Source organism: Hypanus sabinus, chromosome 12, assembly GCF_030144855.1.
Source record: "Hypanus sabinus isolate sHypSab1 chromosome 12, sHypSab1.hap1, whole genome shotgun sequence".
In the NCBI taxonomy this organism is placed as follows: domain Eukaryota; kingdom Metazoa; phylum Chordata; class Chondrichthyes; order Myliobatiformes; family Dasyatidae; genus Hypanus; species Hypanus sabinus.
Genome location: NC_082717.1, coordinates 36,827,622 through 36,964,769, shown reverse-complemented (window position 1 = coordinate 36,964,769; position 137,148 = coordinate 36,827,622). Strand labels below are relative to the sequence as shown.

Genomic DNA, 137,148 nt, shown 5'->3' with positions numbered 1-137,148 from the left:
TAGATGGACCAAAACATACTACAGTCAGAGTGTGTATATACCCTATAGGAGTGTATTAAGTATGAAACAAAAAGAATAAACAATTACTGTACTTTTTCCAGCAAACAGAATTTTATTTCCTCGGTATTATGTAAGGATGCATTTTATTAATTACATCTTTAAACTGAATTGCTTCCAGATCTTAAGCAAAATTCACAAAAGAAGAATAAGGACGTTGATTTAAGAATTGCTGGATTAAAAGGAGATTTAATTGTAGAACCATTGATAGTGCTTTCATCACACTAGATTGTCACAGATAGATATCGATGAGGAAATTAACAGTCCCATCCTATTGCAAACTTCAAAAACTTTCTCTACTGCTTTTCTTATTTCCCAAGCTCCTTGTACAGATTCCAGTTCCAAGATTCCTTGCTCCATTTGTAGTGTTTCTGGTATTAACGTCAGTATTGCTGTAATTTTGCTCTATTGGCTTTCAGAGAGAAAACACCCCCTGTTCAAGTTGGTTTTAATGTTATTAATATTCTCTTGCAGTGTGACAAAAGAGGAGAGTTCCAGCAAATAGAAACAACTGAACATCATGACGGCCCTCACTACGTTTTCCAGATGGTATCTATATGCCATACATGGTTACTTTTGTGAAGTAATGTTTACAGCTGGATGGGACTTTGTAGAAAATGCAAACTGGAAATTCCGAGGGGTCACCAGCGTGTGGTCCCTTTTTATCTATGGCACTTCAATCCTCGTTGTGGAAAAGATGTACCTTCACCTCCGGACTAAGTGTAACATTCTAATAAGGGCCTTTATTTATACACTCTGGACATATGCCTGGGAATTTACAACAGGCTTTATTCTGCAACAGTTTAATGCTTGCCCGTGGGATTATTCCTCTTTCCGGGGGAACTTTATGGGTCTAATTACACTTGAATATGCATTGCCCTGGTTTCTTGCTTCAATAGTTGCAGAGCAAATGGTGATTAAGAACATTCTGAGGTTACGTCTCGATATACAGCAAAATCTACCTTCAAATCAGAATGGACGGAAAGACTATTTGACACTGAAAAAATATCTGTAAATGAATTTAATTTGATTAATTTTTCATGTGCAATGTCCACAATGGATTTCCCTTTTGGGATTTATTTAAAATTATATTTTCTTTGCTTCCAGTTTTCACTTTGATTCCTTAAATTATCATTTCTAGTTCTTATTCCATTATGTATTAGTGACAGCCATGAAATAATCCATGTATAAACCTTGCCTCATCTTCTAACCCAAATTCATCTCAAATATCTCTAATTTCTTTTTCAGACAACAGGATTAACTCCAAAAATCAATCACTGCTTACTTTTACCTCTTTAAACACAGTTTTCTCCTAGACTTTAGGGTAATCTGAAAGTGATTAAAAGTATATAAATGAATAGTTGATTTTATTTCATTGTTTAATTGCATGACTTACAGTAACTGTGAAGCAAAATGGATGCTCAGATCTGAATTTGCTGCAATAAATTGAAATTAATAGTAACCCTTCAAAACAAAATCCCAGAATTATTTTAATAACTTACTTTCCTGGAACTTGTCCTTTGTATAACTATCATTGAAGTTATGTCTGTTTTTGAGATGTGGTGTGATCCCTATATGCTGAGTAAATTATTTCCTAGAGCCATTTAAGTTGGCTTAGATGTGGTGACCCACTGAATTTAAGCATATTACCAAATGGAGGTTGTTATAGCCGAGAGTGGTAATGGGGACAAGCTTCCACTACCTATTAAATGCTCCCAATAGCTTGCGCCTCAAATAGCCTCTGAAAGCCAAGTCCAGCTCCTGGCCTTCACGTGTGGCTTAGCTACTAAGCCTGGTGAAACTGTCTCTACTCACAGGAGAAGGGACAAAGTTGGGTTATTGGCTCCTTAAAACCGGTCACTTTGGGCAGATAGGACTCATCGGCCTTGGGTGGCAGCTCATCTAGGAGAAGGAAAACTGACCTCAAACCTCTGCTGCCTTGTGGCTACACCATCTCATGGGGACGGTTTCGGGAGTAAACCCTCGGGGAAAAACCTGGAGCTGCAGTCACTAAGGCAGTCCTTCATGGAGTTCAATGCTGACTGGCAGCTCCTGTGATGCTGCTGGTACCAAACTGTGTCGGTCTCTGCCGTTCCTTTGGGTTCATCAGCTGCATGGAGAGGGGGAGCTTGCTACATGGGCAACAGCTTGCTCTGCATATCTAGACAGTTAGGATGCAATATCCATGGTCAATTTTGACCGATAGTGGCCTCACTCTCTCATTTAAGATGGCTTTTAGCACTGATGAAGAATATCATGGCTTTTAGCCAGAACACATGTCTCATCCTTCCAATTGTTTGAAAGCAGGTTAATTATGACTGCATTCTGTTTACTGAACCAATACAGGATGTACATTAACAGAACAAATATCATGTTACTATTTGAAACAAAACCAATCTTTCTCTACAGTCATTACGCAGGACTCAACAAGTTTAAATGTCATGATCAGGTATTGCTGTCTAAGCACAGAATTCAGGAAAGATATTGGCATTTATTGGGTGGCAGGGTGGAGATGCATCTCAACCAAAGGAGATGGAAGGTGCTTCTTCCCTCCACTAGCCTGCAGGTCACATTTGGGCAAGCTGTAGTACCTGCTTAGCCCCAGATCAGGTTCACGTGAAGTCATGGGAGCAAGTGATGGATGGCTGTATGAGCAACTGGTGCATATCACGCACTGGTTATGCCACCCCTGACACCAGGCATTATCTGAAGAGTATTGATAATGGCTGGGATCACCCGTCTTATGAAGACACAATCCAGAAGAAGGGAATGGCATACCACTTCTGCAGAAAAATTTGACAAGAACAATCATGGTCATTGAAAGTCCATGATTGCCCACTTAATATGACATGGCACATAAGGAATGAATAAACTTTCATTTATATAGCAGCTTTCCATATTGCATAAACTTGTTCATAAAGTAATGGGTGCTTTGAGAAGTCCTACACAACCCAAAGGCAAGTTCTGTGTCACCTTACCCTCTTCAATGTGTAGCAAATAAAACCCTCAAGTGTCAAATTAAATTAAATTACTTTATTCATTAACAACTTCTCACTTCTTCTCAGCTGATTAATTGAGCTTCCTATTCTGACTGGGTTAATTCCACTCAAACTTCTCAAGTCAAAGGAATTTTCAAGAGGGAAGTAAGAACTTTTAGAGCTGAACTTGAAGGCAGGAGCCTGGAATAGAAGGGCTTTGTACTAGTTCATTTTACAACAGAAATTATTTTTTTGGAAATTGTACTTACTGTTCCAGCTTCTTTCAGAAATTTAATAGTATTATATTAATACATCTTAAAAGATAATTGTATTTTATGATTGGATTCTATTTACAGATTATACATGAACACTCTGGTCTTGAATAGATCAATAAAACGGAAAGTAGAATCAACATGTCACCATGGTAACTTGAGTATTAAATGTAATTAAAATTACAAAAGAATTATTAAAAAGTAAAGTAAATCAGAATGCAGGACTTTTGACAGTTGTGGGACAATTATTTCAATCTACATCACCTCAACTATAGAACCATGGTCAACCCAAACTCAAATTTATTTATGCAGCTTCAGTATGCAGTTGATGCATATATAGGGAGGCAAGTTCCAAGTCCTCTACCAACCTGTCCCATTGAACATATGGCCACTTAGAACACATGGACCACCTCTCATACTTCAGGAACCATTTGTTAGTGAAAGTAGGCAGGGGTGATGAAATTCACCATTGGGTTCAGATGTTCAGCAGGACCTTTGGATGCTTGAGAAAAGAAGTGTTTAATGACCAGGACTTTAACTAACACAAAGCTCATGATCCACTCAGAAACATGTTGTCTGCCTTTCTTTATCATTTAAGATATGCACGACTGATGGTATGTACCTTGAAGCACTGGAAAAATGTGTATATATATATATATATATATACACACACACTAGACTCATCAACCATCTCACCCACCAAAACACAAGTGGAAGCAAGTTATCCATGATCCTAAGGTACTCCCTGTGAAAAAGAGGTATATACTATAAACGAACATATAATTCTGTGCAAAAGTCTTAGGTACATATATATATATAGCTAGGGTACCCAAGACTTTTGCTTAGTACTGTAAATGAAAAGCATGGCAGATATTTTAATCATCAGTATAATTCTATGTCTGTTTCATTCATTCAAATCTCTTAGCATTTGTCACAATGTTAGAATAGAGAGTTATTCATATGGATGATTTCATTTTATTTACAGTAAACTCTAGCAAGTTCAAGAAATCTCTGAAAATAATGATGCACTACAAAATTTGAAAAAATGCTGGAGTCTCCATACATCAGATGATATTGGAAAGAGAAAAACAGAGTTAACATTTCAGCTGTGACCTTCATTAGAAATGTAAAATGCTGGAGAGTTAACAGTTTTGGCAGGCTCAGCTGAGGAAAGGGTGTTGGTGAAGAGGAACAAAAGGCAAGGTGTGATAGGGTCAAACTGTGGGCGATTAGTAGTCAACTTTATGGTCATGCAAGGCAAAAGGGAATGACAGTGGATCAAGTTAAGAAACTAGGGTCAGTAAGAAATCTCACTAATATGAAATGTTAATGCTAATGTTTAGGAAGAAGCTAGAGGAAAGTTGCAAATTTCGGGCCAAATTACCGCAGACCTGAATTAAAAATAAAAACAAAGTCTGGCAAATTGGTCTTTTTTCTTGTTCTCCGTGTCCTGTTTTTAAAGGATGTTCATCTTCAGGTTTGCATTTCCATATGCACAGGTATACACAAACCAGACACTGATGGAAATAGCATATCTGCTTGTACTACTTATTGGCCCTATGTTCAATCACTGGAAGATTTCCCCTGTTCCTTTACTTTAGCTCTGGATTGTTTCTCTTTGTCAAATATTTACATAACTCTCAGTATTTATTAATGCTAATCTAAAAACTGAATAAAAATGGTATTTCAAAACCCAAAGGCAACTCTCCTTACTCTAGGGTATAAGGGCATGAGTTCCAAGGTATGTCCCATCTCATGAATAACTAAAATAAATTTGACACTTCCCCTTGTTTATGTGACGGATCTTCACAGAGATGTGACTGAAATTGCTTCACGTCGATTTTATGTTGACATTGTCTGAAAGGGCAATTATTGGATAAGACAGGAAGTCAAAATTACTTTGTTAATTTAATCATCAATTGCAACATGAAGATGTAAAGAAGACTCTGCATTTAGTCTGCCCGAGTCTGGAAATATCCTCAGTTCACAGAGGGCAGTTTGGAAAGTGGAAAATTTTTAAACCATTTTCTCATGTTTAATTACTTTAAAAGGAAGTGAGTGCTTGCAGAATATTTCAGTGCACAGCACTTCCTATCTGTGTAAAGTCTGAAAATATCGTATGTATTCCAAAATGATGCTGCCATTTGGTTATTTTCTGAAATACTTTGCTGTTTCTTATACAATATAGTATAGTATATAGTAGTGATAATAGATGATCAGCCATGATCTCAAAATGGCGGTGCAGGCTCGAAGGGCCGAATGGTTTACTTCTGCACCTATTGTCTATTGTATTGTCAAATACATAGCAGTAACTTTTTTGTAAATTGCAAAGAATTATGTTGGAATATCCTTTTAAAGATTTTCTTTAGTTTCATATTTTAAATTGGGGCATTGAGGGCAGATGTTATTTGAAGTTGCATAAGGTATTGGTGAGGCCGAATTTGAAGTATTGTGCACCTACCTACAGGAAAGATATCACTAAGATTGAAAGAGTGTAGAGAAAAATTATAAAGATATTATGGGTCTTGAAGACCTGAGTATAGGAAAAGGTTGAATATTTATTTCCTGGAGTACAGGAGGATAAAGTGAGATCTCATGGAGATATACAAAATTGTGAGGGGTTTAGATAGGCTGAACACATGCATACTTTTTCCCCTCATAAGAACATAAGAAATAGGAGCAGGAGTAGGCCATCCGGCCCCTCAAGCCTACCCCACCATTCAATAAGATCATGGCTGATCTGTCCATAAACTCAACTCCATCTACCCGCCTTTTCCCCATAACCCTTAATTCCCTTATTATGTGAAAAATCTTTCTAACTCATATTGGATGAAACTAAAACTAGAGATGATAGATTTAGGGTGAAAGGTAAAATATTTAAGGGGGGGCCTGAGGGCAGCTTCTTCAGTCAGAGGGTGTTGCGGGTGTGGAACAAGCTGCCAGTGGGTGTGCTAAAAGTGGGTTCAAATTGTAACAGTTGAGAAAAATTTGGATAGGTACATGGATGAGCGGGATATGGGGTGCTATGGTCCTGGTGCAGGTAAAAAGGACTAGGCAGAAGATCAGGTTTGGACAGACTAAATGGACAAAGGGCTTGCTTCTGTACTGTAGTTCTCCATGTTTCTATTATAATGTCATCTCTCCTACTCCTTTAATATAGGTTGCCACAACAACTGTCAAGGACAATGGATTGGGAGCATGCATCTGCCCAAAGGAAGGAGTGCCTTTCTGCATACAGATACACATCTATCCTGGACCTGGATACTCAGCAGTACAGCTTTGAAGAAATCACAGTCATCAGTGCAGATGTTGTGAGGGTCTCTGAAGACACCAAGAGACTGAAGTGATGCAGAGTATGAACAAAGAGAAACACTGGGAACACAGAAAGCACAAGAGACTCTGCAAAATGCTGGAAATCTGGAGCAACATACACAATGCCAGCAGAACTCAGCAGGTCAGGCAGCATCTATGGAGGGGAATGTGGTAAGGTTCAGGGGTAAGAATAGTCCAAGTGCCAACCTGCAGAATGAGGCTACACTGATGCTCTGCTTCAGATGAGGATCTTCAGTAGGCAACTCACAGGTGAAGGCCGGTGGCATGCATGGTGAGATGTGTGTAAAGTATTAAGTGGTGTGGTGGGTTACAATTCCAATACTGGGTATGGGTTCAGGGGAGTCTGGAGCCAGTAAAATGAAGAACACCTTTACATTAACTATGGCGGACCCAATCACAATGCAGTTCATCTTCCACAGACACTTGTCATTTGAACGTCAAAGTAAACTATTTTAGCACTAGATACCCAAGATAAGCCAACAATGTAAACAATCACAAAATGGTAAAAATGACCATTTGGCCCTTTGAATTGATGCTTGCTCCCTGGAAGAGTAATGCAGCCAGTTCAATTTTCTAGCTTCTTTTCCACTTGGTTCTACCACTATTTCTCCCCATATTGTCAGCCCCAATCTGCAACCACTGATTCTTGTGAAAGCCAAAACTGAATGTTAGAGAATCGCTCTATCAAGCAACACATTTCCTATGTTCCGCTTGCTGTATGTAAAAAAAGATTTTGCCATCTCACCTTAAAGCTACATCGTCTGGTTCATAACCTGCCATCAACAGAAATAGGTTCACTCGATTTAATCCAATTTGGATACTTCATTCTACTCTCAATTTTCACCACATTAAGTAGGAAAACCCCAGCTTCATTAATCTTTCCAGGCATCTTGCCTAAGTGGCTTCACATTGATCCTAAAGAATGCTGACTGGGATTCGCTATAGTTCTCCAGTCATGTCAGAATGCAGAAGCCAAGTTATAACATAGTGGAGATGGCATAGGTGCCAGTGCTAACCCCTGTGGAACTGCACCAAGTGGAAAAGGTTCATCAGAACTGTCTCACTTTTGTACACTTTGCCCCAGCTTATGAAGCCCAGTATATTGTGTTATTTTGCAAAAGTCACTTTTTCAAATTGCCCCATCTTCAAAGCCTTGAACACACATACACCAAGTTCTGCATTCTCTTTAGAGATGTGGCTTCTACATTATACAGTCTCTCCTTGTTCTTCCTACGATTTTGGATGAGTATGTAGATGGGTTGCTTAGTAATTTTGTAGATGACACATAAATTGGCAGAATTGTGAATAGCGAGAAAGGTTGTTAACAGATATGGATCAGTGGGATATCTGGACAGAAAATTGCAGATGGAGTTTAGTCCGGACAAGTGGAGGCATGGCACTTTTGGAAGTCGAATGCAAGAGGAAATTATATGGTAAATGGCAGGATTCTTATGAGCATTGATGTACACATGGATCTTTGGGTGCAAAGCCATAGCTCCCTGAAAATGGTAATGCTAGTGGATGGGATGGTAAAGAAAATATATGGCGTGTTTGTCTTTACTGTTTAGGCTGTTAAATTTTTAAATATATATTCTCATTTGTAATTTCTTATGTATGGCACTATATTCAACATATTTCACAACATATGACTGTGATATTACACTTGATCCTGATTCTGACACTTGGGGAATTCATGTTGCAACTTTGAGTAGGCCACATTTGGAGTATTGTATACAGTTCTAGTTGTAATATTAAAGGTAAGATGACTTTGGAGAAGAAGTTCATCATGATGTTGCCCGGATTATTGAAGTTAATGTAGAAGGAAAGGTTGAAGAAACTTGGACTGTTTTCCCTGGAGCATCAGAGGTTCCAGGGGAGTGACCTGATGAAAGTATGTAAAGTTATGAGAGATCATAGATAGGGTAGATAGTCAAGAGACTTTTTCCCAGGGTGGAAATGTCACATACTGGAGGGCATAGTTTTAAAGTGAGATTGGGAAAGTTTAAGAAAGATTTACGAGGCAAGTTTTTTTCACTCAGGGGTTTATAGGTGCTTAGAATGTTGCATTGTTCTTTTCTAATGTATCATCTTCTGCTTTTCTGTATTTCATGGGCCAATACTTCCAATCAAAATCCTATTGAAGTATGTTTTGTATGTTCCTTGGAGTTCAACTTACTTCCAGATTTTGTTAATCTACATAGTTTGAAACAATCCCTGTACAAAAATCTTTGGTTTAATATAACCATCCTGACCATCTAATACCCATCACCATCTACCCCATTTAACAGCCCTTGGCCCATAGCCTTGTAGATTCAAGTGCTTGACTCGATATTTCTCAAACACGGTGAGTACCCAGTCTGTGCATTCCAGATTTGGAGGACATCTTGTTTGTTCATTACTTCCCCTGTAAACCTCATCCTCCCGAATTTAGACTTGTGTCCTTTACTTTTCTTACCATATACCCTGCCTGTGCCCTTCATTATTTTGCCAGTCACCCTCTTCAACTCTAAGATGAATAAGCTCAGCCTATCCAGTTAGTCCTTATAAATAGGAACATTGACCAGGGTACAGGAGCAGAATTAGGCCATTTAGTCCATCAAGTCCGAGGGGGGAAAGCAAAAGAGAGTAGACAGGTAGTGCAGAGCACCCCGTAGCCATTCCCCTGAATAATAAGTTTACCATCCTGGATATTGTTGGTGAGGATGACCGACCAGGTGTGAGCCACAGTGGCAGGGCCTCTGGCACTGAGTCTGACCCTGTGGTGCAGAAGGATGGGACGGAGAAGAGGAGAGCTGTTGTCATTGGAGACTCTATAGTCAGGGGAGCAGACAGGAGATTTTGTGGATGTGAGAAGGAAACCCGCATGGTTTGTTGCCTCCCGGGTGCCAGGGTCTGGGATGTCTCTGACCGGGTGCATGACATCCTGGTACGAGAGGGAAAGCAACCAGAAGTCATGATACATGTTGGGACCAACGACATAGGCAGGAAGAGGGATGAGGTCCTGAAGTGTGAGTTTCAGGAACTAGGCAGAAGGCTGAAGAACAGGACCTCAAAGGTGGTGTTCTCAGGATTGCTGCCAGTGCTACGTTATAGTGATGGTAAAAATTGGAGGAGATGGCAGTTGAATGTGTGGCTGAGGAGTTGGTGCAGGGGGTAGGGTTTTAGATTTTTAGACCATTGGGATCCCTTCTGGGAAGGTGGGACCTGTACAGATTGGATGGGTTGCACCTGAACTCAAGGGGGAGCAATATCCTTGCTGGTAGGTTTGCTAGCATGGTTCGGGAGGGTTTAAACTAATTTGCAAGGGGGATGGGACCCAGAGCGATAGAGCAGTGAAAGAAGTAAAGCCAGATCTAACATATAGAGAGGCTTTGAGGAAAGAGAAGCAGAATAAAGGGTATAAAGGTAGTAAGGTAGAAGGGCTAAAGTGTGTGTACTTCAATGCAAGAAGCATCAGGAACAAAGGTGATGAACTGAGAGCTTGGATACATACATGGAATTATGATGTAGTGGCCATTACGGAGACTTGGCTGGCACCAGGGCAGGAATGGATTATCAATATTCCTGGATTTCAGTGCTTTATAAAGGTATAGCGAGGGGGGGAAAAGGGGAGTAGGGGTGGCATTACTGGTCAGGGATACTATTACAGCCGCAGAAAGGGTGGGTAATGTAGCAGGATCCTCTTTTGAGTCAGTATGGGTGGAAGTCAGGGACAGGAAGGGAGCAGTTACTCTACTGGGGGTATTCTGTAGGCCCCCTGGTAGCAGCAGAGATACCGAGGAGCAGATTGGGAGGCAGATTTTGGAAAGGTGCAAAAATAACAGGGTTGTTATCATGGGTGACTTTAACTTCCCTAATATTGATTGACACTTGATTAGTTCCAAGGGTTTAGATGGGGCAGAATTTGTTAAGTGTGTCCAGGATGGATTCTTGTCACAGTACGTTGACAGACCGACTGGGGGGAATGCCATACTAGATCTAGTATTAGGTAATAAACCGGGTAGGGTCACAGATCTGTCAGTGGGTGAGCATCTGGGGGACAGTGATCACCGCTCCCTGACATTTAGCGTTATCATGGAAAAAGATAGAATCAGAGAGGACAGGAGAATTTTTAATTGGGGAAGGGCAAATTATGAGGCTATAAGGCTAGAACTTGCAGGTGTGAACTGGGATGATGTTTTTTCAGGGAAATTACATGTGGACATGTGGTCGATGTTTAAGGATCTCTTGCAGGATGTTAGGGATAAATTTGTCCCGGTGAGGAAGATAAAGATGGTAGGGTGAAGGAACCATGGGTGACAAGTGAAGTGGAAAATTTTGTCAGGTGGAAGAAGGCAGCATACATGAGGTTTAGGAAGCAAGGATCAGATGGGTCTATTGAGGAATATAGGGTAGCAAGAAAGGGGCTTAAGAAGGGGCTGAGCAGAGCAAGAAGGGGGCATGAGAAGGCCTTGGCCTTCAATTGTTCTTCAATAATTGTTCTTCAATTATGTGAAGAACAAAAGGATGACAGGAGTGAAGGTAGGACCTATTAGAGATAGAAGTGGGAAGATGTGCCTGGAGGCTGTGGAAGTGAGCGAGGTCCTCAATGAATACTTCTCTTTGGTATTCACCACTGAGAGGGAACTTGATGACGGTGAGGACAATATGAGTGAGGTTGATGTTCTGGAGCATGTTGATGTTAAGGGAGAGGAGGTGTTGCGAGTTGTTAAAATACATTAGGATGGATAAGTCCCCGGGGCCTGACGGAATATTCCCCAGGCTGCTCCATGAGTCAAGGGAAGAGATTTCTGAGCCTTTGGCTAGGATCTTTATGTCCTCATTGTCCAAGGGACTGGTACCAGAGGATTGGAGGGAGGCGAATGTTGTCCCCTTGTTCAAAAAAGGTAGTAGGGATAGTCCAGGTAATTATAGACCAGTGAGCCTTACGTCTGTGGTGGGAAAGCTGTTGGAAAAGATTCTTAGAGATAGGATCTATGGGCATTTAGAGAATCATGGTCTCTCAGGGACAGTCAGCATTGCTTTGAGAAGGGCAGATCATGCCTAACAAGCCTGATAGAATTCTTTGAGGAGGTTACTAGGCATATAGATGAGGGTAGTGCAGTGGATGTGATCTACATGGATTTTAGTAAGGCATTTGACAAGGTTCCACATGGTAGGCTTATTCAGAAAGTCAGAAGGCATGGGATCCAGGGAAGTTTGGCCAGGTGGATTCAGAATTGGCTTGCCTGCAGAAGGCAGAGGGTCATGGTGGAGGGAGTACATTCAGATTGGAGGGTTGTGACTAGTGGTGTCCCACAAGGATCTGTTCTGGGACCTCTACTTTTTGTGATTTTTCTTAATGACCTGGATGTGGGAGTAGAAGGGTGGGTTGGCAAGTTTGCAGACAACACAAAGGTTGGTGGTGTTGTAGATAGTGTAGAGGATTGTCGAAGATTGCAGAGAGACATTGATAGGATGCAGAAGTGGGCTAAGAAGTGGCAGATAGAGTTCAACCCAGAGAAGTGTGAGGTGGTAAACTTTGGAAGGATAAACTCCAAGGCAGAGTACAAAGTAAATGGCAGGATACTTGGGAGTGTGGAGGAGCAGAGGGATCTGGGGGTACATGTCCACAGATCCCTGAAAGTTGCCTCACAGGTAGATAGGGTAGTTAAGAAAGCTTATGGGGTATTAGCTTTCATAAGTTGAGGGATAGACTTTAAGATGTGCAATGTAATGATGCAGCTCTATAAAACTCTAGTTGGGCCACACTTGAGAGTACTGTGTCCAGTTCTGGTCGCCTCACTATAGGAAAGATGTGGAAGCATTGGAAAGGGTACAGAGGAGATTTACCAGGATGCTGCCTGCTTTAGAGAGTATGGATTATGATCTGAGATTAAGGGAGATAGGGCTTTACTCTTTGGAGAGAAGGAGGATGAGAGGAGACATGATAGAGGTGTACAAGATATTAAGAGGAATAGACAGAGTGGACAGCCAGCGCCTCTTCCCCAGGGTACCAATGTTCAGTACAAGAGGACATGCCTTTAAGGTAAGGGGTGGGAAGTTCAAGGGGGATATTAGAGGAAGGTTTTTTACTCAGAGAGTGGTTGGTGCGTGGAATGCACTGCCTGAATCAGTGGTGGAGGCAGATACACTAGTGAAGTTTAAGAGACTGTTAGACAGGTATATGGAGGAATTTAAGGTGGGGAGGTTATATGGGAGGCAGGGTTTGAAGGTCGGCACAAGGTTGTGGGCCAAAGGGCCTGTAATATGCTGTACTATTCAATGTTCTAAGTTTGCTTCACCATTTCAACATGGCTGATCCAATGTTTCTCTCAGCCCGTCTCCTGCTTTCTCCCCATATCCCTTCATGGTCTGATCAACCAAGAATCTAGCAACCTCGGCCTTAAATATACATACAGTCTTGGTCTGCACAACTGCCTGTGGCAAGGAATTCCACAGATTCACCACTCTTTGGCTAATCAAATTCCTCCTCATCTCTGTTCTAAAAGGACGCCCCTCAATTCTGAGGCAGTGTCCTCTGGTCTCTATTTCATCTGCCATTTCTTTGCCTATTTTCCTAATCTGTCTAAGTCCTTCTGTAGCATCTCTACTTCCTCAGAAATATCTGCCCCTCCACCTATCTTCATATTGTCTGAAAACTTTGCAACAAAGCCATCAATTCCATCATCGAAATCATTGGCAAATATTGTAAAAAGAACCGGTCCCAGTACAGACCCCTGTGGAACACCACTAGTCTCCAGAAGCCAATCACAAAAGGCTCCCTTTATTCCCATTCTTTGCCTCCTGCCAATCAGCAACTGCTTTATCCATGCGAGAATCTTTCCTGTAATACCATAGGCTCGTAGCTTGTAAAATAGCCTTGTGTGGCACCTTGTCAAGGGCCTTCTGAAAATCCAATTACACAACATCAACCTTTTGTCAACCTGCTTGTTACGTCTCTAAAGAATTCCAACAGATTTGTCAGGCAAGCTTTTCCCTTGAGGAAACCCTGTTGACCACAAGCTATTTTATCCTGTGTCTCAACATACCCTGAGCCCTTATCCTTTCACGTAAGCACAGGTGCAATGAAAAACTTACTTGCAGCAGCATTGTAGGCAGTAAGCAACAGATATACAACACTCACAAGAAACACATGAACTACACAAAATCTCATCTGCACACTTTACAACACAATTATGACTGGAACTGCACTTGATACTTCAATTATGAGCTATCCAATGTGAATAAAGGTGCATGGTAATCTCGCTGTAAGGTGAATGGGGTGTCCAGGGAGTGGTAGCACCTCTGGTGAAGGGCCTTGCTTTGTCCAGTCCAGGGTAGCTTACTCACTTTTGGTCCCCACCGGCATTCAGTTCTCACCTGTGTCTCCAAGTAGCTGTTTGCATGCGACAGCAGCCACACCCTAGAACGGTAGCCCAAACTAGATGAGGGTAACCAGTGGATCTCACACCCTGATGAGTTAGGGATGTGTCTGTGCTGTTGGGACTGATTCGTTTTACATTATATGTCAATGATCTGGATGATAGAATTGATGGGTTTGTTGCAAAGTTTCCAGACAATATGAAGATAGGTGGAGGGGCAGCTAGTTTTGAGGATGTAGAGAGGCTACAGTAGGGCATAGACAGATTAGGAGAATGGGCAAAGACATGGCAGATGGAGTATAGTCTCAGGAAGTGCATGAACATGCATTTCGGTGGAAGAAATGAAAGGATTGACTATTTTCTAAATGGAGAGAAAATACAAAAAAACTAATGTGCAAAGGGACTTTGGAGTCTTTGTGCAGGATTCCCTAAAGGTTAATTTGCAAGTTGATTCTGTGGTGAGGAAGGCGAATGCGATGTTGGTATTCATTTCAAGAGGATTAGAACATAAAAGCAAGGATATAATGTCCAGACTTTATAAAGCACTGGTGTGGCCTCACTTGGGGTATTCTGAGCAGTTCTGGGCACCTTATCTTAAGAAAGGATGTGCTGAATCTGGAGAGGGTTAAAAAGAGGAGCACAAAAATTAATCTAAGATTGGTAGGTTAATCAGAATCGAGGACTGAATGGCTTGTCATATGAATATTTGATGGCTTTGGGACTGTGTTCGCTAGAATGAGTGGTGACCTCATTGAAACCTATCAAATAGTGAAAGGCTTTGAGAGAGTGGATGTGGAGAGGATGTTTCCCATGGTGGGAGTGTCTCAGACCGGAGGACACAGCCTGAGAATAGAGAACACATATAGGGAGGAACGTCTTCTGTCAGAGGCTGTGAAATTTTTTGCCGCAGGCAGCGCCGAAGTCTGTATGCATATAAAAGACATAGTGCAATGGTAGATAGATTCTTGATTGGTCAGGGTATGAAGAGATACAGGGGGAGGGGGTAAGGCAGGAGAAGGACTGCGAGCAAAATTGGATCAGACTCGATGGGCCAGGTGGCCTAATTCTGCTCCACTTATCATGTGAGCTAATGGCCTGATTGCATGCGAGGTCAGCTCCTGTGGACCGGGCGGCTGAAACCTACACTGAGATCCAACGATGCTACAACACTTCCTGGAGAACGAAGGGCATGACAAAGCACAGAAGAATTTATGGTCATCCACTGTAATCAAGGAAACCCTCAGTCATTATGACTACTCGTACCTTTGGACCCAGGCTTCCAAGGTGCAGAGAGTGAAACTGCCCCAGTGCAACAGCTTTCCCACTTTAAAAACTCTCCCACGGTGGTTCGATATGACAGACAACCACCAATCTCCCTGCCGTAGCCCAGCCAATGGAAACAAGCATCCCTTACAGCTTTACCACCTCACCTGTGTGGCCACCTCTGGCATGCTCAGTATTCCCCATGGCCCTGCCATATATTGTGTACGTCCCACTCTATCAAATCCTCAGTGAAGTGCACCACCTCACACCTTATCAGTTTCATCTGCCTTTGGTCTGCAAAATTTTACTTTTTGATATCTTCCTGTAACCTCCCACTACCCTCTCTGAACAGCATTAATTTTTGTATAATCTTAAGATTACTGATTCTATCTTCCATATTCATATTTAAGCAGAGGCCAAGATTACAGAGAGTGGTAAACCCAAAAAGATAATTATTAATTAGCAACCTTCAACCATTAAAGCCAGCACTGTATAGGTGACCCAGGTTGAATTCCTGCTGCTGCCTGTAAGGAGTATCTTTGTTCCGCATAGGTTTCCTCCCACAGTCCAAAGATGTACTGGTTGGTAGGTTAATTGGTCATTGTAAATTGTCCTGTGATTTGGCTGGGATGAATTCAGGGGGTTGCTGGGCAGGGCAGCTCGAAGGGCCTATTATTTATAAACAAATAGATATTATTAAAATTTATATTAATGAGGAACTGCAAGGGTCCCAGCACCAATTCCTTTGGTTCACCACAAAAATCCTCCACCACTTCCCAATTTATCTCAGAATTCCAGCATCTTTGTTTTTTTTTTATTTTTCACTCCCATCATTAACCACTGCCTTCTATTAACAAGCCCTTTGTGAAATGAGCTCAAACCTTCTCTCTTATACAAGACCTTACTGAAGTCTATTTAGGACCATATTAACCATATTGCCCACAATAACATGTCTTCTTCCTCTTTGAAAAATTCCATTAAGTTGGTCAGCCAGGATCAGTTCCAACCAAAACTATCTATGCCTTAAGTACTTATTGACCACAGGATCTTTTCCTTGCTAGGAGCTGATGAATGACCATCAAATTGATGTGTTATGTAACTCTTGTTTCTTCCTTTACAGACTTTGCCTTATGTTTTGAGAATTACATTAGCATTTCCTGTATTGTTTCAGATTTTCCACAGCTGTGGTGTTGTTTTATTTTTCAGACTTTGAGATTTTTACTTGCAAAGATTGCATATGATGCAATTAACAATGACAAATTACATACTACAGTATTACGACAACAAAGCAATGACTCGCAATTAAGATGTTTGATTGCAAATTGATTTTGATCTAATTTGTTTAAAATATTTTTGTAATTCTGTTCATAACATGATTGATAGAATAATGTAATTGTTTCCCTTCCTTTTCATGATTTTAAAACCTTGGTATTAATGAATCTATCTATCCAAAATTTGTATTTGCAATCTTAAATAGTAATTCTCAATTATTCAAGTAAACTAGATAAAGATTATTCTGTGATGTGAGGCGTCTTATTTAGTATAGGGTCTCTTCCTTGCTGGGTCCTGAATGACATGAAGGGCAACAGTTCCTTCAGCCCTTTTCCAAGTGTACCTGGAATATAAACAAAATGTTAGCAGGCTTAAACTGAATACGCACGTGTTCTCTTTCCCCAGCAGCATTATGGGCGTGGAGCAGGAATAGAATCTTGAAAACCTCCTAATCCCTCTGAGTTAATGGTCTTCAGCCAAGGTGATGGCAGGCTGGTAACAATTTACCTACAGTTAGCAAGAGGGAAGAAAAATAATCAAGTGGGTTTTCTGCATCTAATTTTTGCACATAGACGCACAGCTGGAAAGAAATTATTTTTGCTTAAATTCTTTCATGGGGTGCAGGTAGTGCCAGCAATATAAGGATTTGCTACCTGTCCATAATTGTTAATCTAGCATTGTTCTCCATAATTCATAATACATGTTCATAGGTCATAATCTGCTGCAAAAAAAACAGATTAAAATGCAAAACCTATTTGGAACAGGGTTGCATCAAAACTTTTTTTCCCATTGTTAGCTGGGGTGGGGATGGTAGACCTCTGCAGTCTGGACTTATACTTGAGCAAGTTCCTTTGCTGACAACAGCCTCATTCACGAGAGGTGGAATTACTGCTGGTGCGTAGATGATTTGCTTCCATGAACAAAACTGCTTCACAGCTGTCACACATCAGGACTAAAAAAATCCTAGTGAGCTCTTGTTTCACATGCCCATCAACCTCTGAGTGGGAAAACTTGCCTCTCGGGTCACCTTTAAATATTTCCCCCTCTCACTCTAAATCGATGCCCTCTAGTTTTAGATTGTTCTACCAAATGCCATCTTGAGGCTATGTTCTAAGAGTAGGGTGAGAGAAGTCCACTTTGATCCTGGGGCTGCTGTAGAATAGCAAAACAAAAGGGTACATTGGTCTCTGAAAGTGGCAATCTGGCTAAACTGGGTAGCGAAGAAGGTATGTGTCACGCTTAGCTTGATTTGTTAGGGTAGTGAGTCTGTAGCAGATCAGGGAGTGAGATGGTGACACTTCCTTGTGGACTTTACGTGCCAGTTTTTAAAGCAAGTGGGACCATTGGAAATTAATTGGCTTAATGGGAGATTGGTTGGGTTAATAGTAACTTATCAGGGGCCAACAGTCCCCTATTGTAGTCTAGTGCAGTTTTTATGTTGTTTTACATAGGCTAGTGTAGCCTTGTGCTGTCTCACATAGTCTAGTGTAGTTTTGTGTTGTTTCATGGAGCACCAGGGTCCTGGAGGAACGTTGTTTCGTTTTTACTGTGTACTGTACCAGCAGTTTACAGTTGAAATGACAATAAACTTGACTTGACTTGAAAAAGCAGCAAGGTTTAAGCAGAGTTACCACTGTGTGAGCGGACAATGCTACAGTGGTCAGGCTTTGGTTCAACAGGTTGAGAAGTTAAAGGCATAAAAATTGTAGTTCAGGCAGTAGAATGCTCCTCCTGTGAGACGAGTGATTTCAGGCTAACTAATAGGCTCCCTGATGACTGCATTTGTGGGACGTGTCCCAACTTATGCTCTTGACTGACAATGCGCAAGAAACTGGAGCTGGAGCAGGATACACTCAGGACCATCCAGGAGGCTTGTGGCTGAGCCAACTAGGGGAAAAGGCATTTCTGTATTGGGTGTAGTGTAATGAACCAGATTTGATTAGGGAGCTTCAAGTAAAGGAATCCTTTGAAGATAGTGATCATAGTATGGTAAAATTCACACTGTCGCTTGATAGGAAGAAGCTAAGATTTAAATCGAAGCAAGAGGTGGAGAGGGAAGAGGTAGAAGAGGCTCGGAGAGAAGGTGATTTTTTTTTAATGATCGGGGCAAAGAGGCTAGACTGCACAGGCACGTGACATAGCGTGCCAAAGGTTTAAAAGAAAGACCGCCATGTACAGCGGCCATCGTCAGAGTGGACTGAGGCAGACTGGGATGGCTTTGGCGAGAACAGACAGAGGCGAGGCTTGAACAGGGCATGACTGCGCAAGCACGTGGAAGTCGGCCTCTGAGATCAGCGGGGGAATTTAAAAAGCAAGCAGACGCTGAGTATGATTTTCACTCCAGGTGACGTAAGGCTGGGTAAACTCCTTTAATTAATCTGATTAGATTAGGAGTAGGTAATAGAGGCAGCAGTTAGGGCAGTTGAGAGCTCCGTTTGCAGAATGAGGGAAGTCAGGGTGAGCACTGTTGTCCCTGATGACTACACCTGCAAAAGGTGCATCCAGCTGCAGCTCCTGACAAACCATGTTAGGGAACTGGAGCTGGATGAACTTCGGATCATTTGGGAGGCAGAGGCAGAAATAGACAGGAGTTTCAGGGAGATGGTCACCCCTAGGAGTCAGGAGACAGGTGACTGTCAGGAGAGGGAAGGGGACTAGGCAGGAAGAGCAGAGCACCCCTGTGGCCGTTCCCATCAACAATAAGTATACCGTTTTGGATACTGTTGGTGGGGACGACCTACCAGGGACAAGTTGCAGTGGCTGCGTCTCTGGTACCGAGACTGGACCCTCAGTTCAGAAGGGAAGGAGGGAAAAGAGGAGAGCAGTAGTGATAGGGGATTCGATAGTTAAGGGGACAGATAGGATGTTCTGTGGAAGAGATCAAGAATCCCGGATGGTCTGTTGCCTCCCTGGCACCAGGGTCCGCGATATCTCGGATCGAGTTTTCAGTATTCTCAAGAGGGAGGGTGAGCAGTTGGATGTCGTGGTCCATGTAGGGACCAATGGCGTGGGTAGAACGAGTGAGGAGGTCCTGAAAGGTGAGTTTAGGGAACTAGGTGCCAAGTTAAAGGACAAGACATCCAGGATAGCAATCTCAGGATTGCTACCAGTGCCACGTGTAGGTGGGTTTAGAAATAGTAAGATAGTGCAGATCAACACGTAGCTGAAGACATGGTGCAGGAGGGAGGGCTTCAGATTTATAGATAATTGGGCAGTTTTCCAGGGAAGGTGGGACCTGTTCCGGCAGGACGATTTACATCTAAACTGGAGGGGGACAAATATTCTTGCAGGTAGGTTTGCTAGAGAGGCTCCAGTGGATTTAAACTAGGTACGAGGGGAGGGGAATCAGAGTGTAGGAACAGATGTATGGGAGAAGGAAGAAAAACAAGACAGTAAAGTTCTTTGTAGCGTTAGAGATAAACAGAGAGGAAGAGGTGGAGAATTTCTTAAATGCATTTATTTTAATGCTAGGAGCATTGTAAGAAAGGTGGATGAGCTTAGAGCATGGATTGATACCTGGAAATACGATGTTGTAGCTATTAGTAAAACATGGTTGCAGGAGGGGTGCGATTGGCAACTAAATATTCCTGGATTTTGTTCCTTCAGGTGTGATAGAATCAGAGGGACAAGAGGGGGAGGTGTTGTGTTGCTTGTCAGAGAAAATATTACAACGGTGCTCTGGCAGGATAGATTAGAGGGCTCGTCTAGGGAGACTACTTGGGTGGAATTGAGGAGTGGGAAAGGCACAGTAACACTTATAGGGGTGTGTTATAGATCACCTAATAGGGAGCAAGAATTGGAGGAGCAAATTTGCAAGGAGATAGCAGATATTTGTAGTAAGCACAGGGTTGTGATCGTGGCAGATTTTAATTTTCCACTTATAGACTGGAAAGCCCATACTGTAAAAGGAATGGATGGTTTGGAGTTTGTAAGATGTGTGCAGGATAGTTTTTTGCAGCAATACATAGAGGTACCAACTAGAGAAGGGGCAGTGTTGGATTTTCTGTTAGGGAATGAAATAGGTCCAGTGACAGAGGTATGTGTTGGGGAGCACTTTGGGTCCAGTGATCACAATGCCATTAGTTTCAATATAATTATGGAGAAGGATAGGACTGGAACCAGGGTTAAGATTTTTGATTGGAGAAAGGTTAACTTTGAGGAGATGCAAAAGGATTTAGAAGGAGTGTATTGGGACAATTTGTTTTATGGGAAGGATGTAAAAGAGAAAATGGAGGTCATTTAAAGGTGAAATTTTGAGGGTACAGAATCTTTATGTTCCTGTTAGGTTGAAAGGAAAGGTTAAAAGTTTGAGAGAGCCATGGTTTTCAAGGGATATTGGAAACTTGGTTAGGAAAAAGAGAGATATCTACAATAAATATAGGCAGCATGGAGTAAATGAGGTGCTCAAATAATGTAAGAAGAATCTTAAGAAAGGAATTAGAAAAGCTAAAAGAAGATACGAGGTTGCTTTGGCAAGTAAGGTGAAAATAAATCCGAGGGGTTTCTACAGATATATTAATAGCAAAAGGATAGTGAGGGATAAAATTGATCCCTTAGAGAATCAGAGTGGACAGCTATGTGTGGAGCCGAAAGAGATGGGGGAGATTTTGGACAATTTCTTTTCTTCGGTATTCACTAAGGAGAAGGATATTGAATTGTGTAAGGTAAGGGAAACAAGTAGGGAAGTTATGGAAACTATGACAATTAAAGAGGAAGTACTGGCGCTTTTAAGGAATATAAAAGTGCATAAATCTCTGGGTCCTGACAGGATATTCTCTAGGACCTTGAGGGAAGTTTGTGTAGAAATAACAGGGGCTCTGACAGAAATATTTCAAATGTCATTAGAAATGGGAATGGTGCCGGAGGATTGGCGTATTTCTCATGTGGTTCCATTGTTTAAAAAGGGTTCTAAGAGTAAACCTAGCAATTATAGGCTTGTCATTTTGATGTCAGTGGTGGGTAAGTTAATGGAAAGTATTCTTAGAGATGGTATATATAATTATCTGAATAGACAGGGTCTGATTAGGAACAGTCAGCATGGATTTGTGCGTGGAAGGTCATGTTCGACAAATCTTATTGAATTTTTTGAAGAGGTTACAAGGAAAGTTGATGAGGGTAAAGCAGTGGATGTTGTCTATGTGGACTTCAGTAAGGCCTTTGACAAGGTTCCACACGGAAAGTTAGTTAGGAAGGTTCAATCATTAGGCATTAATATTGAAGTAGTAAAATGGATTCAACAGTGGCTGGATGGGAGCTGCCAGAGAGTAGTGGTGGATAACTGTTTGTCAGGTTGGAGGCCAGTGACTAGTTGTGTGCCTCACGGATCTGTATTGGGTCCAATGTTGTCTGTCATATACATTAATGATCTGGATGTTGGGGTGGTAAATTGGATTAGCAAGTATGTAGATGATACAAAGGTAGGTAGTGTTGTGGATAATGAAGTAGGTTTTCAAAGCTTGCAGAGAGATTTAGGCCAGTTAGAAGAGTGGGCTGAACAATGGCAGATGGAGTTTAATGCTGATAAGTGTGAGGTGCTACATTTTGGTAGGAATAACCCAAATAGGACATACATGGTAAATGGTAGGGCATTAAAGAATACAGTAGAACAGAGTGATCTAGGAATAATGGTGCTTAGTTCCCTGAAGGTGGAATCTCATGTGGATAGGGTGGTGAAGAAAGCTTTTGGTATGCTGGCCTTTATAAATCAGAGCATTGAGTATAGGAGTTGGGATGTAACGTTAAAATTGTACAAGGCATTGGTAAGGCCGAATTTGGAGTATTGTGTACTGTTCTGTTCACCGAATTATAGGAAAGATGTCAACAAAATAGAAAGAGTACAGAGAAGAAGTTATTAGAATGTTACCTGGGTTTCCGCACCTAAGTTACAAAGAAAGGTTGAACAAGTTAGGTCTTTATTCATTGGAGCATAGAAGGTTGATAGAGGTATTTAAAATTATGATGGGGATAGATAGAGTTGATGTTGATAGGCTTTTTTCATTGAAAGTAGGGGAGATTCAAACAAGAGGACATGAGTTGAGAGTTGGGGGCAAAAGTTTAAGGGTAACAGGAGGGGGAACTTCTTTACTCAGAGAGTGGTAACTGTGTGGAACGAGCTTCCAGTAGAAGTGGTAGAGGCAGGTTCGGTATTGTCATTTAAAGTAAAATTGGATAGGTATATGGACAGGAAAGGAATGGAGGGTTATGGGCTGAGTATGGGCTAGTGGGACTAGGTGAGAGTAAGCTTTCAGCATGGACTAGAAGGGCTGAGATGGCCTGTTTCCGTGCTGTAATTGTTATATGGTTATATGGTTAAAATGAAATGTATCAGTGTCACAGCGAAGTATATGGATTTAGAGGGATCAGAGAGGAGCAGCCAAAGTTGATTGGAAGGGGACACTAGCATAGATGATGGCAGAACAGCTATAACTGCAATGTCTGGGGGTTATTTGGAAGACACAGAATAGATACATTCCACTTGGGATACTTGGAGGCATGTGATAAAAAAAAAGCCAAATACGGTTTCCTCAAGGAAAATCTTGTTTGACAATTCTGTTGGAACTCTTGGAGGAAATAACAGGCAGAATAGACGAGAGTCAGAGGGTGCTGTTCACTTGGATTTTCAGAAGGCCAAGGACAAGGTGCCGCACATGGGAATGCTTAACAAAAATCAGAACTGCAAAGGGACTTGAGATCCCTTGCCCAGAATTCTCTACAGCTCTGGTCAGCGGTAAAGAAAGCAAATACAGTGATAGCATTGACTTTGACAGAACTAGAATGTATGAGCAAAGACGTGATGCTGAGGCTTTGCAAGGCATTGATCAGACTACTGTTCGGAGTACTGTGCGTAATTTTGGGCCGCTTATCTAGGAAAAGGTGTGCTGGCATTGGAAAGTGTTGAGGAAAAAGTGAGAGAGAATGAGTCCAAGAACGAAACACCTGAGGAGCACTTGATGACTCTGAGCCTGTACTCATTGGAGTTTAAAAGAGTGAGGTGGGATTTCAGGAAACCTATTGAAAGGCCAGCCATCATATAGTGGATATGGAGAGGATGTTTCCTATACTGGGTGAGTCTAGGACTACAGAGTACAGCCTCAGAGCAGAGGGACATTCTTTTAGAACAGAGATGAGGAGGAATTTCTTTAGCCAGAAGGTGGGGTATCTGTGGAATTCATTGCCATAGATGGCTGCTTGGACCAAGTCACTTGGGTATAATTAAATCAGGCATTCATAGATTCTTGATTAGTCAGGGCATCAACGGTTATTGAGAGGAGACTGGAGAATGGGATTAAGAAGGATAATAAATCTGCCATGATGGAACAAACTCGAAGGACCAAGTGGCCTAGTTCTGCTCCTATGTATTATAGTCTAAATGTGCAGGAAGTTGCAGAGATGTGCAAGAGTTTTTGAGAGAAGATAAATTGAGTTAACAGTAATATCAGGACAAAGAGGGTAATGGGCTTCTGAAAAGCACATTTCCAGCCCAGCAGGGAAGGCAGCAAAATGGGTCTTGGTTCTAGAAAAAGAATTTTTCTATTTTTGTGGAATGTAGAACAGAACAGCCTAGGCCCTTCATCTATCAATGTCATGGTGACTAAACTGCAGAATTAAACAGCACATCTATCTTCACATGGTTGATACGTTGTACCTATTCATTTGTCTGCCTAAATGCTGCCTAAACACTTCTATCATCGCCACTTCTATCAGGTCATCTGGCAGCTATCGACCATACTTTGTGTAGAATAAAACCTTAAATCTCCTTTAAACTCCCCCCCCCCCATCTTAAAGCTCTTCACTCTATTATTTGATATTTTCACCTTGGGAAAAAGTCTGCATTTACCTCAAATTTGTCCATTTTTATACAGTTCCATAAGGTCATCCTTCAACCTCTAAAGCTCTGGAGAATTTCTTCCAACCTCTCCGTACAGGTCATACATTCCAATCCAGGCAAAATCCTCCCCAAATCTCCACACGTCTGACTAGAATTGCACAGATTACTCCGAAGGTGGCCACCCACCACTAAACTGCATACAGCGCCATGATAACCTCTCAAACTTTATACCCAGTGCCCCGACCTATGAAGGGCAAGTATGCGATACGCCCTCTTTGCCAGTCTATTTACAGGTGTTGCCTACTCCAGGATGCACCACAAGAGCCTCCAACACATCAGTGATCTTGTGAATTTGCACGATGTTCTAAATGAATGTAGGAGTAAAGTTAAGTGGGGGATCACGAGGGCAAGAGAAGAGCAGATTGATTTGGCAGGTATCAGAGAGAATCCTGAGATCCTATAAATATATTACAAGCAAAAGACTAACTGGAGGGGGAATAGGTCCCCTTAAGGATCAACATGGTTTTTGATGTATGAGGCAAAAAAAAATTAATATTTACCATCAGAGTTTAGTTAGAGAAGATCTTGGAAGCTAGGGAATTCAGGCGAGAGAATAAGGGTGCAATTTAACATCACATTGGAAAAAAGCTGCTGGATGTCTTGAAGTGCATAAAGGTGACTAAATCTCTGAGGCCCTAGCAGAGATATTTGTATCTATGATGATATATTGTGCCGTTATTTGAACAGGGCTTCAAAGGCAACCCGGGGAACTACAGTGCAGTGAAATTTACTGAAGGGATTCTGAGGGGCAGAAACTACCTACATTTGGAAAGGAAAGACCTCATTAGAGATAGTCAGCATGGCATTTATGGCATTAGAAATCATATCCTGAATCTGACTTTTAATTTTAGGTGGTGACCAACATAATTGTTGAGTGCAGTGTAGTATATTTATACAGAATCTGACAAGGCCCCTAACAATGTCCCACATAGGATCTAGGGTGAGCTCGTTAACAGCATACAAATTTGGTTTGGTGGTAGGAGTCGAGGGTGGCAGTGAATGGCAGTGCCTAGCATGTCATAGACGAGAGATCAATGGCCCAAGTTGTGCATAGCTCCCTGAATGCAGCAACAGAAGTAAAAAGGGTTTTTAATTTTTTGGCATGCATGCCTCTTACAGTCAGGGCACTGAGTACAAGAGTTGGTACATTATGTTATAACTTCTTTACCTGTGTACAGGTGAGTATATTGACTGGTTGCATCATGGCCTGGAATGGAAACACTGATGTCTTTGAATGGAAAAACCTACAAAAGGCAGTGAACTTGGCCCAGTACCTCACGAGTAAAAATCACAAGAATGTTGCCAGGCTTAGAGGGCTTGAGCTAATAGGGACAACTTGGGACAAAAGAGGCACAACTGCGCAGGCGCGTGTCCTCAGACCGTAGAAGGTTTAAATAGGGAAGCAATCTTCAATGGTTTTTTCAATTCACAGCAAGCAGGCAGCAGAGTAAGTTGCCGTTTATGGGGAGAAAATTCAGATAGATTTTTTTTTAACTACTTGGGACAAAAGAGGCACGACTGCACAGGCGCATGACCTCAGGGCGCGGAAGGCTTAATAAGAACACCGCCATATCCAGCGGGCAGCAGAATGAGAGGGTACAGAGTGATAGGGCTAGGGCTCAACGGGCTTAGGCGGAAACAGGAAGAGGCTTCCTGTGACCGTTGAGTCTTATAGTAAAGGGATATGTTACAGGTTTATTTATTCTGTAATAACAGTAGCATTAGAGGTATGCATCTGGGATTAGTGTTGTGTTTGGAGTGCCAGATGTGGGGACCCTGGGAGACTCCCAGCCACCGTAAGGATTACATCTGCACCAGGTGCATTGAGATGAGGCTCCTTAAGGACCGTGTTCGGGATCTGGAGCTGCAACTTGATGACCTTCAGCTAATTAGGGAAAGTGAGGAGGTGATTGATAATACCTATAGAGAGATAGTGGACAGCACCTCTGTGACAGTCCCCCTCAAAAATCCCTATATCGTTTTAGATACTGTTGGAGAGGTTGACCTGACAGAGGAAGACCACAACAAACGGGACTCTGGCACTCTGCCCAGTGCCGTGATCCAGAGAGCAGGAGAAATGCCGTCGTTATAGGGGATTCCATCGTGAGGGGAACAGACAAGAGATTCTGTGAGCCGGACAAGGATACCCGGATGGTGTGTCGCCTCCCCGGTGCCAAGGTACGGGATGTCTCAGATCAGGTCCAGAGTATGCTGAGGAGAGAGGGCGAGCAGCCAGAAGTCTTGGTACACGTTGGTACCAATGACATAGACAGAAAAAGAGAGGAGGTCCTGAAGGAAGATTACTGGGAGCTAGGAAGGAAATTGAAAAGCCGGACTTCCCGAGTAATAATCTCAGGATTACTGCCTGAGGCACGCAATAATGAAGGTAAGAATAGCAGAATTAAGCAGATGAATGTGTGGCTAACTACCTGATGCAGGAGGCAGGGCTTCACATTCTTGGATCATTGGAATCTATTTTGGGGGAGGTATGACTTATACAAAAACGATGGGTTACACCTGAACTCAAAGGGTACTAATATCCTGGTCACTAATATGAGGCAATTAGGGAGCTAGAGATAGTGGAACCCCTTGGAAGTAGTGATCATATTATGATTGAGTTCAGTTTCAAATTTGAAAAGGAGAAGCTGGTATCAGGTGTATCGATATTTCAGTAGAACAAAGGAAATTACAGTGGTATGAGAGAGGAACTGGCCCAAGTTGATTGGAAAAGCAAGCTAGATGGAGGGACGGTAGAGCAGAATTGGATGAAATCCCTATAAGAAATAAGGAAAGTGCAGGAAAAATATATTCCAAGAAAAAAGAAAATCATGAATGGAAAAATGGCACAAATGTGGCTAATGAGAGAGGTTAAGGCTAACATAAAAGCAAAAGAGATGGCATATAAGGAAGCAAAAATTAGTGGGAAAACTGAGGACTGAATGACTTTTAAAAACTTATAGAAGGAAACTAAGAAGGTCATTTGGAAAGAGAAGATGAATTATGAAAGGAAGTTGACAATTAACATAAAAAAGGATATTAAGAGTTTTTAAAAATATATGAAGAGTTAAAGAGTGACACAGGTAGATATAGGACCAATTCAAAATGATGCTGGAGAAATTATAATGGGTAACAAAGAGATGGCAGAGGAACTAAATGAGTATTTTGCATCAGTCTTCACAGTGGAAGACAATAGCAACATACCAGAGGTCTCAGGAAATAGAATTAGTTAGTCAAGATTTCTAGAGAGAAAGTGTTTGGGAAGCTCAATGGACGAAGGATAGATAAGTCTCCCGGACCAGATGAGGTGCACCCATGGGTTCTGAAGGAGGTGGCTTTGGAGATTATTATTAGTCTGACATCGGTAGTTGGAAAGTTATTGGAGTCGATCCTCAAGGACGAGGTTATGAAATACCTCGAGGTGCATGACAAAATAGGCCCAAGCCAGCATGGTTTCATGAAGGGAAGATCCTGCTTCACCAACCTATTGGAATTTTTTGAGGTAATCTCAAATAAGGTTGACAACGGAGAGGCTGTGGATGTTGTGTATTTGGATTTTCAAAAGGCCTTCAATAAGGTGCCGCATAAGAGGCTATTTAGTAAGATGAGAGCCCATGGAATTACAGGAAAGATATTGGAATGGGTGGAGCATTGGCTGATAGGCAGAAAGCAAAGGGTGGGAATACAGGGATCCTATTCTGGTTGGTTGCCGGCTACTAGTGGTGTTCCGCAGGGGTAGGTGGTGTGGCCGCTTCTTTTTACACTGTATATCAATGATTTTGATTATGGATTAAATGGTTTTGTGGTCAAGTTTGCTAATGATACCAAGATAGGTGGCGGAGCAGGAAGTGTGGAAGAAACGGAAAGGTTACAGAGACAATTGGTCAGTTTAGGAGAGTGGGCAAAGAAATGGCAGATGAGATACAATGTTAAGAAATGTACAGTTGTACATTTTGGAAGAAGAAATAATCAGGCAGATTATTATTTAGATGGAGAGAAAATTCAAAAATTGGAACTGCAAAGGGACTTGGGGGTCCTAGTGCAGGATACCCTAAAGGTTAACCACCAGGTTGGATCGGCAGTAAGGAAAGCGAATGCTATTTTGGCATTCATTTTAAGAGGAATAGTATATAAGAGTAAGGAGGTGTTGATGAGGCTCTATGGGGCACTGGTGATACCTCATTTGGAATACTGTGTGCAGTTTTGGGCCCCCCATCTTAGAAGGGATGTACTGATGTTGGAGAGAATTCAGAGAAGATTTGCGAGGATGATTCCTGGAATGCAGGGACAAACATGTGAGGAGTGTTTGTCAGCTCTTGGACTGTATTCATTAGAGTATAGCAGAATGGGAGGGGATTTAACAGAAACATTTCAAATGTTGAAAGGGTTGGACAGAGTAGATGTGGAAAGGCTGTTTCGCTTAGTGGGCGAGTCCAGGACAAGAGGCCACAGTCTTAGAATTAGAGGTTTTAAAACAGAGAGGAGGAGAAATTTTTTTAGCCAGATGGTCATGGATTTATGGAACTCGTTGCCACATACAGCTGTGGAGGCCCAATCATTGAGGGTGTTTAAGGAGGAGATTGATAGGAATCTAATTAGTCAGGGTATCAAGCAAGATGGGAAAAAAGCCAGAAATTGGAATTAGATGGGAGAACAGCTTAGCTCATGGAGGAGTGGCGGAGCAAACTCGATGGGCCAAATAGCCTACTTCTGCTCCTTTGTCTTGTGAATAGGAGAGGCTGAATAGACTGGGACTATTTCCTTAGGAACAATGAAGGCTAAGAAATCATGAGGGTAACACATATAGTGAGTATTCAGAGTCATTATCCCCCACAGTATATTAGAGGGCATTGATTTAAAGTGAGAGAATATTTAAAAAGACCTGAAGAGCAACTTTCTCCACACAGATGTTGGCCATTGTATGGAAAGAAGTGATGGAGGCATTTAGAAGACTAGTTAGATGAGTAAATGACAGAGGGATATGGGCCAAATGCAGGCAAGGAGGACTAGCTCATGTAGGCATCTTGGTTGGCTTGAGTGAGATGGGCTGAACAGCCTGTTTCTGGACTATTTAATTCTATTGCTTCATACTTGTCAGGACCAGCTCCTTCTGCCATTTCCTGAGCCCTATTCCCAGCATATCTATATCCTCTCGGTTACAGAGATCTCTATCAAAACCATAATCTCCCCTCTTGCTTCCTTCAATAATCTGGGATCGCTTCCATTAGTCCCTGGGGACTTCTCAACCCCACTGTTCTTCAAGAGACCCAAAGTGTCGCTTCTTGATATCAAAATTCCTCAGTATATCAGCATACCATTCCCTCACAATCCCTCGTGTCCTTTTCCTTTGTGAACATTGATGAATATGTGGGGTCGGGGTTGGGGACTGGCTACGCGGGAAAAAGGAAAATGCATTGACGATGTAACCATGATTAAGCACTACATTGCTAGGCCATCCTTGTACGCTTATGGAGAAAGAATGGTGATGGGCAAGATAGCCGGATAGTTTTTACACAGAGTCAGTTGGAACTCACAGGGCACAGGGTCTCCTTTCACACTGTAATACACTTACTTCATCTTTACTGGCACAGGAAGGCTGTCTCCTGCTGTTAGCTTGGTAGTTTTGCCATCCATTACCACCACGGATGTACCCTCCTGAAAGAGAATGAAAGAGAAAAGAATAAAACAGAGGCCAGGATTATCGACAGTAGTAATCGCAACAAGGTGCTGATTAACTCCAGCCAGTGTTTATAAATGCAACAGATTTTTTACTCATAAATAAACCTTAATAAATAAATTTTATCCTGAAAACAAGTAATTTGGAATTAATTGAAATCATGTCGCTTGACAAATAAACTCTTCTCAAGCTTCCACCCGGGCATAGGTATCAATTTTAGCTGACGTTTTGATGACAAACTCTGCCATCATCAGGGACGATGCATGGGCATGAACTGGAATTCAGCTGTAAACTAGGTGGGACTACACAACCTGGTTGGATGAAGACTAACCAGTCAGGAGGGCCAGATGATGGGAGTATAAATCACCTCTGCTGAGGTCAAAGATTGTCATCGGAATAATAGTTAAAATTGATACCTGTACCCTGAAGGAAGCCCAAGAGTTTATCTGTCATATACACAGGGAAAGTACTAGATCTTTTATCATGATATCTTGCTTTAGCAAATTCTACTAGAATTGCCCAATCTCTTTAGAAATTCTTGAGACTGTAGAACAGCGAGGGAGAGCCCCCATGTGGTCACATAAAGAATTACAGCCCAGTTATATTGGCAGGCTTTAACCAAAGAAATCCCATCCATCATTGGACGTCATAGCTGCTGAGTCCAGTGATGGGCCCCAGTCTTGCTGGGATTCCTCATTTTCAGATGCTGAGCCAGATCTAACCTGGTGGAAAATACAAAGGACCATTAATTTCAATAGAATCCGTGTGAGTAACCAGCTCGGACAAAGTCTGTCAGGGGGAGTGGATGGCATCTGGTAATGTGTTATGGGAGAATCGCAATGTGAACACAGGCAAGTGGCAAGGGTGGTGGGAGAGGTGGCAGGGAGCTTTCAGGGATAGAAAGAGGTGAAGGCATTAACACTAACCAAACAGGTTAAAAAACAGAATCAGTCAAATTCTGTCTCATTAATAAAAATTGATTGGCATTTCCTCATTGGTTTGTATCCCTATTGCATTAATTGAAATATAGTTACTGAATGATGGGTCAAAACAGACACCTTCCTCCTTCACAATGGCCTTTTGCAAGTCTAATCCAGCTCACTGTGAGCCTTACCCAATAGTCATGGAAATACTTCCATTTCTGGTCCTTAACCAACTCCCTGTTGAATGTGTATCTACCATAGGCCCCAGCAATGCATTCCAAACCACTGCTGAAGGAGAAAGAAAATGGTTTTCCTCAGGTCACTTTGGAGCTTTTGCCATTTATCATCAGTTGTTAATCCTCTGCCACTGGAAACCGTTCCTCTGTGGCTGTCAGATTTTCTCACATCACTTCTGTCAGGTGGGAGAACAACCCTCCTTTCACAAGTCTATCCACATAATGGAAGTCCTTGCAGAGTCACAGAACAGTACAGCACAGAAACAGGCCCTCAGGCCCATCTAGTGCCCAATCCCATCAACCTGCACCTGGATGATAGCCCTCCAAAATCCACCTATTAATGTATTTATCCAAACATTTATTTAACTTTGAAATCAAACCCATATCCACTCCTTCCACTGGCAGCTCATTCCACACACTCACTACCCTCTGAGCGAATAAATACACCCTCACATTCCTCTTAAATATTTTACTTTCCACCCTTAACCTATTATCTTGGGATCTTGGCTCACTAACACAATGGAAAATGCCTGATTATATCTGTCTACACCCATAAAATTTTTTATACTTCTGTCAAATCTTCCCTCCTTCTCCTGCACTCCAAGGAATCAATTATTACTGCAGATCTACCTCTCTTTTTTAAATTGGACAGGTACATGGACAGGAAAGGAATGGAGGTTTATGGGCTGAGTGGAGGTTGTGTGGGACTAGGTGAGAGTAAGTGTTCAGCACGGACTAGAAGAGCCGAGATGGCCTGTTTCCGTGATGTAATTGTTATATGGTTATCTGGTTATAAATCATACCTCACCCTCACATTGTTCAACTTTCACCTCACGTTCTTTTCCATAGACCTTAAGACTAAGGCATAGGAGCAGAATTAGGCCATCTGGCCCATCAAGTCTGCGCCGCCATTCAATCATGGCTGATCCTTTATTTCTATCTCCTTCTCAACCCCAGTTCCCGGCCTTCTCCCCATAACCTTTGATGCCACGAAGGACCTATCAATCTCAGCCTTAAATACACCCAGTAACACAACTGCAAATTCCACAACTTCATCAACCTGTGGCTAAAGAAATTTCTCCACATCTGTTTTGAAAGGGCACCCCTCTATCCTGAGGCTGTGCCCTCTTGTCCTAGACTCTCCCAACATGGGAAACATCCTTTCCACATCTACTCTGTCTAGGCCTTTTAATATTCGAAAGGTTTCAATGAGATCCTCCCCACCCCCATCCTTCTGAATTCCAGCAAGTACAGACCCAGAGCCATCAATCATTCCTCGTATGATAACCCTTTCATTCCTGGAATTATCCTCGTGAACATCCTTTGGACCCGCTCCAATGTCAGCGCATTTTTTCTATGATGAGGGGCTCATAATCATTCACAATACTCAAGGTGAGGCCTCACCAGTGCCTTATAAAGCCTCAGCATCACATCCTTGCTCTTGTATTTTATACCTTTTGAAATGAATGCTAACATTGCATTTGCCTTCCTCATCACCAACTCAACCTGCAAGTTAACCTTCAGGGTGTTCTGCACAAGGACTCCCAAGTCCATACGTATCTCAGACTTTTTGATTTTTCCCCCATTTAGAAAATAGTCTACACATTTATTTCTATTACCAAAGTGCATGACCATGCATTTACCAACATTGTATTTCATTTGCCACTTCCTTGCCCATTCTCCTAATCTGTCTAAATCCTTCTGCAACCTACCTGTTTCCTCAACACTATCTGCCCCTCTACCAATCTTCATGTCAACTGCAAACCTGGCAACAAAGCCATCTATTGCTTCATGTAAATCATTGATGAACAGCATATAAAAGTGGTCCCAACTCGACCCCTATGGAACACCACTAGTCACTGGCAGCCAACCAGAAAAGGATCCTTTTATCCCACTCGCTACCTCCTTCCAATCAGCCAGTGCTGTAAACCTGTTAGTAACTTCCCTGTAATACTGTGGACTCTTAACTAGGTAAGCAGCATCATGTTGCTTTCTGAAAGTCTGAATATACATCTGCTGCATCCCCTTCATCTATCCTACTTGTATTCTCCACAAAAAATTCCGACAGGTTCATCAGGCAGGATGACTTTGTACTATCTAGTCCTGTGTCACCAAGTACTCCATAACCTCATCGTTAACAATTGACTCCAACATTTTCCCAACCACTGAGGTCAGGCTAACTGGTCTATAACTTCCTTACTGCCGCCTTCCTCCTTTCTTAAAGAGTGGAGCAACATTTGCAATTTTTCAGTCCTCTGGCACCATGCCAGAGTCCAATAATTTCTGGAAGATCATTTCTAATGCTACCACAATCTCTAACACTACCTCTTTCAGAACTCTAGGTTGTTGTTCCTCTGGTCCAGGTGATTGTACCATCCACTGGGTGATCTTCCCATTCCACTGACCTCCTGTCCAATTTTCCTTCCATATACATTCACCAAACTAGCTCTAGTCCTTCTCCATTCCCAATTCCATTCTTGTGATCCATTTGGATCTGTTTATAGTCCTTACACACACATTTCATTTAAGGACAGGATGATTTCTGTTGTTATGAAATAAACAAGTAAAATGAATCACTTGAGTTTCATTTCACTGCACTCAGTTAATGAGTCCAATGGTAAATGAATGGTGAACACATACACAAAAGATTGTGCAGATTCCGGAATATCTCACACAGACACACACACACACACAATATACGGAAGGAATAAAGAGTTGATATTGAATGCTGGCCATCCAGCAAGTCTTCAAAATGATGAGAGACTGTGGGCACTGGAAACCCGACAAGAGCATACCTCAGGATTCCTCAGTCAGTTTTTCCATCCCTGTCTCAGAGGTGTTGAAGAGCAGAGACAGAATTTGACCTTGACTTTAAAGAGAAGATGTTTTTACAGAACGGAAATGTTATTATGTCTGGACCACCTGCTACCAGCAGTTTATTCCATCAATATCTGCACAGTAGAGACAGGCCCTTTGGCCGATCTAGTCCACAATAAAACCATTAAAAATGCCTACTCCCATCAACCTGCACCAGAACCAAAGCCCTCCATACCCCGACTATACATGTACCAATCAAAACTTCACTTAAACATCGAAATTGAACTTGTGCACCACTTGTGCTGGCCGCTCATTCCACATTCTCACGACCCTCTGAGCAAAGAAGTTTCCCCTTGTTCCCCTTAAACTTTTCATCTTTCACCCCTAACCCACGACCTCTAGCTCACAGGGAAACATTGCTTTTGGTGCAGTCATTTTATCTGCCATAAACTGTACTTTAAGAATACAAAACTACTAAAATTTGATTAAGATTACATACATTGGCAAAACATTAGAGGTAACAGTAATTACTCACCAACTGCCATATCCAAGAGTCCGTAGCTCCCTTGTCTTCACTTTGTCCAGAACCAAATACCGCTGTCTGTCAGAACAACACAAAAAGAGATTTGGTAAATTAACACATTTACATTAGTTATGAAGGTATGTACACTTAAAGAAATAAATACAGGCAGTCCCCGAGTTATGAACGAGTTCCCTTCCTGATTTCGTCTTTAAGTCGGATTTGTACGTAAGTCGGAACAAGTACATCTGGTATTATTTAGCGTCAGTTAGTCAAACGGTTGTCTTAGTATATAGTATATATTTTACCGTTCTATGCATATAAAACACTTAAGAAACGTATTCCAATAATTAAACCACAGCGTCGCTTAGTAATAATCGTAGCTTTCATCGGGGCAGGGCCTTTCACATGCTCCATTATTCTCACTTTATCCTTTAAAATTGTTCCCATTGTTGACTGACTGTAGCCTAACGCTTTTCCAATGACCGATGGCGTTTCACCTCTTTTCAAACACTTTATTATTTCTACTTTATTTTTAATTGCGATCGCTCCCCGTCAACGGAACAGAAACACTGCGGGCGGCGGGTCCTGAGCTCCACTGGGTCCGAAGGACCACCGCACTGAATCCCCCGGTCCGAAAGTCCACCACACTTAGACAGGTTAAACGGGACAAGTGGGGGGCTGTGCTGGGTTTGGGTATTTGATCCTCCTCAATATTCCGTGTGGGAACTTAAACTGGAGGTGGCAGTGATTTTTTTTTACGAAGTCGAGTTGCGAGCTCGACATCAACCCGGCACTGATGGTATGGGAGTCACTGGATCAACATCAACCCAGCATGGGAGCGGTCTGTCACTGGATTGAACTTGGGAAACTCCGCTCTTGAGCCTGGCGCTGATCTCACTGCGCCACCAGCCGCCTGAAACTGAGGCGAGGGGAGTCAGGGTGCTAAGAAAAATTTAAGCCAAATACAAAGTTACACACTCAACACAGTGTCAACGGCAATGACTTAAAATGGTGGACGGTGTCGCGATACAACTTAAAATGGTGGATGGCGTTCTCCTTCCTCGGTTCGTAAGTACGAGTTGTTCGTAAATCAGACATTCGTAACTCGGGGACTACCTCTAGTAAAAAATGTTAATTAGAAACAAGTTCAATTCAATTCTTTCACCTGAATTTCAAAGTAGTCACTGAACATGTCCACAACCTGCTTCATTTTAATATCCTGACGGTGGCTGCTGATCCAGTTATTTAATGAGAAGGGCTCCATCACAGTACTGACAGTATTTATACAAAATGGAAGTTCTTTCCATAAATTGTCTGAAATAAATGAAACATGAACACAGGATAGATAACATTTATTCTATTGTCACATATAACTGAACTATCATCTCAGAGTACTGGAAACTTGAGGCCAGTGTTAACGCGCAACATTTAGCAGCATTAACTAGGCAAAGTGTGTATAGATGTTTGTCTTCTTTTAATGACTGAATGCTAAGCATAATTTTTAACAAACTTCAAGTCATTAACAAACACAATGTCATTAAAAGCTTCAATTTGAATCATGCATGCTTTCCAAACCTGGATTTGGCCTTCCAGTTCTATATTCTTCAGAGTTGAAAAATCTGAAATGGAAAGATCACTTTTAAATTGTTTTGTAGCAAAATTAACCTTGCTAGTTAATATGACCCAGAACCTTTTCCTTTACACTGCAGAATAGCATGAAGCAATCAAAGGCTGGAGTACGTGTGTGGGGCACTTCACCCATCGAGTCCCATCATGCAAGCTGATACATTCCAAGGTCAAGGACAACATGCCAAAGAGACACTACAGCTTGAAGCAGACACTACAAAGGTTACAGGGAAAGATCGCATCACCACTAGACACACAAACTGCAACGTGTCTTGGACTTACCACTCTTGGAATGTATGCAACAGGAAAATTAATCTCATGATGATAAGACAAACTGTGGAAAAAATTGAATAATATTTCTCATACTATGAATAGCCACATGAATTTATACTACTGTGTTTGTTAAATTGCTGAATAGTAACTGGAAAAATAAATACCAGCTAGGTATCCACTGGGTCTACTTGCCCATTCCTAAAATGTGTAAACAACAAAATGCATCATCTTAGAGAGAATTTGCTCCAATTTAAAAGACTAATAGCCAACTGTATTTGGGCAATGACAACAGATATGCTGCAGCTGAATTACTGCTGTTATCAGCAAACAAAAATGTTCACAGTGGGAAGGGTCCACTTGAATAAATTCACGCTCTCTCATTCAGTGATATCCGTAAAGTTGAGATAAATCAGTATTCACATTTTGAAGATAAAAAATCTGTCAAATGAAGTTTTAGGCTTTAAATAAAAGAGCAATAGTTACATGCTAACTCAGCAAACGTTTCATCATTAAGAGTAGTAACAGAAAATACCAGCAGTACATTTCACTCCTAGATCCGAAAAACAAAAATCATAGAACTCTTACTCTCTTATTATCGGTGCCAGCTGGGTACCCAGATCATCACAGTAGAACCATTTCTCAAACAGGACATCAGTAGAATTCGCTACATAATATCTGTCAAAAAGAAGTATCTTTATTAACCATAAGATATAGGAGCAGAATTAGGCCATTCAGCCCACTGAGTCTGCTCCGCCATTCAATCACGACTGATCCCGGATCCCACTCAACCCCATATACCTGCCTTCTTGTCATATCCACTTATGCCCTAACCAAGAAGGAAACTATCAACGTCCACCTTAAATGTACCCACAGACAAATCCTCCACCGCAGTCTGTGGCATAGTATTCAGGGATACACTACTCTTTGGCTAAAAAATGTTCTCCTTATCTCATTCTAACAGGTCACCTGTCAATTTTGATGCTGTGCGCTTCAGTCCGGATACCCCCACCATAGGAAACGTCCTTTCCACATCCACTCTATTTAGTCCTTTCAACAGTTGGTAGGTTTCAATGAGATCCCCTTATATTCTTCTAAATTATAGTGAGTACAGGCCCAAAGCTACCAAACACTCCTCATATGTTAACCCCTTCATTCCCAGAGTCATCCTTGTGAAACTTTACCACAGACTCAACATGTAAATTAACCTTCTGGGAATCTTACACGAGGGCTCCTAAGTCCCTCTGAACCTCTGATGTTTGAACTTTCTCCCCATTTAGATGACAGTCCACACTATTGTTCCTTTTACCAAAATGCACAATCATACATTTCCCAACACTGTATTCCATCTGCTTTTTTTTTACTCATTCTTCCAATTTGTCTAAGTTCTGCTGCAATCACATTGTTCTCTCAGCACTACCTACCCCTCTTCGTATCATCCGCAAACTTTGCCAAAAAGCCATCAATTCCTTTATCTAAATTACTGACAATGAAAAGCAGCTGAACCAATACTCACCCCTGAGGAACACCACTAGTCATCGGCAGCCAACCAAAAACAGCCTTTTAATCCCACTAGCCTTCTGAAAATCCAAGTAATTGACATCCACTGTCTCTTGTTTGTCTATCCTGCTTGTTACTTCGTTAAAGAATTCAAGCAACAGATTTGTCAAGCCAGTTTTCCCTTTACAGAAACCATGCTGACTTTGACTTATTTTATCATTAGCCTCCAAGTATCTTGAAACCTCATCCTTAATAATAGACTCCAACACTTTCCCCAATCACGGAGGTTATGATAACTGGCCTATAAATTCCCTTTCTTTTGCCTTCCTCCCTTCTTAAAGAGATGAGTAACATTTGCAACCTTCCAGTCCTCCAGGACCATGCCAGAATCAAGAGATTCATGAATGGTCATGACCAATGCATCCATGATCTCTTCAGCAAACTTTCTCAGTACTCTGGGATGTAGTCCATCTGGCCCCGGTAACTTATCCACCACAAGACCTTTGAGTTTGCCTAGCACTTTTTTCATTTGTCACTCAATCCTGCTCACTGACACTCATAGACCTCTGGCACACTGCTAGCGTCTTCCACAGTGAAGACAGATGCAAAGTACTCATTAAGTTCATCTGCCATTTCTTTGTTTCTTCATTTGTACTTTTCCACAAACAAATTAAAACTGCATCAGCATTGATGCCCTAAGCCCACCCACATCACAGCAGATTAACCACTAGAATGGGGGATGAACCAGGAACATAAATTATCTCCAGACTGACTCAAAGCTGGCATACTTCTCAATGCTACTGAGCTGGTAAATGTTGCTCAGAAGCAAATGATGACTTAGCTGTGGTGTGAATTGTTGGGAGTTTCTAATTATTAGAACCATGTCTTTCGTTGCCAGACATCAAAGATGTAAGTTCTTCAGTGTCCGAGATTTATAAAGAGTAAAAACAAACATTGTTCTCACAATCGATCAAACTTACCGCATGGTAGCTTGCTCAACTTTCTTATATTGTGACTTGATTTCACAAGAAAAACTGGAATAAAGTTGTAGTATTTCAACTCTATCTTGGCAAGAAGCTGGACAAGATACACCCTCCAGTCAAAGTTATTTATTTATTTGGCAACACAGCATGGAGGAGGCTATTCTGGCCCTTCAAGCCATTTCATCCAAGCAACTCACAACCCTGATCAACTCTGATCTAATCATGGGAGAATGTACAATGACCAATTAACCTAACCGGCACATCTTTGGACCGTGAGAAGATATGGGAGCACCCGGGGAAAACCCGTGCATTTCATGGGATGGATGTACAGAATTCCTTACAGAATGGCGCTGGGAACTGAATTCTGGAACGCCCGAGCTGTAATAGCGTTGCGCAAATCGCTACACTGCCGTGGCGCCCAAGTCATTTCCAACTAGTTGACTAGTTGGAAGCAGAATGGAATTGAAGATACAGGAGCAACACCTCCGCCCTCTACTTGTGTATGGAATTAATGTTGAAAGCCCCACAAATGAATGTATATTCCACCATCACCCACCCCCCCCATCCCTACCTGTCTCCTTTTTTGTTTCCTTTCACTTGCAGCTCTTTTTCTCCTTCCCACTCCTTTAGTCTCTTTCAGTTTTTCAACTGATTAAAATCAGGAGATACACCTTGTCCATCTCCCTTGAACTTCAAACCCATGCTCTGCAAGGTTCAATGACTGTTGACTGTGTGGTACATTGAGGTTCTTTCAAGCTAGAAGAAGATGGAAAATTTATGGACGTGTAGCAGCTTTGATACTTTAGATACAACACCGAGTCATATCACCTGCAGAAATTCTTTGATGACTCAGCAACAGTTGTGTGTATGAAGAGAGGATGAATACAGGATCCTGGTGGAGGACTGTCAAATGGTGCAAGCTGAATCATCTGCAGCTCAACATCAGTAAGACAAAGGAGATGGTGTTGGGTTTTAGGAAGACTAAACCTGCACTGCTCACTGTTCCTATTGATGGTGAGGGTGGGGATGTGGTGAGGATCTCCAAGTACCTGGGGGATGACAGATTTGAGTGGAGCACCAACACACAGGTTGTGTACAAGAAGGGCCAGAGTTGCCTCTACTTCCTGAGGGGACTGATGTCCTTTGGAGTATGCAGGCCTCTCCTTCACATGTTCTACCAGTCTGTTGTCACCAGTACAACCTATGTGGTGGTGTACTGGAGCAATGGCATCAACATGGGTAATGCCAACAGGCTCAATAAACTGATTAGAAAGGCTGGCTCTATTACAGGAGTCAAACTGGTCACAGAGGCTGACGTAGAACAAAGGACCCTTCAAAAAATCTTGGTAACTTTGGACAATGTTTCTCACCCTCTGCATGCCAATGTGGCTGAACAGAGGAGCACTTCTAGTGATAGACTAAGACAACTGCACTGCTCCAAAGAGCACCGTATGAGGTTATTCTCACCTTCAGCCACTCAGCTCTAGAATGAGTCAACCAGTAGCCAGGGAAGTGATGACTCCCTCCTGTTAGACTGTTTGAGGCAAGTTTTTTAAATTCTTTCTTACATCTCTTCTCATATTTGTATATCTGTGCACTTGTAATACTATGGTGACACTGGGATCAATGAAGTATCTATCTATTGTCTATTATCGCCAATTTTGTGGCTGGGAGTAATAACATTGAGCCGTGCTCAAATCTCAAGACAGTGGTTTAAAAACTAGAAATCATTTCAAATACATTGAAATAAAACTGTTACCAGTATATGAAAAGATTTTGTGAAGTTTAGTCAATTTTCATAAGAGGCAATGTCTGTTATTTAGCATAACCTCTGCAGTCACTCTTACCTTAGGTTAGGGGTTCCCAATCGTTTTTATGCCATGGGTCAATACCATTAAGTATGGGGTCTATGGTCCCCAGTTTGGGGACCCTCGCCTTAGATAAGACAAAAAGCTGAGACACAAAGCAATTTGAATCTTGCAGTTCCTACTTTACCTGAGGGCATCCAGTTCTGTTTCAAGTCTAGTCCTTTCAAAAACCAGCCCAACTGTGTTTGCCTGACACTGTGGAGAATGGGGAATTCTTGCTGGCAACAAAAACATCTGAATTGGATAATGGGTTTGGAGGGATAGGGAATAAAGAAAACTTATTTGACATTTTGGATTTAAGAGTTCAATGATCAAAGCATTTTTTCAATTAATCTCCTGGCCTCCCTTGGTCCTTCCATTGGGATATTTCACTGGATTGATAAAGTTCCAGCTCATTTTTTACCATCCACCTCCCTCTAGCCTTCTGCTTATGTAATACATATAAGCTGCTGATGTATCATGTCAAAATTGGAAATGAGAACAACATTTTCCGCAAAGCAAATTATAAAATGTCAGTAACACACAAAATGTTGGAGGAACTCAGCAGGCCAGGCAGCATCTCTGGAAAAGAGTAAACAGTCGATGTTTTGGACCGAGACACTTCATCTAAATGTCATCTACAGATGAAAGTTCTTTGTTTGAAGTTCATAATTATTCCAGAAACTTACAAAATAAAGAAACAAAACCATGCACATAACATCTAGTGTGTTGCAACTTCCTTCACTGTCCAGCCCCATCAATTTGTCTTTAGTACCAGTAACTACGTTACTTCTTACACCCTGTCAGTCAGTTTTAATGAAATCAAATAAAAATTTTTGCACTCATTGTCAGATTATATCAAACTAATACCTTGACTCTACAATCCAATGCAGCCTCAGCCGAGTGCTGTATGTACCTTCAGCTCTTTCCCACAGATGCTTTCAGCACAAAAGCACAAGTAGTAAAAGTGTAGGCCATTTGGTTTTGTGCCTCTCGTACTATTCTATCCCAATCATGTATCACACCATCACACTGTGCACAGGGGCCGATGACACGATCATGGTGGGTCTCATCAGCAAGAACGATGAGTCAGCTTATAGAGAGGAGGTGCAGGGGCTAACGGACTGGTGCAGAGCCAACAACCTGTCTCTGAATGTGAACAAAACAAAAGAGATGGTTGTTGACTTCAGGAGAGCACAAAGCGACCACTCCCCGCTGAACATTGACGGCTCCTCGGTAGAGATCGTTAAGAGCACCAAATTTCTTGGTGTTCACCTGACGGAGAATCTCACCTGGTCCCTCAGCACCAGCTCCATAGCAAAGAAAGCCAAGCAGTGTCTCTACTTTCTGCGAAGGTTAATGAAAGTCCATCTCCCCCCCCCCCCCCCCCATCCTCATCACATTCTACAGGGGTTGCATTGAGAGCATCCTGAGCAGCTGCATCACTGCCTGTTTCGGAAATTGCACCATCTCGGATCGCAAGGCCCTGCAGCGGATAGTGAGTTCAGCTGAGAAGATCATCGGGGTCTCTCTTCCTGCCATCACGGACATTTACACTACACGCTGCATCCGCAAAGGAAACAGCATTATGAAGGACCCCACGGACCCCTCATACAATCTCTTCTCCCTCCTGCCGTCTGGAAAAAGGCTCTGAAGCATTTGGGCTCTCACGACCAGACTATGTAAAAGGTTTCTTCCCCCAAGCTATCAGACTCCTCAATACCCAGAGCCTGGACTGACACCTTGCCCTACTGTCCTGTTTGTTATTTATTGTAATGCCTGCACTGTTTTCTGCACTTTACGCAGTCCAGTGTAGGTCTGTAGTCTAGTGTAGCTTTCTCCATGTTGTTTTTTTTTTACATAGTTCAGTCTAGTTTTTGTAATGTGTCATGTAACACCATGGTCCTGAAAAACACTGTTTCATTTTTACTATGTATTGTACCAGTAGCTATGATCGAAATGACAATAAAAGTGACTTGAATTCATAATCTTTCACCACAGCATAACTTTCTTATGTGAAATTGATATTCCTCAATTTTCTTTAATATATGAAAATACACTAAACTGGAGCTACTACGTTCACAATTTGGCTATAAGAGCAGGGCAGTGAATAGGAATCCTGCAGTGAGAAATTCATCTCCAAATCCTGCCGATCATCTACAAGGCTCACGTCAGCAAGGTGATTCAGTGGGAGGAGCAGAGCTTCAGTAACACTCAGGAAGCTCAACATCATAGCAGCTCACTTGAGACATCATCCTCACAATCACACACTTACTCCACCACCGATGCACAGCAATAGCTGTCTATGCTACCTACAGGATGGACTGCAAGCACTCACCAAGAATGCTTATCAAACCTATGACCTCTACCAGCTAGAAGGGCAGCAAGAGTATGTCAAGAGCTGCCCTCCAGAAATCTATTGCTGTTCCTTCACCGTTGCTGGGTAAATGCTGAACTCGGCCCTTTGCGACCCTTGAGCGGTGAGTTTACCAACAATGCTGTAACAGCTCATGAACATCACTCACCATCACCTTCTCAAGGGCAACTGTGGATGGGCAATTAATTCATGGCTCAGCCTGCAAAGCCCACATCCCTTGAATAGAAAAATCTATTGATCATTATCTCAGATGTACGCAGTAACTGAGACCCCAGAGCATTGGGTATACAAGATTGCCTACAACCTAAATGAACAAAAAAAATCTGTCATGGTGGACCCGAATGCACGATGCAATGTAATGAATACTTTGAGACTGCAATATCTGGTTCCTCATTCCCCAAGCCAGAGGATATATCGACCCAAAATCTAATGGAGGGAGGAACAGAATTATAATCAAGCTAGCTGACTTTTTAATTAGAAGAATTCAGGAAATGGGAACGTTTTAAGCTGCAGAAAGTAGGAAGGAGTTGGAGAGAATAAAGTTGGTGCCAAGAGAGACGGAATTACAGAAGCAGTGGTGGTGTTGGCTGGGAGTGGACAGTGCAAGTGTGTTCACTACAGTTAATCTGACTGCAGATAGGAACAGGGAGATTCCCACCCCAACCCTTGTTCTGAACAATGGAAACAGATATCAAATATAGATGTTACTGGAAGTGCCAAGTTTAAAAAAAATCTCTGCTGGAAATTTCATTAAATATACTTGAGAGTTTTGTTAACTCTGACATCTTTAAGACTCCACTGACCTCTCCTTCTCGAATGTGTACATCTTTATGCTTTCCTTTTTCTATAATCTTCAGGCACATGTCACCTTTCCACTGGTAAAACAACTAGAAAACAAAGGAAAACACACTGGATCATGAACTTGCAAGAGAAAAGAATTTTAGTTTCATGAAAGCCTACTTGTTTATCTCAATAGTGTAGATTCAAGATAAAAGTGGACAAACTAACTGTAAGAAAAAATATTTTGAAGAGGAATTCATGCTTACTGAACAAAGTATTTGGAGGAATTGAGCCACGTCTTTCTTTTTTAGGCAACTAGTTTTGCCTCAAAAAGTTTGCAGAACAAAATACTGGCAGAATGGAAGCTCAAAGAATGATAGAATAAGTTGCACAAATCAACAGCAGGTGAAAAAATAATTACGGGTCAATATAAATTAATGGACATGAGAAAGGAATGGATAACACTTCTCTACAGGTGTATTGGAAAATATGAAATAACTCCAGAATATACAAAACTTACAAAGCTCCTCCATGCTCATTATTTATTGCTACTTAGTTATATTTGCTTTTGTCCAGTTTGTTGTCATTGATCTTGTTAATAGTTACTGTTCTATATATTTGCTAAGTATGCCCACAGGAAAAAGAATCTCAGGTTTGTATGTGGTGACAAGGATGGACTCCGATAATAAATTTTACCTTGGACTTTGAACTTTGGAATAGCAAGTCACATGTCTAACAGAACATTGAACTTCAAATAAAGATAGAAACAGTAAAATTTGTGTAAGAATTGTCTAACATTCTGCAAAAAACACCTTTAATATGACATTCAAAAGTGGTCAACAAGGCACATAGGAAATATTTAAGCACTGAATGGTTTGGGAAAGAGCTGTTAATTTGATTGTGCCAAGATTTACATTATAAAACAAGTTTCTGAGATCATCTCTCATAACATTACAATCTTCATGGGAATTCACTACAGTATCTGCTTTCAGAAATGAAAATGTAAATGAAGACTTTTTTTAGAAATGGCAAAAAAGGGTTCAAACTCAAATCTATCAAAAGCTTTAGACATGAATAAAAAAAAGTTAAGAATAGTGGAAATTTGAAATAAAGCAGGACATCAAACACTCAGTAGGGAGGCAAAATCTGATGAACTGATAAATCACTCTAAGAATATCTTTAAGACTGATATCAGAATGTACCATGTCTCCATACACATACTAACCAATATAATAGGAGAAAATCATGAAATTATTTAATAAATGGATGCCAAGAGTATTTTGGCACAGATAAAGATAGGCTGAACATATTTTCCTCAATGACTGGAATTCCTTTCATAATTTTATGTTGATCAGTAACTAGAATACCCTTTGGCAATAAGTACATTGTCCTTTGCACAGCAGAGGAAGGTTGACAGTTTAATCATTAGTTTGTGTAAATGTTGATCTGAGCTCAGAAACTTCTTACATATAACACAGTGAATTATGTAAACAATAATGCTTAATCAAACAATATATTTACAATATTACTGAAATATTGAATACACACTACTCCCTACTTAGCTATAAACTTCAACTCAAACTTAACATAGTGCTCTCAGGTTTCATATGCCTTACTCTTGTGGGGTGTCTTTCCTGATGGGTGTGGGGGTGCGCCAGAGTCATTCTGCTTGGCAGGTGAGACTAATGGCTGTGAAACAATCTCAGATTCTGAGGCTTCCTCCAAGGTGCTTATAACTCTGAGATTCCAAGAAGTGATTCTGGCAGCTCTGAGCACCTATCTTCCCCTTTCTTCTTCAAAATGCTCTTGATAGCTTCTGGACACATTGACATCCCGAATAGTGCATGGTGAGTGGCACAATCAGCTGATCTGTCCCAGGCTTCAGACAAAGCTTCAAGCCAACACTTCCATTTTGACAACGCCAAGATGACCACCATGTAGCCGCTCTAGGACTTCAGCTCTTAGCTTGGACGGTACAACAACTCTCAATCCCACACAAGGCAAACCCCATCAAGGGCAAGTTCATCTCTGCACTGGAAAAGATGGGGGAACTGGAGATTCTACTTAACATTACAGCCATTTTGAGTGGCCGTGCAGACCAAGCCCAATTGATTCAAAGACTTTTATATCTGGTCCCTTAGAATATGCTCCAATAACTTACACTACTGATGTCAGGCTCACTGGTTTATAATTTTCTGGTTTATTCTTAGAGCCTTTGTTAAACAACGCAACATCAGCATAGCATCCTCCAATTCTCTGGGAACTCACCTGTAGCCAAGGATGTTTTAAATACCTCTGACCTCACTGCTGGTTTGCCTTAGTTCTCTATTCTCTGTCTGAGCATCAGTAAATACAGATACATTAAATCCATTTAAGATTACACCCATTTCTTTTGGGTTCCACGCAAAAATAATCACGCAGACCTTTAATTGGTCTAATTTACACACACGTCTGTCACCTGCCCTGTCTTGTACCCTATTAGGAGATCCAGTATCACATTCCCTCTATTTGGGATCTCTATATACAGATTACAGAATCTTTTCTGAACACAGTACTTGACAAACAGTATCCCATCCAGCTTTTGACAGAATGGAAATCCTAATCAATACGTGGAAAGTTAAAATAACCTATCATAACCTTATTTTTCTATCTCAACAAAATTATTTCTCTAAATCCCACTAACTTTTGGGTGGTCAGATATAGTCACATTAACATGCTCATCCATTCCTTATTCCTCTATCAACCCTCAGTAGATAAGGCCACCAGTCAGTCCCGTCTGAGTACCGCTGTGACATTTTCCCTAACAAGTAATTCCACCTTTCCCCCTTTGAATCCCTCCTGATCTATCTTGTCTAAGACAACACAACCCCGGAACATTGTTCAGAATGTTCTGCCTCGCCTGCAACCAAGTCTCACTAACAGCTACAATGCCATAATTCCTGTGCTGATTCATGCCCTAAACTCATCAACCTTACCGACAATACTCCTTGCAGTGAAATACACACAACTTAGTGAACATTATTCACACCATGCTCAACTTTTTGATTTTTGACTTTGTAAGTAGGCTTAATGACATTTTCCCTCAAGTACCATTATAGGACAGAGTGTATTATGAATTCTCTCTCTGGGGCTGCTGCCAAGATTACAACAGCTGTGCTTAGCACCTGTAGCTACAAGAACTCTGAAGGAAGTAGTTGGAGAAATTGCAAAGGCATTACTGATGATCGCTCTGCCATTGTAACATTTGACTGGAAAATCACAAATGTTACTCTGCTATTTAAGTAGGGTGGGAGGCAGCAGAAAGGAAACTATAGACCTGTTAGTCTGACATCAGTAGTTGGGACGTTCTTGGAATCGATTGTTAGGGATGAGATTACGGAGTACCTGGAGGCATATGATAAGATAGGCCAAAGACAGCATGGTTTCCTGAAAGGAAAATCCTGTCTAACAAACCTACTGCAATTCTTTGAGGAAATTACATGCAGGGTAGACAAAAGGAGATGCAGTAGATGTGGTGTACTTGGATTTTCAGAAGGCCTTTGACAACATGTCGTACAGGAGGCTGCTTAGCAAGATGGGAGCCTAAGGAATTACAAGCACCTTACTAGCATGGGTGAAGAATTGGCAGGTAGGCAGAAAACAGAGAGTGGGAATAAAGGGATCCTATTCTGGCTGGCTGGTTACTAGTGGAGATAGAACATAAGAAACAGGAGCAGGAGTAGCCCATCCGGCCCATCGAGCCTGACCCACCATTCAACAAGATCCTGTCCATAAACTCAGCTCCATCTACCTGTCTTTCCTCATAACCCTTAATTCCCCCACGAAGCAAAAATCTAACTAACAGTATCTTGAATATATTTAGTGAAGAAGCCTCAACAGCTTCCCTGGGAAGAGAATTCTACAGATTCACCACTCTCTGGAAAAAAGTTTCTCTTCATCTCCGTCCTTAATCTTCTCCCCTGAATCTTGAGGCAATGTCCCCTAGTTCTAGTCTCACCTACGAATGGAAACAAGTTTCCTAATTCTATCTTATCTATCCCTTTCAAAATTTTGTATGTTTGTATAAGATCCCCTCTCATTCTTCTGAACTCCAGAGAGTATAGTCCCAGGCAACTCAATCTCGCCTCACAGGTTAACCCCTTCATCCCTGGAATCAACCTGGTGAACCCCCTCTGCACTGCTTCCAAAGCCAGTCCATCCCTCCTCAAGTACGGAGACCAGAACTGCACAGGTGCGGCCTCACCAGTACCCTGTATAGTTGCAGCATGACCTCCCTGCTCTTGAATTCAATCCCTCTAGCAATGAAGGCAAATATTCCATTTGCCTTCTTAATAACCTGTTGCACCTGCAAGCCAACTTTTTGCGATTCATACACAAGCACTCCCAAGTCTCTCCACAACAGCATGCTGCAATCTTTCACCATTTAAATAATAGTCTGCACTACTATTATTCCTTCCAAAGTGGATGATCTCACATTTACTAACGTTGTATTCCATCTGCCAGACCTTGGCCCACTCACATAACCTATCTATATCCCTCTGCAGACTCTCCACATCCTCTGTGCAATTTGCTTTTCCACTCAGTTCAGTGTCATCAGCTAATTTTGCTACGCTACACTCAGTCCCCTCTTCCAAATCATCAATGTAAATGGTAAACAGCTGTGGACCCAGTACCGACCCCTGCGGCACCCCACTCACCACAGACTGCCAACCAGAGAAACACCCATTTATACCAACTCTGTCTTCTATTGGCTAACCAACCCACTATCCATGCCAATACACTTCTTCCGACTCCGTGCATCCGTATCTTATTTATAAGTCTCTTTAGCAGCACCTTATCGAATGCCTTCTGGAAATTCAAGTATATGACATCCACCTATTCCCATTGATCCTCTGAACTCATTATATTCCACAGGGGTTGGTGTTGGGACCATTACTTTTTACGACATACGTCAATGATTTGGTCTATGGTGTTAATGGATTTGTGGGTAAATTTGCCGATGATACAAAGATAGGTGGAGGAGCAGGTAGTGTTGAGGAAACAGAGAGCCTACAGACAGACTTAGATAGTTTAGGGGAATGGGCAAAGAAATGACAAATGAAATACAATGTTGGAAAGTGTATGGTCATGCAGTTTGGTGGAAGAAATAAAGGGGCAGACTATTATTTAGATGGGGAGAGAATTCAAAATGCAGAGATGCAAAGGGACTTGGGAGACCTGGTGCAAGATACCCCAAAGATTAACCTCCAAGTTGAGAATGTTGTGAAGAAGGCAAATGCAATTTTAGCATTCATTTTTAGAGGAATAGAATTTAAGAGCAGGGATGTGATGTTGAGGCTCTATAAGGCGCTCATGAGACCACATGGAGTATTGTGTGTAGTTTTGGGCTCCTTATTTTAGAAAGGATATACTCACATTGGAGGGGGTTCAGAGAAGATTCACAGGAATGAAAGAGTTACCGAATGAACGACTGGCAGCTCTTGGGCTATGTTCCCTGGAGTTCAGGACAATGAGTGGGGGATCTCATAGAAACATTCCAAATGTTAAAAGGCCTGAACAGATTAGATATGGCAAAGTTATTTCCCATGGTAGGGGAGTCTAGGACAAGATGGCATGACTCAGGTTTGAAGGATTTCAATTTAGAACAGAGGTGCGGAGAAATTACTTTAGTCAGAGGGTGGTAAATCTGTGGAATTTGTTGCCATGAGCAGCTGTGGAGGCCTAGTCATTGGGTGTATTTAAAGCAGAGATAGATAGGTTCTTGATTAGCCAGGGCATCAAAGGGTATGGGGTGAAAGCTGTGGAGTGGGGATGACTGGAAGAATTGGATCAACCCATGATTGAATGGCAGAGCAGACTCGATGCGCCGAATGGTATATGTCTGCTCCAATATCTTATGGTCTTAATTTTGCTGTTGATCAATGAAGCACTGCTGTCCAAAAGGCTCTACAAATCACAATTGAAATGTTTAAGGTTTTACAAAAGATTTAAAAAAGTAATACATAATGCTGCTTTTAAACACCCTAAAACATGTACAATTTAACTTCCACCCACAGAATCAGAATAAGGTTAATATCACCAGCATACGTGGTGAAATTTGTTAAGTTTTGCCACAGCAGTACATGATAAACATAGAAAAAACCTGAATTACATTAAATATATGAATATATTAAATAGTTAAACGAAATAAATAGTGTAAAAAGAGAAATAAAAAGTAGTGAGGTAGTGTTCATAGGTTCAGCATCCATTTTTAAGTCTTGTGGCAGAGGGTAAGCTGTTCCTGATGCTGAGTAAGTGCTGTTTTACCTAGAATTAGACTGCTTACAACGGGAGTTGATGTTATCAGTTGCTTTGCATTGCTTTCAAAAGAAAATAGTATTCCATGGCTGGAGGCATAGCATGATACACAGAATGGCTTTGATGCCGTAAATGCAAAAGGACGATGGTTGTCTACAACACAAACATGAGCAAAACCCTTTGAGCCAAATGGTCCGGTTACATTAAAGATATTTCCGAATATATACACACCACCAAGTAGTTACATTTTACCTCTTCTCCTTCCTCAATATGATAATCTTTCCTTTCATTGGGTCCTCCAACAAACATGACCAACAGCTGACCAAAGTTCCTGTATAAAATTATTTTGGAATAAAGTATTAACAACGCCTTGAACAATTTTGAAGAGGTGATTCACAGTTAAAAACCTTATAGTTCAGAATCATTGCCTTTAAGACTGCTAGATCAGTTCTAGAACTTGGTGCACTTGCTTTAAAGAAAACATCAATTTAACAATCTCGATGAATTTCACTTGGGGGTGGGAAGCAATATCGCCAGTAGCCTGGAACTGAAAAGTACAGAGGAATCTGTTCCAAAGAAAGTTATGTTGGAATTTTACTATCGACGCCGGGATGCATGGTTCGAGACCAGCTAACAAAATTTATCAGACCATATTTGCGTCGTCTTTACTGGATATTTCGGAGAGGCTTTAGCCTCCGCTGTATGAAGACTTAACTGCAAAGCTTACATGAGTTTGTTGCAAACAGGACTAAAATGTGGCTTGTTCGCCTCAATCCAGGTGTCCACGTTATAGAACAGCGCCATATCTTTGCTCTGCTCAAACCAGTTTAGAAATTACAAAGCCCAGAGCAGAGCATTAAGCACTGCAAATTAATACGTGAATAGCGTTTTGACTAGCTCAGATCTTTTTCCATGACGCTGTTAATTGGGGAACTCAGAGCAAAACGCGATTGGGTATTGGTGGTGGGAGGAGACTGTTCCGCTCACAATACTAGAATATGTTGGGATGTCCCAATCGATGCCTCTGGGTATAGTTCTCCCTGCGCTTGCCTTCTTAAAGAGTTAAACAACGGTCTGTAAAAACATGTATAGTACTGTGGAAACGTCTGAGGCTATATACAGCTAGGTCAAAGAATTTTGCAGTCGTACAGTATTTGTTCAGCGGAGAGAGAGTTTGTAAATCTTTCGGGAACGAAGCATATGGGGTAGGGCAAGGGTGGGGTGCCAGAGATGGAATGAGAGGGACGACGGTCGTGAGATTCCGACACACACTACCCAGAGACACCAGGCAAGGTCGTTTGAATCCAAACAAATGGATTATTCATCATTACAGAATGTCATGGAAGTGTGAATTTTTCTGTAGTAGTACAGTACAGAATATAAAATTAATACAGTACTGTGTTGTCATAGGCACCTTAGCTGTATTTCTGCGCCTAAGACATTGGTACAGTATTGTAACCCCACCAACACTACTTTATCATTTCCCCTCAGTCACCTTGTGACTTCCTTGACATTTTATACATTGATTTTTTTTAACTGGTTAGTGTGTCTAACATTTCTAATGTTATTGGCAAGAATTTTAAGATTTAAGGTTTTAAGATTTTAAGGTTTAAGATCATTATTATTATTCATTCTTGTCATTCAGAACTGAAAATGTAAATGAGCCTTTTTTGAAATTAAAGTAAAAGGCAAAAGAAGTATCTGTCAAATCTACCAGAAGCCTTAGACATGACTAAAAAACAAAAGAGAATAGTCAGAGTCATAGAGAAGTACATTACAGAAACAGCCCCTTAGTCCATGCTGAAACCAATTAAACTGCCTAGTCCCATCGACCTGCATCAAGACCATAGCCCTCTGTATCCCTACTATCCATGTACCTACCGAAACCGCTCTTAAATGTTGAAATTGAGCTCGTATGTACTACTTGCACTAGCAGCTCATCCCACACTCTCATAACCCTCTGAGTGAAGAAGTTTCACCTCATGTTCCCCTTAAACTTCTCACATTTCACCTTTAACCCATGACCTTTGGTTGTAGCCCCACCCAAACCCAATGGAAAAAGCCGGATTGCATTGAACCTATCTATACCCCTCATGATTTTATATACCTCCGTAATATCTCCTCTCACAGTGGAAATCCAAAATAAAACAGCAGCTCAACCACTCAGTAGAAGGCAAAACCTATGGAGATAAATGGATCTATCACTATAAAGTTCCTTCTCATGCTTAGTGGTAACAATGATGTCATCCAGGTAACACTGAGTTCCTGGGCAACATTATATCAGCAGGTCCGTAGCTTTCCGCCGGAGTGCAGGTGCAGATGCTACTCCAAAAATAAGCCTATTATAGTGGCAAAGCCCTTTGTAAGTGTTTATGGTAAGAAACACCTTGGACTCTTCTTCCATATCCATCTGTAGGGAGGCCTCAGCTGAGATTCAAAGTTCATATATATCACCATATTCAGCCCTGAGTTTCATTTTCCTGTGGGTGCTCTCAGTAAATCTATAGAATAACTATGACAGGATCAATGAAAAATTAACTAGAATGCAGAAAACAACAAACTGTGCAAATGCAAATGTAAAGAAATAATGAGAACATGAGGTAACAAGATAAAGAGTTCTTGACATGACATCATTGGTTGTGGGAATGACTCAATGGATGGGCAAGTGAGTGTCGTTATCCCCTTTTGTTCAAGGTTGCAGGGTAGTAACTGTCCTTGAACCTGGTGTTGAGTCCTGAGGCTTTGCTACCTTCTACCCGATGTCAACAGCGAGAAAAGAGCATGTCCTGGGTGGTGGTGATCTCAGAAGATGGATGCTGCTTTCCTACGACAGTGTTCCATATAGATGCACTCAATAGTTGAGAAGGCTTTATGCATGATGTACTGGGCAGAATCCAGTATCTTTTGTAGGATTTTCCATTCAAAGGCATGGCATTTCCATAGCAGGGAGTGATGCAGCCAGTCAATACAGTCTCCACTAAACATCAAAGTTTTAGATGTCATGATGAATAGCCATAGACTCCGAGTAGAGGCACTGCTGTGCTTTCTGTCCATTTACACTTACATACCGGGTCGTGGACAGATTCTCTGAAATTATAACACCCAGGAATTTAAAGTTGCCTCCACCTCTGATGCTCTGAAGATGATTGGCTCATGGACCTCTGGTTTCTCTCTCCTGAAGTCTACAATCAGTTCCTTGGCCTTGCTGACATTGAGTGAGAGGTTGTTGATATGACACCAGTCAGCCAAGTTTTCAACTTCCCTCTTGTATTCTGATTCATCACCATCTTTGATTCGGCCTACAACAGTGGTATCATCAGCAAACTTGAATATGGTTTTGGAGCTGAGTTTAGCCACACAGTCATAAGTGTAAAGCGAGTAGAGCTGGGGCTAAGCACACAGCCTTGTGGTCCACCTACGCTGTTGGAGATTGTGCAGGAGATGGTTTTGCCAATCCAAACAGACTGGGTCCACATGTGAGGAAATCCAGGATTGCGCAAGTGATTACTGAGGCCAAGTTCTTTAAGCTTATTGATTAATTTTGAGGGGATGATGCTATTGAATGCTGAGCTGTAAGTCAATAAAGAGCATCTTGAAGTACACACCTTTGCAGTTCAGATGTTCCAGGATTGAGTGAGGAGCAAATCAGAATGTATCTGCTGTGGACCTGTTGGTCTTGTAGGCAAACTGGAGCTGATCCAAGTTGCTTCTCAAGTAGGAGCCGATACGCTTCATCACCAACCTCTCAAAACATTGCATCACTGTGGATATAAGTGCAACTGGTCAATAGTCAATGATGCAGGTCACTATGCTCTTCTTGGGCATCAGTGTAGTTGAAGACTGCTGTCTCCCATGTTGCCTGATTTCACTTTGGAAGAGGTTCGAGCCCTGCCACAGCTGTTGAGTATCCCTTGTTGATTCAAGTTTGGTCCATCATCTACTGCAACTGTGAGATGGCTTTCCAGAGATCATACCTGCACCTCTTGTAGCTTTTTGGTCTCCAGACTTGAATTCTTCTGATCTGGCCCTTAGCAAATTTCTGAATTCATGGTTCATCCAGAGTTTCTCATTGCGGATGACTCTAAATGATTTAATAGAGACACAGTCTATTTAATAAAGTCTGTTACAACCATGGTGTATTCATTCAGATCTCTAGATGAGTGTGTGAACACGTCCCAGTTCATTGACTCGAAGCAATTCCTCTGCCTCCCACGACCCTTTCTTAGTAGTCTGAATTCTAGAGCCTTGCCCTTTAGGCTCCGCCCTTATGCAGGTAGGAAGGTGGCAGCCCATTGATCTAATTTCCCAAAATGTGGTCTGAGCATTCCTTATCTCAGTGTAATAGTGGTCTAGTGTGTTGGGACCTCTAGTGCTACAGATTATATGCTGATGATAATTGGGCCGGGTTTTCTTTAAACAAGCCTGTTAGGTCTCCAGGTCTTCTTTGAAAAGTGTCTGCATGAGCTGTTTCTTGTGTTCAGACAACATCATGCTGCGTTGCGAGTGCTTGATTATCCTCAGCCACTGGTGGTATATAAACTGCCATCAGACCATGTTTGCTAACTCCAGAGGCAAATAGAACAGTCAGCTTTTGAGCCCAAGGTATTCCAAGTCCAGGGAACACAAACTTTACAGAACCACAATGTTGAAGCGCTGAGAATTGACCATTAAACTCACACCTTCTCCCTTTGAATTACCCGAGTCCACAGGTCGATCCATTCTATAAATCATAAATCCATCAGGTCTGACCACTGCATCCAGTGTGTCCATAAATAACCACGCTTCAATACAGCAGACAACTGAGCAAAATTTCATCTATGTCTGATACAGCAGTCTTGCCCTCAGATCCTCAGTCTTATTTTCCAGCTACTGCACACTCACCAACAAGATGCTGGGTAGAGGAGGCCTCATTCCTTAGCGTTTCAGCCTGGCTTAGATTCCCACCCTGCTGCTAACCTTTCAGCATAGCTATTAGCCTTAAAGTCACTGCGCCTGATTGGTCCAGGTAACAACCCGAGATATGAAGATCACTGATGTAATTTTAAAAAATATTTAGGGGAAATATTGGAACAATTTTCTGCAGTCCACAGTTTGGAGCCATTTTTGACTGCTTGTAAGATTCCACAAACTGAACGGTCAATGTGCATCTTTGAACTAACGATCTCTTCAATTCAGCCACGTAAGCTGAAATGGACTCCCCTTCCTTTTGATTCCACTTATGAAATCTTAATGTTCTGCAATCAACAGTGATTTCAGTTTTAAATGTTCCTGCATTACTTTCACGATATCAGCAAAGCTTACTTCAGGAAGTTTGGTTGGAGCAGCTAAACTTCTAAGCAAACTGTATGCTCTTCCACCAATTACACTCAGAAAAACTGGCACTTGTTTCTGATTGGCTATTCCATTTGCTTCAAAATACTGTTCAATTGCCCAGTATACATAACCCAGTTATCTTTTGTGCAATCAAGTGTGTCTGTCCTCCCAATGCAGCAAGCCATTTCAGCTCTTATATGTGGAACATCATTAGTCACTGGCAGCCATCCAGAAAAGGCCCCCTTTATTCACATTCACTAGCTGCTGCCTGTCAGCCAAATCTCTATCCACGCCAGTATCTTTCCTGTAACAGCATAGGATTTTATCTTGTTAAGCAGCCTCATGTGTGGCACCTTATCTAATATATTCTCAAAATCCTAGTGAATCGCACCTTTTGTCCACCGATTTGTCAGGCAAGATTTCCCATTACAGAGACCATGCTGACTTTGACTTCCACTCTGTCTCTCACTTCCTTCCCTCTCCATGGCCCCTTACCTCTCTCAGTAGATACCCATATCAGAATCAGCATATCACTCACATATGTCATGAAATTTGTTTCTTGCAGCAGCAGTACAGTGCAATAAATAAAATTAATATGGCACTGTATTAAAGTACCTTAGCTGTATATATGCACCTAAGATGTTTGCACAGGTCTGTAACCCCTCCAACACTACTTTATCATTTCCCATCAGTCACCTTGTGTACAGCCGCTCCTGTACCTTGGGTCATTTTACAAACATATAATCACGTAAAATGTATAGAAGTTATCTTATGTATTTATATACATTGTGTTTTTTGTGCTGCCTTGGATCCAGATTAATAATTATTTTGTTCTCCATTACCTTTTTGCACCCGAAATGACACTAAACAATCTTGAGAAAGATGAAAAACAGAACAGAAAAAGCCCAGCATAGTTCAGGCGTTAATTATAGCTGGAAAATACCTGAAAAATATTTTACGTGTGTAAGGCTTCATTGACATTGGCTCCTTTCAATTTCATATCTTATAGTGGAGATGACATAGGTGCCAGTGCTAACCCCTGTGGAACTCCACCAAGTGGAAAAGGTTCGTCAGAACTGTCTCACTTTTGTACACTTTTCTCCAGTTTATGAAGCCCAGTATATTGTGTTATTTTGCAAAAATCACTTTTTCAAATTACCCCATCTTCAAAGCCTTGAACACACATACACCAAGTTCTGCATTCTCTTTAGAGATGTGGCTTCTACATTATACTGCCTCTCCTTGTTCTTCCAACCATTTTCTTCCTACAATTTTGGATGAGTATGTAGGTGGGTTGCTTAGTAATTTTGCAGGTGACACATAAATTGGCAGAATTGTGAGTAGTGAGAAAGGTTGTTAACAGATATGGATCAGTGGGATAGCTGAACAGAAAATTGCAGATGGAGTTTAATCTGGACAAATGGAGCCGTGGCCCTTTTGGAAGTCGAATGCAAGAGGAAATTATACAGTAAATGGCAGGATTCTTATGAGCATTGATGTACACATGGATCTTCGGGTGCAAAGCCATAGCTCCCTGAAAATGGTAATGCTAGTGGATAGGATGGTAAAGAAAATATATGGCGTGTTTGTCTTTATTGTTAAGGCTGTTACTAAATCCACCATGATCTCTTCACTCACCTCTTTTATAACCCTGGGGTGTAAACTCTGTGATTAAGAAATAATATTAAATCATTAGAAAGAGATGACATAGGATTGGAAGATGTAGAATCTCTATGGGTTGAGCTAAGAAATGGCAAGGGTAAAAGGACCCTAATGGCAGTTGCACACAGCCATCCAAACAGCAGGCGGAGTGTGGATTACAAAATACAGCAGGAGATAGAAAAGACATGTCAGAAAGGCAATGTCATGATAATCATTGGGGATTTTAACATTAAAGTGTATTGGAAAAACCAGATCAGTACTGGACCTCAAGGGAGATAATTTGTATTTTGGAACAGCTTGTTGTTGAGCTGGCTAGGGGATCCATTGTGCTGGATTGAGTGTTGTGCAATAATCTGGAGGTGATAAGTGAGCTTAAGGTCAAGGAACCCTTACGGAACAGTGATCACAATATGATCAAAATTACAGATAAAGGAAATTACAATGGTATGAGAGGGGATCTGGCCAAAGTTGACTGGAAAGGGACATTTTCAGGAAGGACAGCAAAGCAGCCATGGCTGGAGATTCTGCAAAAAAAATAAGGGAAGTGCAAGACAGATATATTCCAAATAAGAAGAAATGTTCAAAGGGAAGAAGGGCAATGCCGTGGCTAACGAGTGAAGTCAGAGCAAAAGCAAAAGAGAGGGCATACAAGGAAGCCAGAGCTAGTGGGAAGATAGAGGATTGGGGAGCTTTTAAAAACTTGCAGAAGGAAACTAAGAATGTCAATAGGAAGGAAAAGATTAATTATGAAAAGAAGCTGGCGAACTAATATCAAAGAAGATAATAAAATAATTTTTAAGTATATAAAGGGTAAAAGAGAATCGAGAGTAGATAAAGGATGAACACAAGATGATGCTGGAGATATTGTATTGAGAGATGCAGAGATGGCAGAGGAACTGAACGTGTATATTGCATCAGTCTTCGCAGTGGAAGATGTCTGCAGTATACTGGACATTCAAGAGTATTAGGGAAGTGAAGTTCGTGCAGTGAAAATTATGACTGAAAAGGTGCTCAGGAAGCTTAATGGTCTGAGGATGGATAAATCTCCTGGACCTGATAGAATGCACCCTTGGGTTCTGAAGGAAGTAGGTGGAGAGATTGCGGAGGCATTAAAAATGATCTTTCAAGGATTGATAGATTCTGGCATTGTACCAAATGACTGGAAAATTGCAAATGTTATTCTGCTATTTAAAAGGGTGGGACGCAGCAAAAAGGAAATAATAGACCTGTTAGCCTGATATCAATGGTTGGGAAGTTGTTGGAATCAATTGTTAGGGATGAGGTTACAGAGTACCTAGAGGCATATAACAAGACAGGCCAAACCCAGCATGGTTTCCTGAAAGGAAAATCCTACCTGACAAACCTACTGCAATTCTTTCAGTAGATTATAAGCTTGGATGTACTTGGATTTTCAGAAGGCCTTTGACAAGGTGTTGCACATGAGGCTGCTTAGCAAGTTAAGAGGCCATGGAATTACAGGGATGTTACTGGCATGGGTGGAACGTTGGCTGGCTGGCAGAAAACAAGAGAGTGGGAATAGAGGGATCTTATTCTGACTGGCTACCGGTTACCAGTGGAGTTCCACAGGGGTCGGTGTTGAGACCGCTGCTTTTTACAATGTATGTCAATGATATGGATTACGGTATTAATGGATTTGTGGCTAAATTTGCCAATGATACAAAGATAGGTGGAGGAGTGGGTAGTGTTTAGGAAACAGAGAGCCTTAGATAGTTTAGGAAAATGGGCAAAGAAGTGGCAAATGAAATACAATGTTGGAAAGTGCATGGTCATGCGCTTTGGTGGAAGAAATAAAGGGGCAGACTATTATTTAGATGGGAGAGAATTCAAAATGCAGAGATGCAAAGAGACTTGGGAGTCCTTGTGCAAGATACCCTAAAGGTTAAGCTGCAGGTTGAGACAGTTGTGAAGAAGGTGAATACAATTTTGGCATCATTTCTAGAGGTATAGATTACAACAGCAGGGAAGTGATGCTCTATAAGGCACTCATGAGACCACACTTGGAGTAATGTGTGCAGTTTTGGGCTCCTAATTTTAGGAAGGATATACTGCTATAGGGGAGGGTTCAGAGAAGATTCACAAGAATGATTCCAGGAATGAAAGGGTTACCGTATGAACATCTGGCAGCTCTTGGGCTGTATCCCCTGGAGTTCAGGAGCATGAGGGGGATCTCAGAGAAACATTCCTTACGTTAAAAGGCCTGAACAGATGAGATATGGCTAAGTTATTTCATATGGTAGGGGAGTCCAGGACAAGAGGGCATGACCAGGATTGAAGGACATCCATTTAGAATAGAAATGCCGAGAAATTACTTTAATCAGAGGGTGGTAAATCTATGGAACTTGTTGAACTTGGAGGCCAAGTCATTGGGTGTATTTAAGGCAGAGATAAATAGTTTCTTGATTAGCCAGGGCATCAAAGGGTATGGGGTGAAGGCAGTGGGGTGGGGATGACTGGAAGAATTGGATCAGCCCATGATTAAATGGTGAGCAGACTCGACAGGCCGAATGGCCTACTTCTGCTCCTATATCTTATTGTCATATATGGTCTAAACCTTCTGATCCAAGTGACTTATCTAGCTTCAGATCTTTCAGTTTCCAAAGAACCTTCTTTCTCTTCATGTCCCCTGACACTTGGAACTCCCACTCTTCTGCTAGTGTCTTTCACAGTGAAGACAGATGAAAAATTCTTATTCAGCTCGTTCTGCTATTTCATTGTCCCCCTTTACTCCCTCTCCAGCATAATTTTCTAGTGGTCCGATATCCACGCTCGCCTCTCTCTTATTTGGTATCCCCTTTAATATTATTGGCCATCTTTACCTTCTTAAATGACTTCTTAATTGCTTTCTGTTGATTATTAGAAGTTTCCCAAATGTCACCTGTGCTCTTTTCCATAGATGCTGTCTGGCCTGCTTATTTCGCACTATGCTGTAATAAAAAAGACTTCATATTTTCTAATGTATTATAATGGAGACTTGCAAGGATCCTAGCACCAATTCCTTCAGTTTACCACAAAAATTCTCTACCATTTTCCAATCTATTTCAGAATTCCAGATCTACTTTTTTTCCTGCTCCCATCATTAACCACTGCCTTCTATTAACAAGCACTTTGTGAAATGGGCTCAAACCTTGTCTCTTATATGAGACCTTACTGAAGTCTATTTAGGCTCTATCAACCTCACTGCCTGCAATAACGTCTTCTTCCTCTTTGAGAAATTCCCTTAACTTGGTTAGCCAGAATCTCTTCCAAGCAAAACCAAACTGCTGATTATCTTTGGTTAATTCCTGCCTTTCTAAGTGATGCTTTATTCCCACTTTATTTTTGAATAACTTCCTTACCACTGATGCATTTTGTTTCTGGTCATGTTTTCCCTCCTTTGCTGCAAATGAGCAGCCTGGCTGCTGTCACTGGGTAGGTATTGTACAGAAGCTGCAGGCTGAGTGCTTCATGCTTGACTCTATAAATATCTGGAACAAGTGTGACCATCGGTTTGGAGAGCTGCAGTCTCCTCCCACATGGAAGCCTGGTCTACAGACTATCTCTTCTGCTCTGAGACACCACACCAAACTTCCATTTTTGATACTAACCAGGCACATTTCACCACAATTTTCCTAAAAACACTGTGGAACATGCTGCAGCACAATTCTCCCAACCCAATATAAATTCTAACCATCCCACAAAGGACAGAGGATGTGAGAGGATCCCTTTAAATAGTGTGACTTGTAGGGTACCGATGGAAAAGTCTTCTCCTGCTGTTTGGACCAACTATTAGTAGGTGAGGAGAATGGCTGAGGACATAGCAGAAAGAATATGTGGAAATACAAAAAGCCTAGTATTTCTTTTGAAAAGTGAGGTATCAAAATGCGCTGGTGTTCACAAGGACCTTGTATAAAATGGTAAACTATTCGCAAGTGTGAAAAATTTGTTCATGGTAAAACAGTAAATGTGCAGAATAAAGTGTTACAGTGCATGTAGAGTGCAGATAAAAAGTAATGTGCAAGATCACATTAAGGTAGATTGTAAGGTCAAGAGTCCATCTTAAGGTACTAGGAAACATTCAATAGTCTTCCAACAGCAGGTTAGAAGCTTCACTTAAACCTTGTGGTATATGCTTTCAGGCCTTTGTATTTCTTCCCAATGGAATGGGGTGAAAAGAGCACTTCCTGGGTGGATGCCTGCTTTACTGATGCAGCGAGAAGTACAGATAAGAGTCGATAGAGGGGAGGCTGGTGTCTGTGATGTCTGTGTGTCTGTGAGTTGTGCCCACAATAAAGGCTCAACAGCCTTTATTGCAAGAGTCATGACATCTTGTTCCATTTACACTGACCCTGATGTGACAACATCTTAAATACTGTGTATAGGATTTTTTTCTCTATTAAGGCCATGTCGGTGATAAAGAGAATACAGAAAAGTTTCACTTGTCTGACTCCTTGGGTAAAGGGTGTGTCAAGAGATTTTTGACACTAGTCGGAAATAATTATCCTACTAGATCAAATGAAAATCCATCTGCCTATCACAATTCATTGTCAACTGGCATAGGTAACTGGAGTGCTTGATACATCAGCAAGATAAATTTCAAGAAGACTGGGCATTACACGAGCATAGGAACCATGCATCTGCTCTCTATCTGCATGGTATTCTGCGTTGTGTGTTTATTGTGGTAACTGGTCACATGAGAAGGGATGAGGTAAATCGAAGGGAATAAGTTGCATATTCATGCTTTGTCATTGCAGTTTGCTGCTGGCAATTGAAGGATGTCATATCTTTTGTTGACAACTTGGTTACGCTTAAGCTTCATCGCTTTGAGATGGGACCTGCTAATTGCTAAGAAACGATGCCAGGGCAGTTCTTCAATTTTTGAAGCAATTATTATTGGAATGATGGGAGGGTGTGTCGTACAAACATAACATATCCGTGTGGGTCACCAGCAGCGGCAATTGTTTTGTTAGAATTGGCTGCTGCAGCGAGATGCAACAAGGAACATCCCAAAAATGAAAGCTATGTTGAAGAGCTTTTCATTGTAAAGGGATGAGATGTGCATGTCCGTGGACCAATGTTAAAAAAGATGACACATCTGAACTTGAGCTAGTGACTACACAGGATGGCAATTCAAAAGCTTGAAAGCACACTACACCAGGTTCAAGGACAGCTTCTATTCCAATGTTAACAATACTGACCAAACCCCTAATACAATTAGATGGACTCTGAACCAGTCAATCTTATCTCATTATGACTTTGTACCTGATTGTCTGCTTGCAGTGAATGCAGTAAATATTTTCTGTAATTGTAACAAATTATTCTATATTCCCTTGGTTTCCCTTGTACTACCTTGATGTACTAATGTGGTGAAATGATATACTTTGTATGGAAGGAATAAAAAACAAAATTTATCATCGCACATCAGTTTACCAATTTGATGAAGGGACATCTGGGCCTTAAGAACTTACTGATCACAGGATCTTTTCATGAAAGACCATCAAACTGATGTGTTATGTAACTCTTGTTTCTTCCATTACAGATTTTGCCTTTTGAGAATTCCTTAAGCATTTCCTGTTTTTTTCCCAGTTTTTTCATAGTTGCAGTGGTTTTATTTTTCAGACTTTATTTTACAATTGAGAGAATTTTACTTGCATAATTTGCATATGATGCAATTAGCTGTAACAAATTACATACTACAGTATTACAACAACAAAGCAATGACCCGCAATTAAGATATTTGATTGGAAATTTATTTAGATCTAACTTGTTTGAAACATTTTTAATTCTGTTCACAACATGATTGATAGTATCATGTCATTGTTTCTCTTCCTTTTCATGATTTTAAACTCTTAGTATTAATGGATCTGTTGGCCAGAAAGAATGACAATCTTCAAATCAGTGAATTCAAATTAATCAAGGACAGTGGAAGCGGTCTTTGTTCTTCCCATGTGCTTGGGGGATGGAGGCTGTCATTTTGTGAAGACACTCTATTCTCCATTTCATGAGATTGACATGCTGGACTTGATTAGTTTTCTTTAAAGAAGGCACAAAGACTCTTCAGATAATCTGCTGGACTGGAGGTCATTTCCAAATAAGGAGTTATTTGTGAGGTTTTCTTTGGTTGGCTATAACATGCAGGATTGTGAATGCCTGAGGTGATTTAAACTCATTGCTGACTGAGAACAAAGAGCCATGAGTCAGCAACTATCCCTTGATGGGAAGAGGACAATAGATGGAGGCTGCTTGGACCAGAGCCAGTGACCAGGTGTTAAAGGCCAGACACATGATCTGCGGCCAATGACACGGGAATGCGACATTTGAATTGATAAGAAACGGATATAAAAGTGGATGCTTTGTGGGTCCTGGTGGCGGTAACTTCGAAGAATAACCATCGCAGATACAAGCGAGAAGAACCCTGCGTGAAGCATATGGAGAGTGAATTGGGACCACGAGGAACAAGGAGCGCCTGGCCAGCGTAAGTTCCTCCGCCCGGGTAATACCTTTGCTATTCTTTAACAATCCAGGAGAGTCAGGGATACTTAGCAGGTGTGCGCACAAGGTATTTAGTGTATGAATTCACGTATTAGTTGGTTTGAACAATAAAGGTAATTGTCAGTAAACACAGATCTCTCTGCGCCTCACTCAGAATCGTTGGAAGAGGTAGAAGCGGTATCTCTCTCTCTCCTTTTTTTCCAATAGATCTATCCGAAATTTGTATTAGCAATCTTAAATATTAATTTCCAATTATTCAAGTAAACTAGATAAAGATTATTCTGTGATGTGAGGCGTCTTATTTAGTATAGGGTCTCTTCCTTGCTGGGTCCTGAATGACACGAAGGGCAACAGTTCCTTCAGCCCTTTTCCAAGTGTACCTGGAATATAAACAAAATGTTAGCAGGCTTAAACTGAATATGCACGCGTTCTCTTTCCCCAGCAACATTATGGGCGTGGAGCAGGAATAGAATCTTGAAAACCTCCTAATCCCTCTGAGTTAATGGTCTTCAGCCAAGGTGATGGCAGGGTGGTAACAATTTACCTGCAGCTAGCAAGAGGGAAGAGAGGAAAAATAATCAAGTGGGTTTTCTGCATCTAATTTTTGCACATTGACACCCAGCTGGAAAGAAATTATTTTTGCTTAAATTCTTTCACGGGGTGCAGGTAGTCCCAGCAATATAAGAATTTGTTAACTGTCCATAATTTTTATTCCAGTATTGTTCTTCATAACTTATAATACATGTTCATAGATCATAATCTGCTACAAAAAAACAGATTAAAGTGCAAAACCTATTTGGAACAGTGTTGCATCAAAACTTTCTTTCCCATTGTTAGTTGGGGTGGGGATGGTAGACCTCTGCAGTCTGGGCTCGTACTTGAGCAAATTCCTTGGCTGACAACAGCCTCATTCACGAGAGGTGGAATTACTGCTGGTGCGTAGATGATTTGCTTCCATGAACAAAACTGCTTCACAGCTGTCACACATCAGGACTAAAAAAATCCTAGTGAGCTCTCGTTTCACATGCCCGTCAACCTCTGTGTGGAAAAACTTGCCTCTTGGGTCACTTTTAAATATTTCCCCCTCTCAAACTAAATCAATGCCCTCCAGTAGTGGGGTGACAGAAGTCCACTTTGATCCTGGGACTGTTGTAGAATAGCAAAACAACTCTAAGTGGTAAAAAAAACACAAAATGTTGGCAGAACTCAGCAGGCCAGACAGCATCTATGGGGGGAGGTAATAATGACGTTTCGGGCCGAAACCCTTCATCAGGAGTCACTCCGAAGGTGGCCACCCACCACTAAACTGCATACAGCGCCATGATAACCTCTCAACCTTTATACCCAGTGCCCCGACCTACGAAGGGCAAGTATGCGATACGCCCTCTTTGCCAGTCTATTTACAGGTGTTGCCTACTCCAGGATGCACCACAAGAGCCTGCAATACATCAGTGATCTTGTGAATTCTATCATTTACTCTATACTTTCCATTTACATGATGTCCCAAATGAATCTGGTGAGGGCTGTAGGAGTAAAGGCATGTAGGGTAAGAGGGTAATCACGAGGACAAAAGAAGTGCAGATTGATTATATCAGAGGAGAATCCCATCAGATTCTCAAAAATATATTGTGAGTAAAAGAATAACTGGAGAAGGAATAGGTCCCCTTAAGGATCAACATGGTTGTCAATGTATGAGCCATGGGACAGGCAAGAAAATAAAATAAAATTAAATTAATATTTACCATCTGAATCTGAAGATCCTGCAAGCTAGGGAATTCAGGTGAGAGAATAATAATGCATTGTAACATCACAGTAGAAAAGATGTGCTGAAGGTCTTAAAGTGCATAAAGGCAACTAAATCTCTGAAACCCTGACCAAGTGCATCCTCAAACATTGTGGAAAGTACGGGAAGAAAATGCTGAAGCCCTGGCAGAGATACTTGTATCTATGTTGATATATTGTGCGTTCAATTAGCTTCCATTAGTCCCTGAGTACTTTTCAACCCCACTGTTCTTCAAGAGACCTAAACTTGGTATCAAAATTCCTTAGAATATCAGCACACCATTCCCTCAAAACCCCTCGTGTCCTTTTCCTTTGTAAGCATTGATGAACATGTGGGGTCCGGGGACTGTCTACATGGGACAAAGGAAAATGCAATGAGGATGTTATCATGATTAAACACTTTATTATTAGTGTTAGAGTGATTTTTGGGTTTAGGTCATTTACATTTAGCAAATGGCTTTGGCTATAGTCTTCTGTTCCTTGAAAATGTATTGTGGATTTAACTTGGAACAATGCATTAATAGAAGCTGTGAATCCCCGTCCACAGACCTGCTGGTGTCTGGGGGATGGATGCGAATCAGAAGATGTGAAGTTTGTATGTAGCTTCAAAAGAAAGCATTGTCTATACTTTGTAAATATGGAATTGTCCTTTGTGTTTAGCACATAAATATCGAGCCCCACGATGGGCCAACAGACCTTTCCACTGAAAGAGTCTCCATATGATGCCTGCTGTACCTTGTTTTGTCAAATAAAGAAGCTGCTTCGTACCTACCAGTAACTCACGCAACAACAGCTAGGGCAAGCCAAAAACAATGGCTGACTGCAGAGTTTTGTACACTGCTTAGGGATTGGGATGCTGCCTTCAGATCGGGGGACAGGACGACTCTAAGGTCAGCAGGAGCTGTGCTCTCCTGTGCCTCAGAAAAGCAAAGCATGTGTCCTCACAGCAAATTCACAGACACCTTTGTGACACCACGGACATGTGGTGCATGTGGCAAAGAATAAAACAACATAACTGATTACATGTCCACCCTGCATGCCAACAATAGCAACATCTCCCCTTCCAGATAGGGCGAATCCCCTCTGTGCATGATTTAATGCACTAAATGATGTGACATTGAGGAAAGCCTCCTTTCTCCCTGAGGAGCAGTCACCCTTTCTGCCTGCAGCCAAGGTGAGGAAGATCCACTCAAAACTACATGGCCAGAATACATACTTGGTCAGGTGCTGAGGGTCTGTGCATCCACCTAACAGAGGTCCTAAAGGACATCTTTCATACCTCTCTGAAACAGTCCACTGTCCCTGTAGGCTTCAGGGCAACAACCATAATTCAGGTGCCTAAGAGAGTGACAGTAACTGGCCTAAACAATTACAGCCAACGTCAGATTTCAATAATCATGAGGTACTCTGAGCAGCTAGTGATGTTTTGTGTAAAACCCCATCTTCAAGCTACATTAGAATCTTTCCAGTTCGCCTACCCCTCAACCATCCACTAATGATGTCATAGCCTCAGGCCTCCACTTCCTCCTATGTTGGAGTATGATTCCTCATACATTAGGATGTTGTTCACCGACTTCAGCTCAAGTGTTTGGCACGACCAGCCTTCAGAGGCTGATGGGTAAACTATCCTCGGTGGGACACAACACCCCCTCTCTGTGACTGGATCTTGGACTTTCTGATGGAAGACCTCAGTCAATCCAAGTTGACAGCAACATCTCAAACTCCATCATGCTGAGCACTGGTGCCCCCCCAGGACTTACTGCTCAGTCCGCTGCTGACTGACGACTGCACGACAGTGGTTAACCTCATGAACAACAATGGTGAGTCAACGTTCAGAGAAGGGAAAGAGTGGCTCATTAAATGGCGCAAGACTAACAATCCGAGTCTCAACAGGAACAAGGCAAGAGATTATTGTGACTTCAGGAAGGCAAAGGTCGATGACTCTCCATTGCACATCAATGCTTCTTCCATGGAGAGAGTGAAGTTCTTTGGTCTCTCCTGGATCCACGACGACACCTTACGAGTCAAGAGGTCATTGAGGAAACTGAGGTGTGCAAGCCTCCCTATCCCCATTCTAAAAACTTTCTACAGGAGCACCACTGAGATTGTCCCTTCTGACTGCATCATGATGTGGTATGGAAGCAGCAAGGCATTGGACCGCGAGACCCTACAGAGAACAGTAAAAACTACTGAGAAGATCATCTGGGTCTCCCTCTCCCCTATTTGTGATATTTACTAGAGCACTGCAGATGAATGGCCCAAAGCATTTTTGGGGTTCCCGCCCATCCACCCCACAATCTCTTTGATCCACTGCCGTCAGGAAGGAAGTACAGAAGCATCAGGACTAGGATTGCCAGACTGAGTAACAGCTTCTTCCCTCAGGCTGTGAGACCAATGAGTACCCTGCCACCACTGAGGTCTTGTCACTAGGACGGGGAGCTGTTTACTGTTTATTCTTTATCAGTACTCTGCATTACATACATTAATAAAATATAATTCAAACTGCATTTATGGTAATATTTTGGTTTAAGGTGAGTAATATGTTTGGGGGGGGGGGGGGGGGAGGGCACCAAGGTCCAGAGGAACTTTGTTTCATTTGGGTGTGTGTCTGTGTTTCTATCCTATCCTATCCCCTGTCCATACAGTATAATGTTCTACATAATATCTTGTATAAAATAACTCAGGGTTCTCCTTAATCCTATTGACACTTCATGGGATATTGAATTCCCTTATTAGCAGTCCTGATTCTCTATTTAAATTCTTTCCTGCTTCCATTATATTCCTCCAGGCCCCTGTCTGATTTCAGCACCCCAAATGTTATATACTTTCCCTTTGTAACTTAATTTGTATTATTTATCATCATCCCATATTCCAATACCTTACAATCCTTGTCTCTCTTCCTTACAGGAACAAGTTGGTCCTGAATTCTGACCAGCTCTCCTTTAAACAACACCATGTGCCAGATGTGGAGCAACCCAATAACGGCTGCTCCCAATCTACTCTCCCCAGCTCATTCCAAGGAATGTTGTAATTAAGACTTTCCTGATTTAGCACTTTCCTCTGAAGTCCTGTCTGATCCTTATCCATAACTATCTTAATACTTACGGAATTTACTATCACATTTCCCAAACTGCTCATCTACTGAAACTCTGAATCATCTGTCCAGGCTTATTTTCCAAAACAATTAGACCCATTGATCTGTTAGTCCTCTGTGGCTGGACTATCTATGTGCTATGTGAGGAAACCCTCCAGTATGCAGCTAACAAATCCTACCCCATCTAAGCCTCTGGCACTAAGGAAAAACAGCCAATATTGGGAGATTGCAGCTACCCTCTTGTTGCTTTTTACATCTTTAAGTGAACAACTTGTGTATCTCTTCCTCCATCTCCTCCTGGCCATTGGGAAGTCAACAGTACTGTCAACATGTTGGCAGAGGACTGGAGATAAATGCAGTCAGTTTGATAAGTTGAAACATGCTAACTTTAATGCAAGTAGTATTAAGAAGGGTGTTGAACTTGGAGTATGGATCACTACATGGAATTATGAATTATGATTACTGAATCTTGGTTTGTCACACAGGTAGGACTGACTGCTTGACATTCTATAGTTTAAATGTTTCAAAAGGGACAAGGTAAGAGGGGTGGGGGGGGGCTAGAGGCATCACAGCTGCAGAAAGGGAGTACATTGTAGAAGCATTATCTACTGAGTGTCTGTGTGGGTAGAAGTCAGAAACAGAAAGGAAGCAATTACTGTTTTCAGAGTATTCCAAAGGCCCTTGTACCCATGGGACACTGGAAAGGTACGTAATAAGGCAATTGAGGCCTGATCCTCAGTCTCCAGGATGTAGTATGGTGGTCAACTACTGCTTGTTCTTTCTTCCAGTCAATAAAAGCCGATATCTCGCCTCACGTCTCAGAGAGTTATTGATGGTGCATCAGTATGTCCTTAATGCTAAAAGTTTAGATGGATCTGTGCAAGATTTTTCACTTATTTCAATCTTAGGATCTTCACTTCCTTTTTCTTTATTCAAATTGAATAAACAGATAACTAATCCCATAGTCAGATATACATTACGAATTTGGTTTCAATTTCATAAATTTTTTGGTTTGAATAAATTTATTTTATCATGTCCTATAATATCTAACTATTTTTTTTCGGCCTTCATCTATGGATCAAGCTTTTCTTTTATGGAAAACAAGAGGTATAACATGTTTTCGTGATCTGTTTCTGGATGATAACATTATGTCCTTTGAACAGCTATCTAATAAATATAATTTACCTAAAAACCCATTTTTTTTTTTTAGATATTTGCAAGTTAGAAATTTTTTGTATAATGAGTTAGTCTTTTTCGAAGGAATGTCCATTGGACATTACAGAAAGAATTTTAGCCCTTAATCCTTATCAAAAGGGTTTAGTAGCCATCATTTATAAGATGATCATGAATTTACAGCCAGATGTATCAGAAAAAATTAAGAAGGAATGGCAAGAAGAGTTGCATTGTCCTATATCCACTGAGCAATGGGAAAAAATTTTATTATTGGTAAATTCATCCTCGATTTGTGCTAAACATGCCCTAATACAATTTAAGGTTGTACATAGAGCTCATATGTCTAAGGATAAACTGGCTCGATTTTATTCTCATGTTAATTCAACCTGCGACAGATGTCATTCTGATGTTGCTTCATTGACTCATATGTTCTGGTCTTGTCCTTGTTTACAAAATTATTGGAAAGATATTTTCAGTATTATTTCAAGAGTTTTAATTTTCAACTGCATCCTTTTACTGCAATTTTCGGTTTACCAATGATGGATAATAACCGTTTATCCGCTTCATCTCAAGGAATGATTGCATTTGTTACATTAATGGCTAGAAGATCTATTTTATTGAATTGGAAAGAAATTAATCCTCCAACTGTATTTCAGTGGTTTTCTCAAACTATCCCTTGTTTGAGTTTAGAAAAAATTAGAAGCGTGGTTTTTGATTCTTCAGTTAAATTTGAAGAAACTTGGAGACCATTTATTCAACATTTTCATACGAGTTAAATTGTCTTTTCCTAAACCTTACTTTTATTATCCTTAATTATTTGGATGGAGGTTTGGAGTTATTGGCACTACTGTATATCTTTAACATTATATATTGGCCCATGTTGGTTAGTTTTTTTTTCTCTTTTTTTTGGGGTTTTTTTTTCTTTTTTTTTGTCTCTTTTACATAAATACTGTGAGTTTGGGAGGCCTTATATATTGATTATTATTTATTTGATTGTCTATTTAAACTATTAATTATGTATTCTCAAATGCTTTGTATTCATATTTCATCAATGTTTTTCTTAAAATTAATAAAAAGATATAAAGGGAAAGTTTAGGTGGGGCAGAATTTGTTCAGAGTCCTGACACAGCATGTCGGCAAGCTGACTAGAGGAGGGACAATCCTGGGTCTGGTAAGATGACTAGTCTGGGTCAGATGACATACCTCTCGGTGGGCAAGCATTTCAGAGATAGTGACTACAACTCCCTGACCTTTAAACACAGACATGGACAAGGATAGGAACACATGATATGGGAAAGTATTTAATGTGGGGAGAGTGGTATTGTGATGGAACTTGGTGCAGATTCGGAACAAATGTTCTCAGCAAATTGCACAGTAGAAATGTGGAAGTTGGAATAAGACAACTAAGATTAAAAACCAGCACACCCACAGAAGGCAGGAAGTGATTGTAGGTGGAACGAACTTTGCCTGGAGGTTGGTGACCACTGGTGTTCGGTAGGGATCTGTTCTAGGGCCCCTACTGTTTATCATTTATAAAAATCACTTGGACGATGAAGTGGAGGGGTGGATTAACAATTTTGCAGATGGCACAAAGGTTGTTTGTATTGTGGATAATGTAAGAAGTGTATTGTAGATTACAGTGGGTTATAGACAGGATGCAGAGTTAGGCGGAAAAGTGACTGATGGAGGATAAATGATACAAGTAAATGACAAAAAGTTATATAAAGGAAATTTTTTTTTTAAAGTAAAGAGGTAAAGAGCAAACAGAGTTTGGAATGCATAACTAAAGTTAGTAGTAAAGGCAGATTCGTGTAGCACTCAAAAGGAACTAGATTGTTACCTGCAAGGAAAGCAGTTATAGGCTTATGGAGAAAGAATGGGTACGGGTAAGATAGCTGGATAGTTTTTACAGTCAGTCGGAACTCACAGGGCACAGGGTCTCCTTTCACACTGCAATACACTTACTTTGTCTTTACTGGCACAAGAAGGCTGTCTCCTGCTGTTAGGTTGGTAGTTTTGCCATCCATTACCACCACGGATGTACCCTCCTGAAAGAGAATGCATTAGGAAAAAAAAATAAAACAGAGGCCAAGATTATGGACAGTGGTAATCCTAATAAGATACTGATTAATCAGCAGCCATCAACAGCTTTTCCAGCCACAGTTCATGAATGCAATAGGTTGTTTACTCATTTAAAAAATTCTAAATAAATTAATTTCATCCAGAAAACAAGCAATCTGCAATTAAATGAAATCACGTCCCTTGACAAATAAACTCTTCTCAGGCTGCCATCCGGGCCCAGGTATCGATTCTTTGCAGACGTTTCAATGATAAACTCTTGTCACCTTCATCGGGGTGATGTCTGGGCATATCTAGTCTGGTGGAATTAATACCCCTATCGTCCATCCCTCTTTTTCACCCGGGATTTGGGACCGTCTGGAGCCAGTGTAATAAAACTAGAGAAGAAGAATTTTAACTGGAATTTGACTGTATACAAGCTGGGACTGTGGAACCTGGTTGGATGAGGACTAACTAATCAGGAGGGACTGATGACGGGGGGGGCATAAATACCACCAGACCAGTCATGACAAGGCATCACCTCTGGTGAAGGTGGCAGAATTTGTCATCGAAATGTTGGTTAAAATTGATACCTGTACCCTGAAGGAAGCCTGAGAAGAGTTTATTTGTCATATACACAGGGAAAGCACTAGATCCTTTTTCATGATATCTTGCTTTACCAAATTCTACTAGGATTGCCATCTCTTTAAAAATTCTTGAGACTGCACAACAGCGAGGGATGGCCCTCACGTGGCCAAGTAAAGAATTACAGCCGAGTTATATTGGCTGTCTGTAACCAAAGAAATTCAGTCTTTGGATGTCTTAGCTGCTGAGTCCAGTGATGGGTCCCAGTCTCGCTAGGATTCCCCATCCTCAGACTTTGAGCCAGATCTAACCTGGTGGAAAATATAAAGGACCATTAGTTTCAATAGAGTCCGTGTGAGCAACCACCCCAGACAAAGTCTGTCAGTGGGAGTGGATGGCATCTGGTAATGTGTTATGGGAGAATCGCAATGTGGACACAGACAGGTGGCAAGGGTGGTGGGAGAGGTGGCAGGGAGCTTTCAGGGATAGAAAGAGGTGAAGGCATTAACACTAACTAAACAGGTTAAAAAACAAAATCAGTTAAATTCTGTCTCATTAATAAAAATTGATTGTCATTTCCCTCATTGGTTTGCATCTCTATTGCATTAAGCGAAATATAGTTACTGAATGATGGGTCAAAACAGACACTTTCCTCCTTCACAATGGCCTTTTGCAAGTCTAATCCAGCTCACTGTGAGCCTTACCCAATAGTCATGGAAATACTTCCATTTCTGGTCCTTAACCAACTCCCTGCTGAATTTTACTGCTGAATGTGCATCTACCACAGGCCCCAGCAATACATTGCTGGAGAAAAAGGGTTTTCCTCAGGTCACTTTGGACCTTTTGCCATTTATCATATTATAGGTCATCAGTTGTTAATCCTCTGCCACTGGAAACCGTTCCTCTGTGGCTGTCAGATTTTCTCACATCACTTCTGTCAGGTGGGAGAACAACCCTCCTTTCACAAGTCTATCCACATAGAAACATAGAAAAGCAAAATACAAGCCCTTCGGCCCACAAAGTTGTGCCGAACATGTCCCTACCTTAGAAATTACTAGGCTTACCTATAGCCCTCTTTTTCTAAGCCCCTTGTACCTATCCAAAACTCTCTTAAAAGACCCTATCGTATCCGCCTCCACCACCGTTGCCAGCAGCCCATTACAGGCACTCACCACTCTGAGTTAAAAAACTTACCCCTGACATCTCCTCTGTACCTACTCCCCAGCACTTTAAACCTGTGTCCTCTTGTGGCAACCATTTCAGCCCTGGGGAAAAAGCCTCTGACTATCCACACGATCAATGCCTCTCATTATCTTATACACCTCTATCAGGTCACCTCTCATCCTTCGTTGCTCCAAGGAGAAAAGGCCGAGTTCACTCAACCATGATGGAAGTCCCTTGTAGAGTGACAGAACAGTGCAGCAAAGGAACAGGCTCTTAGGCCCATCTGGTCCCTGCTGAACTATTATTCTGCCTAATCCCATCAACCTGCACCTGGATGATAGCCCTATAAAACCCACCTATTAATGTATTTATCCAAACTTTTCTTTAACATTGAAATTGAACCCATATCCATTCTTTCCGCTGGCAGCTCATTCCACACACTCACTACCCTCTGAGCGAACAAGTACCACCTCACGTTCCTCTTAAATATTTCACTTTCCACCCTTAACCTATTACCTCAAGTTCTAGTCTCACCCAACCACAGTGGAAAAAGCCTGCTGATATCTGTGTACACCCCTCATAATTTTGTATATCAAATCTCCCCTCATTGTCCTGCACTCCAGGGAATCAATTGTTACTGCAGATCTACTTCCTCTCTTTATGCTTATGTGAGAATGCTGTTCTTGGATTACTGTTCAGCATTTAACACCATAATTGCATCCAGGCTCAACGGGAAACTCTGAGAGCTTGGCCTTGATCCTGCCTTGTCCAGATGGATCCTGGACTTCCTGTCAGATTGCCGACAGGTGGTAAGAATGGGCTCCCTCGCCTCCACCCCTCTGAATCTCAGCATGAGAGCCACTCAGGGCTGTGTACTAAGTCCCCTCCTTTACTCCCTGTATGCCCATGACTGTGTCACCACCCACAGCTCTAAACTGCTAATTAAATTTGCTGGTGACACATTGATTGGCCTAATCTCAAATAATAATGAGGTAGCCTACAGGGAAGAAGTCATCTCTCTGACACAGTGGTGTTAAGAAAACAACCTCTCCCTCATTGTCACAAAAACAAAGGAGCTGGTTGTGGATTACAGGGGGATGGAGATGGGCTATTGACATCAATGGATCTGGAGTTGAGAGGGTAAACAGCTTTAATTTCCTCGGCATCCACATCACCGAGGGCTTCAAGTGGTCTGTACACACCAGCTCTGTGGTGAAAAATACACAATGTGCCTCTTTCACCTCAGACGGTTGGGTAAGGACTCTCTACAGGGGCACAACTGAGAGCATCATTGCCTGTATGGGAACTGTACCTCCCTTAAACACAGTTAATGAGATAAATGGCCCACAGAACTCATGGAAAGTCCAATGAAAAATGGGAAATGAATGGTGAACACATACACAAGAGATTGTGCATATTCTCGAACACACACACACACACACACACAAAATGCTGGAGGAAAAAAAGCAGGTCAGGCAACATCTACGGAAGGAATAAAGAGTTGATATTGAATGCTGGCCATCCAGCAAGTCTTCAAAATGATGAGAGACTGTGGGCACCGGAAACCCAACAAGAGCATACCTCAGGATTCCTCAGTCAGCTTTTCCATCCCTGTCTCAGAGGTGTTGAAGAGCAGAGACAGAATTTGACCTTGACTTTAAAGAGAACATGTTTTTACAGAACGGAAATGTTATTGTGTCTGGACCACCTGCTACCAGCAGTTTATTCCATCAATATCTCCACAGTAGAGACAGGGCCTTTGGCCGATCTAGTCCATAATACAACCATTAAAAGTGCCTACTCCCATCAACCTGCACCAGAACCATAGCCCTCCATACCCGACCATACATGTACCAAACGATTTCCGGTCAAGATGGCGATGGTTTAGTCGCTTAAAACTACGGCTTTATTTTATTTCTTATTTCTTACACTTCTCTTTTTTTACTCCAGATTAGTGAATTTTTTATTCTTCTTCTTGCCTGCATATACACGTCTTATAATGGCTTCAAAGCTCACCAAATCGGGGAAAAAAGAAGTTTCTGTGACTGCTGAGATTGTCTCCATTTTGGAACAGCATCGACATGAATATTGACATAATATCTGAACTTAAGTCTTCTTTCAATTCGTTGGAGTCTAAATTGCATCAAATTTATTCAAAAGTGGAGGCTCATGCCGAATGGCTTTCTCATCTTGAGTTCGCTACCGATGATTTAGAACATCCTTTTCAGGATCTGAAAGCTGTTTGTTCCAGCTTGAAAGAATGTAACAGCAAGTTCACATCCAAAGTCACTGACCTGGAATGTTGGAGCAGACACTATAATCTACGAATCCTCGGCTTGCCAGAAGCTATCAAACGTGGATCTCCCGTTTTAATTTTTTCTACTGTACTCTGAGATTTTTGGGGAAGGCATTCTTCCAACCCCACCTGAGTTAAGCAGAGCTCACCACACCTTCACGCCTAAGCTGGAGTTGGGCCACAGGCCATGTCCAGTAATTCTGTGTTTTCATTGTTATAAGGCGAAAGACCTTTTGATTACGGAAGCACGTCAGAGAGGAAAGTTGGATTACAAGGATCATTCCATTTGTATTGTTGAGGATTACGCTCCCCAAGTTCTGAGCCTTCGTGCCAAGTATAAAGGAGTTATGAAAGAGTTTTATAATTGCGGATTGAGACCCTCCCTGCGTTTTCCAGCTCATCTCCGAATAACTCTTAGTATTGGAGACAAAAAGTGGTTTAATTCAGTTACAGAAGCTCAGAAATTTATCGGAAGTCTCCGTCACTTCGACTTCCTCTGACTCTGTCTGATTAATTAAAATGGTGCATAAGTACTTTTTATTCTTTTTTTTTCTTGATCACTTTTTTTTAAGTCAGTGAATTTTTTTCATAGTTTTTCACGGGTGGATTATTACTGTGGATTATTACTTCGAGTCAAGTCTAATACTTTTTTGTGGAATCGTTTTTCTTTTCTTGTAAGATTTTAATTCGTAGTGCGCTAGAAACTGGAAGATGGCTTTTGGGGTGGTTATTTTTCTGAAGAGCTTGCTGCTGATTTTTGATAGCTTTCTTGTCCTGGGATTTGGTGGGGGGGGGGGGGGGTGGGGGGGAGGGATCTCTATTGCAAATAGCATTTATAAAACCTTTAGTTATTTTGTACATTTCTATGTCCTGATTCTCGTTTTACACTTTTGCCCCAAAGCTGTTGTTTGAAAGTTTGATTTTGTTTATGCCTATTACACTCTATTTTTTTTAAATGATAATGGTTAGTCCATTGAATTTTATAAGCTGGAATATTAAGGGATTGAACCATCCTGTTAAAAGGAGGAAGGTGTTTTCACATCTTAAGCAGCTTAAAGCTGCAATTGCATTTTTGCAAGAAACATATATTCGTAGTTCTGATAATTCTTGTCTCATGTAAAGGTGGGTTGGGCAGCACTTCCATTCTACCTTTCTGGCGAAAGCTGGGGGGGGGGGGGGGTCTCAATCCTTATGAGTTAAAATGTTCTCTTTGAGCTTCACAACAAATATTTGATACAAATGGTCATTTTATTATTGTCTCTGGGAAATTGTACAATACTAGGTTAGTCTTGGCTAACCTGTATGTTCCCAATTCGGATGATGTGGAGTTTTTTGATTATTTTTTCTCTCTCTTTATTGCCTGATCTGAGTTTATATTCTCTTATATTGAGGAAATGTTGGTTTAATTGTTGGTTAGATCCAGTTTTGGATCAATCGTCCACTGTTCCTAGACTACCAAGTAAATCTGCTTTATCAATTCAGTCCTTCCTTTCTAACTATGGTATCTCTGACGTGTGGTGTTTTTCCCATCCAAGTGGAAAAATTATCTTTTTTCCACATCCATCATACTTTTATCAGAATTGATTATTTTTTAATTGATAACCTGCTGATTCCATCTGTTCGCTCCTGTGATTATCAGAGTATATTGATTTCGGATCATGCCCCAGTTACCGTCTATAATTTTTGCTCAATGAATCAATCCTCAAATGAATAAACATTGGCGTTTTAATCCAACCTTGTTGTCGGATAACGATTTTGTAAAATTTATGAAAGACCAGATAACCTTTTTTTTTTAAATCCTAATATTGTCATCTGAAATCTCTGGTTGTCTGGGATGGTCAAATTATTTCATATACTGTGAATCTGTAAAGGAAGACCTATTCAGAGCAATTAGATTTGGTCAGTCAGATTAAAGCAACAGATCAACTATATGCCCAGACCAAAAATCCCAAACCGTACAAGAAGCAAGTGGAACTTCAAACTAAATTTGACCTTATTTCCATTCACCCAGTTGAATGCCAACATCTTGAAAGAAAGAGCCAGTTTTATATTCATAGTGATAAATCCAGTAAATTTTTAGTCAACCAATTAGGACACTCTAAAGCTAAACAACAAATTACAAAAATTCGAATGGGAAATGGAACATCACTTTGAATCTGAAATTTATAACCATGTAACAATTACAGCACGGATACAGGCCATCTCGGCCCTTCTAATCCTTGCTGAATGCTTACTCTCACCTAGTCCCACTGACCTGCACTCAGCCCATAACCCTCCATTTCTATCCAATTTTACTTTAAATGACAATACTGAACCTGCCTCTACCACTACTACTGGAAGCTCATTCCACACAGCTACCACTCTCTGAGTAAAGAAATTCCCTCTTGAGTTACCCTTAAACTTTATAAACTCTTGCTTTCTTCACTACCCTATCTACATGAGATTCCACCTTCAGGGAACTATGCACCATTATTCCTAGATCACTCTGTTCTACTGCATTCTTCAATGCCCTACCATTTACCATATATGTCTTATTTGGATTATTCCTACCAAAATGTAGCATCTCACATTTATCAGCATTAAACTCCATCTGCCATTCTTCAGCCTGCTCTTCTAACTGGCCTAAATCTCTCTGCAAACTTTGAAAACCTACTTCATTATCCACAACACCACCTACCTTAGTATCATCTGCATACTTACTAATCCAATTTACCACCCCATCATCCAGATCATTCAATTCAGCACAGCTACAAAATGTAATTGCCAGTGGCTCTATGGCCAGATTAGAAACATTCAAGAAATATTATTCTCGACTCTATACCTCTGAATCTTTAAATGATGGTATTTCTGTTGAGCATTTCTTAAATAGTTTAAATATTTCTTTGCTTTCTTCTGATCTTAAAGCAAAACTCAATGAGCCATTATCACTAGAGGAAATATCTTCAGCCATTTCAGCACTGCAGTTGGGTAAATCTCTTGGACCTGACGGGTTTTCTGCAGAGTTTTATAAATAATTATTTTATATTTTATTATACATTATTTATACATATTTTATTTATACATTATTTTATATTTTATATATTATTTTATCAATCATCATTAAGACCATTTCTTTGTTAAATGTTAATATTAAAATTTTGGCTAAAGTTTTAGTTTGCAGATTGGAGGACATTGTACCCTCAATTAATTTCTGAAGATCAAACTTGTTTTATTAAAAATTGCCTCCCTTTTTTAAAAAATATGGAGTCTATTTAATATCTTATATTCACTCTCAACTGGGATTCCCAAATGTGTCATTTCCCTTGTAGCGGAGAAAGCATTTGATCGTGCGAAGTGGAATTATCTTTTTGTGGTTTTAGAACAATTTGATTTTGGACAAAGTTTTATTACATGGATCAAACTGCTATATTCATGTACCACTGCTTCTGTTTTGACTAACTCTCAGCAATCCCAGCCCCTTAGTCTTAAATGTGGCACCTGGCAAGGGTGCCCCTTAAGTCCCTTACTTTCTAATCTGGCCATAGAGCCACTGGTGATTGTGTTTCGTAGCTATACTGAATTGATAGGGATTTGAAGGGGGGGGGGGGTGTTGAACATAAAGTTTCTCTTTATGCCGATGATCTTTTACTCTTTATATCAAATCTGACTACTTCCTCACCCCCAATGTTTTTACTTCTTATTAAATTTAGCCAGCTTTCCCGATACAAGCTTAATTTACGTAAGAGCAAACTCTTTCCAATTAATAGAGAAACACAAATATTAGAATTCCATGACATCCCTGTTAAAGTAGTAAATAATAAATTTACTTACCTCAGCATTACAGTAACAAGGAACTTCAAGAGTCTTTTTCGAGAAAATTTTACTAATCTTTTAAATTCTACAAAAGAGAGTTTGGCACAGTGGTCACCCCGTCCATGCCACTGGTAAGTCCAATTAATGTTGTTAAAATGTATATCCTTCCTAATTTTTTATACTTATTTAAATCTTTACCAATTTTTATTTCTAAAGCTTTTTTTGATTAGTTTGATTCTATTACTTCATCCTACCTATGGAAGGGCAAACGTTCCAGACTTAATAAAGTTCACCTTCAAGAACCTAACAGTGGAGGTGGCATGGCCTTGCCCAATTTTCGTTTATTTAACTGGGCAGCCAATATTCGTCATCTTACTTTTTGGTCTTTCTTTCATAATCAGCCTGATGGCCCAAAATGGTGGCAATGGAGTTGAACTCTAGCAAGGGTTTTTCCATTTCCGCACTTCCTTGTCATTTGCCTAGACTATTTGTTAATCCTCTTATTAGACATACTTTGAAAATATGGGTTCAGTTCAGAAAATATAATGGCCGTCACGGTTTCTCTCTTTTTAGTCCTATTTTACATAACCATCTTTTTCGACCTTCTATGCAAGACTTAACTTTTCATGATTGGTACAGAAAGGGCATTAGGTGCTTTGAAGGTCATTTCATTGATAATCGTTTTGCAACTTTTGAACATCTCTGCAAAGTTTAACCTACCTAATACTCATTTCTTTAGATATTTTCAAATTAGACATTTTAGTAACCCCTTTAATATCAAACTTTACTGCAATGCCCTAGAAAAAAGTTGTGGACTTGTTTTTTTGTATAAACCCATTGGGGAAAGGTTTAATATCTACTATTTGCGACAAGTTAGCAACCTTGAGGTGTGCCCCCTTCGATAAAATCAGAACTGCCTGGGAGCATGATTTAAATATTCCTGTCTGATGAGGTTTGGGATTCAATTCTTAATTCAGTTAATCAATCTCTTTATGTGCTCGCCACTGCCTTTTTCAGTTCAAGGATGAACTTAAGGCTCACATGTCTAAAACTAAATTATCGTGGTTCTATATTAGTCCCTTTTGTGATAAAGTGTAAAGGGGGTGAGGCTCCTTTTATTCATATGTATTGGGCCTGTCCTAGTTTGGAGAATTTTTTTTTTTACTTTATCCCATATTCTTAATTGCCATTTAGAACCTAACCCTCTGATTGCTCTTTTTGTCAGCTTGGGTGAAGCAGATATGCATTTGAGTCTGACTAAGCATCGAACACTATCTTTTGCTTCTCTTTTGGCCAGATACTTAGTTCTTCTCAGGTGGAGAGATGTTGCCCCACCCACTCATGCTCAATGGCTTAGTGATATTATGTCCTGTTTAGACTTTGAAAAGATTAATTATTCACTTCTCAATTCAGACAAAGTTTCATAAGGTATGGGGACCTTTTTTTTTGAATACTTTTATAACTTCTCTTTAGATTAAGTTTATTCTTTTTCTCTGTACCATAATCCCTTACTTTCAGCTTTTGTTTTCCTGTAAGTTTTACGTTTTTTTATGATGGAAATTTCATTACAGTTTTGGTAGTAGGCATTATACTTTTTTAATATTTACAGCTCTGTGGAGATGAAAGCTTTGATTAACTTTTCTTTACATGGTAATGGCTGGTTTGGAGTTTTGTGGTGGGAGGGTCAGGAGGATACTAACTTTATATGATTTCATTTTGGGTGCTTTTTCTGTATTGTTATGAATTGTATATTAGACATGTTTGTTTTGCACTGTATAAATCTCCATTTTGTTGGGTTTTTTTCTGTTGTAGTGCAGAAACTTATAAAAAAATTGATCTAAAAAAATACATGTACCAAACTTCACTTAAACATTGAAATTGAACTCGCATGCACCACTTGTGCTGGCTGCTCGTTCCACACTCTCACAACCCTCTGAGTAAAGAAGTTTCCCTTCGTTACCCTTAAACTTTTCATCCTTCACCCTTAACCCATGGCCTCTAGTTCACAGGGAAACATTGCTTTTGGAGCAGTCATTTTACCTGCCATAAACTGTACTTTAAGAAAGAATACAAAGATAGTAAAATTTGATTAAAATTACATACATTGGCAAAATATTAGAGTTAACAGTGATTACTCACCAACTGCCATATCCAAGAGTCTGCAGTTCCCTTGTCTTCACTTTGTCCAGAACCAAATACCACTGTCTGTCAGAACAACATATTTGGTAAATTAACATATTGTAGTTTAGTTATGAAAGTATGTACCCTTCAACAAATAAATAGTACAGAATGTTAATTAGAAACAAGTTCAATTCAACTCTTTCACCTGAGTTTCAAAGTAGTCACCAAACATGTCCACAACCTGCTTCATTTTAATATCCTGACGGTGGCTGCTGATCCAGTTATTTAACGAGAAGGGGTCCATCACAGTACTGACAGTATTTATACAAAACGGAAGTTCTTTCCGTAAATTGTCTGAAATAAATGAAACATGAACACAGGATAGATAACATTTATTCTATTGTCACATATAACTGAACTATCATCTCACAGTACTGGAAACTTGAGGCCAGTGTTAACGCGCAGCACTTAGCAGCATTAACTAGGCAAAGTGTGTATAGATGTTTGGCTTCCTTTAATGACTGAATGCTAAGCATAATTTTTAACAAACTTCAAGTCATTAACAAACACAATGTCATTAGCAGCTTCAATCTGAATCATGCATGCTTTCCAAACCTGGATTTGGCTTTCCGGTTCTGTATTCTTCAGAGTTGAAAAATCTGAAATGGAAAGATCACTTTTAAATTGTTTTGTAACAAAATTAACCTTGCTAGTTAATACGACCCAGAACCTTTTCCTTTACACTGCAGAATAGCATGAAGCAATCAAAGGCTGGAGTACGTGTGTGGGGCACTTCACCCATCGAGTCCCATCATGCAAGCTGATACATTCCAAGGTCAAGGACAACATGCCAAAGAGACACTAAAGCTTGAAGCAGACACTACAAAGATTGCATCACCACTAGACACACAAACTACAACCTGTCTTGGACTTACCACTCTTGGAATGTATGCAACAGGAAAATTAATCTCATGATGATAAGACAAACTGTGGAAAAAATTGAATGATATTTCTCATACTATGAATAGCCACATGAATTTATACTACTGTGTTTGTTAAATTGCTGAATAGTAATTGGCAGCTAGTTATCCATTGGGTTTACTTGCCCATTTCTCAAATGCATGAACAACAAAATGCATCATCTTAGAGAGAATTTGCTCTAATTTAAAAGACTAATAGCCAACTGTATTTGGGCAATGACAACAGATATGCTGCAGCTGAATTATTGCTGTTATCAGCAAACAAAAATGTTCACAGTGGGAAGGGTCCTCTTGAATAAATTCAAGCACTCTTATTCAGTGATATCTGTAAAGCTGAGACAAATCAGTATTCACATTTTGAAATTAAAAAATGTGTTAAATAAAATTTTAGGTTTTAAAGCAAAGGGCGATAGTTACATGCCAAATCAGCAAAAGTTTCATCATTAAGAGTAGTAACAGAAAATACCAGCAGTACATTTCACTCCTAGATCCGAAAAACAAAAATCATAGAACTCTTACTCTCTTATTATCGGTGCCAGCTGGGTACCCAGATCATCACAGTAGAACCATTTCTCAAACAGGACATCAGTAGAATTCGCTACATAATATCTGTCAAAAAAATTATCTTTATTAGACATTCTTCATTTGTACTTTTCCACAAACAAATTAAACTGCATCAGCATTGATGCCCTAAGCCCACCCACATCACAGCAGATGATTCTTAACCACTAGAATGGGGGATGAACCAGGACCATAACTTATCTCCAGACAGACTCAAAGCTGGCATATGTACAACTTCTCAATGCTACTGAGCTGGTAAATGCTGCTCAGAAGCAAATGTTGACTTATCTGTGGTGTGAATTGTTGGGAGTTTCTAATTATTAGAACCATGTCTTTCATTGCCAGACATCAAAAATGGAAGTTTTTCAGTGTCTGAGATTTATAAAGAGTAAAAACAAACATTGTTCTCACAATCGATCAAACTTACTGCATGGTAGCTTGCTCAATTTTCTTATACTGTGACTTGATTTTGCAGGAAAAACTGGAATAAAGTTTAGTATTTCAACTCTATCTTGGCAAGAGGCTGGACAAGATACACCCTCCAGTCAAAGTTATTTATTTAGTAACACAGCACGGAAGAGGCCATTCTAGCCCTTCAAGCCACGTCGCCCTGGAAACCCACAACCCTGATTCATCCTAATCTAATCATTGGACAACATGCAATGACCAATTAACCTACCCGGCACATCTTTGGACTGTGGGAAGATACAGGAGCACCTGGGGAAAACCCATGTATTCCACGGGGAGGACGCACAGAGACTCCTTACAGAACGGCACTGGGAAATGAGTTTTGGAATTCCCTGAGTTGTAACAGTGTTGCGCAAATCGCCACACCACCATCGTGCCCAAATCATTTCCAACTCGTAGGAAGCAGAATGGAATTGAAGACCCCCACCCCCGCCTGTCTCCTTTTTTAGCTTCCTTTCACTTGTAACTTTTTTTTCTCCTTCCCACTGTCTAGCCTCTTCCAGTTTTTCAAATGATTAAAATCAGGAGATAAATCTTGTCCATCTCCCTCTGAACTTTGAACTCATGCTCTGGAAGGTTCAATGACTGTTGACTGGGTGGTACACAGAGGTTCTTCCAATTACAACAAGATGGAAAATTTATGGACATGTAACAGTTTTGATACTTCAGATACAACACCGAGTCATGTCATCGGCAGAAATTCTCTGATGACTTAACGACAGTTGGGTGCATAAAGGGAGAATGTGATGATGAACATAGGGCTCCGGCGGTGTACTTTGTCAAATGGTACAAACTGAATCATCTGCAGTGTAACATCAGTAAGACAAAGGAGATGGTGATTGATTTTAGCAAGACTAAGCCTGCACTGCTCACTGTTCCCACTGATGGTGAGGACATAGATGTGGTGAGGACCTCTAAGCACCTGGGGGTGCACCTGGATGAAAGATTTGAGAGGCTGTGTACAAGAAGGGCCAGGGTTGCCGCCACTTCCTGAGGGAACTGCGTTCCTTTGAAGTATGCAGGCCTCTCCTTCACATGTTCTCCAGTCTGTTGTCACCAGTACAATCTGCAATGCGGTAGTGTGCTGGGGCAAAGGCATTATCAACACGGGTGATGCCAACAGGCTCAGTAAACTGATTAGAAAGGATGGTGTTTTTTTTTTAAGAAAAGGAAGCTTGAATGATGTATAGCTCCGGTGTTGTTCTCAATGGGGTTTTTTTCCAGTTAGTAGGGGCTTTTTTTAAAGTTAGTAGTGGTTCTTTTTTTCCCTTCTTTTTCTTTAAAAAAATATTCTTAACACTTTATTTTTTTTCTTATTATTGATATATCGCTTAGCTTTGTTAATCAGTTATTTGTTAATTTAATTCCTTATTGTACATAATGACATATTGACTTAATGTATCTTTTTTTGTTAATATTCAATAACAATTAATAAAAAGATTTTAAAATTAAATGAAAGGCTGGCTCTGTTATAGGAGTCAAACTGGACACACTGGAGGCTCTGGGAAAACAAAGGGCTCTACGGAAAATCCTGATAATTCTGGACCACATTTCCCCCACTCTGCATGCCACTGTGGTTGAATAGAGGAGTACTTTTAGTAATAGACTAAGATAACTGTGCTGCTCCAAAGACCACAATACAAGGTCATTTTCATCCTTGGCAATTAAGCTCTATAATGAGTCAACCTATAGCCGGGGAAGTGATGACCCCCCACCCCCACCCCGTCAAACTGTTTGACGTATCTTTTTTAAAACTTTTTTCTTACTTCTTTTCTCATATTTGTATATCTGTGTACTTGTAATGCTACTGTGATACTGTAATTTCCTCTGAGATCAATTAAGTAGATATCTATCTATATTTTATTATTGCCAATCTCGTGGCCAGGAGTAATAACATGGAGCTGTGCTCAAATCTCAAGACAGTGGTTCAAAAATTAGATTTCAAATAAATTGAAATAAAACTCTTTTAACAGAACATGAAAAGATCTTGGGAAAATTAGTCAATTTTCATAAGAGGCAATGTCTGTTATTTAGCATAACCTCTGCAGTCACTCTTACCTTAGATCAGAGGTTGCCAACCGTTTTTATGCCATGGGTCAATACCATTAAGCATTTTGGGGATCCCCGCCTTAGATAAAACAAAAAGCTGAGACACAAAGCATTTTGAATCTTGCAGTTCCTACTTTACCTGAGGGCATCCAGTTCTGTTTCAAGTCTAGTCCTTTCAAAAACCAGCCCAACTGTGTTTGCCTGACGCTGTGGAGAATGGGGAATTCTTGCTGGCAACAAAAACATCTGAATTGGATAATGGGTTGGAGGGATAGGGAATAAAGAAAACTTATTTGACATTCTGGATTTAAGAGCTCAATGATCAAACCATTTTTTCATTTAATCTCCTGGCCTCCCTTGGTCCTTCCATTGAGATATTTTACTGGATTGATAAAGTTCCAGCTTATCTTTTACCATCCACCTCCCTCTAACCTTCTGCCTATGTAATACATATAAACTGTTAAGCACGATGTTCTCATTTCTAATTTATGACATCATTTTCTGCAAATTCTAAAATGTCAGTAACACAAAATGCTGAAGGAATTCAGCAGGCCAGGCGGAATCTCTGGAAAAGAGTAAACAGTCAACGCTTTGGATCGAGACCCTTCATCTAAATGTCATCTACAGATGAAAGTTCTTTGTTTGAAGTTCATAATTATTCCAGAAACTTACAAAATAAAGAAATAAAACCATGCACGTAACATCTAGTGTGTTGCGACTTCCTTCACTGTCCAGCCTCATCAATTTGTCTTTAGTACCAGTAACTACGTTACTTCTTACACCCCGTCAGTCAGTTTCAATGAAATTGAATAAAACATGTTTGCACTCACTGGCAGATTATATCAAACTAATACCTTGACTCTACAATCCAATGCAGCCTCAGCTGAGGGCTGTATGTACCTTCAGCTCTTTTCCACAGATGCTTTCAGCACAAAAGCACAAGTAGTAAAAGAGTAGGCCATTCGGTCTTGTGCCTGTCATACTATTCTATACCAATCTTTAATAATCTTTCACCACAGCATAACTGCCTTATATAAAATTGATATTCCTCAGTTTTCTTTAATACATGAAAATACACTAAACTAGAGCTACTATGTGCACAGTTTGGCTATAAGAGCAGGGCAGTGAATAGGAATCCTGCAGTGAGTAATTCAGGGGTGGGCAAACTTTTTGACTTGAGGGCCACAAAGGGTTCTAAAATTTGACAGGGGGGCCGGACCAGGAGCAGATGGACAGAGTGTTTTGGTAATACACCTCATAAGAGAAAATAATATATCATGGGATATGTAGAAAACACGTGCTTTAATTTCAATTGAAAATGAACAAATGCAATATAACAAAATATCTGTCTTTGAAGTCCCGTGGTATTTAGCTATTTATTGAAATGACTTTTAAAACACTGAAAATTAAATGAGTAAAATACAGCTTTTTTAATAGTAACAGTTATTATTTTAAAGCACTGAAAAATTCTGTTATCCTTCAAGATATTATCATCATCACTCTCCTCTTGACTGTCTTTATTTCAAAAACGGTAGGAGATGCAGGTCTACTTGTCCTGCTCCTTCTTATCCAATTGTCCCCTGTGCCAAAACTCAACAACGACCCACACAATGACAGAACAGTGAGAGCGTGCCAGTATGCGGAGTGCGTTATTTGATCTGGAGCGCATTTTTTATTTTGAGAACGTACGTGCACCTGCGCACTACTCATGTCCATCACTTAACAGAAATGACATGTAACATGTAAGGCTTATTGAAAAAAATATTTTCAAATGCATTTTTTACATAACACAACGAAGAAACTTATTTTTAATTTCAGTGGGAACAGTGTTGTTGGTCTCCCTTTTTAGCCAGCGCATCAAAGTCTGGATTTAGTTTGTTGTGGCGATTTTCAGGATGGATCTGAGGTGTTGGTCAGTTAACTTGGATCTGTGGCTGGCTTTGTTGATGTTCATGACACTGAACGCCTGTTCACAAAAGTAGGTCGAGCCGAACAAAGAGTAAAGCGCAAATGTGGAGTAATACAAACAACAACAAAGGTCAATGTGTAGCGGTGTGCTACATGCAGCGCTAAAATTACGACACGGAGTCGGTAACTGCAGTTGAAAAAAAACTTTATTCGAAATCCCCAGCCTCACTTTTAAGCCTCCCTCAACCTGCCCCCCTGCGCAGAGGCTCCAAAGCTCTGTGCTCGCAAATCCCCGCAGGCTATCTCCCTTAGCCGGAACGCTGGCTAATTGTGAGCCGGTTCGGATGTGCCAGGAAATGGGTCGCCACAAATGTATATAGAGTGCGTCATCTATTGGGAAAACGCCAGAATTGCGGGGAAAAAACGTTAACAAGGTTTATTAATATAATTTCATCAAGTTCTGCGGGCCGGATTAAAAAGCTTAACGGGCCGCATATGGCCCGCGGGCTGTAGTTTGCCCATGCCTGGAGTAATTCATCTCCAAATCCTGCCGATCATCTACAAGGCTCACGTCAGCAAGGTGATTCAGTGGGAGGAGCAGAGCTTCAGTAACACTCAGGAAGCTCAACATCATAGCAGCTCACTTGAGACATCATCCTCACAACCACACACTTACTCCACCACCGATGCACAGCAATAGCTATCTATGCTACCTACAGGATGGACTGCAAGCACTCACCAAGAATGCTTATCAAACCTATGACCTCTACCAGCTAGAAGGGCAGCAAGAGTATATCAAGAGCTGCCCTCCAGAAATCTATTGCTGTTCCTTCACCTAAATGCTGGGTAAATGCTCAACTCGGCCCTTTGCGACCCTTGAGCGGTGAGTTTACCAACAATGCTGTAACAGCTTATGAACATCACTCACCATCACCTTCTCAAGGGCAAATGTGGATGGGCAATTAATTCATGGCTCAGCCTGCAAAGCCCACGTCCCTTGAATAGAAAAATCTATTGATCATCATCTCAGATGTACGCAGTAACTGAGACCCCAGAGCATTGGGTATACAAGATTGCTTACAACCTAAATGAACAAAAAAAATCTGTCATGGTGGACCCGAATGCACGATGCAATGTAATGAATACTTTGAGACTGCAATATCTGGTTCCTCATTCCCCAAGCCAGAGGATATATCGGCCCAAAATCTAATGGAGGGCGGAACAGAGTTATAATTAAGCTAGCTGACTTTTTAATTAGAAGAATTCAGGAAATGGGAATGTTTTAAGCTGCAGAAAGTAGGAAGAAGTTGCAGAGAATAAAGATGGTGCCAAGAGAGACGGAATGACAGAAGCAGTGGTGGTGTTGGCTGGGAGTGGACAGTGCAAGTGTGTTCATTACAGTTAATATCAAACCCCCCCCCCCCCAACCTTTGTTCAGAACAACAGGAAATCAGATACCAAATATAGATGTTACTGTAAGTGTCAAGTTTAAAAAAAATCTCTGCTGGAAATTTCAATAAATATACTTGAGAGTTCTGACATCTTTAAGACTCCACTGACCTCTCCTTCTCGAATGTGTACATCTTTATGCTTTCCTTTTTCTATAATCTTCAGGCACATGTCACCTTTCCACTGGTAAAACAACTAGAAAACAAAGGAAAACACACTGGATCATGAACTTGCAAGAGAAAAGAATTTTAGTTTCATGAAAGGCTACTTGTTTATCTCAATAGTGTAGATTCAAGATAAAAGTGGACAAGGATAACAAACTAGCTGGAAGAAAAAGTACTTTGAGGAGGAATTCATGTAAACTGAGCAAAGTATTTGAAGGATTCTTACGGCTCAGAGTTGAGCCACATCTTTCTTTTTAGACGACTAGTTATGCCTCAAAAACTTTACAGAAGAAAATATTGGCAGAATGGAAGCTCAAAGAATGATAGAATAAGTTGCACAAATCAACAGCAGATGAAAAAATAATTACGGGTCAATATAAATTAATGGATATGGGAAAGGAATGGATAACCCTTCTCTAGGTGTATTGGAAAATATGAAAGAACAGAAGATACAAAACTTACAAAGCTCCTCCATGCTCCTTATTTATTGCTACTTAGTTATATTTGCTTTTGTACAGTTTGTTGTCATTGATCTTGTTTACAGTTACTGTTCTATATATTTGCTAAGTCTACCCACAGGAAAAAGAATCTCAGGGTTGTATGTGGTGACAAGGATGGACTCTGATAATAAATTTTACCTTGGACTTTGAACTTTGGAATAGCAAGTCACATGTCTAATGGAACAGTGAACTTCAAATAAAGACAGAAACAGTAAAATTTGTCTACCATTCTGCAAAAAAACACCTTTAACACAAAATTCAAAAGTGGTCAACAAGGCATATGGGAGATATTGCACTGAATGGTTTGAAAAAGAGCTATTAATTTGATTGTGTTAAGAGATTTACATTGTAAAACATAGGTTTCTGAGATTATCTCTCATAACATTTCAATCTTTACAGAAATTCACTGAATACTTTCAGAAGTGAAAATGTAAATGAACATTTAAAAAAAATTAAAATGGCAAAAGAAAGGGTTCAAACTCAAATCTACCAAAAGCCTTGGATGGTGCAATAACTCTCGATCTCCACATTAGGCAACCCTGTCAAGGGAAAGTTCATCCCAGCACTGGGAAAAATGGGGGAACAGGAGTCTTTTTTGTAGAAATCTACAGCATATTACAGGCCCTTCGGCCCACAATGTTTTGTCGACCATGTAACCTACTCTAGAAACTCCCTACTGCATAGCCCTCTATTTTACTAAGCTCCATGTAACTATCTAAGAGTCTCTTAAACGACCCTATTGTATCAACCTCCACCACTGTCACCGGCAGTGCATTCCACGCACCCACCACTTTCTGTGTGAAAAACTTACCCCTGACATCCACTCTGTACCTACTTCCAAGCACCTTAAAACTATGCCCCCTCGTGTTAGGTATTTCAACCCTGGGAAAAAAGCCTCTGGCTATCCACACGATCGATGCCTCTCATCTTATACACCTCTATCAGGTCCTTGGATCTCATGCCTCCTTACTCTCTGAATGAGCCTTGCCTGGGGAAGCTTACAAATGCCTTACTGAAATCTATATACACTACATCCACTGCTTTATCTTCATAGGTGTGTTTTGTTACATCCTCAAAGAATTCAGTGAGGTTTGTAAGGCATGGCCTGCCCTTTACAAAGCCATGCTGACTATCCCTGATCAGATTATGTCTCTCCAAATGCTCCTAAATCCTGCCACTCAGAACCTTCTCCAACAACTTGCCCACCACTGAAGTAAGACTCACTGGTCTATAATTTACTGGGTTATCTCTACTCCCTTTCTTGAGCAAGGATACAACATTTGCAAACCTCCAATCCTCTGGTACTTCTCCCATCCCTATTGATGATCCAAAGGTCATCAGCAGAGGCTCTGCAATTTTCATATATCATTCGGCCCCAGCGACTTATCTAAATTGCAAACACAAGGAAATCTGCAGATGCTGGAAATTCAAACAACACACACAAAATGCTGGTGGAACACAGCAGGTCAGGCAGCATCTATAAGGAGAAGCACTGTCAACGTTTCAGGCCGAGACCCTTCGTCAGGACTAACTGAAAGGAGAGATGCTAAGAGATTTGAAAGTAGTGGGGGGAGGGGAAAATGTGAAATGATAGAAGACCAGAAGGGGTGGGATGAAGCTAAGAGCTGGAAAGGTGATTGGCGAAAGTGATACAGAGCTGGAGAAGGGAAAGGATCATGGGACGGGAGGCCTTGGGAGAAAGAAAGAAAGAAAGGAGGGGGGAGCACCAGAGGGAGATGGAGAACAGGCAGGGTGATGGGCAGAGAGAGAGAGGAAAAAAAAGCAACTAAATATATCAGGGATGGGGTAAGAAGGGGAGGAAGGGCATTAACAGAAGTTAAAGAAGTCAATGTTCATGCCATCAGGTTGGAGGCTGGTATATCAGGTGTTGTTTCTCTAACCTGAGTGTGGATTCATCTTGACAGTAGAGGAGGCCACAGATAGACATATCAGAATGGGAATGGGACGTGGAATTAAAATGTGTGGCCTCTGGGAGATCCTGTTTTCTCTGGCGGACTAAGCGTAGGTGTTCAGCGAAATGGTCTCCCCGTCTGCGTCGGGTCTCACCAATATATAAAAGGCCACACTGGGAGCACCGGACGCAGTATACCACACCATCCGACTCACAGATGAAGTGTTGCCTCACCTGGAAGGACTGTCTGGGGCCCTGAATGGTGGTGAGGGAGGAAGTGTAAGGGCAGGTGTAGCACTTGTTTCACTTACAAGGATAAGTGCCAGGAGGGAGATTGGTGGGAAGGGATGGGGGGGGGGGGGGGGCAACGAATGGACAAGGGAGTCACGTAGGGAGCGATCCCTTCAGAAAGCAGAAAGAGGCAGGGAGGGAAAAATGTGCTTGGTAGTGGGATCCCGTTGGAGGTGACGGAAGTTACGGAGAATTATACGTTGGACCTGGAGGCTGGTGGGGTGGTAGGTGAGGACAAGGGGAACCCTATCCCGAGTGGGGTGGTGGGCAGATGTGCGGGAAATGGGAGAGATACGTTTGAGAGCAGAATTGATGGTGGAAGAAGGGAAGCCCCTTTATTGATCTACTATAAGCCTACAGACTCTCTCAGCTACCTGGACTATTCCTCTTCCCACCCTGTCTCTTGCAAAAATGCTATCTCCTTCTCACAATTTCTCCGTCTCCGCCGCATCTGCTCTCAGGATGAGGCTTTTCATTACAGGACAAAGGAGGCGTCTTCCTTTTTTACAATAAAGGGTCTTCCCTTCATCCACCATCAATTTCCTGCAATTTCTGCACTAGTCTCCTACAAGGTCTGAGGGGATCTTGTTATACCTTGGACACTTATCCATCCTCATTTGCCTCAAGACAGCAATCACCTCCTCTTCTGTAATCCATACATGGTCGATTACCTCACTGCTGTTTTGCCTTAGTTCTCTAAACTCTGCCTCTTCAGTAAACACAGATACATTAAATCTGTTTAAGATCACACCCATTTCTTTTGGGCTCCATGCGAAAGTAATCACACAGGCCTTTAAGAGGTCCAGTTTTATCCCTTCTCATCCTTTTGCTCTTAATATATCTGTAGAAGCCCTGGAGATTCTCCTTCAACCTGTCTGCAAGCAACCTCATGTCTTCTTTCAGCCCTCCCGAGTTCCCTCTTAAATACTTTCTTGCATTTCATACACTCAAGTACCTCATTTGTTTCTTGTTGCCTGTACCTGCTATGCACCTTCTTTTTCTTCTCGACCAGGGCCTCAATATAGTCCTTTAACATGTTTGGACTATTTTTACTGTGCCCATAGTCTGTTTTTTTTATCAATTATGCTATTGTTTGCACTGTTGTAACTATATGTTGTAACAATGTGGTTTTGTGCAGGTCTTGTAGCTTTAGTTTTTGGTCTTGTTTTGTCTGGTGGATTTGGAGCTCCTTTCTGGGAAACACGCTAAGACGGTAGCGCGATATTAATACGCAGCAGCCTCTCCGGACTCTGGATTAGGGATCGCCAAACGTTATGTGGATTTTCTAGTGTAGTCTGTTTTGTCATATGCTTTTGTGATATCATTCTGGAGGAACGTTGTTTTATTTTTTTAAACTGCATTGCATTTATGGTTTCTAAATGACAATAAACTGAATCTGAATATTCCTTGAAAGCTAAACTCATCAGCCTTGCTTTTTATTCTGTCAGGAACACACAAACTCTACTCTCAAAATGTTACTTTTGAATGCTTTGTGATTAGCAAGGAAACTTTGCCGTCAGCAAACAACCTATGCCAATCCACACTTGCCCAATCCTTCCTCATAACATCAAAATGGATCGTTCCACAATTTTGAATCTCTATCCAAGCACCAGACCTATCCTTCTCCATAGAAGAAGGATTTCTTCTCTCCTTCAAGAAAGGATAGTTTCAAGATGATTATGTTCACTAGATCCAAAGTGTTCTCTTACACACACTTCTGTCACCTGCCCTGTCTTGTACCCTAATTGGAGTTCCAGTATCACACTCTATCTGGGATCTCTATTAACAGATTAAGAAATCTTTTCTGAACACGCTTGACAAACTCTATCCCATCCAGCTTTTGACAATATGTCAAGCTTTGCCTTTAAAAGAAAATAGTATCCCATGGCTGGAGGCATAGCATGATACACAGAATGGCTTTGATGCCATAAATGCAAAAGGACGATGGTTGTCTACAACACAAACATGAGCAAAACCCTTTGGGCCAAATGGTCCGGTTACATTAAAGATATTTCCGAATATATACACACCACCAAGTAGTTACATTTTACCTCTTCTCCTTCTTCAATATGATAATCTTTCCTTTCATTGGGTCCTCCAACAAACATGACTTTCAGCTGACCAAAGTGCCTGTTAATATTATTTTGGAGTAAAGTATTAACAAAAACTTGAACAATTTTGAAGACTTGATTCACAGTTAGTAACATCTCAAAACTTTAGTCTGCGATAAGAGAAAATCGAGTTTGTAAAACAAAGGATCGGCAAAACAGAAATAAGTCAAGGCTGAGAACAAGAATAGTTTCACTTATAACAAATATCATTACTTTAAATACTGTTAAATCAGTTCTAGAACTTGGTGTATTTGCTTTAAAAAAATCAACTTAACAATTCTGACGAATTTCACTTGAAAAAGAAGTAATATCACCAGTGGCCTAGAACTGCATCGTAGACAGGAATCAATTCCAAACGAAATTATTTTCGATTTTTAGAATCGGTTGACAAGCATGGTTCAGAACCAACCGTTCAAAAATTATGAAACCGTGTTTGCATCGTCTTTACTGCATTTTTCGGAGGGACTTTAGTCTTTGCTCTATGAAGATTTAACTGCAGAACTTACATGAGTTTGTTGCAAACAGGAGGATTAAAATTTGATTTGTTCTCCTCAATCCATCTGTCCACATTATAGAACAGCGCCATGTCTTTCCCTACTATCTTAAAGACCGGTTTAGAAATTACAAAGCCCAGAGCAGAGCATTAAGCGCTGCAAATTAATACGTGAATAGCGTTCTATCTCAGATCGATTTCAATGACGCCTGTGAACTCGGGAACTCAGAGCAAAACGCGATTGGGTATTGGTGGTGGGAGGAGACTGTTCCGCTTGCAATACCAGAACATGATGGGATGTTCCAATTGATGCCTATAACGTAGTTAAAGGGACAATTCTCCTTCCGCTTGCCTTCCTTTAAGAATTAGGGAAGGTCTTTACAAGGATGCCCAGTACTGTGGAAACATCTTATGTGTGTGTGTGTATATATATATATATATATATATATATATATATATATATATATATATATATATATATATATATATATATATAAAAAAGGGGATGCAAAGACTTTTGCACCATACTGTATTTTGTCAACGTGGAGCGAAGGCTGTTGGGAATGGCGAGTCGGGGGTCCTTAGATGCAGGCACACCCAACCCCGAGATACCAAGCAAGGTCCAAACAAATGGTTTATTGATCATTACATAATATCTCTCACTTCCTCCCCTCTCCGATTCCCCTTCCCACTCTCATTCCACAGGCGACCCATATCAGAATCTGGCTTATCATCACTCACGTATGTCATGAAATTTGTGTTTTGCAGCAGCAGTACAGTGCAAAACATAAAATTAAAGTAGTACTGTGTTAAAGTCTTAGGTACCTTAGCTGCATATATGTGCACAGTACGGTAACCCCGTCTTTTATCATTTCCTGTCAGGCACCTTGTGTAACCGGCGTCACGTTATAAACATGCAATCAGCTCAGATGTACTATGTAACTATCTTATCTATTTGTATCCATTGTGGGGTGTTTTTTTTTGCGCTGTCTCGGATCCGGATTAATAATTATCTTGTTCTCCGTCACCCTTTTATACTAGAAATGACACTAAACAATCTTGAGAAAGATGAAGGGGGGAAAAACAGAAAACGCCCAGCATAGTTCTGGCATAATTTTACCCATAAAATATCTGTAAAGTATTTTGTATCAGTAAGACGTCGTTGATATTGGCTCATTTCAATACGAAATTTTATACTTTGATTTTTTAAAAGGTTAGTGTGTAACTTTTCTAATATTATTGTGAAGCAAGGTTTAAGATCACTATTAAGCATTGTTCTGTTGTTATTCGATTAATCAATTGCATGCTTTCTGAACTGAAAATGTAAATAATTTTTTAAAATTAAAGTAAAATGGCAAAAAGGGATCAAACTCAAATCTACCAAAAGCCTTAGACATGAATTAAAAAAAATAAAATAGGAGACTAGTCAAAGTCACAGAGAAATACAGCATGGAATCATGCCCTTCAGCCCATCTAGTCCATGACATAGACAATTTAAACCGCCTACTCCCATCAACTTGCACCAGAGCAATTGCCCTCCACATCCCGGCAGGTGGTACGAGTGTGCTTCTTCACCTCTGCCCCTCTGCCCCTCAACATTGGTGCCCCTCAAGGCTGTGCACTAAGCTCCCTCCTTTACTCTCTGTATAGCCATGACATTGTCGCCACCCACAGCTCCAATCTGCTAATCAAATTTGCCGATGATACTACATTGATTGGCCTAATCTCAAATAATAATGAGGCAACCTACAGAGAAGAGGTTATCACCCTGACACAGTGGTGTCAAGAAAACAACCTCTCCCTCAGTCACAAAAACAAAGAAGCTGGTTATGGACTACAGGAGGAATGGAAACATGCTAGTCCCTATTGACATCAATGGATCTGGGGTTGAGAGAGTGAACAGCTTTAAGTTTTACGGCATAAACATCACCGAGGAACTCGTGGTCCGTACATACTGGTTGTGTGGTGAAAAAAGCGCCTCTTTTACCTCAGATGGTTGAAGAAGTTTGGGATGCCCCCCACCCCAAGATCTAAGAACTTTCTATGGGGGCACGATTGAGAGCATCCTGACTGGCTGCATCATTGCCTGGTACGGGAACTGTACCTCCCTTAATCACAGGACTCTGCAGAGAGTGGTGCGGACAGCCCAGCACATCTGTAGATGTGAACTTCCCACTATTCAGGACATTTACAAAGACAGGTGTGTGAAAAGGGCCCGAAGGATCATTGGAGACCTGAGTCACTGCAACCACAAACTGTCCCAGCTGCTACCATCTGAGAAACAGTACGGCAGCGTAAAAGCCAGGACCAACAGGCTCAGGGACAGCCTCTTCCACCAGGCCATCAGACTGCTTAATTCATGCGGACAATACTGTATTTCTATGTTATATTGACTATCCTGTTGTACATAATATTTACTATAAATTACGATAATTGCACATTGCACATTTGAGGGAGACGTAACGTAAAGATTTTTACTCCTCGTAAATGAAGGATGTAAGTAATATTCAATTCAAGATCAATATACCTATGCAAACTTCTCTTAAACGTTGAAATCGAGCTTACTTGCTGGCAGCTCATTCCACACTCTCATGACACTCTAAGCGAAGAAGTTTTCCCTCATGTTCCCCTGAAATTCTCACCTTTCACCCTTAACCCATGATCTTCAGTTGTAATCCCACTGAAACCTTCAGTGGAAAAAGCCTGCTTGTATTTACCCTATCTATAACCCTTATAATTTTGTATACCTGTATCAAATCTCCTCTCATGGTGGAAATCCAAAATAAAACAGGACCTCAAATACTCAGTAGGGAGACAAAGTCTGTGGAGATAAATTGATCTATTACTATCAGAATGTACTATTTATCCACACAACTCAATAGATTATAATTCAAAAGAAAAGTCACACAGCCAAGAATCCCAGCAACATAACTGAACATGGCAGAGCCCATGTGGTAGCAGGTCCAGGATATCATTAAGAGAACAGTCACCAGGACCAGGTGGCATACCCTCTAAGAAATGCTCAAAATTCCTCTGTAGCTTGTAGAAGATAATGAAAAAAATTTGGACCAAAGGCTCTATCCTACCAAGCTGGAAAATAGCTTTAAGTATGCTTTGTTCCCAAGAAAGAAGACTCCTCCACCATCACCCATTTTAGGACAATCTCTCTCCTTAGCGTGAAATGCAAGATATTCTCTTCAGTTCTTGTGAGAAGGCTGACCTCTTACTTAATGGAGAACCACTATATCAACACATCCATCCAGTAAGAGGGCATCCTAGGTTTTTCTGGGTGCCTTGAACACACCTCAATAATCAACCAATTGATCCACGAGGCTAGGCAGAAGAAAGGCAACCTAGCAGTTGTCTGGTTAGACCTAGCCAACGCCTACAGACAACTCTGCACATCCTCCCCCTGGCTAGCCTGGACCACTACCATATCCTGTCAGTAACGCAAGACATGATCACCAGCTTCCTGGGAGGATTCAACGTATGCTTCACTTCAGCCCACTTTACAACCAGGTGGCAAGGCCTCCAAAAAGAGATTCCAACCAGCCGTACCGTCTCCCCCATTTTACTGGTCATAAGTATGAACCTCCTCATATCAGCTGCAGCAGATGTAACCCGAGGCCCAGTTAGAGACCGTCATTCGACAACCTGCAATACAGAGGTTCATGGATGGCATCACAGTAACCACTGTAACCCATGTCCAAGCAAGATGGGTATTGGAAACCCTGGACAATGTAGCTACCTAGGCCAGAATGACCTTCAGGGCCAGGAAGTCCAGATGCACAGTGATCAAAAAGGGGAAGGTTACTAGTAAGTTCAGACTTCAAGTACAGGGAGAAGTCATTCCATCCATAGAGGACAACCCAGTAAAGTGACTCGGAAGTGACTTAATGCAGCAATGATGGACATTGCCAACGTCACTGACACTGTAAAGCAGACTGAAGAGTGGCTGAATTAGAGTGACAAAACTGGACTCCCTAGTAAATATAAAACAAGGCTGAACGTAGATGGTCTTCTATCAAGGCTCCTCTAGCTTTTCACGGTGCATGAGTTCCCCATGATCACTGTAGGAGGCATTGAGAGGAAAGTCAACAAATACTACGGAGGTGGTTGGGGATCTCCCCATATTTTTCTTCGGTGGGGTTCTACATTAGATCAGGCCAGCTACTGCTGTCATTATCATTGATAGTGGAGGAGTTCAAGGTGGCAAAGTGTAGAGATGAGCTAACTCTGAGGGGCTCGGATGACAAGCTAAGCAGAAATCACAAGATCAGGACAGAAGTGGGCCGCCAACTCGGCCATAGATCAGGCAGTGAGCTCCCTGCAATCGAGAGACACCATCGGCAACCCATGCCTGGGACAGCAACATCCCGGCTCCTCGCACTTCCAATGATGGGGGAGTGCAAGTGCCAGGGGTAAGCATGACATGGCCCAGGCAAAAGAATGGAACCGCAAGAATGAAAGGCAGGAATCAAAGGCGGTGGAGTTTGGGTCACAGGGCGCCTGGATGAAATTGGATCTTCCTAACACAAGATCACTAGGGCAGAGCTTTGGAGACTGGAGCCCTTCCGCATTTCTTTCCTCCTGCGGTCCGTGTATGACACTCTCCCTACACCATCATAACTGCACACATGGGGGCTGAGAGAGGACCCTAACTGCAAGCTTTGTGGTCAGCGGGGTTCAAAGGCACACATACTATCAGGATGCAAAACAGCTTTAACACAAGGACAGTATAGGTGGAGCCATGACAAGGTCCTGCTGTCCCTTGCTGACACAGTAGAGCAGGAGAGGTGTAAAAAGAGACCAGCTCACAGACAGGCAAAGAGGCCTAGATCCAATCTGCTGCAAATGGCCAAATCATGGGAGATGAGGGTTGATGTGGGGAACAAGCTACAGTTCCTAGAGGTGGTGCAAAGCACACTTCAACCAGAGATTGTACTGTGGCCCACTGAAGACAAGAAAATCATCCTGGTGGAGCTCCCAATACCATGGGAGGAAGGATGCGAGGAAGCTCACGAGAGGAAGGCCCTGAAGTGCCAGTCCTTAATCCAAGAGTGCAGGGACAACAAATGGCAGATGTGGCTATTGCCTGTGGAGATCGACTGCAGAGCATTCAGGCAAGATCAGCATGGAGGTTGCTGTCTGCACTGGGCCTTGATGAAAAGAACAAGAACCAAGCAATTCACAGAATGGGGGAGGAAGTAAGAAAGGCCTCTTGCTGAATATGGAACAGGCGAGGAGTTGAGCTGGAAGTCAGGAGCAGATGGATAGCGACTTGCCCACCGCTGCTGACCCGTCAACTGGAGAGCGTTGTGATTAGGGGTTGAATCATTCTAGGAAGGTTGGGCACCACCTGGTGACACCTGCTCCCGGCTAAAGGCTATGGCTACCTCATCAGCTAATTGAAGAAAGCACCCCAGTGTATGATGCAAGTGTCATGAGATTTGTTCTTTGCAGATGTAGTACAAAAGATGAAATTAATACAGTACTGTGTTAAAGTCTTAGGTACCTTAGCTGTATACATGTGCCCATGACATTTACACGGTGCTGTAACCCCACCAACACCAACATTTCCCATCAGTCACCTTGTGTACAGACATAGTTTTACCTAGCATCACTTTATAAACAACCACATAAGATGAATATAAGCTATTTTATGTATTTATACTGATTGTGGTTTTTGCCTTGGATTTGATTTAATAATTATTTTGTTCTCCTTTACACTTTTGTACTAGAAATTACAGTAAACAATCTTGAGAATAATGAAAAAAAAACAGAAAAAATCCAGCATAGATCAGGCATAATTTTACTTGGAAAATATCTGAAAATATTTTGCATCTGTAAGACATCATTGATTTTGGCTTATTTCAATCTGAATTCCTTGAAATTTTATGCATTGATTTTTTTTAAAGGTTAGTGTGTATAACTTTTCTAATGTTATTGGTGAGGAAGGTTTAGGATCATTATTAATCATTGTTCTGTTGTCATTCAATTGCATGCTTTCAGAACTGAAGATGTAAGTGAATATTTTAAAAAATTAAAATAGGAGAATAATCAGTCAATGAGAAGTACAGCACAGAAACAGTCCTTTGGCCCATCTAGTCAACTGCAAAACCATTTAAACTACCTACTCCCATCGCCCTGCACCAGTACAATAGCCCTCCATATCCCTACTATCCACGTACCTATACAAACTTCTCTTGAAGGTTGAAATTGAGATTGGATGTACCACTTCTGCTGGCAGCTCTTTCCACACTCTCATGACCCTCTGAGCAAAGAAGTTTTCCCTCATGATCCCCTTAAACTACTCAATTTTTACCCTTAACCCATGACCTTTGGTTGTAGTCCCACCCAAACTCAGTGGAAAAAGCCTGCTTGCATTGACCCTATCTGTACCCCTTATAATTTTGCGTACCTGTATCAAATCTCCTCTCATAGTGGAGATGCGAAATAAAACAGGAGCTCAACCACTCAGTAGGGGGCAAAATCTGTGGAGATAAATGGATCTATTACTATAAAGTTATTTTTAAGACTGGTATCAGAATGTACTATTTATCCACACAAAAAACAGGAGAACATCATTAAATTATTTTATAAATGGTTGCCAAGAGTATTTTAGCAGGATAGAAGATAGGCTGAACTCATTTGCCTCCATGGCTGGATTTGCTTTTACAATTTTATATTGATCAGTCACTAGAATACCCTTTGACAACAAGTACATTGTCCTTTGTAAAGTAGAAGAAGGTTGGCATTTTAACCTTTAGTTTGTGTAAATGTTGATCTGATCTCAAGTGTCAGAGAATTACCACATTCACCATCACTAGAATTATTGAGATGATATATAGTGTTCTTTCTCATGGATTCTGGTGACAAACGTGAATATGTGAACTTTGCACAAAGAACCAGGGCCAGCTTCAGACGACACTTTACCAACAAACTCATAAATGGACAAAAAACTGCAGATTTCATTTGAAGCTATGTAACATGATTGAGACCATTTCCTGTTGAATCACACACATCAGACAGCCGATGTTGGCATCATTCACCTTAGTGTTACTGATGATTTTGAGGTATCTGTTATGTTTTGTAACTCCAAAAACTATTCCAAAGAAAAACATGGAGCTGGGAATAATGAGTCTTTACTTCATTCTTACTTTAGTGAGGCATACATAAGATGTTGTGGCGTAACATCCTGCATCTGCCTATAAGGAGTTTGTACGCTCTCCCTGTAACCGCGTGGGTTTTCTTCGGGTGCTCAGTGTCCTCCCACAGTCCAGAGACGTACTGGTTAGTTGGTTAATTGGTCATTGTAAATTGACCCATGAATAGGCTCGGGAATTGCTGGGGAATGTGAGAATGTGGCTTGAAGGGCCGTAAGGGCCTATCTCATGCTACAAATTTTGAATCGTAGTAGAATGCATCTCAATTCAGATCTGTAATGTATTAACTTCTAATCGTTGATATATGTGTAATCTATCTCATATATCTACCATATATATACACACACACACATATATGCACAATGAGAGAGAGAGAGAGAGAGCGATCTCTGTATATAGTTATCTAGATATACACACAGATAGGTAGATAGATATAAAATCACTGTGAAGTATTTCTTACTCTTGCGGGACAATGTCTTTCCTGACAGTGGTGGGGATGGGGAGAGACACTCTGCTTGGCACATGAGACTGGTAGCTGTGAACAATCTCATGGTTTAGGGCCACCTGAGTGGTGGATGTAGGGGTTGACTCTGGGACTGCAGAAAGTGGTTCTGGGAGCTCTGGGCACTTTTCTTCTTTCTTCTTCATGATGCTCTTGATATCCTCTGGACGTGTTGGCAACTGGAACAGTGTATGGCTAGCCTCTTGATCTGCTGATCTATCCCAGGTTCCAGACAAAGCTTTGAGCCAACATTTTCATTTTCACTCTGCCTAGATGTGTCAGCCATGTAGCTGCTCCAACACTTTAGCTCTCTGCTTGGATGGTACAACTCTCAATCTCCACTCAAGACAACTCCCTTTAAGGGCAAGTTCATCCCTGAGCTGGTAAAAATGGGGAACCTCAAATGCTGGTAATCTCCTGGTTTTTTTTAAACCTAATACCTCGACTAATAAAGGCAAACATTCATAAGCCTTCTTAGCCACCTTATCGACCCGTGCAGCCACTTTCAAGGAGCTATGAACTTGGATCCCAAGATCTCTCTGCTCAGCAACACTGTTAAGGATCTTGCCCTTAACCGTGTACCTTCTCCTTGCATTTGCCCTGCTGATGTGCAACACCTGCGGACTCGAAAAGCACCCCCGAAAACGCTGCCCGGCCCGAGAAGCTACCTGCTCCAGTTGCGGAAAGAAGGGCCACTTTGCCAAGGCCTGTAAGTCCAAACTGTGAGCGGGGTCAAGCAGCGCCGCATGCGAGGCATGGGGGTCGCCATCTTGCCTCCCCACCGCATGCGTGGCATGGGAGTGGCCATCTTTGTCGGTACCACCTCACCCCGCCTCTGACCCACGGGTGCTTACCGGGCACCAAGACAGCGATTCAACCCTGGCCTCCGTAACCCTCGACCAAAGCACTCTAGACCAGCTCACAAGGTCAATGATGGACATCCTGGTGGAGGGGCACAGGACTAGCTGCCTGTTTGACATGGGCAGCACTGAGAGTTTTATTCACCCGGACACGGTGCAACGCTGCGGACTCGTGACACGGCCGGTAAGCCAGAGGGTTGCCATGGCTTCTGGGTCGCATACAACAGACATCAGGGGGGGGGGGGGGGGGGCGGTGGCAGTTGTGTAGCGACACTAGTCGTGCAGGGCACAGAGTATCGGGACTTTGCCTTACTGGTCATGCCTCAACTGTGTGCCCCTGTGCTATTGGGGCTCGACTTCCAGAGCCACCTGAAAAGTGTGACAATGGAGTATGACGGGCCCCTCCCACCAATCACTGTCAGAAATCCTCAGTTCTGTGGGAATTCATCACATACCCCACTACTGACCACACACACACACACTGACCCGCACATCCCACCCAACGCCATGCCAACAGCTGCGCTACGGACACCACTTGCAGCCTCTCCACCCTCAAGATCCCTCCCCTACCACTGTTCGCCAACCTGACCCCCGATTGTAAACCTGTGGCAACTAAAAGCAGGAGTCCTTGGAGGGCCCAGGTGGTCATTGTTCAGAACGGGCAGAAAAATAGGATGGTCATGAACTATAGCCAGACCATCAATAGGTTCATGCAGCTTGACGCGTACCCCCCTACCCTGCATCGTGGATATGGTCAATCTGATAGCTCAGTACAAGGTGTACTCAACCAGACCTAAAATCCGCTTACCATCAGCTCCCCATCCGCCCGGAGGACCGCCCCTACACCGCCTTTGAGGTGGGCAGCAGGCTCTAACACTTCCTGCGCGTCCCCTTCGGTGTCATGAATGGTGTCTCTGTCTTCCAGAGGGAAATGGACCAGATGGTGAACCAGTGCCAACTGAAGGCCATGTTCCCATATCTGGATAACATCACCATCTGCGGTTACGACTGGCAGGATCACAACACCAACCTCCAACAATTTTTCCAAGCGACCAAAGCTCTTAACATTACCTATAACAGGGACAAGTGTGTGTTCAGAAGAACCCGACTTGCTATCCTTGGGTATGTCGTGGAGAATGGAGTCATTGGCCCTGACCCCAACTGTATGCGCCCCCTGTTGGAACTCCCTCTTCCCAACACCTTCAGAGCCCTCAAACAGTGCCTGGGCTTCTTTTCCTATTACGCCCAATGGGTCCCTCACTACGCAGACAAGACCTGCGCGGCCTTCAGCTGCATTAAAGGGGACATTGCCAAAGCAATGATGCATGCGGTGGACGAGACCATTCCCTTACAAGTAGAGAGTGACGCCTCCGATTTCGCGCTTGCTGCTACCCGCAATCAGGAAGGCAGGCCAGTAGCATTCTTTTCTCGTACCCTTCCAGGCCCTGAAATACTGCACTCCGTGGTGGAGAAAGAAGCCCAGGTCGTAGTGGAAGCTATTAGGCACTGGAGGCACTATCTCGCCGGCAAAAGATTCAGCTTGCTGACCGACCAGCGCTCAGTTGCGTTCATGTTTAGCAAGCAACAGCAGGGCAAAATCAAAAATGATAAAATTTTGCGGTGGAGAATGGAACTCTCCACCTACAACTATGACATCCTGTACCAGCCTGGAAAGCTCAAAGAGCCCCCTGATGCCCTATCACAGGGAGTGTGCGCTAGCACGCAGCTCGACTGGCTATATGCCCTCCATGCAGATCTTTGCCACCCGGGGGTCACCCGACTTTACCATTTCGTGAAAGCCCGGACCCTGCCTTCCTCCCTTGAGGAAATCAGGACGATGACCAGGGACTGCCAAGTCTGTGATGAGTGCAAACCGCACTTCTACCGTTCTGAAAAGGCGCAACTTATCAAGGCCACCCGCCCCTTTGAGCGACTGAGTGTTGACTTTAAGGGCCCCTTTCACCTCCACCGACTGCAATGTGTACTTTCTTAACATAATCGACGCGGTTCCCCTTTACCATCCCCTGCCCCGATACCACTGCTATGTCCATCATAAAAGCCCTGCGCAAGCTCTTCACTCTGTTTGGATATCCCTGCTATGTCCACAGTGATAGGGGGTCCTCCTTTATGAGTGACGAGCTGCGCCAATACCTGCTGGCTAGGGGCATTACTACTAGTAGGACCACGAGCTATAATCCCCGGGGGAATAGACAAGTGGAGAGGGAGAATGCCACGGTGTGGAAGGCCACACTCTTAGCCCTTAGGTCAAAGGGATTGCCGGTCTCTAGCTGGCAGGAGGTCCTCCCTGAGGCACTCCACTCCATCTGCTCCCTGTAATGCACGTCCACCAATGCCACCCCTCATGAGTGACTCTTTTCTTTCCCCAGGAAGTCTGCCACTGGGACCACCCTACCGGCTTGGCTGACGTCCCCAGGGCCAGCGCTGCTCCGGAAACATGCGAGGAGCAATAAATACTCCCCGATGGTTGAGAGGGTTCACCTACTTCATGCGAACCCCCAGTATGCATATGCAGTCTTACCTGATGGGCAGGAGAACACGGTCTCCATCCGTGACCTGGCGCCCACAGGAGCACCAGACCCCTACCCTGAATACTCCACACTGACTATGAACCCCATACCCACAAGACACCGCGCACGCCAAGTCCGACACAGACTCCTCACGACATTCCCATACCGGGTTCCATGCACACGCATGAGGGGTTACTGATGCCTAACGGGCTGGCATCTCAAGTCAGGCCGGAGCCAGCACAACCACTGTCACTGGTGCAATCCCCACTGGTGCAACGTAGATCGCAGCGACAGACTCGGCCACCTGATAGACTTGACCTGTAAATATACTTGTAAGAAACTTCGCCCTGTGGGGACTCTCTTTTAAAACAAAGGAGGGGTGAATGTGGTAAACTATGTATACCTGTCTGGACACGCCCCTCTGCTGACTGCTCCTGTGGCTCCTCCCACAGACCCCTGTATAAAGGCGATTGGGGCACTGCTCCTCCCTCAGTCTCCGAGATGTTGTGCTCCCTTTTGCTGTTAATAAAAGCCTATTGTTCACTTCCAGTCTCCAAGAGTTATTGATGGTGCATCACATTGTGTAAATTTACTAGCCCACCTATCATTTTCATCCAGGTAATACCAACAGCAGAGGTACCAGCACAGATCTCTGTGGAACACTACTAATTTACAGACCTGCAGCTTGAATAAGTCCCTTCAACCAGTACACTCTGTCTTCAATGCACAAGCCAGTTCTGAATCAGGGTGGTGAAAATCTGCATCTATTTACTGAAAAGATGGAGGAAATCTTATTAAAGATTTCAAAACTGAGTTTGGTTTATTTTCGTCAAGAGTGCTAATGATTACCAAAACAAGGGGATTAAATGGAAGCTAGCTGCAGATCAGTTGAGATCTGACTGAATGGTAAAACAGACATGACAATCAAAATGGCCTACTGTTGTCGTTTATACTGGTCACCTCTACTTTGTCCTGCCAAGGGGTTTCAGCCCAAAACGTACTTTTGCTCCATAGATGCTGCCTGGCCTGCTGAGTTCCTCCAGCATTCTGTGTGTGTTGCAAGGTTCGCATTCTTTCTTCACTTTGATGAATTGTCACTGACCAGTTGGGGTGTTATACTTACTCAAAAAGCCTTTGAGAAGATCATTGAGTCTGGTAACATACATTCAAATGACTTGAGCTGCCCTACAAATCTGACCAAGAGTAAATCGGGCCTTACTGGAGCCAATGTTGACCCGCGAAGCAACATTGATGTCAATTTGATGATCCTACCAGTAAATTTGGAGCATTTTGCAGAAGTCGTATTGGTGTTATCTCTACAGAACATGGACATAATGTGTCACCAAATTCATAATGTAGAAGAGAAAAAGGATTAGTGCAGTCTGATAGACCATGAACTTTGTGCTGTACGAAAATCCTGATCTTCGAGCACATCTTTATTCCTGAGATGTCCAACACAGATAAAAATGGTAAATTTTATCATTGATGTTTGTCACCACTGAAAGGTTACTCCTGTATCATGGGACTCTTCACAGTTTGTATGGTTGCAAAGTAGACCTTTATTGATATTGGTTTATATTGTCAGTGAAAACAGTGAAAGCTTGTCTTGCATATTGTTCATACAGATCAGAATCACCTTTAATATCACTGGTATGTGTCATGAAATTTGTTAACTTTGTGGCAGCAGTACAATGTAATACAAGTTAAACTTTGAAACAAAACTTAATTACAGTTATTATATACATGTATATTAAATAGTTGAGTTAAAATAAGTAGTGCAAAAAAAAAGAAAAAAAATTAGTGATGTAGTGTTCATGGGTTCAATGTCCATTGAAAAATCAGATGCAGAGGGGAAGAAGCTGTTCCTGAATCACTGAGTGTGTGCCTTCAGGCTTCTGGACTTGCTTCCTGATGGTAACAATGAGAAGAGGGCATGTTCTGGCTGGTGGGGGCTTAATGACAGAAGCAGCCTTCCAGAGGCACCGGTCGTTGAAGGTGTCTTGGATACTACAGAGTCTAGTACCCATGACGGAGCTGACCCATTTTACAACTTTCTGCAGCTTACTTCGATCCTGTGCAGTAGCCCCCTATTGCCAGACAGTGATGCAGCCAGTCAGAATGCTCTCCACAGTACATCCGCGGAAGTTTTTGAGCATTTTAGGTGACAAACCAAATCTCCTCAAACTCCTAATGAAACATAGCTTTTTCCCCTCTGCATCTGATTTTTCAATGGACATTGAACCCATGAACACTACATTACTAATTTTTTAAATTTGCTTTTTTTTGCACTACTTATTTTAACTCAACTATTCATTGCCTTCTATATAGCTGCATCAATATGTTGCGTCCAGGTTAGGTCCTCAGGGATATTGCCAGGCAGTGTATTGAGGCAGAACAAAGTAAAACAATAATGATGCAAAATAAAGTGTAAAAGCTAGAGAGCCATAATCGATAAAGTCCATGATCATAATGAGGTAGATTGAGAGGTCTTGTCCACCTTATTATACAAGGTATCAATTGTATAGTGGGATAACAGCAAGATTAAAGCTGTCCTGGAGCTTGCTTTCAGGCTTTCTTTTCTGTCTGATGGATGGAGGAGAAGAGAGAATTGTTGGAAGGTGGCATAGGACCTTGCATATACTGGGAGCTTAGCTTCTGGACATGCACATATACAAGGGCTGTGTACTACCGATCAGTGATTGAAATCAGGTTACCCTACGAACTGAAGTGGAGGTGGTGTAAAAAGAACATTTTTCCAGTTATCCTGCAGTCAGGTTCTTTTCAAATAGTGAACTCAATGGAGGTGAAGTGCAGTGCAAAATTCTGGGCAGAGGGAAAAGATTTCAAGAGGATCTCAGGGGCTAGTTTTTCCACACACGAGTAGTGGATTATAAATCAAGCTGCCAGAGAAACTAGTAGAGGCAGGCACAACTACATTAACGAGGGGTGATTGATAAGTTCATGGCCTAAGGTAGAAGGAGTCTATTTTAGAAAACCTAGCACATTTATTTTTCAACATAGTCCCCTCCTACATTTACACACTTAGTCCAGTGGTTGTGGAACATACGGATCTTGGACCTCCAGAAAGTGTCCACAGATGGGTGATTGATAAGTTTGTGGCCTAAGGTAGGCGATGAGTTATACAGCTCTCATTACATGCACATGCAGTTCAACTCTTTGAGTGTTTATGCAGAAAGTTTTAAGTTAATAATTCATCTCCTTCTACCTTAGGCCACAAACTTATCAATCACCCCTCGTAAATGATTTTCAGACAGGGTACTTGGGTAGAAAAGGTTTTGGGCCAAAAGCAGACAAATATGATTAACATGGATAGCTATCGCCACCATACTCACCATTAGCACACGTGTACCACAGGGTTGTCTCCTTAGCTCCCTGGTCTACTCAATTTGTACTTAGGATTATGTGGCTGTGTACAGTTCCGATACTGATTTTAAGTGTGTTGATGAAACCACTGTTGTTGGCCAAATCAAAGGTGGTGATAAATTGGCATTTGATAGAGAGAATGGAAATCTGGTTGAGTTGTGCCACAACAACAATCTCTCATTCAATGTCAGCAATACCAAAGAGCTGAATGTCAACTACAGAAGCAAGAAACTGTAGGTCCATGAGCCAGCCGATCCTCATTAAAGGAATGGAGCTTAAAATTCCTTAGCTTTAACACATCAGAAGATGTCCTGAAACCAGCATGTCACCATCATCACAAAACAGGAATGACAGTGCCTATATTTTCTTAGAAGTTTGCATAGATTCAGTATGTCATCTAAAACTTCTATAGATGCACAGTGGAGAGTATCCGAACTGGTTGCATTATGGCCTGTTATGGAAACACCAATACCCAGGAATGGAAAAGGCTGCAAAAAGTGGTGGATACAGCAGTCTATCACAGGAAAAGCCCTCACCACTACTATACACATTTCCATTAAGCGCTTCCAGAAGAAAGCACCATCCATCATCAAAGATCCCCAACATCCAGGCTGTGTTCTTTTCTCTCTGGTACCATTGGGCAGGAGGTATAGAAGCCTTAGGCCCCTTGTCACCAGATTCAGGAACAGTTATTACTATTGGAGTGCTGAAACAGCATGCATAACCTTAAAAACCACTACTTGGAACTGATTCTACTTTCAAAGATTCTGCTCATGTATTCAGTTTTTTTTTTAATTTTGTCCTCTTTTGCACATTATTAGTCTTTTTCATAAATTCAATTGTATTTTTTCTTGTAGATGGCTCCAAGAAATAAATCTCAAGATGGTATGTGGTAACATATCCAGTATTTTGATTGTAAGTTTACTTTGAACTTTTATTTTGGTATGGACAAGCTATGGTATGAAATAGGTGAAGAGCCCATTTCTATGCTCCTTAATTCTATGACATACATATGGGAAGAGCAGATGATATACCAGGGGTTTGTGTCACAGCACTCATTTCAATGATATCAAAGTTATATTTCTCCACTACAGACTGTCCTTTCTGGGGCAGCTTTCTCCATTACAGTCTGTTGCTCTCAGACTGTCACTTTCTGTATGTCTCCAGTGCAGAATGTCACTTATTTCTTCGGGGCACTTTCTATTCCCGCGCAACACGCAGACACTTCATTCCTGCCGCTCTGCGACTCCATTATCGACTCTCTCTCGCCCCCTCGCTCCCCGCTTCCCTCTCGTTATCGCTGAGCCGGGCTGGAGGGCCTGCTTCCGCTGATGCAAATGGAGGCCTGAAGCCCAGCCGAGCCCAGCCGAGCGGGCCGGGGCCGAATTGTGTTCCCAGGCCGGTGCATGGATGTGGCTGACGCTCAGCGTTCGCTGGAACTGAGCGCCGTGCGTGCTACACTCAATAGAGAAATAAAAACAATGAAGCAAAGAGAAAGGTCGACGGCAATAAACAAGCTGCCGGGATATGAGAGATTTGTCAGACGTGGCCATCACAGCTCCAGTGGCGCAATCGGTTAGCGCGCGGTACTTATATAGCAGTACAAAGTGAGCAATGCCGAGGTTGTGAGTTCGAGCCTCACCTGGAGCACATGTTTTACACGAAGGGGGTCACTTACAAATCCTGCGGACAGTAATCCTAAATATACGTGCCATTTCGGAGAGGAATCATTTTATAAGCAACATTGGATAAACAAGCAATTTTATCCTGTTCCCATTTAAAAAAAAACACACTATTTTGTTGTCACTTTTTACCAATTTAATCGTTGCTAAATTATTATTGCATTGCCCATTGTTTGTTAAACTCTAAGAATTGCCAAAGTAAATTCTTGGAAGCCCTTTACAAAAATATTATTCCTAATTCACTATAAAATAGAAATATGTTTAAGTGTTATTATTTTTTGTACACAAGTGTAAAGGAGAGGCGAGAGTAGATATTGGACCACTGGACAACGATGCTGGAGAGTAGTAATGGGGGTTATCAAATTAGCAGATGAACTGAATAAGTACTTTGCATCAGTCTTCACTGTTAAAGACACAAGCAGTGTGATGCATGTTCCAGGTGTCAGGAGGCATGAAATGTGTGAAATTACCACAATTAGAGAGAAGGTTGAAAGATCTCAAGGTAGGTAAGTTACAATAGACAATAGACAGTAGGTGCAGGAGTAAGCCATTCGGCCCTTCTAGCCAGCACCGCCATTCGCTGTGATCATGGCTGATCATACACAATCAGTACCCCGTTCCTGCCCTCTCCCCATATCCCTTACCTGCACCAGATGGACTACACCCCAGAGTTCTGAAAAAGGTAGCTCAGGAGATCATGGAAGCATTAGTAAGGATCTTTAAAGAATCACTAGATTCTGGAATGGTTCTGGAAGACTGGAAAATTGCAAGTGTCACTCCACTCTTCAGGAAGAAGAAAGGAAGCTATAGGTTAGTTAGTTTGATCTCAGTGGTTGGGAAGATTTTGGAGTCAATTATTAAGGATGAGGCACATGATAAAATAGGCCAGAGTCAGCATGGTTTCCTCAAGGGAAAATCTTGCCTGCCAAATCTGTTGGAATTCTTTGAAGTGTTACGAATGTGCACAGCTCTGAGGGGCCGAAGGGTGCAGGGTAGCCCCCTCCTTTGTGAGAATCGCAAGATCACTATTAAGTCAGTTCAGGAGACCCAGGAAATGAGAGAAAGACATGCAGAATCCACAAAGAGTTGGAATGTTTCCTGGCCTCCGAAAGGCGGACCCATCGATACTGGCTATTGTCTCTTGGAGACAGATTTGTGTATTGCATACTGTACGATGCATCGAAGCCCCCAGGCAATGAACCGAGGGGGGGTTGGTGGAGGGATTGCATCATCCCAACCTGATTGACATCTGAGACCCTGTGGGTCAGGATAAAAGAGGGTCTGTGGGAACAGCCCCTCAGACGCACCAGAAGAAACGCTAGTGATCCCGTAATAGCGAAAGCCAATGGGAAGGCCACATGCGCCCGTTTCCATTTGCCCCGGAATCGGTGGCCTTTACCACGGAAGAACGGCTTTTAGCTAACAACGGGGAAATCAACTCCCAATGACTCTCAAAGGATTGACATCATAAAAGGAATGGGCAAGTTTTAACCCGTCTTTCTCTCCAACTAAAAAGCTGTAGCTTGAATGAACTAAAGTGACTTTTATATTTCCATCGGAACATACATTATCCCCTAGACAACGATAGAGCTATTCCTTATCGATTATTATTATACCTGCGCTTTTAGATTTAGTATTGACGACGTATATCATCTGTATGTTTGCATTGATATTATTTTTGTGTATTTTTATCAATAAATACTGTTTAAAATAGTACCATCAGACTTCAACGGACCTCTCTATCTTTGCTGGTAAGTGACCCAGTTACGGGGTATGCAACAGAAGAAACAAACAAGCAAGATAGACAAAAGATAATTGGCCGATGTTGTGTACTTGGATTTTCAGAAGTCCTTTGACAAGGTGCCACACATGAGGCTGCTTAACAAGCCCACGGTATTAAAGGAAAAATTCTAGCATAGATAAAGCAGTGGCTGCTTGGCAGGAGACAAAGAGTAGGAATAAAGGGAACTTTTTCTGGTTGGCTGCCGGTGACTTATGGTGGTGTTTCACAGTGGTCTGTGTTGAGACTGATTCATTTACATTATATGTCAATGATTTGGATGATGGAATTGATGGCTTTGTTGCAAAGTTTGCAGAGGACATGAAGATAGTTGGAGGGGCAGGTAGTTTTGACAGAGGTGACAGAGGACATAGGTTAGGAGAATGGGTAAAGAAATGGCAGATGTAATACAGTATCAGGAAGTGTATGATCATGCACTTTGGTAGAAGAAATGAAAATGTTGACTATTTTCTAAATGGAGAGAAAATATAAAAACTGAGGTGCAAAGGGATTTGAGAAGTCCTTGGGCAGAATTTGCTAAAGGTTAATTTGCAGGTTGAGTCTGTGGCGAGGTAGACAAATCAGATGTTTACATTTATTTCAAGAGGACTAGAATATAAAAGGAAGGACATAATGTTGAAACTATATAAAGCACTGGTGAGGCCTTGCCTGGAGTATTGTGAGGCGGTTTAGACCCCATTATCTTAGAAAGGATGTACTGCAACTGGAGAGGGTTCAAAGGAGGTTCATAAAATTAATTCCGGGATTGAATGGCTTGTTATATGAAGAACATTTGATGGCCCTGGGCCTGTATTCACTGGAATTCAGATGAATGTGAGGTAACCTCATTGAAACCTATTGAATGGTGAAAGGCCTTGATAGAGTGCATGTAGAGAGGACATTTCTTATGCTGGGAGAGTCTAAGATCAGAGTATACTACCTTAGAATAGAGAGGTATCCATTTAGAATAGGTGAGGAGGAATTTCTTTAGCCAGAGAGTGGTGAATCTGTGGAATTCTTTGCCACAGGCAGCTGTGGAGGCCAAGTCTTTATATATATATATATGTAACCCAGATTAATTAAACCCAAAGATGGAATGTTAGAAAGCTCAAACTGTGGAGACATGAAGATGAAGTTTACCGATTTTTTTTTGAAAGAGAGAACTTATTGGGGGAACTGCAAGAGCGTGGCGTGGCTAACACAGAAGTAGACAAGCAAGAGACATGCAGCAAACTATTAAAAACTAGAGATATAAAACTGTTAAAGGTGGAATTACTAGTGAGTATCTCTACCGTACTTACTTGAAAACCTCAGTGTAAAACCCATGGAGGAGAGATGACAGCGATAAAAGATGTATTGAATCTATGGCTATAACAAGCAGCAGCAATAACAAGACAATATTGGTAAGGACAAGTGCCCAAGATCCAATGTCCCTGACCAACAGATTTGGTCAGGTTTTTTTGTATACGTTTGTGAAGCAATTTTCCATGGACGATGAACTATTTCATCCTACGAACCAAGAAACAAAATGGCGAACCACCGAAGATCAGAAAAGCAGAGTGGGAATGAAATATTTCATGCTGTAGTGTACTTAACATAGAAACATATAAAACCTACAGCACAATACAGGCCCTTCGGCCCATAAAGCTGTGTCGAACATGTCCTTACCATAGAAATTACCTAGGCTTACCCATAGCCCTATATTTTTCTGAGCTCCACGTACCTGTCCAGGAGTCTCTTAAAAGACCCTGTTGTACCCGCCTCCTCGACCATTGCCGGCAGCCTATTCCACGCGCTCACCACTCTCTGCGGAAAAAAAGTACCCTTGACATCTCCTCTGTACCTACTTCCAAGCACCTTAAAATTACGTCCTCTCGTGCTAGCCATTTCAGCCCTGGGGAAAAGCCTCTGGCTATCCACATGATCAATGCCTCTCACCAGCTTATACTCCTCTATCAGGTCACCCCCATCCTCCACCTATCCAGGGAAAAAAGGCTGAGTTCACTCAACCTATCCTCATAAGGCATGCTCCCCAATCCAGGCAACATCTTGTAAATCTCCTCTACACCCTTTCTATGGTTTCCACATCCTTCCTATAGTGAGGCGACCAGAACTGAGCACAGTACATCAATTGGGTTCTGACCAGGGTCCTATATTCAGATTTAGATTCAGTTTATTGTCATTTAGAAACCTCAAATGCAATGCAGTTAAAATATGAGACAACATTCCCCCGGAATGATCTCACAAAAGCTGCAGCATTATCTCTCGGCTCTTAAACTCAATCCCACAATTGATGAAGGCCAATGCACCGTATGCTTTCTTAACCACAGTCAACCCGCCCAGCAGCTTCGAGTGTTCTATGGACTCAGACCCCAAGATCCCTCTGATGCTCCACACTGCCAAGAGTCTTACCATTAATACTATACTCTGTCATTATATTTGACCTACCAAAATGACCCACCTCACACTTATCTGGGTTGAACTCCATCTGCCACGTCTCAGCCCAGTTTTACATCCTATCAATGTCCCGCTGTAACCTCTGACAGCCCTCCACACTAAACACAACACACCCAACCTTTGTGTTATCAGCAAATTTACTAACCCATCCCTCCACTTCTTCATCCAGGTCATTTATAAAAATCACAAAGAATAGGGGTTCCAAAACAGATCCCTGAGACACACCACTGGTCATCGACCTCCATACAGAATATGACCCATCTACAATCACTCTTTGCCTTCTGTGGGTAAGCCAGTTCTGGATCCAGAAAGCAAAGTCCCTTGGATCCCATGCCTCCTTACTTTCTCAATAAGCCCTGTATGGATACCTTGTCAAATGCCTTTAATATGGTTGGATGTACAAATTTATTTTCTTTCGAAGGATCTGAATTTGATTTTCTGCAAGAACTGATAATTTTTGTAAAGACTTTGTTAAGTTACTAAACAAAATTTACTTTGTTTAATAGTTGTGAAGTTGGAGAATTTTTGAGAAAGGAGTTAAGCTCTCACTTTTATATATATTGATATAATTTTGATGCCAGTCATCATAACTGCATGCCCTAGTTTTCTGCTACTGATAAACTGAAAGACTTCACCAATTGATCATAGGATTCAAAATATATTTATCACCAATCTTTCTGCCAGGCTCAATATGTGCAGAAGAAGGTTCGATTATATTTTTAAAGCTTTGATTTTATTTCAGCTTCCCAACAAGGATTGCAAAAGTATATCCTTTTGGAAAGTAATGCTTTGAACTGTATGCCATTATTGACCTGGCTCTTTAACTTTCCAGTGCCTGAGCTACCTTTTCTTCAGATTATGAAGCAGTGGTCAGTGCTATTTGTATGGCTCTATCGCCCCTTTGTATGGCTGGCTGCCCTTAACCCCAGCCCACTCCTACCCTTATTTTCTATTTTATTCCCGTTGTGCCTTGGGATGTCTTCACTAGCATCTGGCAATTTGCTGCAGTATCAATATTCATCACAAAATTCTGACCAATTATTTTAATGAAAATTTAAAATTCATCGTAGTCTTCTACAATACCAAATGTGGCATAAATATCATTCAATGGGTTAATTTTCCCAATACTTTCAATGCTTCTAATGCATTCAAGTGTCTCCTAATGTTAATGCTGCATATGCATTTCCCTGTTGGCAAAGCAAACATTGACTCTAATTCTCATTATTTACTATGTGCTATATGGGTAAATGGAAACAACTCATAATGGCACTTCTCAAGGGCAGTTAAGAACAGGTAAAAAAATACCAGGTTATCAGTGGTTTTTGCCTCTGACCCCACCTCCATACCCTGGAAAAATTAATAATGAACAAAATGATCTGAGAAAATAATTTTATTCTACTGCCACTAAAGCAACAGTTCGTATGGAATGGACATACCAAGACAATGTGATTCCTCAGGCAGGACCCTTCATCTTTTGTAATCATGTAACCTCTGGATTTGTCACTCATCAGCTCCAACAGATATGCTAGTGTTTTTTAACCACCATAGGATTGTGCCCTAATGAAAACGATGCATTATTATTAATCCTGAAACATCAAAAATCTCTGCCATATCATATTTGCACTTTGAATTGATGTTGTTTACATTTTATTCAGTGCTTTTCCCATCCCAATGGTAAACATACTCACCTATTCAAAAGAAAGACCTGGACTGTTTTAGTGTCTGTTGATGCTCATTAGTTAACCTGAGGTCTATACCGTCCCTCAAAGCTCAGCCCAAGGTGGTTCCATCATTGCAATGCATTGTGAGTTCTCTGAAATTCACCATCTAATTGGCATTTTCTTTCTTTGGCATCTGATTAAATGTGCCAGTGTTGTAGATTAGAAAAATGTAGGTGGTGTTAAGTGTAAAAACATCTTTAATCTTTCCAGCCACTTCGTCAAACAGAGCACCAATTACTCTATATAATGCCCACTAGTTGCTGTTATGTAAGTTACTTATGTCTCTTCTTAGAGTGTAGTTTTGTTATTCCCATAGACTATATAGCATTTTGTTCTTTGAAATTTCATCTGTAAATTTTAATGTGATTTGTTTGAAAATAATTGCTAAAAAGCCTTTTGCTTTCTGTCTTATTTACTGAGCATTACCCTCACCTTGCATTGAACCCTGCTTTCTTGTATTATTTCTTATTCAGCATTGAATGATTTGTGTAGGAGTCATGCATCTGTTTTCTATTTGCATTGTATTCTGTGTTGTTTGTTTATTACGTTTACTATAGCAGTCACATGGGTAGGGGCATGGTAAAAGCAAAGGGAATATTTCATGTTTATTCTGGTTAGGTTTTAGTACTGGGGACCATTGGGTGTTCCATCTTTAGTTGACCCCTTAACTTAACTTAGTTACTTTTGAAATCACTTAATTGTGCTAATGTCCGCCGAAGTATGTTTAATATCACTAGTTTTAGTTCCATCGCTTCAAGACTGTATGTTCTGCTTGTTGCTAGTAAAGGATTGAATACATGTCTTTGACTTTTTGGAACATTATTATTGGATTGATGAGAGGGCGTGTCATACAAGATAAATACCTGTGTGGTGGCTAGCAGCGACATTGGTTTGTTCGAGTTGCTGCTACAATTTGCACTTCTGTTTAGCTATGCTTTCATTTGTTAAGATAGCCTCACTTTAGAAAGATAAACTCTGATTACAAACTTCCACACTACTTATTCATCTTATTGCTAGTTGCTGGGTTTCTCTTGCTTTCATTTTGATCAAGAGATATTACGCTTTCATAAACTCAGCTTTTACACCCAATACATACTAAAAGGAAAAATAAAACAAACGTTCTCTTCATTCTTATCTTAGAGTAGCAGCATCCTTACTTTCAGTCTTTATCAAATCCAACACTATTGTTCCCTATTCTCTAACCCCCTCCCCCACTCGTTTTTGTCTATTCTACTCAGGAATGACGATCAATGTGATAATCATCAGAGCTATCAATCAATTAAAACACATTAATCATAATTATTAGCACAATTTAAGGTATTGATCACGACTAATCACATATTCAATTGCCCTGTTAAGCAATGTAAAATGACTTCATTAACTAAAATGGACAATGAAAAAGCCTCTACCTTGTACAGGAAATGATGAGAATCATGGAGTGGTTGAAAGAAGTAGCCTGACTATATTTAAGAGGAACCTGATGACACATGAAAGAAAAAGAAATACAGGAAATGCTGAATGAAACTAAAGTAGAAGAATTAATGTGCAGAGCATAATTAATGGTGTGGTTCTGTTTGGCTAAATGGCTTGGTCTTCTTCTATAAAGTTTTGGATTAACAATGCTCTCAAACTTCATCTGACCCAACAATAAAGTTTTTTCCCAATTAAAGTTGATCTTCATAACCATTTAGGGAAGTCCTGTTGGATTCAAGTCGGCTTCCCTTTTTTTGTTGTTTGGTTTGATTTATTATAGTCACATGTAGGACCATAAGACATGGGAGTAGAAATAAGCCATTTGGCCTATCAAGACTTTTCCATCATTCCATCATGACTGATTTATTAACCCTCTCAATATCATTCTCCTGCCTTCTCCCCATAACCTTTTTACATCCTTACTAAACAAGAAGCTATCAACCTCCACTTTAAATATACCCAATGACTTGGTATCCACAGCTGTCTGTGGCAATGAAATCCACAAATTCCCCATTCCTCCTCATCTCTGATCTACCAAGGTAAAATGAAAAGCTTTTCTTGTATCCTCTCTATACAGATATACAGTGCTTTGAACTAGAATCAGGTAAAAGAATAACAACTTGTTCAGAAAAAACTTAGTGACTGTCATGACTGGGAATCCAAAGCTAAGAAATATGAGTGCCTGGCCAGGTGAACTGCGCAGCTCTGCCACTATAGAGTTAAATTGTATGACTTATACACAGGGTAATCTAAATTCCAGCATTTGCGTACATCAACAGATATTAAAAATCAGATTTTATGAAATAAAATTATGCCAGTCTCATTTCCATCATTAATGTAAACCATGGAATGGCAAATTATTAAAGAAAAATTAGAGATATCAGAATTGTTAATTATTGTACAGTTCTCCACTGAGGTTATTGGAATATAATTACGAGTCAGCACATCTTATTGGTCAAGGTGAGACTGTGCTTGCCCATTCTCTTCATTCCCTACTCTCAGAAGACTCAATGACAGGTGTCTATTTCCCAATTAATCCTGTTAATGGCTGTTATCATGGCTTGGTATGGCTATTTCAATACAAGAGGCTGCATAAAGTTGTGGGCATAGCCCAATCCATCATGCCATTTACCCCTAGAACCCACACCATCAGATTTAGGAACAACTATTTTCTTAATACTATCTCAGAAACAGCACAGCAAGGTCCTTGTCTTAAATTAATATGGACTTGTCTCTGATTGTGTTGTTATTGCACTATTGTCTTGTTCCATACAGTCCTTTTCTCCTTCACTGTCTGTTACAAACAAGATTTTCATTGCTTTTGTACCTCGCTGAATTTGTGAATGGGAGAATGAACTTGACTTGTATATATTGCCTCAGTCTGACTGGAGGAAGGTTAATGATCAAGACAGTACCTATTCTTCTGTTAACTATAAAGAATTGACAACAATTTAAAATGCTTGAAGTACAATGGGGTAGAGAGTAATTCCAGCACACCCAATGAAACATCTGTGCAAGTTTCCTGAAGTTACTTCAGTTCATAGTGAAAGCTCACTAGCATATGGAGCTGAGTAGCATTTTTATGTCAGTCAGTGTCCACCCTTTTGTGAATTCAGTACCACGTGACTCAACTGCATTGGTAAAGCTTCAAAGCTTCTAGAGAAGGTATTGCTCTCAAACCAGCACCTGCACTAACAAAAACAGCTTTTAACTAGATTGACATGAAAGTTAAACTATATTTTTAGTAATATGCATACTCCAGGATGTAAAATCATTCAGCTGTGACTAACAAAAAAGAGGTATCCAGCATGAACTGAGACATTCAGGAAGTCTGATCTTAATCTGAATGTTAGACTCATTTTATGTGAAGATTCCTTGCTTGCTAAGGTGATGGCAGTAGGGAAAGCAGGCCTGATTGTTTTCATTCCTCTCAGTGATTCTGCACATCAAAAGCTGTCACTGACGCAAAGTGCAATGCCAGTTCTTCAGCTCATAATATATTTCCCAAAAATATTATCTTAGGAGATGCATACTACTTTATAAGCATGACATGAAGTTGTTACTCTCATTTCATAAACTTTATGGAATGGGAATTAATTGCTTTATACATGGCATGAACAGAATTCTTTTGACAGCAAATGTAACTTTTGGCAGTTGTGTCAAAATGGACAATTGGGATGAGCTGTTCTTTTTGGAAGAGACTGCAGATGTTGGAATCTGGAGTTACACAGAAGGTGCTGGAGGAACTCCATGGGTCAGGAAGCATCAATGGAGGGAAATGGACACTCGATGTATCTGCTTGAGACTCCTTTAGTTTGGGACCCTGGATAGAAAGTATTCTGAATTACTCTGTCTCTACAACTTCCAGTGGCCCAATGTTTCAGATCTCTATCCTTCTTACATTGCAGTTCAACTTCCTTTCTGTATTCTTCATATGCTGAAACCTTGCAGTGCCCAATTTTGACCTTGCTCCCAACACATTTCTTATGGGCTATTTTCCCATCTCAAAAGATGAAATGAAACAAGCACTAAAAATGGGAAAAGAAGAATAGAGTCCTTGTGAAAAAGCAAATCCATTGCAGGTTTATATTGGCACTTGAAGACAATTAGCATGAATTGACGGAAAGTCCCATGAGATTTCACTAACTTACTTGAGCATATTTCACAAATTGAAAGAAGCATTACTTTATTAAAACCACTTGTAGATCTTGGAGTTTGAGCACTTAATCTGAGTGCTGCCTTTAAGTGACAAACACACTGGCAGCAGGGATTGCTGGCCTGTGATCATGGTTAGCACTGCTGTAAGATTGTCCTCTGTTCCAATTGTAAGCATGCTGAGACAACCTGTAGTTCCTTCCAGCCCAACCAGACCAAACATGGTACAGGCCAACAGATGCAATCTGTCATATCATAGGAGAAAGTGGCACTCACTACATAAGTATAAATTCCTATGCCTCGAGATTAGATTGGATAATATTTCTTGGAAGTTACACAATCCAGTTTCAACAAATAGTGAAGCACAATTAAAATAGTGGACTTTATGCAAGTTAAAAAAATCCACCAAAATGATTCAAAGACACACTAATACATACAGGTCCCTAGACATGCATAGTGATCATTTTGATGATGTCTTTTTAAATTCCCATCAGTTCATGTCCTCTCTTTAAAAACTCTTCACTTTGATTTTCCGTAACATATCACCATGATGAGTGCTCACCCATCAAGCTCAATGTGAAGTAAAATATAAAGGCAAATCAGGAATTGACAAGGAGTTGCAAAAAGCCTTTGAGGTCTTCTTGTTTCTGCATATATCTGAAGCACCATAGAAAGGAGATTGCAGACACAATATACGTTGGTGACCAAAACCACCTGCAATGCCTGCAGAAGTTGTTACGCAAAGGATTCTGTATCTTGTTTCAGTGGGACTTAAAGGGACTCCAAAGTAGGACATAACTGGATCTGGATGCATACATCAGCCACACTATAAGGGTTTACTGGACTCTCTATTGGGCTCTGTATCTCCACAGCTCACCCCAACCCTTCTCTTTCTCCACAGGTTCAAAACTGCCAGGTACAACATAGAAGCTGACCTTTCAGCCCATCTAGTCCACACCAAAACCATTTAAACTGCCTACTCCCATCGACCTGTACCAGGACCATAGCCCTCCATACCCCTACTGCCCATGTACTGATCCAAACTTTGCTTCAATGTTGAAAGTTGAAATTGAGCTCACCCCCATCCATCCCCAAACCACCAATAGTAGGCATCTTCCCTGACCATTAACCACATTACAACAACTATTGATCACAGGCCTAATCATCAAACTTCCCCTCCTGGCATTTACTCTTCCTTCCTGGGATACTGATTGAGTCTTTGATTATCAGTGGTGCTCCCAAAGGTCAACACCACTCCTGACAATTGAGCCCAGTCTGGGTGGCCATTTTACCCCAGATTAGTCAAGCTTCCATTTGACTACCAATGTCATCCATTGACAACTATTAATACACCCTGCATATCATTCCCAATATCTTGAATATAAAGCCTACTCCCCGAACTATAAAGCAGAGAAAATCTGTAGATGCTGGAAATCCAAGCAACACACATAAAATACTGGAGGAATTCAGCAGGTAGCAGCTGTGGAAAAAAAGTAAGTCGACATATCGGGCTGAGACCCTTCTGCAGGACTCATAGATGCTGCCTGGCCTGCTGAGTTCCTCCAGCATTTTTGTGTGTGTTCCCCAAACTATCCCTACCCACAAATCTATTTTCCCCTGACATCTGAGCTGTGACTAATCCCTGTGCCCACATTTTGACCCAAAGCCATCTCAATCCTTTGCTCACAGTGTCCGTTGTTGTTTTTCCTCAAGATCTCCTGCCTCAGGTCAATTCCCGAGCTTATCTAATTTCCTTTGCAGAGCACACAGAATAAGGTATGAAGACTACTAAACTAGCACATCCCACTTAAAGCCTGAATTTGCAAAGCTCATGGCTCTGTTTCCTGAGAGGTTTTGTCTACATTGTTTTTTAATGATTCACTGAAAAGATCTGCACTTTGTCACAGTATCCAGCAGATGGCAGTGAATGATCAGAGTCAGCACTGCTGACTGCTTTACGCGGGACTAGGCAACCTGCAGTATAGTGCATAAATACTATTTCTTCACCTCACTTTACTTCAGTCAATGTTGTCATTCTTCTGGAGATAAGTTCCTTCACTTACTGTTAAGTGTAGTGCTTGTGCAGCTGAGCTACAATCCCTGTATCTTGTCTTGCAAAGGGCAATCTCTCAATGAGAATCCCACGTTTGCTGGACCTAGCTGTTAAGAAGGATTATATTTCACAGGACTGTCCTAGTGGGTAGTTTTAGCCAATTTACCAAGACCCTTTGGAAATTAAAAATTATCTTCTCATAAAGAACACAATGGGCGTTATAGGGAGGAGAGTGTGTCTTCACCACTACTACATGAAAGACTCTCACTTCATTTTAGTTTTTTTTATTTGCGATACAGCGGGCAGGAGATAGGCTCTTCCTGCCCTTTGAGCCATGCTGCCCTGCTGTGTAGTCTGGGGAAAGTCAGTATTATGGTGCCAGAATTCCAGCACGAAATTAAGTCGATGCTATTCAAAATCTAAGAAAATATTCACGCTCTTTGCAACACAATGAAAATTTCAAAATGTTCAGCTTGTCAAAAGAATGCAGATTCATCGGCGCTCTCTGCTAATGGAGGATACTGACAAACAGGAAGGGCAAAATAAAAACACAAGTCTCTTTGTAGTAGATGCAATTAGAAAGCAATGCTATACATCTGAAGAATGCAAGCGATACAATCTTAGTCGAAACTTCTTTGAGTTCTAAATAGATGTTCTCTGTACTCATTACTGAATATCTATACAAGCAAGACAAAGATTTGTTGGGCGGAAATGGTCTTTTTCACTGGCATCCTAAGATTGGTTTGTGAACTGTGGTTGTTGATCTCTTTTCCCCTTTTGCATTGGGATATATTAAGAAAACAATTTTTCATTGGTTGTTGGCAATATATTTGTGCATGAGTATCACAAGCTGGTCACCTTCATCTCTTGCCCATTTGGCTGTAAGAAGTGAGAACACCACATGGCCGGTACTTGGGTAGGACCAAATACAGGCGATCAAAGACGAACAATTCCATTTGTCAAATCCAGTTTATTGTTACGTACAGGTACAATGAAAAACTTGCTTGTGGCAATATCACAGGCACTTAGGTTTAGTCAACACACAGAACGTAAATAATATGTAAATTATACCAGTCAGTGAAGGAAAAAATACTGTGTAATGGGAAATGGGAATGATCTCACCTAGAGATGCAAATACTTTAATTGCTTTAAATTGAGCAATCTTTTCAATTGCTTTAAATTGAGCAATCTGTGTCTGAGAGGTGTCCTTAATCCTCTTCCCTGCAGCCCCACCCTTTATGAATTCTCATGTTCACTACACTCCTTCAAAGCAAGCATCTAAGTTAAAGAGAAATGGCAGGAGAAGAGCAGCTTGTCCATAGACTCTGAACCATATTTGCCTTGCAATCTCCTGGAAGAAGCAATAGCAATACCCTTAGAAAAATACCTCCGGGCAATTAGGATAAGAACTTGTCAGAAATACACCTCCAAGCCAGTTAAGAAGATCAAACAAGTTTCCAGAGATCTGAGTGAATGGTGTCAGCAGCTCCCAGTGATTCGCCACCTTCCAATGACACAATGGAAACTATTAGCTGCGCACCTCATTTGCTGTACACCCTGGTAACTTAGTCCAGAAGCCCACTTGCTTCCCTGATTATCCAGATCCATCATTTTGTGCACAATACCCATTCTCAAGGAGCAAGATGCACTTAAAGCAGGGTCTTGTGTTGAATGAGGCCAGCAGCAATATGAATCAGGCTGAGAACTTCTCTCAACTGTGACATTTCCTCACTCACTCATTAAGGTCACCTCTGCAGCCATCTACATGCCATAAGAGTAGAGGGAGCCCATCTTGCCATCATAGTTGGGGCAAACATTGTGAAGGGCCTGTTCCTACGTTGCAATCTGTCTAACTCTTCCTTCTATGCTTAGATCTAACCCAAATGTAGAGATCTATGTATATTATTTAAATTGAAAGGTAGGGATTGGGCAGCAGGGGGTGCTGTTACTTCATACAACCACTCAGTTTCGCTCAGTACTACTACCCGCTGAAACGATCGCACAATAACTGGATCTGGGAACATGGAATCGCAAGCTTCATTGTGGCATGTGATTACTTGAGACACTGGGAGTTTTCCAGGATCCTTGAACCTGGGCGTTTAGACCTGCAGTGACCTAGTGTTTATTCCAGTCCCAGAACTCCAGGTGACTTGCATCAATTACAAAGGCTCAAGTTCAAATCCAGAACATTTCCAGATGTGATCCCAGGAGTCTGGAGGTCACTCCCATATTTCAGCAGTGTGGCTTTTGTGAATTACAGCATGTGAAAAGTTATTTGCCTTTGGCTTCCCTCCCATTTGCCTCTTCTCCTGAACCCCTCCCCCTCCTCCCCGGGGATTCTGGCTCCCCCATATCACGACTAGGCTCAGCCAGAGATGGAATGTGATGGAAGCACTGCTCCAGAAAGCAAGATATTCTGTGTTTGTTATCATTTGAAGACGGAAAATCAGAATCTGCGTATCTATAATTTCCATCTCTGGGAGTGGTAGTCTTTTTGTGGTAGGCCTGCCAGCCAGTGTATCGAATCCAGACAGTGAGTGTCTGACTCATCTTTTGCTGGAAGCTGTACTCAGGCTCTTCCTAGAAGATAATCGTAGGCAGAAGTTTCAACCGGAATCCTATTTTCATTCCAAGTTTCCATATCACCCCCAAAACCGAAGCAGTTAGTGCAGTGGTTTACAGTGCCAGTGTCTACTGATGACTTTTAATTACCCCACTACCTGTAAGGAGTTTGTACGTCAAACAAAAGAAAACTTGCAGATGCTAGAAATCAAAGCAATACACACAGGGATCGCAGCCTCAGAATAGAAGGGCGTCCTTTTAGAACGAAGATGATGAGGAACTTCTTCAGCCAGAGAGTGGTGAATCAGTGGAATTTGTTGCACAGATTCTATTATTGGTTATTGAAGGCAGGAGACTGGGGCTGAGAGGAAAATTGGATCAGCCATGATGACATGGTAGAGCAGACTCAATGAGCTAATGGCCTAATTCTGCTCCTATGTCTTATGGTGTCAAGGCCTAAAATGCTGGAGGAACTCAGCAGGCCAGGCAGCATCTATGGAAAAGAGTGAACAGACCACATTTCGGGCCGAGACCCTTCATGAACACTGGAAAAAAGAGATGAGAAGTCAGAATAAGAATGTTGGGGGTGAGGGATTAATACAAGGTAGTAGATAGGTGAAACTGGTAGAGAGGGACGGGTGAGGTAACAAGCTGGGAAGTCGATTGGTGGAAGAGAAAAAGTGCTGGAGAAGGGGGAATCAGATAGGAGAGGTCAGAAGACCATGAAAGAAAGGGAAGGGAGAGGAGCACCAGAGGGTGGTGATGAACAAGTAAGGAGATAAGATAAGAGAGGGAAATGGGAATGGGGAATGGTGAAGGACAAGGGTGGGGGCATGACTGGAAGTTTGCGAAATCGATGTTCATGCCATCAGGTTGGAGGCTACCCAGACAGAATATAAGGTGTTGCTCCTCCAACCTGAGTGTGGCCTCATCACAACAGTAGAGCAGGCCATGGACTGACATGTCGGAATGGGACACTTCCCACCTAGCAAAGATGAACGGTTAGAGTTACTTGCAGACCCTAGTTAGTTCAGGTTGACAACAACATCTCCTCCACGCTCTCCATCAGCACAGATGCAAACAAGGTTGTGTGCTTGGCCCCTTACTCTCTTCACTTTACACTTAAGACTGTGTTACTCAGCACTGATCCAATGTCATATTCAAGTTTGCTAACAACTCCACTGTTGTAGGCCAAATCAAAGGTGGTGATGAATCAGCATATAGGAGAGAGATTGAAAATCTGGCTGAGTGGTGCCACAACAACAACCTCTCAGGGTCAGCAGCTTTAAATTCCTCTGTGTTGTCATTTCAGAGGACCTGCCCTGGGCCCAGCATGTAGATGTGATGATGAGAAAAGCCTCTACTACCTTAGACTTCTGTGAAGATTCGGAAAGACATCTAAAACCTTGTCAAACTTCTATAGGTGTGTGGTGAAGACTCTACTGACTGGCTGCATCACAGTTTGGTATGGAAACACCAATGCCCTTGAACAGAAAAATCTACAAAAAGTAATTAAGATGGTCCGGTCCATCACGGGCAAAGCCCTCCCCAACGTTGAACACATCCACACAGAGTGTCGTCGCAGGAAAGCAATATTCATCATCAGAGTCCCCTCCACCCAGGTCATGCTCTTTTCTCATTATTGCAATCAAGAAGAAGGTGCAGGAGCCTCAGGACTCACACTACCTGGTTCAGGAACAGTTATTCCCTCAACTGTCAGGCTCTTGAACCAGGGAGGATAACTTCACTTGTCCCATCACTATGCAGTTCCCACAACCTATGGACTCATTTTCAAGGACTCTTCATCTCATGTTCTAAATTTTTAATGCTTGTTTATGTACCATTATTATTATTATTTCTTTTTTTTTGTTTCTTTTTGTATTTGTACAGTTTATTGCCTTTTTACACACTGGCTGTCTGCCAGGCTGGTGCGGTCTTGTTTGTTGGCTTTATTGAGTATGCTACAAGACAATGAATCTCAGGGTTGTATACAGAGACATGTACGTTCTTTGGCAATACATTTAATTTGACGTTTAGTGAGTTGTGGGTATGCTATATTGACGCAAGGTGACAAGTTAGGATTGCCCCAGCAATTGTGTTGGTTATTGATGCAAATAATGTACTTCAGTGTATGTTTTGATGTTTCAATGTATGGTCATGCACTTTGGTGGAAGAAATAAAAGGGTAGGCTATCTTTTCATAGCGAGGAAATTCAAAAATCTGAGGTGCTAAGGGACTTGGGAATCCTTGTGCAGCATTCCCTCAAGGATAATTTGCAGGCTGAGTTGGTGGCAAGAAATGCAAGTACAATGTTAGCATTCATTTCAAGAGGACTAGAATATAAAATCAAGGATGTAATGTTGAGGCTTTATAAGAGACTGGTGAGACCTCACTTGGAGTATTGTGAGCAACTGTGGGCCCCTTATCTAAGAAAGGATGTGCTGACATCGGAGGCGGTTCACAGGAGGCTCACGAAAATGATTCCAGGATTGGACGGTTTGTCATTTGAAGAGCGTTTGATGGCTCTGGGCCTGTACTCACTGGAATTCAGAAGAATGAGGGATGACCTCATTGAAACCTAACAAATGTTGTAAGGACTTGATAGAGTAGATGTGGAGAGGATGTTTCCTATGGTGGGAGAGTCTAAGGCCAGAGGACACAGCCTCAGAGTAGAGGGGTTTCCTTTAAGAATGGAGATAAGGAGGAATTTCTTTGACCAGAGAGTAGTGAATGTGTGGAATTTGTTGCCACAGGTGGCTGTGGAGGCCACGTCTTTGGGTATATTTAAGGCAGAAGCTGATAGATTCTTGATTTGTTTGGGCATGAAGGGATATGGAGAGAAGACAGGAGATTGGGGCTGAGAGTGAAATGGATCAGCCTTGATGAAATAGTGAAGCGGACTTGATGGGCCAAATGGCCTGATTCTGCTCCTATATCTTATGGTCTTAATGTGCATGTGACAAATAGAAGTAATATTTTTTTAAAAATCCCAGACCTGTGGCATTGAGGTCAATAGAATTTCAGCGAGGTCACTGGACACAGTGCACATTGGGAACTAAGCAAGTAATCTCCATCCTGTGTATCAAGGCAGTTCGATATAGGAGCAGACTTTTCCCACTCAGCTCCAAGAAAGAAAGCATCACTATCATTTCCATGCAGTTGTTTGTTTTCTTAATTTAAATTTCTGCATAGCCATCAGTAGAGGTTGAATACATTTGGATTGTTTCTCCGGTGCGTTGGAGGCATTGAGGTGAGAGGGGGAAGTTTAAAGGAGATTTACAAGCTAAATTATTTTCAGGGTGCTAGATATCTGGAACGCACCGCTAGGAGAGGTGATGGAAGCAGACATAATGGCAACTTCTAAAATGGCATTTAAACATGGTCAAAGAAGTAATGGAAGGAGATAGTCCATCATGTGATTAGTTTGGATTGGTCTCATGGTCAGCACGGATATGTAGGGCCTAATGGCCTTTTCCTGTCCTGTACTGCTATATGTTCCATGTTCTACAGGAAGTTGCAGACCACTACTCGGATGTTTATTAGCAGTTGCAAGATGAAGAGGTAATTAGCTTTAATAAGAGCTGGGAATACTGTGCAGATCAGGCAGGGTTTGCAGATGGATTAGCTTGATTTGCTTTCCATAGCTGGAAGGGAACAGTAGAGATAGTTTTCTGAATTCAGCTATTGATAGGGAGCAAAGGTCAGTGATGTTTTTGTAGAGCAACTGAAAACAGTGGACAGAAAATTTTGGATTACTGAAACAGAAATTGAATTGAATTTGCTTTATTATTTACATCCTTCATATACATAAGGAGTAAAAACCTTTACCTTATGTCTCCATTCAAATGAGCAATGTGTAATTATGGTAATTTATAATAAATATTACGTACAACAGGATAGTCAATATAACATAGAAATACAGTTGTGTCATCATGAATTAATCAGTCTGATGGCCTGGTGAAAGAAGCTGTCTCGGAGCCTGTTGGTCCTGGCTTTTATGCTGTGGTACCGTTTCCCGGATCTTAGCAGTTGGAACAGTTTGTGATGGGGGATACTTGGGTCTCCAATGATCCTTCAGGCCCTTTTTACACACCTGTCATTATAAATGTCCTGAATCGTGGGAAGTTCACATCTACAGATGCGTAGGGCTGTCTGCACCACTCTCTGCAGAGTCCTGTGATTGAGGGAAGTGCAGTTCCCATACCAGGCAGTGATGCAGCCAGTCAGGATACTCTCAATCGTGCCGCTATAGAAAATTCTTAGAATTTGGGGGGTCATACCAAACTTCTTCAACCATCTGAGGTGAGAGAGCTGCAGTTATGCCTCTTTCTGTTATGTATTTCCCACATGTTCCACCTGCACCTTCCTTCTCTTTCAGCACTTTTCCAATTGGTCTGGAATAATTCTGGGAATGTCAGCTATCATTCTGAAAATGCATTTGTTATTCTGGCATGAAAATTTCATTCAAAATCACTTGATTTATTATCGAATACTTTCCTCGTTTTACATTTTCCCAAGTCTTAGCCACCTGCAGATGAGTGCTCTGGGCTGGCTTGCTGCCAGATTTCTACTAGCATTGCCCGGAGGTGTGCGGGGGAGGGCATCTGATCTGGCTCGGACTTCCTCCCTTTCAGAAGCTCAGGCCTCACTTGGCACCCCATCCAGGCAGTGGGACAGACGGTGGAATGTTGTCCCATGAGCAACTGCATGCACAAAGCCACATCCCACCCCTCCCAGGGGCTTCGTTATCAGTGCTTCAATGTACTGAGATTCTCCGCCACATACTAGATGCATATTTGTGCCAAGGTCAGAACTTTGGATACAGTTAAGAAAAGAAGACATTTAGCTTGCAATATCAATAAAAAAGTGGAATTAAAGTAATGTTACCCCTGGTTATGATAATACAAGGCCCAGCAGAGTGGCTGATGTAGGTTAAGAAATGACTTTTCCTAAAATATTAATGAGGCACATTTGTTTGTCTACATTAACAGTTCAGCACAGATTATATTATTTCAATTTAATATTACAGTATGCTAGTGGGACCCAACTTAATTATTATTTTAGGTGCAAAACTGGGTTTTGAAAGTCTTAGCCAGGACCAACATATATATAAGGTTCAGTATTTATTTCCCCTGAATTTTCCGTGCCTTCTTCCCTGATGGACGCCTCTATTATTGTTGTATTTTGATTCCTCTATTAAATGACTACTCCGTACCCTGACAGTGAGTGTTAGCCGGAGGCCACGAGGCCATAGAGCGTTGCTGGGTCTGCTCTTACCTTAACCCAGTATCAGTGCCTATCAGAACTGACTGGTGATCATGTGCATTCCCCTTTCAATCCTTTTTATGCCTTCCCCTATTCAGGACCTCCTCTGTTCCTCCACTCTATCTTTAGATCACTGATATCCTTTCTTACCACTTTCTGACAATAACGTGCTGGGATCCTCACCTTTGTGACGTCCTTTTTCGCACTGGTCAGTGGTATTCATGGCAATGAAGGCAGTTATTGTGACTCTATCATTAACTACTCAGAGCTGAATTTTAATCCAAGGCGCAGGAGTACATATCTTCGTAATATTTTTCAGTGTAATGTGAAAGAAAGATTTACATAACAGTCTATCCCAATGTTTTATAAAGGTTTCAAGGCACTTCACATCCATCAGTAAATGTAATTGGGTGGAGCAAGAGCCAGAGACAAGGCCAGACTGTTGAATTCTCCACCTGATATGTGGCTCTCCATTGAAGTGCATCCCTTTGGGTGAAAAAGGGAAGGGATGAAGACAGGAGTATATGCTTATCCTGGGTTTTTAATGCAGTAATCCTTTCCACTAGATCTTGATTTCCTCAGCCGCCTCAATCTCAGGGTAAAGGAACACCCAATTAAAGCTGAGGCCAGGAGGAATTTCGTTCACCTATGTCATGATCTGCTATGGAGCTGTGGATGCTAACTCACCAAGTTGAGGCCCTCTTTTGCTCAGAGTTGACCATGGATATTGTGTCCTGGCTGCCGATGTGATACACAAGCTAGGGCGGTATGATGGGGGAGAAAGTTGTCGCCCATGCAGCAGGCTCCAGAATCCAAAGGAATGGCAGATACATTTTGGCACCAATGGCATCGCAGGAATTGCCAGTCAGTGTTGAACTCAACATAGGACTGCCTTAGGGACTCCAGGTCTGGATGGAGGTCTCCAGGTCTTGGGGCTTACCCCTGAAGACATCCCCATGATTGGGTATTGCCACAAGACAGTGGAGGTTTGAGATCAGAATTTTCCTTCTTTTAGATGAGCTGCAAACCATGGCTGACAAGCCCCATCGGCCTGAAGTGACTGGTTTTAAGGCACCAGTAACCCACCTTTACCCTTTCTCCTGTCAGCAGAAATGGTTCTTCCGGGCTTAGTAAGCCAAACATGAAGGCTAACTGCTGTACTTGGTTGATAGAGGCTATTTGAGGTGTATGCCATTGGGAGCATTTAATAGATAGTGGGTGCTTATCTCCACAACCACCCCCAGCTGTAAGGGACCACACACTACTTATGCTCAAAGAAATAAGGGTTGTGGGAATCAGTCTGGAAAGTGGAGCTTAGTGCAAAAGTCATGAACCTATTAAATATTAAAGCAATGTCAAGAGGCCAAATGGTCTACCACTAAGCTCTTATGAATTACGATGAAATCCAGATTGCAGTATATTCAGACATAAATGGAATCTCCAAGATGCCACAGACTGCAGAGAGCTAACCTGGAGCTTTCACAGTGAGATTTCCTTTTGGAAACTGTCGGCCTCAACAGGAGCAGGAGGAATCTTTTTGTTCTCTTTCAAATAGAACTGTGTGTTCTCTCAGATCTAACTTGAACGGAAAGGCAGGACTTTGCTTTATCAAAGGACTGCACATCTGACAAGACACAGTGATCAGGTTCTGCGCCCAGTGTTAGATCACAATCGTTTGATCCAGACTTGAATCACTAGAGGAGGAGGCAATGTGGATGGTAACGGTGACGAGCTTCATGGAGTATACAGTGGCATGCAAAAGCTTGGGCACCCCGGTCAAAATTTCTGTTACTGTGAATAGTTAAGTGAGTAGAAGATGAACTGATCTCCAAAAGTCATAAAGTTAAAGATGAAGCATTCTTTTCAACATTTTAAGTAAGATTAGTGTATTATTTTTGTTTTGTACAATTTTAGAGTGAAAAAAAGGAAAGGAGCACCATGCAAAAATCTGGGCACCCCAAGAGATTTGAGCTCTCAGATAACTTTTACCAAGGTCTCAAACCTTAATTAACTTGTTAGGGCTATGGCTTGTTCACAGTCATCGTTAGGAAAGGCCAGGTGATGCAAATTTCAAAGTTTTATGAATACCCTGACTCCTCAAATCTTGTCCAAACAATCAGCCGCCATGGGTTCCTCTAAGCAGCTGCCTAGCACTCTGAAAATTAAAATAAATGATGCTCACAAATCAGGAGAAGGTTATAAGAAGATAGCAAAGTGGTTTCAGGTAGCTGTTTCCTCAGTTCGTAATGTAATTAAGAAATGGCAGTTAATAGGAACAGTGGAGGTCAAGTTGAGGTCTGGAAGACCAAGAAAACTTTCCGAAAGAACTGCTCATAGGATCGCTAGAAAGGCAAATCAAAACCCCCGTGTGACTGCAAAAGACCTTCAGGAAGATTTAGCTGGAGTGGTGGTGCACTGTTCTACTGTGCAGTGACACCTGCACAAATATGACCTTCATGGAAGAGTCATCAGAAGAAAACCTTTTCTGTGTCTTCACCACAAAATTCAGCGTCAGAAGTTTGCAAAGGAACATCTAAACAAGCCTGATGCATTTTGGAAACAAGTCCTGTGGACTGATGAAGTTAAAATAGAATTTTTTGGCCGCAATGAGCAAAGGTATGTTTGGAGAAAACAGGGTGCCGAATTCCATGAAAAGTACACCTCTCCAACTGTTAAGTACGGGGGTGGATCGATCATGCTTTGGGCTTGTGTTGCAGTCAGTGGCATGGGGAACATTTACTGGTAGAGGGAAGAATGAATTCAATTGAATACCAGCAAATTCTGGATGCACCGCCTGTAAAAAAAACTGAAGATGACAAGAGGATGTCTTCTAAACAGGATAATGATCCTAAACACACCTCAATATCCACAATGGACTACCTCAAGAGGTGCAAGCTGAAGGTTTTGCCATGGCCCTCACAGTCCCCCAACCTAAACATCATCGAAAATCTGTGGATAGACCTCAAAAGAGCAGTGCATGCAAGATGGCCCAAGAATCTCACAGAACTAGAAGCCTTTTGCAAGGAAGAATGAGTGAAAATCCAAGATTTGAAGGACTCTTAGCTGGCTACAGAAAGCGATTACAAGCTGTGATACTTGCCAGAGGGGGTGTTACTAAGTACTGACCATGGAGGGTGCCCAAACTTTGCTTTGGGCCCTTTTCCTTTTTTGTTATTTTGAAACTGTAAAAGATGGAAATAAAAAAAAGTAACCTTGCTTAAAATATTAAAGAAATGTGTCATTTTTAACTTTATGTTAAAGTTACGTTAAAGAGGCCATGTCATCTTTTATTCGCTTAGCTATTCATAGTAACAGAAATTTTGACCAGGGGTGCCCAAACTTTTGCATGCCACTGTATAGATCAAATTGTTACACTTGCATTCTTTTCATCTCTGCAATCAGAGCCATAAATAACTTTTATCTTAGTGGTTGATGAAAAGTACACTTGCTTTATCTTATACTGCACATGCACTGTATTAACAAATTTAGATTTTATTCTAAAATCAATAATACCGTACTGAAAGGAGAACCTGTGCTGCTCTTGTTTAGCATTTGTCCTGGGAAAACTCCCGGGTTTATCAGATCTCAGGGTGGTTACATGGTAACAGAGATGTTAATTGTTTATCTTGGTTTGATTTTAACATCCTTTGTGTTATAGTAAATAATCAACTGACCCATTTAAACCAGGCAGAGCCATTTTGTTCTGTTTATTTGAACTTTTGGGGATCAGCATGACACATGAGGCATATTAATTGCCTTATGGATACGTTTAATGATTGCTGACTTTGGGAAAGTTAATGAACATGAGCTCTAATAGCTGTTCAGGGTTAATGCTTAAGCCGCAGAGGATAAGGAAGGCAGCAGGTTTGATCCTCGTTGCTGAGGTAGCTTTATCTCAGCCAGTGCAGAGAGCATGCTGCTGTAATTATTGACCTGTTTGTGCTTGGACATGGAGAGGAGAGAAGTTGACTAGCCTTTTAGCCCCAGTAATCCCATAATGAGCATTTCAGTTGAAAGGATCCAAAAAATAAATTGGAAAAGGAGGGGTGGAGAAGGATGGAAGACATGGAGTGAGCAGATGAACCCAAAAGTGATTTGCTTGAGATTCTGTAGGTGCTTTGGAGGACGAGAAGGGGGAATTGATATGGGGTAATGAGGCTTTGAATGACTATTTTGTGTCAGCCTTCACGGTGGAGGACACATCTAGCATGCCAAAGAGAGATGTTATGGATGTGATGGGAGGTGGGCACCTCGATACAATAGCTACCACTAAAGAGGTAGTGCTGAGCAAACTTGTGGGCCTGAAGATAGACAAATCAGAAAATAGCTCCCTGGCCCATTAACAAAGTAAGCAGCTCCTCCAACCCAAAAGCCCCATATCCTTTGTCAAACTTGGAGACCAACGACACCCTTAGCCCCAGTCCAGATCACCAGCCAGCTTGCTCGCCACAGTGTCCGACTGGCAAATGAAAGTTGATCTTGGCAAGCAATTCAGGTTCGTTGACATCATTGCATCATCATCGAGGCCTGACGTGGTCATTCTGTCAGAAACCTTGAAGCAAGTAGTCATGGTAGAACTGACAGTACCTTGGGAAGACTGGATTGAGGAGGTGTTTGAGTGTAGGAAGTCCAAACAACAGGAGCTGGTAGAGCAATGCCAGAGACAGAGGTGGAGGGCGCATTGGAGAGATAGGTTGCAGAGGTTTTGCTGGCTGCTCACTCTCCAAGACCTACTCTTTCCTTGGCACAATGGGGCTGCAAAGAAAAGAGTCATCAGGCCCATCACAGAGGTTGCTGAGACTCCAGGTGGCTAGAGATCAAGAGGTGTGACCTTTGGACTAATGCGTTTGGGACACAAGCAGGGGCCTGATCAGCCCTGGCTGAGCCAACTGGGTGAGGGTGTCTGATGCTGAAACACCCAATGGCCCCAGGTTACATAACTGATGATGTGTCCCAGCACAAACCAGGATGCATCACCGCATCACATGTTCAATACTTGGTCTGAGCTAAGCCATTAAAAAATCTCCATTGACCTCAGTTTTTTGGCTAGAACGAAGAAAATCAGACAACATTCTTGCTGAAGGTTATGATCTGGGGGCTGCATATTGTAGGTCAGATGGGATACTGAGGCCTCCAGCTGAGATTACTGTGGTGTGATCAGGAATGGCTGCTTTCCCCTGTGGCATAGGTCAGCAGAGAAGGAGCAGGTAATGCCAGTGCAAAAAAATGATAGAAATTAGGCTCCAAATAAAGAAAGTGCAAGCAGTTTTGTGACAAGAAGATCTTTAATAACACCATAAACTATTGGAATAAAACAATAAACTATTTTTGTAAAATAATCAGGAGCTTTATTAACTAACTGCAATTTTTGCAAGTGAATTTTATTTGATAAGTAAAGATTATTGGAAGATCCCTAGCAGATATCCAGATTGCCTTGAGTTTTACTGGATATAATAAAATTGACAGTTTGTTTTTAGCAAAGAGGTTGTACCAGGTGTTTTTCTCAATAAATTGACAAGAATAAACGTTCAATTCAAAATCTGTCAGTGAAGGACACAGGCAGTTAGCAGATATTTCTAATCATTTTCTACTGTGTATTGCTAACACTTTTTCACAAGCATCGCAGCCTACCCCAGCTCCAATCCCCACCCCAACCCTCCCATTCCACCCCCAGTTTCTAAGCTTTACCTCTCAGCCAGGGTGATCACAATGAGGGTTTCTGCATGACTTGGAACTGAATCAGCCAGGTGAGACAACAGCCTATTGTTGTGTGATATGGCAGCAGTTCAAAGCATGTCACAGTTATTACACACATGTTGTAAATCTGATAGTGCTGTCTGACTCTGTTAGCTTGTTAGGCAAGATCTTAACACAGTGCAAACAATTCAAATCTTTCCACTTCATTTGCTTTTTCTTTTCCCAGGGGAGACTTCAAACTAAATTCTCATTTATAGTAACCAGTTTTATTTGTTTCTAATGAACTTGCCAGGAACACAGTCCCAGAATGATAGCTGCAATTTATAATCTTTGTTGAGCGCCCAGGGTGGGGAGACCATTTTGTTTTGTTTACTCAGAGATTATTGGCTCAGAGCCTTGGCTATTCTAGTGCATCCAACAGTATGGCTTATTATGTGGACAAAAACTCACTGTAAGAAAGCAGGCATTTGAAGTTTAGTTTTCTGAAAGGCTGGGATCACAAAGCTACTCCAAATGAATACTGCAGTCAATACTACGGTGTATAGGTATGTCTCCAGTTCACAACCCAAAATGAATTACCTATCACTCCCATGAAGATATGGTTCAATTCACATTAAAATATTATTCTTTTTTTGTGCCTGAATGCTGCAGTAAATCGACACTCTCTC

At 41.5% G+C, this 137,148-nt stretch overlaps 2 protein-coding genes and 1 non-coding gene across 4 annotated transcripts; 1 reads left to right on the top strand and 2 right to left on the bottom strand.

Annotated features, from left to right (window-relative positions):
• Positions 1–15,971: 15,971 nt before the first annotated feature.
• LOC132402474 (3-hydroxyanthranilate 3,4-dioxygenase-like) lies at positions 15,972–51,140 on the bottom strand. Of its 2 annotated transcripts, none has more exons than XM_059985328.1 (10): positions 51,008–51,140; positions 50,533–50,611; positions 44,007–44,090; positions 40,975–41,081; positions 37,085–37,174; positions 36,176–36,219; positions 35,766–35,914; positions 34,613–34,678; positions 29,997–30,079; positions 15,972–17,046 (listed from the first exon to the last, which is right to left on the bottom strand). In XM_059985328.1, the coding sequence occupies exons 1-10, from the start codon at positions 51,082–51,084 to the stop codon at positions 17,043–17,045; spliced, it is 783 nt and encodes a 260-aa protein (XP_059841311.1). In that variant the 5' UTR covers positions 51,085–51,140; the 3' UTR covers positions 15,972–17,042. The 2 variants fall into 2 exon arrangements, with proteins under 2 accessions (XP_059841311.1, XP_059841310.1); XM_059985327.1 differs by having other exon boundaries at positions 15,972–16,882.
• An 11,707-nt stretch (positions 51,141–62,847) lies between these two features.
• haao (3-hydroxyanthranilate 3,4-dioxygenase) lies at positions 62,848–94,916 on the bottom strand. The gene is made up of 10 exons (XM_059985757.1): positions 94,709–94,916; positions 94,143–94,221; positions 89,336–89,419; positions 86,007–86,113; positions 83,309–83,398; positions 82,425–82,468; positions 82,015–82,163; positions 81,828–81,893; positions 71,759–71,841; positions 62,848–64,124 (listed from the first exon to the last, which is right to left on the bottom strand). The coding sequence occupies exons 1-10, from the start codon at positions 94,786–94,788 to the stop codon at positions 64,043–64,045; spliced, it is 864 nt and encodes a 287-aa protein (XP_059841740.1). The 5' UTR covers positions 94,789–94,916; the 3' UTR covers positions 62,848–64,042.
• A 15,776-nt stretch (positions 94,917–110,692) lies between these two features.
• trnai-uau (transfer RNA isoleucine (anticodon UAU)) lies at positions 110,693–110,785 on the top strand. Its single transcript is given in 2 exon segments — positions 110,693–110,730; positions 110,750–110,785. It is a non-coding gene; the product is annotated as a tRNA-Ile (tRNA).
• The last annotated feature ends 26,363 nt before the right edge of the window (positions 110,786–137,148 follow it).

Bases quoted from the DNA above. Each gene is read 5' to 3' on its own strand.
- LOC132402474 (XM_059985327.1), bottom strand. From the start codon at position 51,084: ATGGCGCTGTTCTATAACGTGGACACCTGGATTGAGGCGAACAAGCCA. The intron at 35,915-36,175 runs GTTTGGAAAGCA...CATTTATTTCAG, and splicing joins AACTGGAAGGCCAAATCCAG to ACAATTTATGGAAAGAACTT. The intron at 34,679-35,765 runs GTGAAAGAATTG...TTGTTCTGACAG, and splicing joins GTGACTACTTTGAAATTCAG to ACAGCGGTATTTGGTTCTGG.
- haao (XM_059985757.1), bottom strand. From the start codon at position 94,788: ATGGCGCTGTTCTATAATGTGGACAGATGGATTGAGGAGAACAAATCA. The intron at 89,420-94,142 runs GTAAAATGTAAC...TTTGTTTTCTAG, and splicing joins ATATTGAAGAAGGAGAAGAG to TTGTTTTACCAGTGGAAAGG. The intron at 86,114-89,335 runs GTCAGTGGAGTC...TATCCAATTCAG, and splicing joins TACACATTCGAGAAGGAGAG to ATGTTTTTGTTGCCAGCAAG.